The following is a 144,179-nucleotide window of genomic DNA, read 5'->3' on the forward strand; positions in this document are numbered from 1 at the left end:
TCAGCAAGAATCTCCCAAAACTGTCAGACTTTCTCTTGCGTAGGGAGCAAGAGACGAAGGAGAGACTAGCGGCATCTCTATCCCTACAGAACTGCATGGAGATGTGTGCAGCCCTAAAGAGCACACCAGACATGAACATGGTCATGGCCAAAATGCACATGGCCACCTTAGAAAAGGACCTGTCGCCTTTATGAAGGCCAGGAGAGCATGTATAGAGTTTGTGTTTGCTGCAGCAACAGTGAAACACGAACCCAGGAAGCTGATAGCTTCCAATATCTGGGGTAAACACCTCTTCCCAAATGAAGTTGTCAAGGAGATAGTCGATAAAGCCGCCACGGAGAATAGGAACCTTCTCCAGAAGTGGGGCATTTTGTCTAAACGCAAGTCTTCCATGGATGCGGGTCCCCAACCTAAGAAGAAGACCAAGAAACCCACACTACCCCCTCGGCCTGCCCAACAACATCCCACAGCCACCAACCACAAACCACATTCCAGGTGGTGCCTCAACAGCTGGTTGCCCAGTTACCAGCATTCAACCCCGGGTTTGAGAGGCAAACCACTACCTTTTGTCCCAAAGGTAGAGGCTCCAGAAGGGGCTCCTCAAGTTACCCCTCACGAGGTAAGGGAGGACGCGGTCATGGAGGTAAATCCTCCGGACAACCGAAGCAATGAGATGCTTCAGGTAGGAGGGAGGCTCCAACAATTTCAGGATCGTTGAACCTTCGATCCTTGGGCCCACAGCCTAATCAAGAACGGACTTGGATGAAGCTCGAGCAAGCCTCCAACATCTTCTCCTCAATTCTTCCAACACTCCACCCGCTCATTGGAAAAATATACACTATAACTATTGAGCAAACGGGTAATAAGGAGGGCGGGCAGAGTCCATCAAATTCCAGGGAAGGCTGTTTTGTGTTCCCAAGAAGGACTCAGACAAACTCAGAGTCATTCTGGACTTGTCGCCACTCAACAAGTTCATCGAGAACAGCAAGTTCAGGATGTTAACCCTTCAGCACATAAGGACCCTGTTACCAAAAGGGGTGTACAGTCTCAATAGACCTGGCAGATGCTTACTGGCATATTCCAGTCAACCGTCCCCTCTCCTCCTACCTAGGATTCAAGCTACGGAAGAAAAAGTACGTCTTCAGAGCTATGCCCTTCGGACTAAATATAGCCCCAAGGATCTTCACGAAACTTGCAGATGCAGTCGTTCAACAACTACGCCTAGAAGGTGTTCAGGTAGCAGCGTACCTGAACGACTGGCTGGTGTGGGCAGCATCTAAGACGGCTTGTCTGCAAGCATCCAAGAAAGTGATCCAGTTCCTGGAACATCTGGGATTCAAGATCAACATCAAGAAGTCTCGACTCTCTCCAGCTCAAGAGTTTCAATGGCTGGGAATCCATTGGAACTTGAAGTCACACCGCTTTCCATTCCCCCAGGGAAGAGGAGAGAGATTGCGGGGTCTGTCAAGAGACTACTGAAATCCGACAGGATCTCAAGACGCCAACAGTTCGCAGCAGTGACAGACCCAGTGCTAAGAGTACAGCTGAAAGATGCGTCAGGAGTCTGGAGAAGATACGCATCAAACGCTCGAAGAGATTTTAAAAGATCGATACCAACCTTGCTACGATCACTTCTCAAGCCATGGTCGAAGGCCAAGAACCTAAAGAGGACTGTACCCTTACAACCACCTCCACCATCGATAACCATCCACACGGATGCCTCGATGGAAGGATTGGGAGGTCACTCCCATCAAAGGAAAGTGCAAGGGACTTGGTCTTCTCTGTTCAAGACCTTTCACATCAACATTTTGGAGGCCATGGCAGTCCTCTTGACGTTGAAAAACTCTCCCCTCGCAGATCAGCTCACATCAGGCCGATCTTGGACAGCAAAGTGATAACGAGATGTCTGAACCGACAAGGCTCGAGATCGCCCCATATCAACCATGTGATATTGGCCCTCTTCCGTCTGGCGGAAAAGAAGAGATGGCACTTATCAGCAGTTCACCTTCAAGGATTCCGTAATGTGACAGCGGACACTCTATCCAGGCTCAAGCCGATAGAGTCAGAATGGCCCCTAAACGCAGACTCATTCTCCTTCATCTTACAACAAGTCCAGGAATTGCAGATCAACCTCTTCGCGACGAGCAACAACAAGAAACTACCTCGATATGTAGCCCCATATGAGGTCCCTCTAGCGGCGGCGACGAACGCCATGTCCTTCGATTGGAACAAATGGACCAGGATTTACCTGTTCCCTTCGACCAATCTCCTGCTGAAGGTCCTCAACAGGTTGAGATCCTTCTGAGGAACGGCAGCTCTAGTGGCTCCCAAGTGGCCCAAGAGCAACTGGTTCCCTCTCATAATGGAACTGAAGCTGAGGCTGGTCCCTCTACTGAACCCAGCACTATCTCAACGGGTTCAGAAGTCGACTGTCTTCGCTTCATCACAGAGAACCCAAAACCTTCATCCCATGATTTTCTCGCCTTAGCGGCTAAGAAAAGATTTGGGATCTCAAAAGGCAGTATAGACTCCTTAAAAGAATACAAGTCCAAGTCAACTAGAAGACAATATGAATCGTCTTGGAAAAAGTGGGCTACTTTCATTAAAGCAAAAGGACCGAAAGAAATCTCACTTCAGACTTCAGGGGAGGACAGCTCTTCAAAGGGGAAACTTCAGGATCAAACTTATCCCCAAAGCAACTGAGGGCGAATCTCACCTACTTCATTCGCAGAGCGGATCCTGACCGTACACCCGCAGGTCATGATCCAAGGAAAATTGCCTCATCACTGAACTTTTTTCAGTATATGGACTTTGAGCGTCTTCGCTCATATATTGGATGGAAGTCATCCAGAGTGTTTTACAAACATTATGCGAAGCAAGTGCATGAACTGAAGCATTATTTGGTGGCGGCAGGTAGTGTATTAAAACCTGTCGTCTAATACTGTGATGAACAGTGACTTGATTGGGACTATCAAGTAGGGTGGAAAGGTGTTGACACCTTCCAGTGCAATACCTATTAAGTGAGTGTCACAATGGAGTGTCACAATGGTGACACTAAAGACTGCTCAAAATCTAAGGTGTGGAATTATACAGATAACACTTGTGCCGTGTGTACTTGTACACAGTGTTGATAATAAACAACGTTTACAGAAAACTATATTGGAAAATTTCATCAAATTTTCAAATTTCATAGTGGCACTAATAATTTCTTCCCTTTTAGGTGGAAAATTTTTCTGTTTAAAACTGTATGTATAATTCCTGTAATATATATTACACTTGTTATTCTAATTTTACTCATTTATCGTAAATAAATGTCTATTTAGGTGTAATTGCGTCTTATTTCGCCCCACAATTAACACATCAAAAGAAGCCAGAGTTCTCTTGCTTATTTACCTAAGTAAACATCATATTATTGTATACTTACAAACATTGAACAGAGTTGATACTTATTGTTCCGACAACATATACAAACTGTGAGACTTTTGTATATGCAAACCTCGAGACCCCTTTTCTACTGTCTAGTATGACTCTTCCCTGCAAGGGGCAGGAAGCACTAACATTGTCCATGATTAGTGGTAATGACGTATAACGGTAACGTCATATGTCTCAATGGTTCGGATGACCATAGAAAAATTGTCCCAAGATTAAAGCACTTATGAAAATCCAGAGATACAGTACTTTCTAGTAATTCTCTGGTAAACTTCCATCAGGAAAACATGGCTTGAGCCCAAAAAAACGGATTTTGAAGCGAAGCAAAAAATCTATGTTTGGGGGAGATAGCCATGTCGTCCTGATGGACCCGGCCCCCTTTTCCATAGAAAAGGCTTAGGCAAGATCCCTCCCGAAACTACTATATCTGTAGCACCATGCTCAAAGCTACAAGGAATGATCACCATCTTGGATACTCGTAATAGGCGGCAGAAGAATATCTATTCTTCAGCCTAGGGTCTGCCGAAATAGGACTAGTTTTCTAGATCGTGGGGGAGAAGGTGGCGGCATCATACTACCACTTCAGGTGCGGCCTAGGGAGGCTTAGACTCCTATGCCGACAGCTGTAAGCCGGCAGGGGAGTGACTACTCTCCCTGATACTCGGCTGCCGGCAGAAAGACTGAATACTCTGAGGTTATGTCGAAAAGCCGGGATACTCGCCGGCAAGGGTGGGAGACAGAAAATCCTAGCCTAGTCAAGCCGGAGTGAACTACTCTATGGCAAGACCAGATAGGGTTGTCGCATATGGCGGCACTCAGAGGGAAGGAGGGATTACCCTTAAATCTCCACAGGAGACGAGTATCGAGTTATATAACTAATTCTAGGAGATATACTATCTCCCGTTGAATTGATAAAACGATACACGAGGGTAATCGGGAATAATGTATGAAAGTATACTAAAGCGCATAAGCTTGGTAGCCTAGCGCGGGGCGAGATCTCGGTTACCTAAATCGCCGAAACTCTAACGTATACGATCGACATAAGGAAGAGGAAATTGTGTGCATAAATATATCTTTACTTGTATAATTATGCCTAAATAGCTTTCATAATTTATTAATGCTATTACAACCGGGAATGTCGTTCTGCTAACTAAAAAACGCATGCATAACGAATGACAGCGCCCATGGCTCCTCCGGTGACCGGCCACGCTCCATAACACAATAAATTATACTAATTGCACTGTGAAGCAGGAGCTAAAAATACACTGTAAAGAATAAATACTCAACTTTCCAAAGGCAGAAGAAGCTGGAGATTGCATAATTAATCCTCACAATAACGATCAAGAACGTTAGATCAACAGGGAAAACCACCGTGCGAAATCGCTACAGAAATAGGAATGATCGCCATCTTGGATACTCGTAGTAGAACGAGAGGAAGGGCAACCTTGATAACGGCTCCCCTTCTGTTTCGCCACTTCCCCCTCGAAACGAAAATGTTATTCGGGGTGAAGATTGCCATGTGTCGTATCAAGATATACATCCCCTGAGATTATGCGATATCCTTAAGAAAAATTTTAAGGATATTTGCCCCTGGAGTTAGAATTCTGGAGACCTAAAGGTCAATTCTCTGGGAATATCAATGTAGCCAAATAACTCTTAGAAAACTACCAATAGGAACCCTTCATCAGGACGACATGGCTATCTCACCCAAAAATAGATTTTTCGCTTTGCTTCAAAACCGTTTTTTCAAAGGTTGTATTCAGCAACAGATTCCATATCAAAATATTGCTTCATTATAAGATATAAAAAATGACGAGAAAATAACAAATGCTGCATAAATAACTAATATGTCATAGAGTCGTCTGCTACGAGACCACTACTTGGCATGTTTGCTCGTAGAAGGGGGTTGGTGAGTCATCAGCTGATTACCAAAACAAACAAACAACTTGCTACTGTATTTCATTAAATGAAGTTCAATATAAAATTAGATCAATTTATCACATATGAATGATAAATGTAAGTTTATATCTTATGTCAGATGAGTGCGAGTGTCTTTGTCATTTAGTTGGGTACTTAAGGGTTGTCAAACTCCACTATACAACTTTTTCTTAGTGTTAAGACCTGGGGTGAGTTTTGGGGCCACTTTTCAGGAATAAAGGTGAATCTTATGACATGGGAAATACAGTGTGTTAAGCCAATGGAGAACTAAGACTACATCCTATTGAAGCAGTGACCTAGATTGGCCTTAATCTCCTTACAATACTCTAGAAAAAGACTAACAAAATTGCCTAAATACCAGCAATTTTCATTTCCTTAATGACAACTGCTTGACTGCCATAGCCTAGGACTAGGGAGGACGTTTAGCATTGGAATGGAAGGGGGGGAGACCTGAATTTGCATCATGAAATTAAAAGCTTAGAGAGGTAAGAAGAAAAAAGTTGGAACAGAGATACAGCCCAAAAAGGGGCTCTCAGCAGCAGAGGGACACATAAATATTTGCTCTCTGACATCCTGTGTTTACAATATATTCTTCCCTTGAAATTTGTCTCGCTATTTATACATTAACCCAATCGTCTCTTTGACTTGTGTTTGGATTTAAGATACAAATGTGAGAGGGTTGAGGAGGAAAAATCATTATTCAACTTCTGAAGATACAATACGCAGGATTGGGAAATGAAGCAAATAGTACAGGTGGCCAATTGCATGCACGACAGGAGAGAACCATTATAACAAATGCTGAGTTCTTTCTTGAGGGCCATCCGTAAGGAAGTGGGCACTTTTCCAGACTGTACACACAAGAGAGGTAGGTCAAAGTGGCAAATTCCAAAAGAGACAGATTAGGAAAATTATTTAGACTAATGAAATAAAAGGGTGAACAGTTGCTGTTTCTGTTTTTTTTTTTTTTTTTTTTTTTCCTAAGAGAAGGCTTTCAGATAAAGAACAGGTGATTCTGATAAATGTAAGGAGAGCTATTGAAAATGTTCAAGTCTACAAGCAGATAGGAGAGATAGAAGGTTGCACCTCTATACTCCACTAGCCTTGTATCAGAGGGATCTTTTCAAGATGGTCACCGTTCCCTTGATGGTAGCAATCTGCTCCTCATTTATGCTTGGGCAACTTGGTATCCCCTGAAGGTATGGTCTCAGGTTTTTCTTCATAAGTCCTGCTGCCCCCACCACCACAGGTATTACTTCTATTTCTTCCAGTTCACAAGTATTTTCAGATTGTTCTTCAGTTCTTGATATTTTGTTATTCTCTGCCTCTCAGCTCTGTTGAGGCCGAAATCACTGGTTACTGTCACATCTATAATGTTTGCTGTTTTTTCTTCTTTATTCCAGATCACAATATCAGGTCTTATAGCACCTCCTCCTATATATCTTCCTGTCAGGATTATCTTATCATAAAAAAAGGTAATGCCTCTGTTGGAGATAACTGGATCTGGTTCATGCTCCCATTCCTTATCTTTTACTTCAATTTTGTATTCTTTACATATTTTCCAATGTATATATTTACAGATCTTACTGTGTTCAGCTGTGTAGTGACCAGGCTGAAACCAAGTGACCAACACTTTCAACTGCTGCATGACAAAACCTACACTGGTCGCTTCCTGATATGCCCACCACTTTCTTGAAGCTGTTTGTTAGGAGGCCTTGGTCTTGTGTTCCTATCATTATCCTTTCTCCATCAAAACCCATTATGAATTTTATGATGCTTTAAGAGATGACTTTTCTGAGAAAATGCTTTGCCACAGACATTACACATGAATGGTTTCTCCCCAGTGTGAATTCTAGAATGCGTTGCAAGGGAACCTTTCGTATGAAATGCTTTGTCACAGACATTACACTTGAATGGTTTCTCCCCAGTGTGAATTCTAGAATGTGTTGCAATATGAATTTTCAAATGAAATGCTTTGTCACAGACACTGCACTTGAATGGTTTCTTCCCAGTGTGAATTCTAGAATGTGTTGCAAGATATGTTTTTGCATGAAATGCTTTGCCACAGACACTGCACTTGAATGGTTTCTCCCCAGTGTGAATTCTCAAATGTGTTGCAAGATGACTTTTCAAATGAAAGGCTTTGTCACAGGCACTGCACTTGAATGACTTTATCCTATTGTGAGTTTCATAATGTACTTTAAGATCAATTTCATGAGAAAATGTTTTATCACTTTTTCTGCATCTGAACAGGTCTTCAGTGTGAATTAGCATTTGAGTGTTGGGGTTAACTACTCCACTAAATTGCTTTTCATAATTTCCACCCACAAACGACTTCTCTCTCGTACCAACATCAATTTGAGTTTTAGAATCACTTTCCTGACAAAGAGGTTTTTCACTGCCTCTGTTTTCCATCTGCTCCTCTTTCTGTAAACCTTTTCCCCCTTCCTCTTCCCTCTCTTATGTCCTCTTTCCTACTGGATCCCAACTGTATGTCACTTTCCTCTTTTACACTTGTCTTTACACTCTTCTCCTCCTCTTTATTGACTTCCCTTTTGCTGATTTGTGATTCCTCATCACTCACTGAAGCATCAGAGTCGAAACAGTATTTTATGTCACCTTCATTTGACTCAAATATTTCTGGCTCTGCTTTGAATTCTATTTCTGGCTCTGCTTTGAATTCCATGTCTGGATCCATGAAAAGAGAGTCATCATCAAAGAGTCCACAACTGTTGACCAAATCATCATTTTCTAACTTGACTGCAGAGTGTGAAAAGGAATCTTCCATTTCGCTTTTTATTGGAAATTCTATTGATTCAGAGTTCCTCATCCTCTCCCTATCACTGGATGACATCCTCTTCAATATTATCATAAATAGCAGACAAATATAAAGTTAACCATAAATTTCCTATTCTTTTCATCAAAATCTTATAACATGAACCAACACAGACCCTTCTTACTTTTTCCCAGACCTGTACTTCTTGCAGATATCTTCAGTAGTTTACATAATTTTCGTCACAATAGATGGATGATTATTTCCTTTGTGATGAAAAATCTGAAATAATAGAGAACATCTGTCATTGGAATAGGAAAAGATAAAAACATTTGTTGGAGTTTTTCTGAAATGAAAAGACAATTTTCAACCTAAAATTAATTTTTTCTTAAGTAATTTGTATTTTGCCTATCCATACAAACCTGAGTCCTATAATTTGGGCGACTAACCGATTAGAAGGTTAAAAGTTCATTCGGAACCAAAACTGGAAGGTTCTGTAACTTCCCTGGAAGTGTTCCAGGCTTGATCTGTGGAGAAGCAGATAAAGGCCACTATTGCCCCCCAAGTGCTTCTCATAGGAGAAAGTGATAGGCCCTGGGTCATACATGAATTATACCGTCCCATGCAAAGAGAAACCGTACCCACTGGAGTGGCGTCAGTAAGAATCACAAACCAAGTATGAGAATAATGGGTTGGTAGTGTTGCGAGGTAGCTGTTAGGTACTAACAGATAGGCGAAGTGAATGTAAGTGACTTTACTCAACAAGATAACGAGCTTAAATACATATGGTTGAGATAGAAAAAAAAAAGCAATAGCATTACAGTATATGAACGTGTATGAAACACTTGCGTTACATGGCTCCCCCCTAAAAAAGACATACATGTGAAATAGGGCGCCCTGTGCTAGAGAGGCAAACTGTAGGTGGGTCATCTTGCATGAGATACGCAGGTTTTGGGCAATTAATGAAGACTCAGTCTTCTGTACCATGAATGGTGAATAAGAAAGCCTTCAGCGTGCGATGGATAATGTGGAAAGAGTCCATGTAAGCGGTGGCTTGCTAGTGTCAGTGGGCACAAAGACATGTGTTGTGGTGTTCAAATCTTTTGGTATGTGTTGCTTTTCTGGGGGCTTGTACCTCTGGCAGCAGGAGTAAATTTTCCCACAACGGGATGCAGGCACTGGAGATTGTCGGAGGAGGTTGCAGACGGAAAATAATTCATCGCTGACGACGAATTGGTTGCCATTTTTCCTTTATTTTTTATATACTGAAGATTTCTTAGCTCTGGAGTTATCTCTTGTTTTGTCCAAGTTAGCAAGAAGAGGAGCTTTTAGTACTTGTTGGAGAATTGGTAATGTTACCTCACTATGTAAATATGTTTGTGGTAGATCAAGTCCAAATGATTACCACCCAATTTCCATAACTCCCACATTATCTAGAGTTTTTGAACATCTTAATAGGTTTGCTGAACGTAATCATATGTTCCCTAGTTTGCAATTCGGTTTTCGTAAAGGTCTTGGAGCATGTGATGCCCTTATACTCTCACATGCTGTACAAAAATCCCTTGATTGTGGTCAGGAAGTTCATATGATAGGCCTTGATATCAGTGCTGCCTTTGACCATGTTAATCATGAGGCCCTTGTTGTCAGACTCAAACAGTTGGGAGTGGGTGGGTAATTTCTTAGCATCATCATTGAATTTTCAAGTAATAGATCGCAAGGAGTTGTTGTTGATGGGCACTATGTAGTGAGTATAGAAATGAGATATCTGGTGTTCCTCACGGTAGTGTTCTTGGCCCATTACTTTTCATACTACAGTATATACATATATGTGGTTTGGCCTAGAAAATAAGCTTATTACATATGCAGATGATGCTACTCTCTTTGCATCAATTCCAACTCCTTAATGTAGATCTGTGGTTGCTAAATCCCTTAATAGAAATCTAGCTAAAATTAGTACATGGTGCAAATTATGTGGTATGCAATTGAATCCAAACAAAACTCAAAGAATAATTGCAAGTAGGTCAAAGACAGTGACTCCTCAACATCTGCATCTCAGCATTGATAATGTTTCTTTAACTTTCTATGGCTCTTTTGAAAAATTAGGTGTGATTCTCGACAGCAAATTTACTTTTGAGAAACACACGGGGTGTCTTTTTCACTTGCACAAAAAACTGGCTCAATGAGAAAGTCTTTTAAGATATTTGGTGATCAATCTATTTTGAAGAAGTGTTTCAATTCTTTCATTCAAGTATTGTTCTCCTGTCCGGCCTTCCGCTGCTGATTCTCATCTTGATTTGTTTGACAGGAACTTACGGTCTATGAAGAGGACCGTCTGCTATGGTGTTTAACATAACTTATAAAAACGAAAATTGTTTTAGAGTTTCTATATATGCAGAAACATGTCGTACATGCTCTCCAGAAGTTTCAACCAATTATTTCAACAAATATTGAATATATAGAGGTCCTTAAATGATGACATCATCCTTACTACTTCTTCTGCATGACTGAGTTTGACAGAATTGTCTTTGCGTGTTTATTTTTGCATATAAAGAGCAATTTTTTTCACTTATGTTTCGAAATCTCATACATCTGGCAGAGATGGAATGCATTGGTAGAAGGTAAGCGAACGCAATCTACGATCTACCAAAAGACCAACCAGAGTTTCCAGATGTATAGAAGTTAAGATGCATGTTTGTTTGTTTACTTCCAGTTCGATGTACATTGTGTTTTCACTACGTCCTCGTGAACTTTATAGCAAGGCCAATGTTACCTAAGGTCAAAGAAACAACCAAAAGTAAGCATAGAGCAACAATAAAGAACCAAGAAGAGAGGGAAACATGAAAAAGAGTACAAAGCTGGAACATTCTAACTAAAACTATGGCAACAAAGAGGTTTAAATACCGCGTTTAGGTGAAGAAATTTCCGAAAAAAATTCCTTAAAAGAAGAGAAAATCAAATTACTGTCACACAGAATTATTCGGGTTATAAAGAAGTTTTGATGCTATGAGTTTCAATACAATTGGTGTCATATTAGTGGAGAAAAATGTACCTAAATTTTTTTTGAAAATCATGATTTTTGCTAATAATTAAAAAAGTTTTTGATCAAATGACTTGAATTTTTATAGGATGAAGGTATTATATGTCTAAAACATTTATAGAAATGGTGCATTTTGGATATTTAGAAAAAAAAATGTAGGGACATAGTGGACAGTTCCTTTAAATTTCTTAATCCTGATCTAGATATTAATCTCTTGTACCATCATTCAATTAGTTCATTATGCATGTTGCATAAGATTTTTTATAATTCTGATAATCCTTTGCATTCAGATCTTCCCAGTCAGTTCCATCCTGTTCGTAATAGTTTATAGTTTATTGTTTATATATGAATTACCTGTTTATATATGAAATATCTGTTTTAATGTTGTTAATGCTTTTAAGATATTTTATTCTAATTATTCATTATTTATGTTGTTTATTTCCTTATTTCCTTTCCTCACTGAGCTATTTTTTTCTTGTTGGAGCCCTAGGGCTTACAGTATCTTGCTTTTCCAAATACGCTTGTAGCTTAGCTAGTAGTAATAATAATAATAATAATAATAATAATAATAATAATAATAATAATAATAATAATAATAATAATAATAATACACCATTTCAACTGTCAAGACATCCAGGGCATCCTTAGGAGTGGTCTTTAATCGCAGAAGGACCCAGGAAAGCTGAGTAAACCAGTTGGAGTCCCTTCAACAGGACATCAAAGCTTCTTTGAGGGTGCAATGAAAACGTTGGCTGCAGGGTTGTAGGCGGTTGTTTGATGTAGAGTGATGCCCAGGAGATTCACTGATGATGTCAGCAAATGGAGAGGTGAAAGTGGTACCCCTGTCAGAAGTAATATGCTCAGGCATACCAAATCTCCCTATCAATCCTGAGAGTAAGATGGATGTACATGAGGCAGATGTTACAGTTTGCATGGGGATGGCTTCACATTAACGAGTGGAGCGGTCCATGATGGTAAACAGGTAATGGTGTTCTTGTGCTGTGAGTAGGGGACATATTACTTCGACGTGAATGTGGGCAAAAGGATGCTGAGATTGAGGAAAGGTGCCCAATCCTGAATACATGTGTCAACATACTTTCGAAGTTTGGCATGAAGTAGAGGTGTGGACCCAATCCTTAGTATCCTTAGTAATGCCATGCCAAATGAACTTTGTCTTAAGTAGCTGTGCAGTAGATTAGCATGAGGGATGTGAGAGACCTACCAGTGCTGATGTCAAGAAGGTTGTGTTGGAGTTGTTGAGGGCGACGTCTTCCCAACGGAGGGATGTACAGGATGTCCTGCACGCTTGGTATTCTGGATCTTTTCATTGGGCTTCTGCAAAGGCGTTGCAATTCAATCCAAGGTGAATGGCGACCAATGGGATTCTTGAAAGGGTATCAGCAATGGGATTCATTTTCCAAGGGAAGTGTTGAAGGATGCATTGTAGTTGTATTCAGCCACAGTAGAGAGACGTCAGCATTGACTGGCAGAGAACGCGTAAGACTGTTGAGGAAAGGAGTGCACCACAGGCATGTGGTCTGTGCGAATGACAAAGGCTGTACATTTTAAGAAGTGGCTTAAGTGCCGGACAGCCTAATGCACTGCCAGCCATTTGCAGTCGAAGGTAGAGTAGCCGGATTTTGCCTGGACAGTTTTCTACTGAAAGACAATGGTCAAGCCGAGACATTGACCACCCGCTAGAGTATTGCACCAATAGCAACATCTCTGGCATCGGTGTAGAGGAGATGGGAATATAACACAGAAAAAGTAGGAGCAGCAGCAGTTGATACGGCATTTTTTGCATTGCAGAAGGCCACTTCCTGATGGGGATCCCACTTCAGGTCTTTTGGCTTGTTCTTGAGGGAGGCATAGAGAGGGGCCAGAGTGGTGGCAATGGCTGGCAGGAAATGGTGATAATAGTTGATCATGCCCCAGAATTCTTGCAGTGCTTTGACAGTCGAGGGCGTGGTTAATTTCTGAACTGCTGATACCTTCTCAGGGAGGGAATGGACTCCTTCAGGAGTGATGCAGTGCCCTATCAATGATACTTCATTGGCGCCAAAGGTACACTTGTCATGCCGGACTACAAGGCCATTCTGTTGTAGGCGGTCGAGAACGAAACGTAGGTGATGGAGATGGTCTTCTTTGGAGGAAGGGAACACAAGTATGTCGTCCACGTAACCACGCAGTAGGGGAGGTCTCCTAAGATGCCATCCATGAGGTGTTGAAAACTGGCCTCAGCATTACTAGGGACAAAACAGGAGTAATTGAATGTGTATGTACCGAATAGGGTGTTAATGCGGTCGTGGGGATGTCATCTGGGTTCATGGGCTTCATGATAATATCCCTTCAAGAGGTCGAGAATGGAGAATACCTTCGCGTTGTGCAAGTAGGAGGTAAGGTTGGGGAAGGGACGTTGATCCAGTGCTCTCTGTATGTTCAGATGCCTTCCCCATAAGGGTGTAGGGACCCATCACTCTTCACGACAATGTGTAAGGGTGACAACCACAGGCTTGATGGCTTTTGGCAAAGGCCCATTTCTTCCATTTCGGCAAACATTTGCTTATCAGCTACCAAACGATCTGAGGCCAAATGCCTAAATCTATTCTTTATTTCAAAAATGCTAGAAAGTGTAATTCTTGAACAACTAGTTAGTCACTTATAATGAATAGAAGCTTTACCAGACAACCAATCTACTTACAGAAAATTATACTCTACTGAGACAGCTAACTGTTGTGCTGTGAATGATATGCAAGAAATGATGGATGAAAACTAATGTGGTATTTTAATATTATTGGATCTTAGTGCTGCTTTTGATACAGTTGTGTATTAACTGTTACTAAAGGATCTACAGTCCATCGGTATTGAAGATTAAGACCGAATACCTAAAAGACAACTTGGTTGACAGAAAAAAAACCTGTGTGCAAATTGGAAACTCTTATTTATAAAATGAACCATTAAACAGACGGGTACCTCAGGGGAGTGTGCTGAGCCCAATCTTATTCTAGATCTATACTATTGGTCAATCAAAAGTACTACAAAGGCATGGTGTGAATTACAAACTATCTGCAGATGATACACAATTTACTTCCCCTTAAATGATATAGATGACACTATTGAAACTTTAAACCAAATGCTTGCCAGTGTTAGGGAAGGGATAATATCATAACAACTAAAATTAAATGAAAATTAAATGGACTTTGTGGTGAACGCATAGAAAAAAATCTAAGAAGCTTAGGCGATATTCAATTGAACATAAATAACAACTCGGTCACAATATCTAGTAGAGATTGTGATATAGGAGCATCTCTTGATTGCAACTTTTCTCTCAATGCTCAAATAAATAAATAACAAAGGATTGGATATAGAAAGTTCACGGATAAGAAGAGAAGGCGTCTGCTTCTTGCCCTCATTCAATCGGGAGGACGACCACTCTCTACCATTGGCCACAACATCTTGCTTGATCTCATTAAACACTAAGAGTAAAGGGCAAAACTTCCACCTTCAACAAGATGAGGTTACTTACACAACATCAGGTTACTTAAGTAAACAAAAACAAAAGTACTTTAATTTCTTGGAGTAACAATAGTATCAACAAATCACCTAAATTGTTTTCCAAGGTGGAGTAACTAGCGTAACCTTAGCTTATGCTCTTCTTCTTCTTTGAATATTCATTTGTTAACTGCCAATGTTTATGACTTAGAAGTAAATATCTAAGATTCTAAGAACTTTCTGTATTGTCACAAGTCAGGAGCTAAAAGAAAAAATTTAGATGGGAGTTTAGAAGTATTCTAGATGACCCTTAACTGGATTAGATCCTTCACAGGAAGTAGGGCGGCGGTTGCCGACCTATGACCTCATCTCCATATTCCTAAGCAGTGGGAAAATCCTTTTGAACCAATTTCTTGTCATCGTTAGCTATCTGCTGACCTAAGCACACATGTACTGAATCTGTTTCCATGTCAACAGGTACACCGGGGAGAGGGGACGTAAGGAGGTGAGAATCTCATGATGGGTGCGGTTGTATCACCTGCCACCGGTACCCAGAGGCAAGACAAGCCCTCATGCCAACAGGAATGAGCACTCCAATAGGAACAGCTGGGAAGCCAAGAGTAGGCAGTTCAAGTTGTGAGTGGGCAACAGACAGTAGGCCCACCCACCATGGTAGGCTTATCTTAGCCATGGCTAGTGTCCATACTCAACAAGATGCCCAATATCTATTCGTTTGTAATGTATTGTTAACTAAGCCATTTCTCTGTGTCCTATCTCTCTGAGTGTGTCTGTAAATTACAAGTGATTCATTGGTATCTACAAATTATGAAACTTTTACAGCATCTCATTCCATTAATGTTAAATGTCAGCGAGAGACTTATATTTCAACTGATTATGTAATTGAAGAGATTCATTCATTCACTTTGAAAAAGATTTCCACTCATGTTATGTGAAAATTATCTTTAGACAATAAATACTCTTTACGATGTAAAAGTTGTCTATTTCCCCGCCTCTCATCATTTATTATCTAATTATCACTAAAACCAGTGGCACTAAAGTGTAAATTTAATACAGTTATTATTAACGAATATAATTTATTCAAATAAAATTACGAGTTAACAATGTACAGTGGAACCTCTACATACGATTGTCTTTACATACGAATTTTCCAACATACAAAGTGAAATTCGATCAAATTTTTGTCTCGACACCCGAAGTCTTGCTCCAACATACGACGTAGATCATACGCGTAGAATTTTCTCGAAGCGTCGATCGTAGTTTCTTGTTTACGTCGGTAGACGGCAGCACATCGGAGGGACGCCAATCAAGCATTGCCTTGATCAGGCCTCTCATCTCGTGCGCATCGTGTGGTTGTTCTCTAATCGCTCCGTTATTTTTATCTTCCTTTTTTACGTTTTGTTTTTGGGTTTTACGTATAATCATGGGTCCTAAAAAGCTTAGTTTCGGTTCAGGAAGTAGTAGCGGTGAGAAAAGGACGAAGTCAATGCTTTTATTAGAACTAAAACAAGAAATAATAGAAAAACATGAGCCAGGTGTGCGTGTTAGCGATCTGGCTGAACAATATGGCCAGAATATGTCTACGATTTCAACGATCATCAAATAGAAGGCAGCCATTAAAGCAGTCAAACCATCGAAGGGGATCACCATTATTTCTAAACATTGTAGCCCTACCCTGGAAGAGATGGAACGCCTTTTGTTGATCTGGATAAAGGACAAGGAGATTGTTGGCGATAAAATCACTGAAACGATCATTTGTGAGAAGGCCAGCGCTATCTATTGTGACTTGAAGGCGGTGGGCTCTGGGGGTGACGCGGGTGAGAGTTCAACCGATCCTACGACGGAGGAATTCAAGACGTCTCGAGGTTGGTTCGAGAAATTTAGGAAACGGACCGGGATTCATTCAGTTGTTCGGCATGGAGAGGCTTCAAGTTCGAACACCAAGGCTGCTAATGATTTTGTTAAAAAGTTCGAAAAGATCGTGGAGGAGGAAGGCTACGTAGAGCAGCAGGTTTTCAACTGTGATGAAACCGGTCTGTTTTGAAAAAAGATGCCTAGTCGAACATACATTACCGCCGAAGAGAAGAAAATGCCTGGACATAAGCCTATGAAGGATCGGTTGACTCTTGCCCTTTGTGCCAACGCCAGCGGGGACTATAAAATAAAGCCGTTATTGGTTTACCATTCCAAAAACCCTAGGGCACATAGAATTAATAAAGACATGCTGCATATTTTGTGGCGTGCTAATTCTAAGGGTTGGGTCACTAGGCATATCTTTGTGGAATGGGTAAACCTAGTTTTCGGCCCTGCTGTCAAGAAGTACCTTCAGGAGAGGAACTTGACTTTGAAGTGCTTGATTTGTTTGAATAATGCACCCGCTCACCCCCCAGGGATCGAAGATATCATTGATGAGTACAAATTCATCAAAGTGTTGTATCTTCCACCGAATACCACCCCTATCCTCCAGCCCATGGACCAGCAAGTCATCTCTAATTTCAAGAAGCTCTACACCAAGCACTTATTTAAGTAGTGCTTTAATGTCACGCAAAGCACCAACTTAACATTGCGTGAATTTTGGAGGAGCCATTTCAATATCGTGCACTGCTAAAAGATCATAGATCAGGCTTGGGAAGGAGTAACTCGTCGGACACTGAATTCAGCTTGGAAGAAGCTTTAGCCTGATGCTGTTGCTCCCAGAGATTTCTAAGGTTTTGACCCCGAGCCTGGACCTGTGCTTGCAGTCAAGGAAGACGTCGAAGAGATTGTATCCATTGGCAAGTCCATGGATCTGGAGGTCGATGAGGATGACATCACCGAACTCATCGATGAGTATCATGAAAAGCTCACCACCGAGGAACTCAAGGAGCTGCAAGCCATGCAGCATGATGAGTTCCAAGCGCGGTTGAATGAGTCGGAGGAGATCGAGGAGGTAGGTCACAACTTAAGCTCGGCTGAAATAAAACAGATGTTGGCATATCATCAACACGTGGTTGATTTTATCGAGAAGCATCACCCACAGAAACTTCAGGTATGCCGTGTAGTTGCGCAGTTTAATGATGTTTGTTTAACACATTTAAGAAAAATTCTCAAAAGACGTACCAAGCAACTTTCTCTCGATAGTTTATTTTAAAAATCTACGAAGCGGTCTAGTGATCATGATGAGGAGAAAGAAAGTGAAGCAAAGAAAGGTAAGACCGAATCAAGTGAAAATGATTAAAATTAAAAATAGAAAAGAAAAAAAAATGTAAAAAAATATAAAAAATATAAAAATGAAAAAAGAAAATAAGCTAAATTAGGTTAAACTTCACGTAGTATAAGTTAGAGTAAGTTACGGTACGTTATCGCAGTCACCGTCTCTACCTCCTCGCTGATCTTCCGTCTCCTCCTGCGTAGCAATTCCTACACCTGCACTGGCATGTCTCTAAGGTAAAGTGTCAATAAAAACCCCTTTTTTATTTATTATTTCTTTAATATTATTACTTTTTGGATATTTCTATATTATTCAATTTTATTAATGTTATGTGCAATTATGTGTAGCAATTTATTAAGGAGTTATCATGGGTTTTTAGGCTGAGGAACGAATTAAACAAATTACAGTGTATTCTTATGGGAATATTTGCTCCAACATACGATCGTTTTAACAAACGAAGCAGCTCACGGAACGAATTAATATCTTATGTAGAGGTATCACTGTATCTCAAATTAGCAATTATTTGTTATAAGTAAAGAATATTACAACATAAACTTTAGTTACACACAAATCAGCATTGAAATTTAGAAATAAAATGATATTTTAATTATAAAATAAATTTTTGAATATACTTACCCGGTGAATATATAGCTGCAACTCTGTTGCTCGACAGAAAAAAAAACTGTACAAAAAACTCGCCAGCGATCGCTATACAGGTTGCGGGTGTGCCCATCAGCGCCAACTGTCGGCCAGATACCATACTCCATGTAAACAAAGACTCAATTTTCTTCTCATCCCACTGCGTCTCTATTGGGGAGGAAGGGAGGGTCGTTTAATTTATATATTCACCGGGTAAGTATATTCAAAAATTTATTTTATAATTAAAATATCATTTTTAAATATTTAACTTAGCCGGTGAATATATAGCTGATTCACACCCAGGGTGGTGGGTAGAGACCAGTTGAAAATGTTTACATCTTATGAGCTAAGAGTTTTTTATTTCATTTTAGAAGTTATCAAAATAACAAAAACAAAATAAATAGGTACCTGGTAAGGAAGTCAACTTAGACGATTACTCTGCCTTATAAGTACGTCTTCCTTACGGAGCCTCGCGATCCTCTTAGGATGCTGACAGACCCCTAGGAGCTGAAGTATCAAGGGCTGCAACCCATACAACAGGACCTCATCAAACCCCTAATCTGGGCGCTCTCAAGAAATGACTTTGACCACCCGCCAAATCAACCAGGATGCGAAAGGCTTCTTAGCCTTCCGGACAACCCATAAAAAACAACATTTCAAGAGACAGATTAAAAGGATATGGAATTAGGGAATTGTAGTGGTAGAACCCTCACCCACTACTGCACTCGCTGCTATGAATGGTCCCAGTGTGTAGCAGTTCTCGTAAAGAGACTGGACATCTTTCAAGTAAAATGACGCGAACACTGACTTGCTTCTCCAATAGGTTGCGTCCATTATACTTTGCAGAGATATATTTTGCTTAAAGGCCACGGAAGTTGCTACAGCTCTAACTTCGTGCGTCTTCACCTTAAGCAAAGTTCGGTCTTCCTCACTCAGATGTGAATGAGCTTCTCGTATTAACAATCTGATAAAGTCTGACCAAGCATTCTTTGACATAGGCAAGGATGGTTTCTTAACTGAACACCATAAAGCTTCAGATTGGCCTCGTAAAGGTTTAGTACGCTTTAAATAGAACTTAAGAGCTCTAACAGGGCATAAGACTCTTTCTAGTTCATTGCCTACGATCTCCGATAAGCTGGGAATATCGAAAGATTTAGGCCAAGGCCGAGAAGGCAGCTTATTTTTGTCTAGAAAACCAAGTTGCAGCGAACAAGTGGCTTTTTCCGACGAAAATCCGATGTTCTTGCTGAAGGCATGAATCTCACTGACTCTTTTAGCCGAGGCTAAGCATACCAGGAAAAGAGTCTTAAGAGTGAGATCTTTCAGGGAGGCTGATTGTAACGGCTCCAACCTGTCTGACATGAGGAATCTTAGTACCACGTCTAAATTCCATCAAGGGGTAGCCAAACGACGCTCCTTGGTGGTCTCAAAAGACTTAAGGAGGTCTTGCAGATCTTTATGTTGGAAAGATCTAAGCCTCTATGCCGGAAGACCGATACCAACATGCTTCTGTAGCCCTTGATAGTGGGAGCTGAAAGGGATCGTCCTTTTCTCAGGTATAAGAGAAAATCAGCTATTTGAGCTACAGAGGTACTGGTCGAGGATACAGAAACTGACTTGCACCAGTCTCGGAAGACTTCCCACTTCGATTGGTAGACTCTAATGGTAGACGCTCTCCTTGCTCTAGCAATCGCACTGGCTGCCTCCTTCGAAAAGCCTCTAGCTCTCGAGAGTCTTTCGATAGTCTGAAGGCAGTCAGACGAAGAGCGTGGAGGCTTTGGAGTACCTTCTTTACGTGTGGCTGACGTAGAAGGTCTACCCTTAGAGGAAGACTTCTGGGAACGTCTACTAACCATCGAAGTATCTCGGTGAACCATTCTCTCGCGGGCCAGAGGGGAGCAACTAACGTCAACCTTGTCCCTTCGTGAGTGGCGAACTTCTGCAGTACCTTGTTGACAATCTTGAACGGTGGGAATGCGTAGAGATCCAGATGTGACCAATCTAGGAGGAAAGCATCTATATGTATTGCTGCTAGGTCCGGGACTGGAGAGCAATAGATTGGAAGCCTCTTGGTCAGCGAGGTTGCAAAGAGATCTATAGATGGTTGACCCCAAGTGGCTCAAAGTCTCTTGCACACATCCTTGTGGAGGGTCCATTCGGTTGGAACTACTTGCCCTTTCCGACTGAGACAATCTGCTATGACGTTCAAGTCGCCTTGGATGAACCTCGTTACTAGGGAGATGTCTTGACCTTTTGACCAGATGAGCAGGTCCCTTGCGATCTCGTACAACGTCAGTGAGTGGGTACCTCCTTGTTTGGAGATGTACGCCAAGGCCGTGGTGTTGTCAGAGTTTACTCCCACCACTTTGCCTCGAAGGAGATACTCGAAGCTTTTCAAGGCCAGATGAACTGCCAACAGCTCCTTGCAGTTGATATGCATGCTCCTCTGACTCAAGTTCCACAGACCTGAGCATTCCCGACCGTCCAGTGTCGCGCCCCAGCCCAAGTCCGATACGTCCGAGAAGAGAACGTGGTGGGGAGTCTGAACAACCAGGGGAAGACCCTCTCTTAGGTTGATATTGTCCTTCCACCAAGTCAGACAAGACTTTATCTTTCCGGAAATCGGGATCGAGACCGCTTCTAGCGTCTTGTCCTCTTTCCAGTGAAAAGCCAGATGGTATTGAAGAGGACGGAGGTGTAGTCTTCCTAGTGATACAAACTGTTCCAGGGATGACAGCGTCCCCACCAGACTCATCCACAGCCTGACTGAGCAGCGTTCCTTCTTCAGCATCTTCTGGATGGATAGCAGGGCTTGATCTATTCTGGGGGCTGATCGTCTTGTTGTTCAGCAACGTCCTCATCAGATAGTTCCTCATCCGAAAACTGATGAGGAAACGGCAACGGAGTGGGCAACGTCTGGCTCGCTGAGTCTGGTCGCACTGGTGCATGCGTGACGGAGCCGGACGCAACGTCATGGAACTGCTGCACAGTCTGTGAACTGTCAACAACCATGGGTGCGCGAGGAAGCACAGCGTCCACCCGAGACTGTCTAGACCGTCTGGGTTGTGCAGTCAACACCATACCGGGTTGCTGAGGTTGACGCACCGCGTCAAAACAAGTCACCTCTGATGGTTGTTGAACGTCCTGAACGTCAACAACCACCTCCGAGCGTCGCTTAACGTCAACGTGCGGCTGGCAACCCACACTGGGTCGCATCGGTGGAGGAACCACCTCAACTGGTAGACGCGAGAAGGTTACCTCAGCGTCAACAGGACGCACAACCGACCGGTTTGAAGGTTGTTGGCCAGAAGGTTCAGCAGCAACCTTCTCCGCATTAAAGTCCTCTATCAAGGACGCAAGCTTGGACTGCATGTCTTGCAGCAAAGCCCATTTAGGGTCTACGGGAGCAGGTGCGGCAACAGACGGGGTTAGCGACTGATTGATTGATTGATTGAAAGTTTTCTGGCATCCTGACATCTAAGGTCATTGACGCCGATACCATTTACTGTATATGAAAATTAAAAGAGAATTCGATTAAAACCATAAAAATTAAAAAGTCATTAAAATAGTTAAATAGTTTTCAGAAGACCTGCTTCTGAAATAAATCTAAAAATTCCGCTCGCATAGTAAGACACATCATGTCCAAGAATCTTGGCAAGGATAAACCTGCCATCCTCACCTCGAGCCTCAAACAGATATCTATTTCTTAAGTTAGTAAAATTAGGGCATTCGGTCAACAAATGCCTCACTGTTAAAGGTACTAAGCAGTCCTCGCAATACGGTTGGTGTTGGCCCTTCAGCAGAAACTCGTGTGTCAACCGTGTGTGACCAATACGGAGACGACAAAGAGTCGTCTCCCATTTTCAGGGAATCATGTTATACCTCCAAGGTGATATGATATTTGTTACTTCCCTCATTTTATTGCCGTCTTGACTGTCCCAGTGCTGTTGCCATTTATCAAAAACCAATTTCTTGATGTAAGGTAGGAGATCGTTACATGGAATGGGATACCTCCTTGGTAGCAACTCGGATGCCGCATTCTTCGCCAGTAAATCTGCCTTCTCATTCCCACACACACCTACATGTGCTGGAACCCAACAAAATCGAACAGTTATACCTTTCCGTCCAATAATAAAAAGCCATTCTAAAATCTTTAAAACTAGAGGGTTACTAGAATTAAAAACTTCTAAAGCTTGAAGAACACTCCTTGCATCACTAAAAATTGTAAAATTACCCTCCTTTTCCAAAGCTATTTTCTCAATAGCGGTTAATATGCCATACAGTTCGGCAGTAAATATGGAAGCTGTTAGAGGAAGTGCACCTCTACAATTAAAATCATTACTATGTACTCCAAATCCAACGCCAGCATCAGATTTGGAGCCATCAGTATATATAAAAGTCGATCCCCTATGTTCTTCGACATGTTCCATAAAAAGAGACCTGGATTCTAAGTCAGTCATATTCTTCTTAACTCCAATAAAGTATTTACAAAAAGATATGTCAGGTAATTTCCATGGAGGCGTTGATGATACCTTGAATGGAAGTACCTTATTTCTAATTATATCCAGACTATTTAAAAATCGTTTCACCCGAAAGCCATAAGGTTGAGGAGATTTTGGGTGCAACTCAAAGTATGATGCGTGTCTTACAAGGCTTGCAGTCTGAAAGGCTAGAGAGCTAGGGAGTCTTTGCAATCTAAACCAATACCGAAGAATGGAAGACATTCGGTAAAGGTCTAGAGGTAACTCTCCAGCATCAACAAGGAGACTTGGGATAGGCGAGGTTTTAAAAGCTCCAGTAGATAATCTAATACCTGCATGATGTATCGAGTCTAATATTTTTAACCGGCTTGGGGTGGCTGAAGAATATACCTCACAACCATAACTAATTTTGGAAAAAATCAAGGCCTTGTATAATTTTAAAATAGTATTGCGGTCTGCCCCCCATGATGTATGGGACAATACTTTTAAGATATTCAGAGCTTCAACACATTTAGCTTTTAGCGCTTTTAGGTGAGAAACCCATGTAAGTCTACAGTCAAATATTAAACCTAAAAATTTGGTTTCCGATACACATGGTATCCGTTGACCTTTAATGTATATATCCGGGTCTGGATGTACTCCCCGGATACGACAAAAATGGACAATGGTAGTTTTACTTGTCGAGAACTTAAATCCATTCATGTCAGCCCACTGGATAATTTTATCAATAGAGAGTTGGATTTTTCTCTCAACCATTGCCATTCTAGTGCCAGCAAATGATATTGAGAGATCATCCACAAATAATGTTGAGAGAACATCCTGGGGAATGGCTGAGGATATCCCATTAATTGCTAGTGCAAAAAGGGTTACACTCAGCACACTACCCTGAGGAACTCCTTCTTCCTGGCACTTACTCTCTGATAGAGTTTCCCCCACTCTCACTTGAAAAACTCTACGTGAAAGAAATGCCTGAATAAATAGTGGCAGCTCTCCTCTCAATCCCAATTCATGAATGGTTTTAAGAATACCATATCTCCATGTGGTATCATATGCCTTTTCAAGGTCAAAAAATACTGTAACATGGTGCTGTTTGGAAGCAAAGGCTTCACAAATAGATGACTCTAGTCGTATCAACACATCAGTCGTTGAGTGCATTTTTCGGAATCCACATTGAATCGGTGATAAAATACCTTTCTTTTCAAGGTACCATATCAGCCTTGCATTGACCATCTTCTCCATGATTTTACATAAACAAGATGTCAATGCAATAGGACGATAGTTTGCTGCTAAAAACTTGTCTTTACCGGGTTTTAAAAAGGCTAAAATAATGGCTAGTTCCCAAACACTTGGGTAGCTATGATCATGCCATATTCTATTAATAATGCTTAAAATAAATAGCTTTGTATTAAAATGTACATGTTTAATCATTGCATATGGAATTCCATCGGGTCCAGGGGCTGTATCGTTGCCATGAGCAAGTGCGGAATCAAATTCTCTTTCAGTGAAAGGAGAATTATACGACTCTTCCCTTCTTGTTGCAAAATTTAAAATTTTCTTTTCTTCAGTGCTCCTATACTGGTGACCAGGGGCTCCTTCACACTTGCTGGATACATTTGAAAAATGATTAGCCAGGGCATTGCTAACTTCATTTGCTTCAGTTACATACTGGCCATTCACCTTCAACACTGGTGGTGGGTTGGGGGTGAATTTGCCAGCTATCTTTTTTACTTTCCTCCACACAGAAGATGGTGGTGTTCTACTGTTAATGGAGGAAACGAAAGACATCCATGACTGGCGCCTTGCTTCTTTCATGGCACGACGGAACTGTGCTCTACATTTCTTGTACATTATTAAATTCTCATCAGTTCTGCATCTACGCAATCGTGTTAGAGATCTTCTTGTGGCTCTGTGGAGTGCAGTTAGTTCTGAAGACCACCACGGGACTGGTCGTCGTTTGAATAACCCTGTTGTTTTGGGAATTGAATTGACTCCTGCTGTATGAAGAGTTCCATTCAGTAGGTCTATGGCATCATCAACACTTTCAAACTGTTCTGCTCTCCCTTCGATTTCACTTAGCTCACAAAATTTAACCCAGTCTGCCTTGTCTAGATTCCAACGTGGCGATCTTTGCAAAGGCGGACCCTTGTTGGTGTTTATAATGATTGGTGCATGATCACTAGTATGCCAATCATCTAATGTCCTCCAATCAAAATCAAGAAGGCAGTTAGAGCTTGCAATTGAAAGGTCAATGCATGACAAAGTACCTGTCTGAACATGGAAGTGTGTGGGCTCTCCGGTATTAAGGAGTCCCACATCCTCATTCTCCACAATTGATGAGATAATATTGCCCCTTGTGTTGGCCAAAACATCACCCCATAAAGGATGTCTACCATTCATATCTCCCAGTAAGAGAAAAGGTTGAGGGAGTTGTTGAATGACCTCTGCTAAATCATCATATAAAATATCATCATTTGGAGGTAAGTACAGAGAGCATATTGTATATTTTCTCCCTATATCAATTTGTACAACAACTGCCTGCAGGGTTGTACGTATAGATATAGGTATTTGGGGAACATCTTGACGAATGTACATGAGACTTCCGCCATGGCTCCCTACTCCGTGATCATAAGGTGTCCTATAACTAATATATTCGCGAGGACAAGGGGTATTAGCATCAAGCTTGCTCTCCTGGAGACATACAATTATGGGGGAATGCTCGTGAATTAAGAGCTTAAGTTCTTCATATTTGGCCCTCAAACCCTGACAATTCCATTGCAAAATGGATGAAAAAACTATGTATTATTTTCTGGAAGACATCTTTGATGAGGTCTTCCCATTGACAGTTTTTGATTTGACAATATTTTCTGTAGGCTTCTTAAGTTTGGGTCTTGATAAATTAGGTTTTATATTAGCCTTTTCAGTGTTGTTGTTACCTATTTCTTGTGGGGGATGGTGGACCTCCACATGAATTTTTGATTGATTCAAGAAGTTTTCCTGTTGATCTGAAATATCAACAGGCAAAACATCATATCTATTTGATGACATAACTTTTGTGTTTTTAATGGATGGGGGTGAGAGAGATGGAGGTCTCTCTCTTTTCCTATTGACAGGTGGTGATTTATTAGGTTTTGATGCTTTCCCCACTACAGGCGCACCTGATAATTCTGTTTCATGTGGAACCTCCATCAAATCAGGCAAAGATATAGCCTGAGAGAGGTTAGAATTATCCTTTGTAGTGGGGGACAAAGGTTTACTAGAGGTGAGAAAGGTCTTGCGTGATATTCTTGCCTTATCCTCTAGAATTCTATCAGAAGATGGCAAATTTCTTTTCTGGGGAATAGAGGCAGTATTAGGTGGGCTGGATGTCTCCTGCCTCATTTTTTCTCCGGATTTCAATACTTTTGCATAACTTGCTGATTTACTCAATAGTCTCTTGGCATGCCCCACACTTATGTGTTCAATACTGGATTTATTGAGAGCAGCCTCTTCTAATTTATATTGCTGGCAGTTCCTATCCGTAGATTTGTGATTCAAATTGCAGTTTATACAATTGGCCTCTAGTGTACAGTCTCCATGGTAAACATTAGAGCATGTACTACACATTTTATCATTCTTACATACTTTAGATGGATGCCCATATCTATAGCAATTAAAACATTGCAGCGGCTTCTGCTTAAAAGTTCGCACTTTAATTCGTTCATTCTCTATGTAAATGTGGAAAGGCACATCAGCATCCTGGAAAGTTAGGATAATCATTGACGTTCCAGGGACTTTATGCACTTTCCACACAGTTAAAGGACACATGGCCAATATCTCCTCTTCTGTGAATTCATATAAGTCTCTGTTAAAAACTACTCCCCTTCCATAACTGAAGTTTAGATGGGGTTTCACATCCAGCTTTATGTCTTCGTTATCTGTATTTAAATTGGAAAGTATAACCGATTGAGTTTCTGATTTGGCACTTATTAGGAAACTGTTCTTTCCAAACCGAGATATATCTCCTGGTGCGATAGTACCTACTTTCTTTTGAAGAAATTTACATATTTTGAAATAATTTCCAGTACTCCCTTTGGATTGAGCAATAAGCCACTTTGGTGGTTTTGGCTTTCTCTGGGAAGGTACAACTACCTCTATACTTTTATCAATCCAATCTGCAGGCCTATATACATCCAGATTCTTGGGTACCCGATCGCAAAGAGCACCCTTGAAATTCAAATTACTGATTTTAATATTTATGATATCATTGATAGCTTTGAATGCTTCATCATGGTTATCAAATGATATCCATGAATCCCATTTGTCACCTTCAAGCCTCATCCTAATTTCCCTGATGTGACCATAACATTGAAATAATTTATATAGAACATCGTAATTGGTTTCAATGGGGATCTGAGTAATGTGAAGGATTCGCAAATTCTCCATGTCACCCAAATTACTTTGTTTTTGAACATAAGTAGCATGGTCCTTTAGAGTTTCCGGGTCGTCAACAGAGGGGTTAGTTTTAGGAGTAGAAGCAAGCCGGGTTATCCACCTCTTATCAGAGGATTTCAGTCCTCCTATCCCATGTGGCCCAACACGAGAAGAGGCTTCAGCGGGGACCAGTCCTCTATTAGAGAGGGGCTGCCTCTCTTAAGGTGGGCGTACACTGGTCAGTGGGGGTAGTTAGCCCCTCCCACCGACGACTCCAATGCCTAGCGTCACCCATTACCCGCAAATATGGGTGACTTAAAACCGGATCATTGGAGCCCGACTCTTAACAGACTTAGTCTGCACCCAATGGGGTCTGCCAGAGGGTGATGGCGTCTAAATTTGTACAGGTTGAGATGGCATGACATCCATCCCACCCTGCGCCAAATCCAAAGCAGCAGTCAAAACCTAAGTCGTACAAGCTAAAGTCGTCAACAAGTTCATGCCCAAGAGGAAGAGATGGGAGAAAATAAGAAGTAATCAAAGGAACGGAGAGAAAGTGCTGACTAATTTAGTTGGGTCAACAGTTGGGCACCGAGGTCCAGTGGGGAAGTAGTTCCCATTGTTCATTAGAGCCCAACTGCTAGTCCCTAAGCCCCCCATCCTCATCAAGGCTTCAGCATCTGGGGGGGGTTAGCGACTGAGGCGGTACCGCTTTCCATCCCTGAAAGCCTTGTTTATGCATGACATAATTGTACAGCAAAACTTCAAAGGCTCGAAAACAGCTGTGAAGTTGACCTGTAAAAAACTTGGAGCGTCTCCTGGCCAGGCGCCAGGGAGAGTCTACGAGATTTGAGAAGTCTATCAGGGCAGAGGCAGGAACTCCCAAGCCGAGAACTTCTCTCGTGTCATATCAGACTCTCGCTCTATAAGCCAGTTTAAAAGAAGGGAAAGCAAAGGCTGTATCCCCCAAACTCCTCCTGGTGATAAACCAGTCGCCTAGCAAACGTAAAGCTCTCTAGGAGAGCGAGAGAGCACTAGCTTATAAACAACGGCTTCGAAGTAGCTAGGCCTAGTGTAAGCTCTGACGTTTAGGCGAACGAGGAGCAGCAGTTACAAAAAGATCCGGACAAAGATCCTTAAAAATCAGCATGATTTAATTAAAGTCCATAGAGGGCTAAGCAGCTTTAGGCTCCTCTCCGTCTGACAGAGTCCTCAAGGGAATATCAGTAGGAGGGGGAACAGAAACTTCCTCATCTAAAGGAACCTTGTCCGATAAAAGCTGAGTCTCAAGCAAGGGAGAGACCTACCGTGGTGGCAATGCTTTACAAGCAGAGTCCACACGCACTGGTGCATTAGTAGCGGACCAGGACGCAACGTCATGTAACTGCTTGACAGTCTGTGAACTGTCAACAACTGAACTGTCAACAACAACAGGTGCGTGAGGACGCACAGCGTCCACTCGAGACTGCTTTGACTGCCTAGACTGAGCAGTCAAAACAACTCTAGAATGTGGAGGTTGACGCACAGCGTCAAAACAAGTCAACTCCGATTGTTAGCGAACGTCCTGAACGTCAACAGGAGCATCAGCAAGTGGCCTAACATCCAAATGTGGCTGAAAAACCACACGAGACCGCATCGAGTGTGGTTCTAAACAACCTGACTGACGTGACTTAGCTACGCCAACGTCAACAGGATGCACAAAGGAACGTTAGGTTGGCTGAAAGCCAGGATATCTATGAGATAAACGGCTAGGCTCAACGGACTAATCGGCAGAATAGTCTTCCATAAGGGAGGCAAGCATATTCTGCATGTCTTGCCGTACAACCCATTAAGGATCAACGGAAATGGTTGTGGTATGAGACGAGGGTAACGTCTGTGACCGCAACACTTAGCCAACAAAAAAGACTCTCGGAGTCTGTGTTACGCTTTTGTTAGGCGGCGAGCAGTTTTCCGATGACTGCATAGGGTCAGAGCTGTCCTAATGGCTGCAACCAGGATGCTGGACCTGTCCTGAAAGGACTGACTTTCGCTTAAGGGCCTCGAAACCTTGTTTCAGGTTTCTTATGCGAAAAGCCTTCGGATGACGAGGAGAAAAACGTCTCTCTCGCCTTATGGTAGGGGAGATCTTGGTAAGATACACCCGATACCATAGAGGGAAACGTCTGTTCGCTGATAAAGGCCTCTCGAACCCATAAGTCGTACGACATTACTTCTCCCCTGGGCTTGGGAGCTTGCAAGAGGTCCCGGACTAGGTGAACGACAGGCACGAACAGACGAACCCTCGGACGCAACACTGTAACACTTTTCGCAATATCACTTTATCACTACGATTTTCTGTTTTGCACTTATTTCACTGAAATCGAAAATTTTACTGATTTCTACCTGAAGCACGCAATTCTACCCTCATCAAAAGGTAGTAAATGCGAAATCAGTCGTATAATGCAAGCATATTAATACCAGCAAAAAAACAGTAAACATCTTTTAAGATAAAAAAATTCAGTGGTTGGGGAAGAGAATAAACACTAGTTCATTCAAAACTATGTTTTCAATCTCTCACCGTACATTGCCTGGGGACGAGAATAAAACTGAAAACGTTTTATCCTTTCTCCCCGTACAGAGACTAGGGTCGAGAGTAACTCGAGAACAACGTTACCCGCTTGAACGGAACGTTTTCTCTCCTCTCTCTCCCTCCGTCTCTATCTCTCTCTCTCTCTTTCTCTCTTGATTTCGCACCGAAGAGAAGAGCCCAATTACGTTTCGTCAAAAAAAACATGTTATTTGACCAAAGGAAAAAACTGAAAGGTTTTTCAATTAAAAAGTTCCTTTAAAATAGAATTTAAAACCTTTAAGCTTTGAAAGAAGAATGAACAAAACGTCAGAATCGATTTACTCTTTCTGCAAAGTGAAACCGTGATACACTCTCTCTCTATCGTAACGATAGAGCGCAAACTGCGTAGCATAAATAAACTAAACGTTAGTTCATCTTTGAAAACAGTACGAAGACTATTCAAAGAAATTCTTTCATAAAATATTTCATTTAAAAAGTTTTAAATTATTAGCTCTATAAAAGCTATTTACGATTGAAAGGGCTCAACGTTGTTTAACTTCGGTTTCCAAGTTAGGACCGCCTACTCTCAGGAAAGGTCGCATATAAACAAAACATTAAAATTTATTTTTTATGTTTATTATAAATGGAAAGTTAATCGAAGAGGCCTAATAAAGGCGGTGAGATATAAAATATATAGAGGAAAATCTATAATTAATTTATAACGTGATAAGATAATTACTAAAAGCCTTAACACACTTCTGTCTAAGGGAAGGGTCGGCCATTTAAAAGTCAAAGAAAGTCCATACTCTCTTTGTCACCAAAAATTAAATCTATCCAAAACGAGTTCAAGATTTAAGATGAAGATAAAACACCTGCACTGCGAAAGCTCAAACCAGAATATAGTACTTCACCAAAGATGATGGGAAAAACTCCAGGTTTCAACAGCGAGTAAAGTACGTCTTGTCGACACGTCGACAGAGAGAAAATTGAGTCTTTGTTTACATGGAGTATGGTATCTGGCCGACAGTTGGCGCTGATGGGCACACCCGCAACCTGTATAGCGATCGCTGGCGAGTTTTTTGTACAGTTTTTTTGTCTGTCGAGCAACAGAGTTGCAGCTATATATTCACCGGCTAAGTTAAATATTTAAAAAAACAACATTCAAAGTCAATCACAAATTCTACAGACAAAACATTTCCTTTCCTTCATAGTCTAACTGACAATAATATCAATTTAGGAAGTATGAATTTTCCCTCAGAATTCAAACTGAAAAGGAATTTTTCTATCACCAAGGACACCATCAGGTAAGAGAAGTAGTGCCAAAGTTTGACACATTATCAATGCACAAGAGGATGAGGATGCAACATAACTCGCAGTGTGTTTTACACCACAAGCTTTATCATAGTCTGTTCCAAGACACAGCCAGTTAAAGATGGTTGGATTGGCTGGAAAGATCATTGATGAGTTTGAAAGGTATGAAGAGATGATCATGAGTAGAGTCATACTGAAGAAATACACATGTCAAAATTAAAAATTTGAAAGTATTTTGTATTTTTTCTAAGTATATAAACTTAAGCTCTTTACTAGGGATATATTATTCTGGCATAGCTGGAAACTAGCCGTAGAATTTTTACTCGAGGTAAAAAACCCGACGATAGTTAGAGAAAAGTAAACCAGTTACCGCACTAACTTAGTACTGTATACTGATTCACTTTTTATTACAAGTAATACTTCCTAGGGGGACAAGTATAAAGAGCTCAGGTTTGGTTATGAAATATATGAATTACTTCCAAATTTCTCATTTGTGGCTACACAAATACAAACAGTATGCTCTTTACTACGAAGACTCAGCCTTAGGTGGGTGGAAGTCCACAATCCAACTGGCTGGATACTTGACCCGGTGTACGACTCTGAGCTCATGCAAGCATATCTGTGCAAGCAAGTTGAAGACCTTCTTGACTCTGTGCAAGGCAGTTAGTTCTGAAGACCACCAGGGGACTGGTCGTCGTTTGAATAATCCTGTGGTTTTCGGAACCGAACTGATTCCTGCTGTACGGAGAGCTCCATTTAGTAGGTCTATGGTATCATCAATACTTTCAAGCTCTTCTGCACTCCCCTCGATTTCACTTAGCTCACGAAATTTAACCCAGTCCACCTTACCTTGTCAAGATTCCATTGTGGTGACCTTTTTAAAGGTAGACCATTTTTCGTGTTTATAATGATTGGTGCATGATCATTAGTATACCAATCAACTAATGTCCTCTAATCAAATTCAAGAGGGTAATCAGAGCTTGCAATTGAAAGGTCAATGCATGACAAGATACCTGTCTGAACATGGAGGTATGTGGGCTCTCCTGTATTAAGGAGTCCGACATCCTTGTTTTCCACACTTGATATAATATTACCCCTGCTGTTTGCTAAAACATCACCCCACAAAGGATGTCTACCACTCAAATCTCCTAGTAAGAGAAAAGGTTGAGGGAGTTGTTGAATGACCTCCTCTAAATTATCATATGATATGTTATCATTTAGAGGTAAGTAGATAGGGTAAATTGTATATTTTCTTCCTAAATCAATCTGTACAGCCACTGCCTGCAGACGTGTATGGATAGATAAAGGTATTTGGGGAACATCCCGACAAATGTACAGGAGACTTCCACCATGGCTCCCTGCCTGTTGATTCTATGGTGTTCTATAACTAGCATACTGTCGAGGACAAGGCGTATTAGCATCAAGCTTGCTTTCTTGTAGACATACAATTATGGGGGAATGCTAATTGATAAGAAGATTTTTTGGGCTCAAGCCATGTCATCCTGATGGAAGCTTACTATAGACAGCTTTCTAAGGGATATTTGGCTACAGTGATACTCCCAGAGAATTGACCATAGGTCTCCAGAATTCTAACTCCTGGCACGAATATCCTTAAATTTTTTCTTAAGGATATCGCATAATATCAGAAACGTATATCTTGATACGACACATGGCAATCTTCACCCCGAATAGCATTTTCGCTTTGAGGGGGAAGAGTGGCTAAATTGAAGGGGAGCCGTTATCAAGGTTACCCTTCCTCCCCTAATATTACAGGGTTCCATGATGGCGCTCATTCCTATTTCAGTAGCGCTTTCGCACAGTGTTTCTCCTTGCTTATCTAGTGTTCTAGATTGCTATTCTTGAGGATTTATTATGGATTCTCCAGCCTCTTCTGCCTCTGGAAAGTTGAGTATTTAATCTTTACTGTGTATAATTTTTAGCTCCCTTCTCACACTGAAATTAGCATAATTTAATGTGTTTATCAGAGCATAGCCGGTCACCGGAGGTGCCATTTTGGGCCCTGTCGTTCGTCATGCATGCTTTATTTAGTCAACAGAACGACATTCCCTGTATTTAGTTTTAATGAATTATAGCTGTTTAGGCAAAATTATACTAGTGAAGATAAGATCATGCAAATAATTCTCCTCTTTCTAAATGTGCCGATTGTATACTTTACAAGCTCGGTGATATGGGTAGCCGAGATCTCGCCTCGCACTAGGCTAACCTAGCCTAGTATACTTTCATACATTATCCCCGTTTACCCTCGCGTATCGCTTTATCAATTCAACAGGAGATAGTATATCTCCTAGAATTAATTATAGAATTCGATACTCGTCTCCTTCGGAGATTTAAGGGTAAACCCTCCTTCCATCTGAGTGACACCACTAAGCGACAACTCTATCTTGGTCTTGCCATAGAGTAGTATACAGTACTTCGTCTTGACTAGGCTAGTGTTTTCTGTCTTTTCCCCCTTGCCAGTGAGTATCCTGGCTTGGTTTTACAACAGTAACTCAGAATATTCAGTCTTTATGACGACGGCTTGGCTGCCGGTTGAGTAGTCACTCCCCTGCCGGCTTACAGTTGTAGGCATAGGAAGCTTAGCTTCCCTAGTCTGCATCTGAAATGGTAATACAATGCTGCTACCTCCTCCCCTGCGGTCTAGAAGACAAGTCTTGTTTCGGCAGACCCTGGGCTGAAGAATCGACATTCTTCTGCCGCCCAGGATGGCGCCGATATTGAAAAAAGGTTTCAACTATGTTTGGAAATGGCGGCAATCTTGCCATCTTCTCCCGACACAACATACACGACCTTTTCCTTGCCCCTTTCTGTCCTTTAGCGATAGCCTAGCCATCGCAAGTCTGTGGCTGGTGTCGTAAAATCTCCCCGCTTGCCAGGTAGAGCTCCTACATAGGCGGCTTGATAGCCGCTCCGACTTTCCCCTACGGACGCAAGGCTCCAGGAAAGGTTGTGCCGGCTATGACGGCTGCTGGTGGGAGACCCTTTGTCCTTGAGTGTTCTTCAGTCCTCCCTTAGACTGCCATCCACATCCCTGAATCCGGCAGTAGAAGGCAGCAGATCTTGTGGCTGGATGGAAGCTAGAATGATTCATTCCCCCCTTCCATTTGAACCCTCATTCTGGAGGAAGGCAGTAGGAATAATAATACCTACACCCTTATTTATTGTGCTAAACTACACTAATAAGGTAGCCCTTCTCTCCATGCTTTCTCTCTCTCTGTCGGCTAGTGCTGGCATGGACCGGTGCCGCCAGGTAATAGCCTAGCCGGCATGGACCGGTGCCGCCAGGTACTAGCCTAGCCGGCAACATGCCGGCTGAACTACAGTATATGCTTATACAATAGCCAGTATTTCTGCAGTATAGTACATACTGCAGGCAGAAAACTATAGTATATATTATACAGTAGTTTATTTTTCCAATATACCTTGTGTATCCTTTCACAGTCTATTATTGAGACCATTCTTATATTGAAAGGAAGTATTCCTTCAATACACCGATGAAAGTCATCAGATCATAATTTACCCACAATATTAATATGTTTATGAAAGGTTTAGTGCTAGTATACACTAATTCTAACACTAGAGGTTAGAACCCTTTTCCTTTGATTTTCCTTTGATAAGGAAATTATAATATCAATATTGGGGGAGGTCACAGCAATTGGCTGGACAGGAGGCACATGTATGTGTATTTCCTATTCACTTTCTAGCTTACTATCCTAAGCTATAATGGTTAAGATACCAAAACATTCATTGCACGAAAATTATTTATCAAGTGTGATAAATTACCGCATACTCATTTCAATTTCCCTTCTTTACAAGAGGAGCAGAAAATGAAGTGTGGTGTGATGTACTGTAACTGCTAGAGTAGGAACTTTTGGGGTCACACCATGTGCAGGTCTTATGCCGCCTGCGTTGTTACCACCGAAAACTTGCGGTATTGGGACCCTAAGGACTGCAACGTCTCCTCGGAATTGGTGACTGAGGGTTTCGGGGACCCCAAGTCAGTGGAGTCGAGGGACGCAGCGAGCAAGAAGCTTTGCAAATTGGTACGAAGGTTCCAGAAGAACTATCGGGGACCGTACCTTCCTAATGATAGGATGCATAGCCTGCTGTTCCCTGAAGTTGCCACTGATGCCGTCATGCCCCAAACACGACCCGGGCCTCCCTGCGTCCAGATCGCAGTCGAGGTGGAAGTCAGTGAAGCTATGCAAGGCATGGACATCCCCCAGGAGGAAAGGATGTCTGAAGCGTCTACAGACACAGAGAAGGATCTCCTTCGGGCGATCCTGAGGAAGAGTCTACCCTTCCTCAAGGAGGAGATGAAGACGACGATTCGTCAGAAGTGGAAAGTGGTAGAACCCCTTCCGCCTGTGCCGGCAGTAGAACCGACTCCAACTATGTCTTCTGCTCCTACCCCTCCATTGGAAGCCACGGGTCAGGCAGTTTTGGCCCATATTACTGCCGTAATGGAGAATCTTCGCAAGGAGAGCGAAGAAAGGGAAGCTAAGATCATAAGAGAGCTTCGTGAAGCGACTCGGACCTCCGCCTCCCGAGGGTCTTAAAAGCACCCCAGAGTTCAAGTCCTGCCATCCTACTCCGAGACCAATCCCTGGAGGTATGCAGAGTTCATGCCTATTACCAACGGCAAGCTCTACATCTCGGAGAAGATGGGAGCTGTTCCCCTGGATGACATTTAGTTCTGGCCGAACTTTAACCCCTACCCGGAGTGCTTTATTTGATTGAAGAATGAACCAGCATAAAAAAAAAGAGACGGAACCGAAGCAAGTCATGGTATTCGACCACGACAAAGCACAAGCTCTCTTGACGAGTAGCCTGAAGAAAGCAGGTTATACCAACTCGCGAGATTCTGCATTGAGCAAGAAGCACCCTACCTTTCTTGCTCCTGCTTCAAGAGCCTTCCCCTTTACGTCCAAAGCATTTCAGACTGTTGCCAAGGCAGTTGAGGCAGGCAAACCATGCCCTACACTAGAGGAGTGTAGGCCTCTGTCTTTAGCCCTGCCCACAGATGAGAAGGAATGGAAGGAGGTCCACCTAGCCTTCTCAGTAGGAAAGCTAGATGAGAGATATCACGTGACAGCAGTTCAGCAAGAACCTCCCTAAGCTGTCGGATTTTCTCTTGCGAAGGGAGCAAGAGACAAAGGAGAGGCTAGCTGCCTCCCTATCCCTCCAGAACTGCATAGATATGTGTGCAGGCTACAACAGCACCCCAGACATACTCACAATCCTGGCCAAAATACATATGGACACCCTCGCAAAGGACCTGTTCGCCTTCATGAAGTCTAGGAGAGTCTGTATGGAGTTCGTGTTCGCTGCCGCGACGGTGGAACACGAACCCAGGAAGCTGATTTCTTCCAGCATCTGGGGTAAGGACCTCTTCCCAAAGGAAGCGGTCAAAGAGGTAGTTGAGAAAGCCGCCACAGAGAATAGGAACCTTCTCCAATAATGGGGAATCTCCTCAAAGAGGAAGTCTTCCCCGGATGTGGCCAAAACGGAAGACAAAGAAGACAAGACTACCTTCTCGGCCTCCTCAGCAACATCCCATAGTCACCATGACCGCGATGACCCAAGTGGTTGCTCAGCCACAGACCACCTTCCAAGTGGTGCCTCAACAGCTGGTTGCCCATTCACCAGCTTTCAACCCAGGGTTTGAGAGGCAAACTACTACCTTTCGTCCGAAAGAAAGAAGTTCTCGACGGGGCTCCTCACGACATCCCTCACGAGGCAAGGGTGGACGCGGTCACAGTGGCAAGCCTCGGGACCTCCCAAGCAACGAGATGCTACAGGTAGGAGGGAGGCTCCAACACTTCTGGGATCATTGGACCTTTAATCCCTGGGCCCACAGCCTAATCAAGAATGGACTAGGATGAAAATGGAACAAGTCTATACCTTCATTTCCTCAATTCTTCCAACAATCCAACCCCTTACTGGAAGAATATACCTTAGAACTCTTGAGCAAAAAGGTTATAAGGAAAGCAAAGTCCATCAAATTCCAGGGAAAGCTGTTTTGAGTTCTCAAGAAGGACTCGGACAAACTCAGAGTCATTTTGGACTTGTCGCCACTCAACAAATTCATTGAGAACAAGTTCAGGATGTTAACCCTTCAACACATAAGGACCCTGTTACCAAAAGGGGCGTACACAGTCTCAATAGACCTAGCAGATGCTTACTGACACCTCCCAGTCAGCCACCCCCTCTCCTCCTACCTAGGATTCAAGCTACAGAAGGCAAAGTATGTCTTTAGAGCCATGCCCTTTAGACTAAACATAGCCCCAAGGATCTTCACGAAACTTGCGGACGCAGTCGTACAACAAATACGCCTAGAAGGCGTTCAGGTGGTAGCGTACCTGGACAACTGGCTGGTGTGGGCAGCATCCAAGACTGCTTGTCTGCAAGCATCCAAGAAAGTGATCCAGTTCTTAGAACATCTGGGATTCAAGATCAACTTCAAGAAGTCTCGACTCTCTCCAGCTCGAGTTTCAATGGCTGGGAATCCACTGGAACTTGAAGTCACACCGCCTCTCCATTCCATCAAAGAACAGGAGAGAGATCGTGGGTTCTGTCAAGAGACTACTGAAATCCTACAGGATCTCAAGACACCAACAGGAAAGAGTATTGGGCTCTCTCCAGTTTGCAGCAGTAACAGACTCAGTGCTAAGAGTACAGCTGAAAGATGCGTCAGGAGTCTGGAGAAGATACGCATCAAACGCTTGAAGAAATCTACAAAGACCAGTACCGACCTTACTACGATCACTTCTCAAGCCGTGGTCAAAGGTCAAGAGCCTAATGAGGACCGTTCCCTCACAACCACCTCCCCAATCGGTGACCATCCACACGGATGCCTCGACGGAAGGATGGGGAGGTCACTCCCATCAAAGGAAAGTCCAAGGGACTTGGTTGTCTCTGTTCAAGACCTTTTACATCAATATTCTGGAGGCCATGGCAGTCCTTTTGACGCTGAAGAAACTATCTCCTCATAGATCAGCCCATATCAGGCTGGTCTTGGACAGTGAAGTGATAGTGAGATGTCTAAACCGACAAGGCTCGAGATCGCACCAAATCAACCATGTGATGTTAGCCATCTTTCGTTTAGCAAAAAAGAAGAGATGGCACTTACTGGCAGCTCACCTACAAGGGTTCCGCAAGGTGACGGCAGACGCTCTATCCAGGCTAAAGCCGATAGAGTCAGAATGGTCCCTTCTAGACGCAGACTCATTCTCCTTCATCTTAGAAAAAGTCCCAGAACTGCAGATCGACCTCTTTGCAAGGAGCGACAACAAGAATCTACCTCAATATGTAGCCCCATACAAAGACCCTCTAGAAAAGGCGACAGACACCATGTCCCTCGATTGGAACAAATGGACCCGGATCTACCTGTTCCCTCCAACCAATCTCCTGTTGAAGGTCCTCAACAAGCTGAGATCCTTCAAGAAAACTGCAGCACTAGTGGCCCCCAAGTGGCCCAGGAGCAATTGGTTCCCTCTGGTGATGGAACTGAAGCTGAGGCTGGTCCCTCTACCGAACCCAGCTCTATCTCAACTGGTTCAGAAGTCGACTGTCTTCGCTTCATCACACAGAACCGAAAAACTACATCGATTTTTTCGCCTTGGCAGTAAAGTAAAGATTTGGGATCTCAAAAGACAGTATAGACTTCCTACAAGAGTACAAGTCAAAGTCAACCAGAAGACAATACGAATCATCTTCGAAAAAGTGGGTTGCTTTCGTAAAAGTAAAAAGGCCGAAAGAAATCTCAATAGACTTCTGCCTGTCCTTCTTCATCCACCTCCACCAGCCAGGCTTGGCTGCCACCATGATAACTACGTGTAAGTCAGCCTTGACTAGACCTCTTCTATACGCCTTTCAGGTGGACCTGGCGAACGAAATCTTCAACAAGATTCCGAAGGCATGCGCTATACTTGAACCTGCAGCCCCTCCGAAGCCCATTTCATGGTCTGTTAATAAAGTCTTGCACTATGCTTCAGCCTTGAACAATGAAGATTGTTCTCTTAAGAATCTAACACAAAAAGTGATTTTCATGTTCGCTATAGCCTCAGGGGCTAGAGTTAGTGAAATAGTAGCCCTGTGAAGAGACGAGGGCCATATTCAGTTCACGGAAGTGGGAGATCTGAATCTCTTTCCTGATCCTACTTTTCACGTCAAAAACGAGCCACCCACCAAAAAGGTGGGGTCCCTGAAGAATCTGCCCTCTGAAGGAGGATGTCTCTGTATGTCCAGTAGAGTGTCTATAGGTCTATCTTCGAAGAGCTTCAGACTTCAGGGGAGGACAGCTCTTCAAAGGCAAAACCTCAGGATCGAACTTAACCCTAAAACAACTGAGAGCGACGCTCACCTACTTCATTCGCAGAGCGGATCCTGATAGTACACCCGCAGGTCATGATCCAAGAAAAATTGCTTCCTCACTGAATTTCTTTCAGTATATGGACTTTGAGCGTCTTTGCTCATACACTAGTTGGAAGTCCTTCAGAGTGTTTTACAAACATTATGCGAAGCAAGTGCACAAACTCAAACATTTTGTGGTGGCGGCAGGTAGTGTGGTGAAACCTGTCGTCTAGTGGTGCGATGAACAGTGAACTGATTGGGACTCTTCAATTCGGGTGAAAAAGTGTTGACACCTTCCAATGCAATATCCTTTATTGAGTGTCACCCTGGTGACACTATGACTGTTCTTTTCTAGGTGCAGAATTATACCAATGACACTAGTGCCATGTGTACACTCATACACAGTGTTGATAGTAACGAACATTTACAGTAAAATTATCTTAATTTTTTAATTTGTTGTGAGTGGTATTTAATAATTTTCTTCCCTTTCAGGTAGAAAACATTTGTTTGTATATGTTGAATGTATAATTCTTTTACTTACTATATTACACCTGTTGTTTCATTTAATTATTGACATAATAAATAACTAAAGTGTAATTGCATCTTATTTCGCCCCACAAGTAGCTAAAATAAAACTTAGCCAGTCTTTTTACTTATTTTCCTAAGTAAAACTCATACTTATGGTACTGATTCATATGAACAAAAGATCTGGTTGATACTTATATTTGTTCCTACATAAATACAAACCTTGAGCTTTTACCGTCTAGTAAGACACTTCCCTGAAGGGGGCAGGAAGCCCTAACATTGTTCCATGATTAGTGATAATGATGTATAATGGTATCGTCATATCTTTCAGTGATCTGGATGACCATATAAAAACTGACCCAAGGTTGAGGCACTTATACAAACCCACATATACAGAACTTTAAAGTAATTCTCTGGTAAACTTCCATTAGGACGACATGGCTTGAGCCCAAAAAACGGATTTGGAAGCAAAGCGAAAAATCTATTTTTGGGTGAGATGGCCATGTCGTCTTGATGGACCCACCCTCCTTTTCTAAGAAAAGGCTTAGGTAATAATCCCTCCCAAAACTACTATATCTGGAGCACCATGCTCAATGCTATAAGGAATGAGCGCCATCTTGGAGCCCTGTAATAGTAGGGGAGGAAGGGTAACCTTGATAACGGCTCCCCTTCAATTTTGCCACTCTTCCCTCTCAAAGCAAAAACGCTATTCGGGGTGAAGATTGCCATGTGTCGTATCAGGATATACGTCCCCTGATATTATACGATATCCTTAAGAAAAATTTTAAGGATACTCCTGCCAGGAGTTAGAATTCTGGAGACATATGGTCAATTCTCTGGGAGTATCACTGTAGCCAAATATCCCTTAGAAAGCTGTCTATAGGAAGCTTCCATCAGAAGGACATGGCCATCTCACCCAAAAATAGATTTTTCGCTTTGCTTCAAAATCCGTTAAGTTCTTCATATTTGGCCCTTGAACCCTGACAACTCCATTGCAAAGTGGAGGAGAAAACTATGCATTATTTTTGGAAGACATCAAAGACAGCTTGGATGATGTAGGTTGGCCAGGGCACCAGCCACCCTTTGAGATACTACCGCTAGAGGGTTATGTGGTCCTTTGACTGGTCAGACAGTACTGCATTAATTTTAGCTAAATCTCTATTAAGGGATTCACCAACCCCAGATCTACATTCAGGGGATGGAATTGATGCAAAGAGAGTAGCATCATCTGCATATGCAACAAGCTTGTTTTCTAGGACAAAACACATGTCATGTATATATAGTATAAAAATGTAATCAGCCAAGAACACTACCCTGTGGAACACCGGATATCACATTCCTATACTTACTATGGTGCCCATCAACAACAACTCTTTGAGATCTATTACTTAAAAAATCAATAATAATGCTAAGAAACAACCCACCCAATCCCAACTTTTTGAGTTTGAAAATAAGGGCCTCATGATTAACAAGGTTAAAGGCAGCACTAAAATCAAGGCCAATCATACGAACTTCCTGACAACAATCAAGGGATTTCTCTGCAGCATTGGAAATTGTAAGGAGGGCATCACATGCTCCAAGGCCTTTACGAAAACCAAATTGAAAACTAGGGAATAGATGATTACCTTCAGCAAACCTATTAAGACGTTTTGCTAGAAGACGCTCAAAAACTTTAGATAATATGGGAGTTATGGAAATTGGGCGGTAATCAGTGGGACTTGAGCTACCACAAACACATTTACATAGAGGAGTAACATTACCAATCCTCCAACAAGTTCTAAAAGCACCTCTTCTTGCTAACTTGCGCAAAATAACAGATAACTTTGGAGCTATGAAATCTGCTGTCTTTATAAAAACCAATGGAAAAATACCATTTGGGTCTACACCTCCATAAGCATCAATTTCCATCAACAGAGCTTTAACTTTAAGCTAAACTAGTTAGTTTAGCCTCAGGAAAATATGAAAGAGGAAGTTCAAGTTTTTCATTACTCTGTTTACTGTCAAATACATCAGCCAAAAGGGTTGCCTTTTCCTTTGGACAGTGAAGGACTGAGCTGTCTGGTTCAAGTCAAGGAGGAACTGTTGCATCTACACCAAAGAGTGCAGATACCAGCATGATGTATAGAATCTAAAATCTTTAGTTGGTTTGGGTGGATGAGGAGTATATTTCACACCCATAACTAATTTTTGAAAAAAATTAAGACCCTGTATAATTTCAAGATAGTTTTGCGGTCTGTCCCCCATGATGTATGGGCAAAACTCTTAGGATTCAGCTGGTGTCAATGACCTTAGATGTCAGGATGCCTGAAAACTTTAAATCAATCAATCAATCTTAGGATTCAGACCCTAAGGACATTCAACTTTTAATGCTTTTAAGTAAGGAACCCATGTAAACCTACAATAAAATTTCAACGCTAAACACATGAGATCCGTTGACCTTTGATGTACATATCGGGGTCTGCATGTACCTCCCGAATACAACAGAAACGGACAACATCTGTTTTGCTTGTCAAAAACTTGAACCCATTCATATCAGCCCACTGAATAATTTTGTCAATTGAGAGTTGTAGTTTTCTCTCAACCATCGACATTCTAGTTCCAGCATATGATATGGAGAGATCATCTACAAAGAGCGTTGAGTCAATGTCTTGGGAAATAACAGAGGATATCCCATTGATGGCTAATGCAAATAGGGTTACTCTCAGGACACTACCTTGGGGAACTCCTTCTTCCTGACATTTATAGAACTTCACCTACTATAATTTGAAAAAATCTATGAGAAACAAATGCTTGAATGAATACCTTTCAATCCCATATTAGGAATGGTTTTAATCATACTACATATCTCCATGCAGTATTATTATTATTATTATTATTATTATTATTATTATTATTATTATTATTACTTGCTAAGCTACAACCCTAGTTGGAAAAGCAGGATGCTATAAGCCCCGGGGCCCCAACAGGGAAAATAGCCCAGTGAGGAAAGGAAACAAGGAAAAATTAAATATTTCAAGAACAGTAGCAACATTAAAATGAATATTTCAAATATAAATTATGAAAACTTTAATAAAACAAGAGGAAGAGAAATTAGGTAGAATAGTGTGACCGAGTGTACCTTTAAGCAAGAGAACTCTAACCCAAGACAGCGGAAGACCATGATACACAGGCTACGGTACTACCATAGACTAAAGAACAATGGTTTGATTTTGGAGTGTCCCTCTCCTAGAAGAGCTGTTTCCCATAGCTGAAGAGTCTCTTCTACCCTTACAAAGAGGAAAGTAGCCATTGAACAATTACAGTGCAGTACTTAACCCCTTAGGTGAAGAGGAATTGTTTGGTAATCTCAGTGTTGTCAGGTGAATGAGGACAGAGGAGAATCTGTAAAGAAGAGGCCAGACCGTTCAGTGTATGTGTAGGCAAAGGGAAAGTAAACCATGATCAGAGAGAAGGATCCAATGTAGTACTGTCTGGCCAGTCAAAATACCCCATAACTCTCTAGTGGTAGTACCTCAATGGGTGGCTGATGCCCTGGCCAACCTAGTACCTATTATCATAGGCCTTTTCAAGGTAAAAAAAAACTGTTACATGGTGCTGTTTGGAAGCAAAGGCTTCACAAACAGAGGATTCAAGTCGTACCAATGCATCAATCGTCGAGTGCATTTTCCTAAATCCACAATGGTGTTCTACTGTTGACCGAGGAAACAAAAAATATCCAAGACTGGAGCCTAGCTTCTTTCATTGCACAATGGAACTGAGCTCTATATTTCATGTCTATAACTAAATTCTCTTCAGTACGGCATATGCACAATCAAGTTACAGATCTTCTTGTGGCTCTGTGATGGACAGTTAGTTCTAATGAACACCAAGGGACTGGTTGCTTTTTAAATAAACATGTGGTTTTGGGAATTGAATTGACTCCTCCTGTATGTAGTTCCATCCATAAGTCTATGGCATCATCAACACTTTCAAACTGTTCTGCATTCCCTTCAATTTCACTTAGCTCCGGAAATCTATTCCAATCCACCTTTCCAAGGTTCCATCATGGTGACCTCTGTAATGGTGGATTATTGTTTGCATTTATAATGATTGGAGCATGGTTACTAGTATGACAATCATCTAACGTTCTCCAATCAAAATCGAGAAGGCAGATGGAGCTTGCTACTGAAAGGTCAATGCATAAGAGGGTACCTATCTGAACATGAAAGTGTGTGGACTCTCCTGTATTAAGGAGTTTCACATCTTCATTTTCCACAAGTGATGATATAATATTGTCCCTCGTGTTGTAGTAGTTTGTGGACTGCGGCCAGACATACCTTCACTACATAAAGCAAATACGGTGGAATGCCCAGAGAGCTGGGTGAAAGGTAAACAGTTAAGAAGAAATGGGTACTGGGTACCACCGTTGATTTTATACTGGGAAAGGGGACCCAGCTAGAACCTCAAAATTGCCTACATTATTCTAGAGTTAGACCATCTCACTTATTATCGATTCGTCGTACCAAGTGCTAAATAAACCAAGCAATATTCTTTCCGGATAAGATTTTTCTTTATTTAAAGTTAATTGAACATTACAAACATTAGGAGAGGAAAAAATTGACATTAAAAGCAATAATGAAAGGCTGGAACATGAACACCCTCTGGAGGAGATGTATTGAAAAAAGATTATTAAGAGAAAAATATTATTACTAAAATGAAAATTAATTAGGTTGACAAAAATATTTGAATGTGAAACTACCATTTCAGTATCAAAATTTATATTGTAAGGGAAAACAAACTAGTGTCCCTCTTCACTTCAAGTCCTACATTAATTAGACTGAAAATATTAAAGATTTGAGAAAACAAGAAATGTTCACAAGTTGAACAACCCCATAAAAATAGTAAGTCCCCAGGAACTGGTTATTCAGTATGGCCCCAAATTAAGATCAAAGATATAAAAATAGTATAATCCTTTTTTTACATAAAATACTATCCTATCAGGTTAATGATGTAAACCTTTATATCCAATCATATCAAGACAGCCTTTACAGTCAGGGTACATAAAAAAGCTTCAGGCTAAGGAGAACCCTGCAACATTGCAGATAAAACTAAGTGCCTCGACAGTGGGTTCTGCCATTGGCAGGATTCTTAGTATTTTGAAATCTGAAAGACTGAGCTCTAAAACCTGATCCCTGATGGGTGCAGGGTGCCATTACTCTGTAAAAACCAAGTAAGGGGGTCATGAAACAAGGTATAAAGAACTCACAATACAGTATTTACATAGAATATAAAAATAATTAAACAAATAAAAGATAAACTACAGTACAATTTGTATTTTCCTTGGCTAAACATTTTTGGGGGGGCTCAGCCATGTCGCCCTGATGGAAGGTTCCTTTAGGCAGCTTTCTAAGGGATATTTGGCTACAGTGATACTCCCAGAGAATTAACCACAGGTTCCCAGAATTCTAACTCCTGGCGCGAGTATCCTTAATATAACTTTTAGGGATATCGCATATCAGGGGACGTACTTCTTGATACGACACACGGCAATCTTCACCCGGAATAGATTTCATGCTTTGAGCGGGAAGAGTGGCGAAATTTAAATGGAGCCATTATCAAGGTTACCCGGTGGATCCCCTCCCAGTACTACTACGGCGTATTATTCCTTTTAACGTAGCAATTTAAGCACGGTGTTCTCCCACGTTCCTCTCGGTGTTGTTACTGTTTTCTAGGCATATTACCATGAAATCTCCAGCATCTTCATCCACTGGAAAGTTGAGTATTTAATCCTCCCTGTGTATAATTTTTGGCTCCCTTCTCACAGTTAAATTAACACAATTTAGGTGTGTTAAGTGGAGCAATGCCTCACCGGAGGCGGCCATTTTAGGACCGCTGCCGTACGTCATAAATGCTTTATTTAGTTAGTAGTACGACGTTCCCCGTATTTAGCTATAAAGAAATTTTAGCTAGTTAGGCAAAATTATACTTGTGAAGATAAGATTTACACCTGTAATATTTCCTCTTCCGAATAAACGTTTCTATCGTATACGATAGGGCCTCGGTGGTACTAGCGTAGCCAAGATCCCGACTCGTTAGGCTAGCCTATCGTGTGTTAGTATACTTTAGTTACGTTATCCCCCGTTTAACCTCTAGTTTCATTTTATAAATTCGGTCGGAGATATAGATATCTCCTAGAATTATTAGCATAATTCGATACTCTTCTCTTTTAGAGAAATGAGGATAAACCCTTCTTTCTTCCTGAGTGCCGCCAGCCCAGGTGACAACCCTATCTTCTGTCATCGCTATCAAGTAGTGTACTCTGGCTTGACTGGGATAGTGTTTTCTGTCGATCTTCTTTGCCGGTGAGTATCCCGACTTTGAAATACGACAGTAACTCAGGGTATTCTGTCTTGATGCCGACAGCACTACCGGTGGGAGAAAAGTCATCCCCCTGCCAGCAACACCGTTGTCGACATAGGAAGTTCGGCTTCCCTAGTCCACAACAAAAAGTGGGTAGCATAATTGCCGCCACCTTTTTCCCTTGTGGACTAGAGGACTTCTTATATCCAGCAATGGCTTAGGCTAGGGAATCGTTATTCCTCTGCCGCCCAAGACGGCGCCAGTATAGGAAACTGTTTCCTTGATTTACAGCTAAAAGTAGTAGGAGGCATACCTGCCGCCACCTTTCTCTGTAAAATATAAGACCCTTTCCCTTCCCCTTCTGTCTAAGCCGTCATGATTCCTATGGCCCGTATTCTACAATCACCCCGCTTGTCGGGCTGATTGGGTTACCGGCCGGGCTCCTACAAAGAAGGTTAGGTTGCCGCTCCGACCATCTCCCTAAGGGAAGCAAAGCTCCGGAAAAGGTTGAGTCGGCCCTGACGGCTGCTGGTGGGAAACCCATTACACTTCGAGTATTCTTCAGTCCTCCCTTGGGCTGCAGTCCACAAACCCTGTAACCGGCAGTACAGCTGGCAAGAGAAATTGTGGCTGGATGAAAGCTAGAATCAATGAATTCCTCCCCTTCCATTTGAATCCTCATTCTGGAAAGAAGGCAGTAGAGACAGTAGTCCCTACAACCCTAATTATTGTACTAAACTATAACAATATGGTAGTCCTTCTCTCCATTCTTTCTCTCTCTCTGTCGGCTAGTGCCGCCAGGGCACCAGCCGCCCGTTGAGATACTACCGCTGGAAAGTTATGGGGTCCTTTGACAGGCCAGACAGTACTGCATTGTATCTTTGTCTCTGGTTACGGGTCTTTCCCTTTGCCTACACAGACACCGAAAAATCTGGCCTATTCTTTACAGATTCTCCTCTGTCCTCATACATCTGACAACACCGAGATTACCAAACAATTCTTCTTCACCCAAGGGTTTAACTACTGCAATGTAATTGTTCAGTGGCCACATTCCTCTTGGTAAGGGTAGAAGAGACTCTTTAGCTATGGTAAGCAGCTCTTCTAGGAGAAGGACACTCCAAAATCAAACCATTGTTCTCTAGTCTTGGGTAGTGCCATAGCCTCTGTTCCATGGTCTTCCACTGTCTTGGGTTAGAGTTCTCTTACTTGAGGGTACACTCAGGCACACTATTCTATCTAGTTTCTATTCCTCTTGTTTTGTTAAAGTTTTTATCGATTATATAGAAAATATTTATTCTAATGTTATTACTCTTCTTAAAATATTCTGTTTTTCCTTGTTTGCTTTCCTCACTGGGTTATTTTCCCTGTTGGGGCCCTTAGGCTTATAGCATCTTGCTTTTCCAACTAGGGTTGTAGCTCAGCATTTAATAATAATAATAATAATAATAATAATAATAATAATAATAACCCGGTAGCATACCGGCAAAACTACAGTATAAGACAATACAGTAGCCAGTATTCCTGCAGTATAACAATACAGCAGTTAGAATACAGTATATAATGATACAGTAGTATGAAATTTCCAATATATACTGTGTATCCTTTCACAGTCCATTTTTGAGACCGATTAGAAAATGTTGAGGTGAAGTATTCCTTCAACATTCTGATGTATCCTTCGATGGACAACATGCCGTCCGAGAGGGGGGCATGTAGAGCTAACCTCCAGGGATTACTCTTTGTAAACGGTGGGAGCGTAGAGGCGTCGGGGATGGCATATTGCTGCTGTTGTGGCAGCCCCGAACACATGAGTCCCTGGACTAGGTTCTCGACATTTGCAACCCTTTCTTGCTGTTGTTGTAGAGTCACGATGGCTTGCTGAGTGTGCGAAGACAACATCGTCTCGAAGCGAGAAAACAGCTTCTCCGAGAAATCCGCCGGGTTAAATGGTTTCGCCGGAGGGGGAATGGATGCCGAACCGGAGACCGGTCCTTGAGAAGTCGAAGGCACGGCGACGGAGTCTTTGGGGACTCTAGTGGAGGAAGATTTGGACGACCTCGATGATTTTGAAGACTTGTGGGTCTTATGTAAAGGCCTGCGGTGAGCCTTTACCATGGGATCACAGACCGGAGCTTGAGATCAGCACCGGAAGTCCCCGGAAAACCTTGAAAGGAAGATTGGTTTGAAGTAGAAGAGAAAGTCGGGCTGAGGAGAGGAATCTCAGCCCGGGACCCACCTAACTCACCTATCTCCCTACCTGTGTCAGGTTCCTCAAGAACCATGGGTTCTACGTCTAAATTAAGGGTTGTGACGTCTTCCGTTATCGTTCCACTCGTCTCTTCTTGGTCATGGGCCAAAAGCAGGGACTCAATATTTTCTATGATGGGGTCCGCCAACTCCTTGGGGACCACAGCTGATGTTTTTGCGTGCGGATGAAGGAGGGAACACCAATTTTCAGATAAGATGGAAGGTTGCTTAGCCTTTACATTCCGGGCGACGCCGCCAATCCAGACCTTGAGGGTCGCTAGAGCTTCTTTGTCTTCCTGTTCTTGGGTTGGGGACCAGCATCAGAGGATGATTTCCTTTTGGAAGACATGTCCCACTTTTGGAAAAGGTTCCTATTCTCCGTGACAGCTTTAGCAACTGCCTCATGGACTACTTTCTTTGGGAAGAGATCCTTGCCCCAGATACATGAAGTGATCAACTTCCTGGGCTCGTGCTTGACCGTTGCATCGGCAAACACGTACTGTCTACAGGGCCCCCTGGCCTTCAAAAAAGCATACATGTCCTTAACTAGTGTAGCCATGTGCATCTTGGCTAGGACCGTGTACATATCTGGGGTAGTTGAAATGCCTGTACACATCTCAATACAGTTCTGGAGACACAGAAGAAAGTCCGACAACTTTTGGAAGGTTCTCGTTGAACTGCTGTCCTGCGATATCTGGATCTAGTTATAAGATCAAGAAGGTTAGATGGACCTCGTTCCAGTCCTTCTCGCCCGTAGGCAGGGCTAGATACAATGGTTTACACTCCTCTAGCGTAGGGCATGGTTTGCCCACATCAACTGCTTTTAGTACGCAGTGGAGAGCTTTAATCGTAAAGGGAAAAGCTCCTGAGGAAGGAGCAAGGAAGGTAGGGTGCCTCTTGCTCAAAGCAGAAACCTTCGAGTTCGTATATCCTGCTTTCTTCAGGCTACTCGTCAACAAAGGTTCCGTCTCCTCTTTAGACGCAGGTTTGTTCTTCAACCTGCCGAAGCACTCTGGGTAAGCCGCAAAGTTCGGTCAGAATTGGAGATCGTCGAGGGGTATGGCGCCCATCTTCTCCGAGACGTAGTGTCCCATTCATCATGGGCATGAACTCCACATACCTCCAGGGGTTGGTTTCAGAGCATTGTGGTAAGTCAGAGACTCTGGGCCACTTTTGGGAGCAGCGAGAAGCGGCTGCGCGGTGTGCTTCCCTGACTTCCTTTCTCATCACTTGCTGTTCCTTGCGCATAGTTTCCATCATCATCTGGATCTGCGCTATGAACTTTTCACCCTTAGGGAACAGCGGTTCTGGTTGAGGGGTTGGGGCCGAAGAGGTTGACGGCAGAGGTTGATATGCCATCAAGACAGTAGAGGGTCTTCCGTCTCTGTCGATCCAGATTCTTCTTCCTCCTCGGGTGGCTGGGCCACCTCTTCTTCAGGGTCTTCTTAAAGGAGATCCTTTTCGGTATCCGAGGACACCTCTGACATCCTTTCCTGATGGATGTCCATGCCTTCCAAAGCCTTATCAATGTCAGCCTCTATCGTCAGTTGTATGCAGGGAGGCTCGACTAGTACCTGAGGCACAACCGCGTCGGATGTTGCCTTAGGGAACAGAAGGCTTCTGATTGTCTCGCTTGGTAGGTATGGTCCCAGAAAATTCTTCTGGAACCCTCTTACCCACTTTCGAAGCGTTTCCCTCGCAGTATCCCTCGGACATCAAGACCGAGCAGATGGTGCAACCCTTCAGGTCCCAATACCTCATGGTTTCAGTTGCGATGGAGAAGGCAGCATGAGACCTGCACATCTTTTGGCCACAAAAGTTCTTACTTTTGTGGTTGCAGCACATAACTGCACCCTTCACCTTGGCCTCCTCCTGTAAGCAAAGAAAGAGTGAAATGAGTATGGGGTAATTTGTCAAACTAATAAATACATTCACATGCATTAATATTAATTCTTACTATTATAATTATAGCTTAGGATAGTAAGCTAGAAAGGAAATAGGAAAGACACATATCTGTGTTTCCTGTCCAGGCAATTGCTGTGACCTCCCTCAATATTAATATTTTAAAAATTTCCTTATTAGGGAAATATAGGGTAGAATAGCTCTAGTACATAGAGCTGGAGGAAGTGTATACTAGCACTACCTCCCTCACAAGTGAAATATTAATACTGTAGGGTAAAGATTTTCATGTTCTGATGATCTAGGATACATCAGAATGTTGAAGGAATACTTCACTTCAACATTTGCTTGGCGGCCTCAACAATGGACTGTGAAAGAATAGACAGAATATGTTGAAAAATCATACTACTGTATGTTATATACTGTAGTTTTCTAACTGCTGTATTTCCTATAATGCAGGAATACTGGCTACTGTATAGTCTTATACTGTAGTTCTGCCGGTATACTACCGGGTTAGGCTAGTACCTGGCAGCACTAGCCGACAGAGAGAGAGAAAGAATGGAGGGAAGGACTACCGTATCATTATAGTTTAGTACAATAATTAGGGTTGTAGGGACTACTGTCTCTACTGCCTTCTTTCCAGAATGAGGATTCAAATGGAAGGGGAGAGAATGTATTAATTCTAGCTTCCATCCAGCCACAATATCTGTTGCCGGCTGTACTGCCGGTTACAGGGTTTGTGGATGGCAGTCCAAGAGAGGACTGAAGAATACTCAAAGTTGTAATGGGTCTCCCACCGGCAGCTGCCATGGCCGGCACAGCCTTTCCCGGAGCCTTGCTTCGGTTAGGGGGAAGGTCGGAGCGGCAATCTAGACGCCTTTGTGGGAGCCTGGCTGGCATCGTAATCAGCCCGGCAAGTGGGGAGATTGTAGAATACCGGCCACAGGGTTTGTGATGGCTAGAACGTCACTAAAGGACAGAAGGGGGAAGGGAAAGGGTTTTATATTTTGCATAGAAAGAAGGCATCAGCTATGCTTCCTGCTTTCGGCTGCGAATCAAGGAAACATAGTTTCCTATGCCGGTGCCGTCTTGGGCGGCTGAGGAATAACAATTCCTTAGCCTAAGACATTGCCGGATATAAGACATGTCTTCTAGTCCACAAGAGAGAAAGTTGGCGGAAACTGTACTACCACTTTTAGTTGTGGACTAGGGAAGCCGGGCTTCCTATGCCAGCAACCATATAACCGGCAGGGGAATGACTAATCCCCCATCGGTAGGGTTGCTGACAACAAGACTGAATACTCTGAGTTACTGTCGTATTTCAAAGCCGGGATACTCACCGGCAAAGAGGATGGACAGAAACACCATCTCAGTCAAGCCGGAGTACACTACTCTAAGGCAAGACAAAAGACAGGGTTGTTGCCTAATGGCAGTACTCAGAGGGAAGGAAGGGCTTATCCTTATACAGTACTGTATCTCTAAAAGAGACGAGTATCAAATTATGATAGTAATTCTAGGAGATGTACTTTATCCGATGAATTAATAAATCAATACGAGAGGATAAACGGGGATAACGTTACTAGAGTATACTAAAACGCATTAAGCTAGCCTAACTGAAGTCGGGATATCAGCTACGCTATATCACCGAGGCCCTAACGTATACTATCGAGACGTTTCAACAGAAGAGGAAATATTACATATATCTTGACTAGTATAATTTGCCTAAATAGCTAGAATTCATTATAGATAAATACCGGGGACATTGTACTACTAACTAAATAAAGCATTTATGGCGTACGACAGCGGTCCAAAATGGCCGCCTCCGGTGATGGCTCTGCTCCACTAAACACATCTAAATTATGCTAATTCAACTGTGAGAAGGGAGCCAAAAATTAATCACAGGAAAGATTAAATACTCAACTTTCCAGAGGATGAAGATGTTGGAGATTGCATCATTATAATCCTTGCAATGGTAACAACACCGAGAGCAGTTGGGAGAAACACTATGCTTAATTCGCTACTACAAAAGGAATGGTTCGCAGGGTTGGTACCGGGAGGGGATCCACCGGTTAACCTTGAGAACGGATCCCCTTCCATTTCTCTACTCTTCCCCCTCAAAGCGAAAACTTTATTCGGGGTGAAGATTGCTATGTGTCGTATCAAGAAATACATCCCCTGGTATTATGCGATATCCTTAAGAGTTATATTAAGGATACTCGTGCCAGGAGTTAGAATTCTGGAGACCTGTGGTCAATTCTCTGGGAGTATCACTGTAGCCAAATATCCCTTAGAAAGCTGCCTAAAGGAACCCTCCATCAGGACGACATGGCTGAGCCTAAAAATATTAATATTTGTAGGAGGTCACAGCAATTGCCTAATATATACTATTTTATGCATGTGAAAATTTATCAGTGAGATAAATTACCCCATACTCATTTCACTCTTTCTTTCCTCACAGGAGGAGGCTAAGGTGAAGTGTGCAGTCTTGTTCTGTAACCCCAAAAGTAGGGACTTTTGTGGCCACAAGATCTGCAGGTCTCATGCCCCCTGCTCTATCGCAACTGAAACCCTGAGGTATTGGGATCTGAAGGGTTGCACCGTCTGCTTAGCCTTGATGACCGATGGTTTCGGTGTTCCTGAGACGACGGAGTCAAGGGATACTGCAAGGGAAACGCTTCGGAAATGGGTAAGAGGGTTCCAAAATAACTCTTCGGGACCTTACCTGCCAAACGAAGCTATGAAATGCCTTCTGTTCCCTAAGGCCCAATCCGACGCAGTTGTGCCTCAGGCACAGGTCAAGCCTCCCTTCATCCAGCTGACGATGGAGGCTGACATCAATAAGGCTCTTGAAGGCATGGACATTCATCAAGAACGGATGTCGGAGGTGTTCTCAGACACCGAAAAGGATCTTCTGCAAGAAAATCCTGAAGAAAAGGTGGCTCAGCCACCCACGGAGGAAGAGGATTCGTATCAAATATAACGGAAGACCAGTTTTCTGTGATGGCATATCAACCTGTACCATCAACCTATTCGGCCCCAACTCCTCATTTGGACCTGCTGATAACCAAGGAACAGCTGCAACAAATGATGGAATCGTTCCGCAAGGAACAACAAGAGATGAGGAGGGAAGCCAGAGAAGCGAAACGCTCGAGCGTTCTCAAAGGCTCTCACAAGCCTATCAAAGTCTCCAACTTACCTCAATGCTTCGAAACCAACCCCTGGAGTTATGCGGAGTATATGACCATGATGAATGGGAAACTGTACATCTCCGAAAAGATGGGGGCCAAACAATCGAAGATCTCCAATTTTGGCCTAACATTTTGGCTTACCCAGAATGTTACGTGAGATTCCGGGATGAATCAGCATCTCGTGAGGAAACGGAACCTAAGGAAGTTATGATCATTGAACATGACAAGGTGCAGGCTCTCTTGACAAGCACCCTAAAGAAAGCTGGCTATACCAACTCGAAGGTTTCAGCTTTGAGCAAGAAGCACCCTACTTTCCTTGCTCCTACTTCTAGAGCTTTCCCCTTTTCGGCCAAAGCTCTCAAATGTGTGCTAAAAGCAGTTGACGCGGGCAAACCATGTCCACGCTAGAGGAGTGCAGACCATTGTCTTTAGCCCTGCCTACCTGCGAGAAGGAATGGAACGAGGTTCATCTAACCTTCTCAGTCTTGAAATTGGATCCAGAAATAGCAGGACAACAGTTCAACGAGAACCTTCCAAAGTTGTCGGAATATAGTTTGAGAAAGGTGCAAGAGACAAAAGAGAGACTAGCTGCCTCTTTGTCTCTCTAGAACTGTATGGACATGTGTGCAGGCCTTTCAAATACCACAGATATATACATGGTCCTAGCCAAGACTCACATGCTTCCCTTGTGAAGGACATGTACGCTTTCGTAAAGGCCAGGAGGGCCTGTAGAGAGCATGTGTTTGCCAATGCAACGGTCAAACACGAGCCCAGGAAGTTGATCACTTCATGCATCTGGGGCAAGGACCTCTTCCCATAAGATTTGGTCCAGGAGATCATTGCTAAAGCCGCAACGGAGAATAGGAACCTTCTCCAGAAATGGGGTATGTTTTCCAAGAGGAAATCATCTTCTGACGCTGGTCCCCAACCCAAGAACAGGAAGACAAAGAAGACACGTGTGTCTCACAGACCTCCACAAATGGTTGCCCAATTGCAAACCACCTTCCAAATGGTGCCCCAGCAACTGGTAGCTCAGTCGCCTGTATTCAACCCAGGCTTTGAGAGTCACACTACCACCTTTCGTCATAGAGGTAGAAGCTCAAGAAGAGGCTCCTCAAGAAACCCCTCAAGGGGTAGAGGAGGACATGGTCAAGGTACCAAATCCTCTGGAACATCTCAGCAATGAGATGCTCCAGGTAGGAGGAGGACTCTTCCACTTTCGGGATCGTTGGGCCTTCGGTCCCTGGGCGCACAGCTTAATCAAGAATGGACTCGCGTGGAAATGGAACAAAACTCCACCCCCTTTTCCTCAATTCTTCCAACACCCCACCCCCTTATTGGAAAAATATACCTTAGAACTCTTGAGCAAAAAGTTATTAAGGAAAACGAAGTCCATCATATTCCAGGGAAGGCTGTTTTGTGTTCCCAAGAAGGGCTCCGACAAACTCAGAGTCATTCAAGACTTGTCTACACTCAACAAGTTCATCGAGAGCAACAAGTTCTGGATGCTAACCCTACAAAACATAAGGACCCTGTTACCAAAAAGGGGCGTACATAATCTCAATAGACCTGGCGGATGTTTATTCGCACCTACCAGTCAGCCGCCCCCTCTCCTCCTACCTAGGATTCAGGCTACAGATGACAAATTATGTCTTCACAGCCATGCCCTTCAGACTAAACATAGCCCCAAGAACATTCACAAAACTTGCTGACACAGTCGTACAACAGCTATGCTTAGAAGGCATTCAGGTAGTGGCATAACTGGACGACTGGCTGGTGTAGGCAGCATACAAGACTGCTTGTATGCAGGCAGCAACAAAGGTGATTCAGTTCCTTGATCATCTGGGCTACAAGACCAACTAAAAGAAGTTTCGCCTCTCTCCAGCTCAGGAGTTTCAATGGTTAGGAATCCATTGGAACTCGCAGTCACACCGCCTCTCCATTCCACCGAAGAAGAGGAGAGAGATTGCGGGATCTGTCAGGACACTACTGAAATTCAACAAGATTTCAAGACGCCAACAGGAAAGAGTACTGGGCTCTCTCCAGTTTGCAGCATTGACACACCCAGTGCTAAAAGCACAACTAAAGGATGCGTCAGGAGTCTGGAGAAGATACGCATCAAACGATCGAAGAGATCAACAGAGATTGACACCGACCCTACAGCAATCTCTTCTAAGGCCGTCGTCAAAGGTCAAGAGCCTGTTAAGGACAATTCCCTTACAACCTCCTCAACCTTCAGTGGTCATCCACACAGATGCCTCACCGGAAGGATGGGGAGGCCATTCCCATAAAGGAAAGTGCAAGGGAACTGGTCGCACCAGTACAAGACTTTTCACATTGTCATTCTGGAGGCCATGGCAGTCTTCCTAACGTTGAAGAAACTATCCCCTCACAGATCAGCCCACATCAAGCTGGTATTGGACAGCGAAATAATAGTGAAATGTCTGAACCGACAAGACTCGAGACCACCTTACATCAATCTCGTGATGTTAGCCATCTTCCGCTTGGCAAGGAAGAAAAGATGGTACTTATCAGCAGTTCACCTGCAAGGGTTCTGCAATGTGACTGCGGAAGCTCTATGCAGGAAAAAACCGATACAGACAGAATGGTCCCTGGACGCAGACTCATTCTCCTTCATCTTGGAAAAAGTCCCAGAACTGCAGATCGTCCTCTTCACAATGAGCGACAACAAGAAACTACCTCGATATGTGGACCCTTACGAGGACCCTCGGGCAGAAGCGACGGACGCCATGTCCCTCGATTGGAGCAGATGGAATCATATCTATCTGTTCCCACCAACAAATCTCCTGCTGAAGGTCCTCGACAAGCTGCTATCATTCAGGGGAACAGCAGCAGTAGTGGCCCCCAAATGGCCCAAGAGCTATTGGTTCCCTCTAGTGCTAGAACTGAAGCTTAAGCTATTTCCTCTACCGAAGCCAGTTCTATCCCAGCTGGTTCAGAAGTCAACTGTTTACGCATCATCATTGAGAACCCAAAACCTACATCTCATGATTTTCTCGCCTTGGCAGCCAAGAAAAGCTTCGGGATCTCAAAAGACAACATCGACTTTATAGAAGAATACAAGTCAAAGTCAACCAGAAGACAATACGAATCATCTTGGAAGAAATGGGTTTCCTTGGTGAAAACAAAGAGACCGGCCGAAATCTCAATAGACTTCTGCCTTTCCTTCTTCATCTACCTTCATGAACAAGGCCTGGCTTTCACCACAATAACTACGTGTAAGTCAGCTTTGACTAGACCTCTTCTTTACGCCTTCTTGGTGAACCTCTCAAACGAAATCTTCAATAAGATTTCGAAAGCATGCGCTAGACTCAAACCAGCAATCCCTCCAAAGCCCATATCAAGGTCCTTGGACAAAGTCTTGCACTATGCTTCGAATTTGAACAACGAAGATTGTACCCTAAAGGATCTAACACAGAAAGTTATATTCTTGTTCGCTATAGCCTCAGGGGCTAGAGTTAGTGAAATAGTGGCCCTATCTAGAAACAAAGGCCATATTCAGTTCACAGAAGAGGGAGAACTGAATCTTTTCCCCGATCATACCTTTCTCGCCAAAAACGAGCTGCCCACCATAAGGTGGGGTCCTTGGAGAATCTTCCCTCTGAAGAGTGTCTTAAGGTCTATCTTGTAAGAACTTCAGACTTCAAGGAGGGACAGCTCTTTCTAGGCGAAACCTCAGGATCAAACTTATACCTAAAACAACTGAGGGCAAAAATCACCTACTTTAATCGCAGAGCGGATCCTGGCAGTACACCTGCAGGTCACAATCCTAGAAAAGTTGCTTCCTCATTGAACTTCTTTCAACATATGAACTTTGATAGACTCTGCTCATATACGGGGTGGAAACCATCTAGAGTTTTCTATAAATATTACGCGAAGCAAGTGCATGAAATAAAACACTGTGGTGGCGGCAGGTAGTGTTATAAAACCTGTCGTCTAGTGCTGCGATGAACAGTGGACTGTTTTGGGACTTAACAGTGTATTGGGCGAACAGGTATTAGCACCTTCGAGTGTAATACCTTTTAATGAAAATCACTATGGTGATTTTTGGACTCTTCTATATAGGTGTAGAATCTAACCAATAACCCCAGTACCATGTGAACATTTGTACAGTGTTGAAACATATCAAACATCTTAGTGGAATCAATCAAGTAATTTCACAATAGTGAGTGGCATTTACGGATGATCTAACATATATGTATTTTCTTCCCTTACAGGTTAAAAACATATATACCCAGAGATGTAGATATGTTACAAAGATTCTTTTTATGATACATTTTGCTTTTTGTAGTTTTACATTTTGTCTATAAAAATAAAAGTCATGTAAATGTATCTGCGTCTTATTCACCCTTCATGAATACGAATAAACGATCCAGAGCCTTTAATTTTCCTAAAATAATATGCTTGAGAGTAAAAGCTCTGAAAGCACAACCTGGTAATCTTTACAAGTTCCACATTGTTCCTACAGAATATAAACTTTGACGCCTCATAGTCGATATCGACAATTTCCCTGCAGGGGGCAGGAAGCCCTAAGTTAGCTCCAAACTTAGTGGATATGACAAATAACGGTAATGTCATATATGTAAGTTCTGGGAGACCATATAAGGAACTCAGTCAAAGTAAAGGCACTTATACAAACCCACAGATATAGTACTTTCAAGTAATTCTCTGGTAAGCTTCCATCAGGACGACATGGCTGAGCCCAAAAAACGGATTTTGAGCAAAGCGAAAAATCTATTTTTGGGTGATATGGCCATGTCGTCCTGATGGACCTTCCCTCCTTTTTAAAAAGGAGTAAACATCTATGTAACAAGTTCCCACCCGAAACTACTCTATCTGCGGCTATCCATGCTTAAATACAACAAGGAATAATACGCCGTAGTAGTAATGGGAGGGGATCCACCGGGTAACCTTGATAACGGCTCTCCTCCAATTTCGCCACTCTTCCCCCTCAAAGCGTAAAATCTATTCGTGGTGAAGATTGCTATGTGTTGTATCAAGAAATACGTCCCCTGATATTATGCGTTATCCTTAAAAGTTATATTAAGGATACTCGTGCCAAGAGTTAGAATTCTGGGAATCTGTGGTCAATTCTCTGGGAGTATCACTGTAGCCAAATATCCCTTAGAAAGCTACCTAAAGGAACCTTCCATCAGGATGCCATGGCCATAGCACCCAAAACTAGATTTTTCGCTTTGCTCAAAATCCGTTTTTTACAGTGTTAGCTAAAACGTCGCACCATAAAGGAGCCTGCCATTCAAATCTCCAAGTAAAAGAAAAGGTTGGGGGAGCTGTTGAATCACCTCTACTAAATTTTCATACAAAATGTTATCATTTGGAGGAAAGTGAATAGAGCAAATTGTATCTTTTCTCATTATATTTATTTGAACAACCACTGCCAGCAGGTGTCCATGAAGACCAATGTATTTGGGGAACATCTTGACGAACATATGTGAGACTTCCGCCATGGCTCCCTGCTCGTTGATCATATGGTGTTCAATAGCTAACATGTTCTTGAAGACAAGGAGTACTAGCATTGAGCTTGAACTCCTGTAGACATAGAATTATAGGGGAATGCTCATGAATGAGGAGCTTAAGTTCTTCATATTTGGCCCTTAAACCCTGACAATTCCATTGCAAAATGGAAGAAAAAACTATGGTTTATTTTTTGGAAGACACCTGAGATGAAGTCTTCCTATTAGCAATTTCTGATCTAAAACTGTTTCCCAGAGGTTTTTTTTGGAGAGGGTCTCAATATATTGGGTTTGACATTTGTCTTTTTCTTTATGTCCTTTCCATCTAATTGTTGAGTGGGATGATAGACCTCAACTTGAATTTATGATTTAGGTTGTCTTCCATTTGATCAGGAACATCAACAGACAAAACATCAAATTTATTTTATGTCATAACTTTATTGTTTCTTATGGAAGGGGGCGAGAGAGATGGAGGTCTCTCTCTTTTGCGATTAATAGCTGGTGAGCTACCAAGTTTTTACTTTACTTTACTTACTTTAAGGGATGCTTATCTGGTCCTGTACAGCAGGGGAACCCTAATCTCTACCAGACCTCCATAGTCATTTTAGGATGTTCATTCGGGAGCATTTAATATTTCACAATGTGCATTGTTCGCTTACTGTTAGACCATCACTGTCATTACACTTGCCAAATAAGAAAGTCTTCAGTTTCTTCTTGAGAGCCTTAATATCTCCAATTATTCGGATGTCTCGTGGGAGCCTATTGTATAGTCATGGGGCCGCATAATTAACAGATTTTGATCAACGTGAAAAATCTATTTTTGGGTGAGAGGGCCATGTCATCCTGATGGAAGTGTTCCTATAGGTAGCCTTCTAAGGGATATTTGCTACAGTGATACTCTCAGAGAATTAAACCAAAGGTCTCCAGGATTCTAACTCCAGGCGCAAGTATCCAATAAAGGATATCGCATAATATTAGGGGACGTATTCTAAATACGACACATGGCAATCTTCACCCTGAATAGATTTAACGCTTCGATGTAAGGATGAAGAGTGGCAGAAGAAATGGGGTGCCGTTCTAGGTACCCAGTAGATCTCCTTCCCTACTACTACCGTGACGTCATTCCTATTCTTGCCGTTAAGCAGAAATGGCCACAGATAAAGTAATTTTGGGAGGGATCAGCAAGTAGGGCCCATCAGGATGACATGGCCCTCTCACCCAAAAATAGATTTTTCACTTTCATTAAAATCCAATTTTTGGGCTCAGGCCATGTCGTCCTGAGGGAAGTATACTAGAGAATATTCTTGAAATTACTATTAGCTGTGGGTTTGTGTATGTGCCTTCCACCTTGAATAGATTTCCTTATCTGGTCTACTAGACCTATATGTGAAATTGCAGAGATCTGTCACTTCCACTAAACCTGGAGCTGGTTTAGTGCCTCCTGCCCCCAGCAGGGAAAATGTCGATATCGACACTAAGATTTCAAGGTTTGTTTTTCCCTTGGAACAAAAAGGAAAACATTGAAGCCTACCTTTTTAACTTACCATGAGAATGTGTTTCATTCCTCCAGAGACCATTGTTGTGATTTCAAGGATATAAGCCCCATACAGGGGTTTAATAAAACTCTAGCGTATTTTATTAGTTTATAAATGAGGGAGCAGTAATAAGACACGAATACGGTTAAGTAATTTATTATGCAACTAATTTATCAAATGTAGTTACAACAAAGTATGAATCTGATCCAGCATTACAACACACCAAAACGCATATTTTCTTGTGTAGAAAAAAATATATAAATACATTATCAGAATAACGGCACTCAATGGAGGTGTGAAACCAAATCTATCTGACATAGTCAGTTGTTCGGAAATGCATAAACACCGTAACGCAAACGTTCACTCGGCACTGGTGTATTGATCAGATATGCACCTACACAGAACAGTATGTCAACCATAGCTGTGATCTGTACTGGTGGGTAGGTATACCCATGCACCCGATGCACTGTAAAGTCCCAAAACAGTCCACTGTTCATTTCAGCACTAAACGACGGGTTTAATCACGCTACCCGCCGCCACCACAAAGTGTTTTATTTCATGTACTTGCTTTGTGTAATGTCTGTAGAAGACCCTGGATGATCTCCACCCAGTGTATGAGCAGTCTCTCTCAAAGTCCATGTGTTGAAAGAAGTTCAACGAAGCAACTTTCCTCGAATCGTGACCTTCGGGTGTAGTGTCAGGATCCGCTCTGCAAAAAAAGTAGGTGAGCTTCACTCTCAGTTGTCTTAAAGATAGGTTTGATCCTGAAGTTTCGCCTCTGAAGAGCTGTCCTCCCTTGAAGTTTAAAGTTCTTCGAAGATAGATCTTAAGACATTCTACTGGGTACAGAGAGGTATCTTCCTAAAATGGGCAGATTCTCCAAGGACCCCACCTCTTGGTGGGTAGCTCGTTCTTGGCCAGAAAGGCAGGATCAGGAAAAAGGTTCAGTTCTCCTGAGTCTAGGAACTGAATATGGCCTTCATTTCTGGATAAGGTCACTATTTCACTAACTCTAGCCCCTGAGGCTATTGTGAACAGAAAAATGACTTTCTGTGTTAAATCCTTTAAGGTACAGTCCTCATTGTCCAGGTTCGAAGCATAGTGCAAGACGTTGTCCAAGATCACGTGATGGGCTTTGATGGGGCTGCCGGATATAGTCTAGCGCATGCTTTTGGGATCTTATTAAAGATTTCACCTGAGAGGTCCACCTCAAAAGCGTAGAGAAGAGGTCTAGCCAGGGGCGATTTACACGAAGTAATTCTAGTAGCGGCCAGGCCTTGTTCGTGGAGGTGAATGAAGAATGCAAGACAGAAATCTATCGATATCTCTGTCGGTTTCTTTGTTTTCACAAAGGACACCCATTTCTTCTGTGATGATTCGTATTGCCTCCTAGTCAAACTTGACTTGTACTCCTTGATGAAGTCAACTTTATCCTTCGAGATTCCGAACTTTTTGTTCGCTGCTAAGGCGAGAAAATCATGAGATGTAGGTTGCTGGTTCTCGAGGATGAGGCGTACACAGTCGACTTCTGGGCCAGCTGAGACAGCACTGGATTCGGCAGAGGGAACAGCTTCAGTTTCAACTCTAGGACTAGAGGATACCAATTGCTTTTGGGCCACTTGGAGGCTATAACTGCTGCTGTCCCTCTGAAGGATCTTATCTTGTCAAGGACTCTTAGCAAGAGATTGGTTGGTGGAAACAGGTAAAGGCGATTCCACCAGTTCCAGTCGAGGGACATGGCATCCATCGCTTCTGCTTGAGGGTCCATGTAAGGGGCTATGTAACAAGATAGTTTCTTGTTGTTGCTCGTTGCGAAGAGGTCGATCTGCAGTTCTGGGACTTTTTCCGAGATGAAGGAGAATGAGTCTGCATCTAGGGACCATTCTGTCTCTATGGGCTTTCGCCTGGATAGAACGTCCGCCGTCACATTGCGGAACCCTTGTAAGTGAACTGCTGATAGGTGCCATCCCTTTCTCCTTGCCAGGTAGAAGATGGCTAACATCACATGGTTGATGTGGGGTGATCTCGAGCCTTGTCGATTTAGACACTTTACTCTAACCTCGTTGTCCAGGACCAATCTGATGTGGATTGATCTGCGAGGGGATAGTCTTTTTCAATGTCAGGAATACTGGCATAGCTTCCAAAATGTTGATATGAAATGTTTTGAACTGGCACGACCAATTCCCTTACACTTTCTTGTCGTGAAAATGACCTCCCCATCCTTCCAAGGAGATATCCATGTGTATCACCACTGATGGTTGCGGTGGTTGCCGGGGAATTGTCTGTGCTAAGCTCTTGGCTGTTGACCACGGCTTTAACTGCGTGCGCAACAAAGCCAGGGTCAACCTTAGTTGATCTCTTCGAGCATTTGATGCGTATTTCCTCCAGACTCCTGACGCATCTTTCAAACGTGCCTTTAGCACTGGGTCTGACACTGCTGCAAACTGGAGAGAGCCCAGTACTCTTTCGTATTGGCGTCTTGAAATCCTCTTGAGACGGATTAGTCTCCTGACAGATCCCGCTATTTCTTGGATGGAATGGAGAGGTGGTGTGACTTTAAGTTCCATTGGATTCCTAGCCACTGGAACTGTTGAGCTGGAATGAGAAGAGACTTCTTGCGGTTGATCTTGAAGCCCAGGTGTTCCAAAAACTGGATCACTCTCTGGGCTGCTTGCAGACAAGTAGTCTTGAATGCTGCCCATACCAACCAGTCCTCTAGATATGCTACCACTTGAACACCTTCGGTGCGTAGCTGTTGGACGATTGTGTCTGCTAGCATCGTGAATATCCTTGGGGATGTGTTCAGTCCGAAAGGCATTGCTCTGAAGACAAACTTCTTCTTCTGTAGTTTGAATCCTAGGTAGGAGGAGAAAAGGCGACTCATCGGGAGATGCCAGTAAGCATTTGCTAGGTCTATTGAGACCATGTATGCCCCTTTTGGCACAAGGGTCCTTATGTGTTGCAAAGTAATCATCCAGAACTTGTTCTCGATGAACTTGTTGAGTGGAGACAAGTCTAGAATGACTCTGAGTTTGTCTGAGTCTTTCTTGGGAACACAAAACAACCTTCCCTGGAACTTGATGGACTTCGCTTTTTCATCACCTTCTTGTTCAAGAGTTCTGAGGTATATTCTTCCAACAAGGAGGTGGAGTGTTGGAAGAATTCTGGAAAACGGGGGTGGAGTTCTGCTCCATTTCCACCTGAGTCCATTCGTGAGTAGGCTGTGGGCCCTGGGATCGAAGATCCAGCAATCTCGAAAGTCCTCATCGGCCCGAGAGAAGTTACCTCCTGGAGAACTTCTCTTAAGACCTTTTCCTTTCTGAATGGGGCAAAAAGTAGTTGGATGCCTCTAAAGGTAGGGTTAAACACTGATGACTGGGCTACCAGTTGTTGAGGGACTATCTGGAAGGTGGTCTGAGGCATCGTAGTCATAGTCATGGCAGGGAGTTGTGCAGGTCTTCGTGGTCTCTTCGCCCTTTTGTTCGTGGGCTAGGGAACTCCTTCCGAAGAAGATTTCGTTTTTGAGGACATGCCCCCCTTTTGGAGAAGGCTATTCTTCTCCATGGTTTCTTTCGCAATGACCTCTTGGACCAGTTCCTGTGGGAAAAGGTCTTTACCCCCAGAAACGCGAGGTAATCAGCTTCCTTCGTTCATGTCTGATGGTTGCTGAAGCCAGGACAAACTCTCTTTAAGCTCTCCTCGCTCTGAGGAAAGCGTATGATCTTTCACAAGGGTAACCATGTGAGATTTAGCCAGGTAGAGGAACATTTCTGTGGTATTATGTTGACCTGCACTCAATTCTAAACAGTTATGATGAGAGAGGGAAGCTGCAAGTCTCTCCTTCGACTTCTGTTCCTTCCTCAGAAGATGGTCGGGCAACTTTGGAAGGTTCTCATTGAACTGTTGTCCTGCGATCTCTGGGTCTAACTTAGAGACGGAGAAGGTTAGTTGGACAACCTTACACTTCTCCTCGTAGGTAGGTAGTACTAGAGAGAATGGCTTGCATTCCTCTAGGGTCGGGCAGGGTTTTCCTTCATCGACGGCCTTGACGGCAAAGTCTGGTGCTTTCACCGTGAAGGGGAAAGAGATGGAGGAAGGAGCAAGAAAGGTGGGGTGTTTCTTGCTCAGTGCTGAGACTTTGGAGTTGGTATATCCGGCTCCCTTCAAGGCCATCAGGAGGATGGCTTGCGCCTTCTCGTGTTCAAACACGACGACCTCTTTGGGGACCGTATCTTCTCGGGTCCCATTTTCGTCTCGCAGTCTCACATTGCACTAACATAGCCGAAAAGTAAGGTCAGAACTCAAGGTCTTCAATCTGCCTGGCTCCCAACTTCTCGGAAACGAACAGTTTCCCATTCATCATTGGCATATGCTCCGCATACCTCCAGGCATTAGTTTCGGAGCAATGAGGGAGATCAGACACTTTAAGAGGCTTCTTAAAGGTGCCCTTGGTGGTTCCGAAGTGGTCAATCTTCTCCTGCAACAACCTTTGCTGCTGCTTAAGCGATTCCCACATCGTCTCTCGTTCCCATTGGAACGACTCCATCATTCGTGGATGAGATATCAGAATCTCTTCGCTTGCATTAACCTAGGTAACAGGTTGTGGAGTTGGGGCCGAGGATGTTGACAGCAGAGGTTGGTATGCCGTCACGGCAAACTGAGGGTCGTCTGTTGCCGTTGACAAAGATCCTTCTTTCTCCACTCGGGGAGGGTCCACGTTCTCTTCAGGGCCACCTTGTAGTAGGTCCTGTTTGGTGTCGGTGGACACCTCTGACATCCTCTCTTGGTGGATGTCCATGCCTTCTAAGGCCTTGTTGATGTCCGAGTCAATCTTCGGTTGAACGAAGGGCGACCGGAGCTGTTCCTGGGACACCACCGCACTCGGCAGAGCCTTGGGGAACAGTAGGCACCTCAGGGAGTCATTGGACAGGTATGGTCCTGGAGAGTTATTTTGGAACCCTTCTTACCCATTTGCGAAGGGTGTCCCTCGCTGTATCCTTAGTCTCTATGGTGACTAGGGGGGCTTCGCCGAAGCCGTTGGCCAGCAGGGTTGAGCAAGTTGGGCAACCCTTTGGGTCCCAATACTTTAGGACTCCTATGACGATGCAGCAGAACATCGCTCCGCACTTTTCCATAGGGTCATCCTGTAAAGGAAAAATACTAAATGAGTATTTTTGTTTCTTATATCAGTGATATAAAAGCATACAGTTTATGATAACAATAGTAATAACTATTGTTTATGGTAGCTTAGGATAGTAAGCTTAAAAGGAAATAGAAAAGACACATATCTGTATTTCCTCTCCCATGCCATTGCTGAGACCTCTGTCATTATTAATATTCAGTTTCCCTGATAGGGAGGATACAAGGTAGAGAAACTCTAGAAACTAGAGTTAGAGTTAGTAAATAGCTTATACTAACATTTTCCACCTTTAGTATTGTATTAATACCGTTTGGGTATTGTAAGTCCCTGATGATCAAGGAAAACCATTTGGGTGTTGAGGGAGTACTCAGCCTCAACAGAATATCATGGTCTCAACAATCGTCTGCGATAGAAAACACATAGTATGTTAGAAAACATATTTACTGCTATATAGTTGTATACAGTAGTTTGCCGACAGTCACTGCAAATATTGGGTTAGTACCTGACGGTGCTAAGCAAACGAGAGAGAGAAAAACTACGGAAGGAGAGTTTCCTACTATTATGAATGAACATAACAGCTGGAAGTGTAGGGGGAGTCCACCTACTGTCTCCTTACCAGAATGAAAGTTCCAATGGAAGGGGAAGAATTTATCAGATTCTAGCTCCCACCCATCCACAAAAGACCTGTCTCTGGCAATGAAGTCAGCGGCAAAGAATGTGGATGGCAGCTCAAGAGAGGGCGTAGGACTTTCCAAAGTATGTTAGATTTCCCACCGGAAGCTGTCCGAAGCTGTCGCAATATTCCCCCAATAGGGGGAAGGTGGCAGAGATGACGGAACTAATTGCCGCCGGCAAGATACCAGCCGGTAACGCAGTCATCCTAGGAAGCCGGGATGACTGTCAGAATACCGGTGAAAGAATTTTGTGACGGCATGTCGTCACTAAAGGACAGAGGGGGGAAGGGGTGAGGATCTTACAGTTCATTGATATCAGAGGTGGTGGCAGGTATGCTGCCTTCCTCAAACAATGAGCTGGGGAAGCATGGCTTCCTGTGCTGACGACATTGTCGTCTGCAAGACAAGGGCACCCTGAGTATGTCACTATCTGAATCAAAGCCAGAGGCAGTAAGAACATCGTTCTTTTCAACGGCGATGAAGAGAGACAGTGGCTGCTGCCTATGACAGCGGCGTCACTCGGGGAGGGAGGAAGGGTTTAGCCTCTTCTCTCAGAGAGAGAATAATTATCGTAGCTTGTCTATAGATTCTAGAGAATGTAACATATCATTTGAATCGAGAAGAAACGATAAGGGTGAGGCTAAACAGGGGAATTACTTTACTAACGTATCTATGAGCAGGAATAGCCTTGCTCTGGTAGGAGCCCCGGCAAAAGGTAATCGGTATCACCGGGGCTCCCACCCGCATACGATAAGTAACGTCACATAATAGAGAAAGAATAATTTTCATGCACGCAATATCACATCTTGTATAATTTGCCTAACTAGCTAATATAATAGCTTAAAACCCGGAAGTGTCGCCCTACTATCTAAATAATATGCGAGAATGTAATGGGCGACAGCAGTCGTAAAATGGCTGCTTCCGGTTTCGGCAACGCTCACCCAAACACACTTAAATTATTGAAATTTAACTGTGAAAAGGGAGACTAAAATTACACATAGAAAAGAATAAATACTCAACTTTCCAGATGACGAAGATGCTGGGGATTGCATGATGAAAATTCCGAAAAACTAGTAAAAAAACACCGGGCTAAGGGGGAGCACAACACCCTTAGCAGGCTACAAGAATAGGAATGGCATCCCGATAGTAGTAGGGAAGGAGATTCACCGGGTACCTAGAATGGCACCCCATTTCTTTTGCCACTCTTCCCCCATACATCGAAGCATTAAATCTATTCGGGGTGAAGATTGCCATGTGTCGTATCTAGAATACGTCCCCTGGTATTATGCAATATCCTTCGTTGGATACTCGCGCCAGGAGTTAGAATCCTGGAGACCTTTGGTTTAATTCTCTGGGAGCATCACTGTAGCAAATATCCCTTAGAAGGCTACCTATAGGAACCCTTCAATCAGGACGACATGGCCTGAGCCCAAAAAAGGCTCTATAGCCTACAGTAGGCATTTATCTAGGTTCTACTAGTTTGAAACGATTTGTTGGCTGCACAATATGTAGTGATTCTCTTAGATATTTTGGATGACAAGTTCTGATAACTTGGTGGGTTATGGTATATATAATTTAAATTTAATTCTAGTTTTAATAGGCAGCTAATGTAGATCAATTAGTATAAGGGTGATCTTTTCTCTAGGTGGGAAACCTTTATTCAGTCTTGCTCCTTTGTATATTATGTTTTGTAATTTTTTAAGTTGCACTTTTGGTAGATTGGAGTAGATGTAGTTACAGTAGTCAATTCTAGCAATCACAGTTTATCACGTTTCTTTACGGAACATTCACCCAGGTACTTTTTTTATAAAAGCAATATTTCTTCGATGATACCCAACAGTTTTTACAACATTATTTATTTGGGTATTGAGAGACAAGATGCAGTCAAGGAATACACCTATATCACGAACTTTACAAGATATCGGCAATGAGTCATTATTTATGTTTATTTGAATATCACCCTCGCTTCTCAGTGTTTCTCTTTCCCACCATCATAACCTCAGTTTTGTTCTCATTTCATTTTAGTTGTTTAATTTTCATCCATTCTCTAACACTTTCAAGGATTCAGTTTAGTTGTTTCATTAGTGTTGTCTATATCATCTAAGGAGAAGTAAAATTGTGTCATCCGCAAATAGTTTGAACTTCACACCATGCCTTTGTAGTATTTTCCTTAGACTGATAGTATAGATGCAGAATAAGATTGTGCTGAGTACACTCCTCTGGGGTACATCTCTGTTTAAAGGTTCATATGATGAATATGAGTTTCTAATTTGCACACAGTAATTTCTACCAACCAAGAAATCTTTTAGGTATTCGAAAACTTGATCTTCAACACCGATGAACCGTAAATCATTTAGTAGTAGTTCATGCACAGCTCTATCAAAAGCAGCACTAAGATCAAGTAATATTAAAATACCACATTTATTTTCATCCATCATTTCCAGCATATCATTTACAAGAGAGCACATGGCTGTCTCCGTAGAGTATAGTTTTCCGTAAGCAGATTGGTTGTCTGGAAAATCTTCTATTAATTTTAAGTGACAGACTAGTTGTTCAGGAATTACATATTCTATCACTTTTGAAACAAAGAATAGATTTGAAATAGGTCGATATGAGCTTAATTCCTGGTAATCTCATTAATTTCATCTGTGTATCTGGTATATCCTTAATCTGATGTTGAATATTTACAAATGACCTGGTTATATTTTCAATTTTCTTTTTAAAGAATACTAGAAAATTATTTACTAGTTCCTGGTCACTGTATCCATCAGGTAGCTTTTTCTCAATTACATTTCCCATGATACCACTTAGGAGACGATATAACTTATCTATGTCTGTAGCTGCTTCGCGGATCTTTCTTTTGAAGAATTCACTTTTTTTCTTTCTTATTAGGTAGTTGTATTGACACATAGCAGTTTTTTTCACTAGTCTCTCCATCAAACTAAGAAGATTGATCTTTAACAGTTGTAGTCTTTTCCATCAGTAGGCACATGGTATCATTTTCTCTTTTACTCACTTTATCATAAGTGCCATAAGACAGTTAACCCACATAGCTCCCAACAGACATTGGTAGGAAAAAAATTTCATTTGTCTAAAGTTTATATTTCTTTACTACTACATGTTTCTGTAGAGGTAGACTAAATGAAATAAGTTTGTACACTGGGCAGATAATACATTTCTATCCAACATTTATATCAGATACGATGTTATTCATTCCATCACTCAAAACTAGGTCCAACGTATGCCCAGTTAAAGTAGTTGTACCGTTAACATTATTCACTAATTGATATGATTCTAGTAACATACTAAATACCAGACCGTCAAGATTTGATGCGTCATCCATCCAAAGATGAAAGTCTCCACAAATAACTAATTAATTCTTCTCCATGATAATCATCTCAATGAATGCACTGAATTCTTCAAAGAAGATACTAGTATTTGTTTTTGGAGGTTTGTAGACTGTAACAAAAGATTTTTTTTTTCTTTTGCGTAAAGTCTATCTCTATATATTCAAAGACTGTTACACTAGGTCTATTTAACATTTTGATATTTGATTAAACTTTATGAATAAAGAGTCCAACATTCCACCCCACCCCAGACCTACCCTCTCTCAGAATGTGAAAGAAGTTATGTGTGGGTGGGGGTCATTTCAGTGATCTTAGCCTTGACAAAGTTATTTAACCATGTTTCAGACAATGCTAGTATCTGCATGTATTTCCCGTTTATCAATTTTATTTTAGTAGCCACAGTTTATGATATCCTTAGTATCCATGATTGGTATTTTCTGCTAGTCTTTTCAATTCTAACTCAAAAGCTTTGCAATCTCTTGAATTTACTGTATGGTCATTTGGTTTGTTTGAGTTTGTGCAGTTAATACACTTTGGCATTTGTGAGTTACATTCCTTGGTGGAATGTTTTCCTGAACATTTCCTGCAGATTTTATCATCAATTTTAAACTTGCAATCTTTTTCAAGATGTCCATACCTCTGACAGTAGTGGCAGGTGATCACGTGCTATCTATCCGGAATGTCAAAAGTACTCCATGGCAACATAACTTTGTCATGATTATCGTGAATAGCCTTTTGAACTTCAGGATCCCATTTCAATGCATAGTGGGTAGTCCCACCTACAGCATTTTTCTTCAGTACCACACTTATCTTCTCCTCTATGTTTTGGATTTGATCTAGGTAATGATTTCTTTGAATCAAGGCATTTATTATTTCATCTTCATCATTGTACACATTGCATATCATTGATTTTGGTTTTAATTTTCCAATGTCTGAATTTTGTTTTCAGCCTCTTCTCTGATCATTTTGTTTGTAAAGTTTACAGCAACATTTCTACTTGAAGTTAACCTTGGGTTAAGTATTGGAATATCTTTAATTGTCTGTTCGACCTCGGTTTTTTCTTTCAGTAATTTTAGTCGTATTTGTTGATTTAATTACACACATTTTTTTTCCTTAACTTTGTCATTTTCTCTGATTTTGGGTCCATCAATGTTCAAAGCAAGATTGTCAACTTTCTCAGTGAGGTCCGTTGTCTGGGAGGAATTTGCTGCGAGTGCGCAGCTTCCCCCACTACAGGTGCACCTGGTATCTTGGTTTCAAGGGGAACCTCTATCAAATCAGGCAAGGACATGACCTCAGAGAGGTTAGTACTATTGTTGGTAATGGGGGAAGGGATGAAGGTTGTACAGAGATGGGCAATGCCCCAGTTTTAACACCATGGCAAATCCTCAGAAGCCAACATGCTTACCTCATCATGCACCACTTTATTAGTATATGACGTATTTCTTTTCTTGGAACTACTGGCAGTACTAGGTGGGTTTGATGTCTCCTGTGGTAAATTTCCTTTTAATTTTAAGACCTTTGCATAGCCAGTTGATTTATTTAGCAGTCTTTTTGCATGTCCCACACTTATATGTTCCAAACTCAATTTGTTGTGGGCAGATTCTTCCAACTTATACAGCTCATAGTTCCTACCACTGGATTTATTATTAGAATTGCAATATTTTAAAACACATGGCTTTTAGGGTACACTCTCCATTATAAGATTTGGACCAAGTGCTATAAATTTTTTCATTTTTACAAACTTTATATGGGTGCCCAAATTTAAAACAATTCAAGCATTGCAGTGACTTCTGCTTAAAAGGACAAACTTTAATCCTCTAATTTTCAATAATAATATGGATAGGTACATCAGCATCTTGGAAAGTAAGGATAATCATCAGCAGTACTGGACACCCCTTCCCCCTTCTTTGTCTGTTATTGTGAGGTTCTACAGTATAAACATTAAGAATGTTTCCACATATATAGAAGAGAAAAACATAAGTTAAAAAGACAAATATTAATGGCAGTCCAAAATAGGCGAGGAGGAAAAGCGGCAACAACCGCTCACCTTCCAAGCCAAAAGTAAAGTGAAGCACAGTCACAGGTGTGTGAATGAGAGGGGTAGCTAGCTACACCCCTAACCCCCGCTAACTAGCGGGATGGGTAGTTAACACTCACTAAATTTTAATCACTCGTCATTTTAGATTCTTCTAAAGTAATACCCCTATAAATAGCGTAGGTTTGCACTCGTTACGGAACAATTACCATTCTAATTCTGTTTTTTATTTCTCCCAGAGTCTATACAAACCTGAGTATGTCTGCAGCAATGTTGTAAGGACCATTGATTCTTTAATAAGGTATTTAGTGCATGTGAGTCTGCACAGTAGCCGCGCCCACTTTTCTGTCAAAGACTCTTTACTCTTTGTTATGTATTATTGTAACAATGTACTATATTGTTTCAAGTGTTTCAGGTATTGCACAACATTGCATCATATTGCATGAATAAGACATGTTATGCTTTATGCATAAGAGTAATGATTTGTTTTGGTATTAGGATTCAAACATTTGTTGATTACCTCAGATAAGATGTGATTCTTTATGATTTGTACTGGAGTAGGATTTAAGTCTTTTCAGAGCGATGCTCTTTTGTTTAGCAATGTTTTGGTTTATGAGATTTGTGTAAGACGCTCCATCTGCACTGGGGAGTCAGCTGTCACAGAGCAAAGTTCGTAATGTAGTCTTTTATACATTAAACGTATTTTTATAATACCAACGTATTATTATCCATCAAGCCAAAATCGACATCAGATGGGATCAGCTGGGAAATAATTACTAACAATTGATCATCTATGTTCCAGGTAATTATTATGGTTAATAGAACTTCCTACCAAAGTACAAAATCCCACAGTGGCGACGAGGATGGGATCAGCTGAGAAATAATTACTAACGATTGTTCATCTATGTTCCAGGTAATTATTATGGTTAATAGAACTTCCTACCAAAGTACAAAATCCCACAGTGGCGACGTAAAGGACGACGGACAAGCAGGGAGAAGCAAGCAGGGAGAAGCATTGGAGCCTATGCACAAGGACGGCCAGCACAAGAGAAGGTCTTTGTACATCAGGGGACAAGAGTAAAATCGCCCAATGAAGATTTTACCAGCAGCAGAATAGGAATTTCATCAAATACGCAAAGGGGTGAAATTTAAAGTTGGGTAGGTAGGAAGTATACTTGTGACTGCAGAACAGTAACTTAACCTACCACAGTTATTAAGGTAAGCAAACAAAATGCCTTTTAATATTGAACCACCTCAAGCTTTTAGCGTCACTGCTGAGCCTAATTCTGTTGCAACACGATGGCAACAGTGGTGTGAGGAATTTAAGATTTATTTAGAAGCATTAGGGAACATGAAGGATGCACAAAAGAAGGCATTATTACTTCATACAGCAGGTAGGGAAGTTCGGGAAGTGTTTAAGACTTTGCAGCCTACAGATGACACAAGTGAAGCTGCAATTAAGGCTCTTACCACATATTTTGCTCCTCAGGTCAATAAATTTTTTGAAAGATACCAGTTTTCAGTGCAGGCTTATCAGAAAGAAAATGAAAGTTTAGATGCCTTTGTGACTAGACTAAAGAATTTAGCCGTTTCATGTGAATTTCTAGAGTTAGAAAATGTTATCATAGATCAAGTAATTGCACATTGCACATTAGAAGAGCTAAGAAAGAAATTATTGCAAGATAAAGATTTAACATTAGAAAAGGTATTAATAACAGGCAGAGCTTTAGAAACATCAAATAGGCAAAGTCACATAATAGGTAGTTCTACAAGCAATAGAATGGAAAATTCTCAAATTAATACAGTAGGTTCTAAGTGGAAAACCAATGAGAATCAGAGAAGGAATATGTCAAAGCCTAGTCATAGAAAAGTGCCTAACACTAATGTTCATAAATATCAGAATCAGGCTTATACACAGAAACAACAGGAAAAACCCAAGTGTTTTAGGTGTGGTAAAACTGATCATCTTGCATACGAAGCAAAGAAATGCCCTGCTACTGGACAGACATGCCAGAATTGCAGAAAGCTAGGTCATTTTGCAACTGCTTGTAGATTTCCTAAACAGTACGCAAAGAAAATAAATGCTACAGTTGATACTATGGGTCAAGAGAATAATGAGGGAAATGTTCATGATAATCAGGTTAGTTCAGAAACTGATTTTGCATTTCACATAAACTCAGTCAACAAAGGTGCAAAGAAACATATCATGGTAGAAGTAATCATAAATGGTAAACCAATTTTGATGCAAGTTGACACAGCAGCCGATGTATCAATTATGTCTGAGAAAATGGCTAAAAGCATTCCTAATTTGTTATTAGAAGGTACAAATAGAGTTTTGAAAAGTTATAATGGTTTTGATATTCAGGTAATAGGTGCTTCGAACGTAGAAGTACAGTACAAAGAACAGAAATTAGAGAGAATGCCATTAACAGTAGTAAAAGGTAATGGACAAACTTTGCTAGGTTTAGATTGGCTACAGTATTTGAAGTTAGATTGGCCTAGTATTTTGAAGGTTGCAGGTAGACAAGATGAAAACAAAAAGGAAATGTCTATGGATGATATCATATCAGAGTTTCAAGACGTATTTGAAGATAAAATAGGTACAGTAAGGAACGCAAAGGCAATTTTAGTTTTGAAACCTGACAGTTCTCCTAGATTTTTTGCTCCGAGACCAGTACCGTATGCATTGAAAAGTGCAGTTGAAACAGAAATCAAGAGATTAGAAAGTGAAGGTTCTTGGGAAAAGGTTACATATTCAGATTGGGCTACACCATTAGTTCCTATTGTGAAGGAAAGTGGACAGGTTAGGTTATGTGGAGATTACAAAGTAACGTTAAATCCACACCTGCAAGTAGCTCAACATCCCTTACCAAATCCGAAAGACATGTTTGCAACTATGTCAGGATGCAGTGTTTTTTTCTAAATTAGATTTAAGACAAGCATTTCAACAGCTTCCCATGGATGAAACTTCACAAGAATTATGTACAGTAAATACATCCTTAGGTTTGTTTAGGCCAAAGAGATTACCTTATGGAGTTGCAATTAGTCCAGCTATATGGCAACAAACTATGGATAAGATTTTTTCAGGAATACAAGGAGTATTCATTTTTATAGATGATATTTTAATTGCGGGTAAAGACACAAGAGAACATAGAGAAAGATTGCGAACAGTTCTGAAGAAGTTGAAGGAACATAATATTAGAGTAAATAAGAACAAATGTATTTTAGAAGTTGATTCAGTGGAATACTTAGGTTTTGTAATAAATGGCAAGGGTATTCACAAAACTAAAGAGAAGATTAAAGCTGTACAATCAACAAAAGTGCCAGAAAATGTTAAGGAATTACAATCATTTCTAGGTTTAGTAACATTTTATGGGAATTTCATTCAGAATTTGTCTACAATTGCACATCCATTGTATAATCTGTTGAATAAGGGTGTAGAATGAAAGTGGACAAAAGAGTGTCAGGAATCTTTTGAAAGAATCAAGCAGGAAATAACATCACCTACATTCTTAGTACATTATCAAATGGATTTACCAGTTAAATTAGTTTGTGATGCATCAAACATAGGTTTAGGTGCAGTATTATCTCATGTAATGCCAGATGGAACAGAAAAATGTTATTTTCATTAGTAAAATAAATTTTTGAATATACTTACCCGATGATCATGTAGCTGTCAACTCCGTTGCCCGACAGAAATCTACGGACGGGATACGCCAGCGATCGCTATACAGGAGGGGGGTGTACTCACCAGCGCCATCTGTGGTCAGGTACTCCAGTACTTCTTGTCAACACCACCTCAATTTTTTCCTCGGTCCACTGGTTCTCTATGGGGAGGAAGGGTGGGTCAATTAAATCATGATCATCGGGTAAGTATATTCAAAAATTTATTTTACTAATGAAAATAACATTTTTCAATATTAATCTTACCCGATGATCATGTAGCTGATTCACACCCAGGGGGGTAGGTGAAAACCAGTATACATGTTAATCAAGAAGCTAAGTATCCCGTATTTCATTTTTATTAGTTATTCAAAATAACAAATAAAATCGATAAGTACCTGGTAAGGAAGTCGACTTGAACCATTACTCTGCCTTTAATAAGTACGTCTTCCTTACTGAGCGCAGCGGTCCTCTTAGGATGCTGAACGACTCTTAGGTGCTGAAGTATACAGGGCTGCAACCCATACTAAAGGACCTCATCACAACCTCTAACCTAGGCACTTCTCAAGAAAGAATTGACCACCCGCCAAATCAACTAGGATGCGGAAGGCTTCTTAGCCGACCGTACAACCCAAAACAACAATAAAAGTATTCAAGAGAAAGGTTAAAAAGGTTATGGGATTATGGGAATGTAGTGGCTGAGCCCTCACCTACTACTGCACTCGCTGCTACGAATGGTCCCAGGGTGTAGCAGTTCTCGTAAAGAGACTGGACATCTTTGAGATAGAATGATGCAAACACTGACTTGCTCCTCCAATAGGTTGCATCCATAACACTCTGCAGAGAACGGTTCTGTTTGAAGGCCACTGAAGTAGCCACAGCTCTCACTTCATGTGTCCTTACCTTCAGCAAAGCAAGGTCTTCTTCCTTCATATGAGAATGAGCTTCTCTAATCAGAAGCCTTATGTAGTAAGAAACTGCGTTCTTAGACATAGGCAGTGAAGGTTTCTTAATAGCACACCATAAGGCCTCCGATTGTCCTCGCAAGGGTTTTGACCTTTTAAGATAGTACTTAAGAGCTCTGACAGGGCAAAGTACTCTCTCCCGCTCGTCACCCACCATGTTGGAAAGGCTAGGTATTTCGAACGATTTAGGCCAAGGACGTGAAGGAAGCTCGTTTTTAGCCAAAAAACCGAGCTGCAAGGAACATGTAGCCGTTTCAGATGTGAAACCTATGTTCCTGCTGAAGGCGTGAATCTCACTTACTCTTTTGGCTGTTGCAAGGCAAACGAGGAAAAGAGTTTTTAGAGTGAGGTCCTTGAAAGAGGCTGACTGGAGAGGTTCAAATCTTGATGACATAAGGAACCTTAGGACCACGTCTAGATTCCAGCCTGGAGTGGACAATCGACGTTCTTTAGAGGTCTCAAAAGACCTAAGGATGTCCTGCAGATCTTTGTTGGTGGAAAGATCCAAGCCTCTGTGGCGGAAAACCGCTGCCAACATACTTCTGTACCCCTTGATCGTAGGAGCTGATAGAGATCTAACATTCCTTAGATGTAACAGGAAGTCAGCAACTTGGGTTACAGTGGTACTGGTAGAGGAAACTGCATTGGCTCTGCGCCAGCTTCGGAAGACTTCCCACTTAGATTGATAGACTCTGCGAGTGGATATCCTCCTTGCTCTGGCAATCGCTCTGGCTGCCTCCTTCGAAAAGCCTCTAGCTCTTGAGAGTCTTTCGATAGTCTGAAGGCAGTCAGACGAAGAGCGTGGAGGCTTGGGTGTACCTTCTTTACGTGAGGTTGACGCAGAAGGTCCACTCTTAGAGGGAGAGTCCTGGGAACGTCGACCAGCCATTGCAGTACCTCTGTGAACCCTTCTCTTGCAGGCCAAAGGGGAGCAACACACGTCAGCCGTGTCCTTTTGTGAGAGACAAACTTCTGAAGAACCCTGTTGATGATCTTGAACGGCGGGAATGCATACAGGTCGAGGTGGGACCAGTCCAGCAGAAAGGCATCCACGTGAACTGCTGCCGGGTCTGGAATCGGGGAACAGTACAATGGGAGCCTCTTGGTCATCGAGGTAGCGAACAGATCTATAGTTGGCTGACCCCACAGGGCCCAAAGTCTGTTGCAAACGTTCTTGTGAAGGGTCCACTCTGTGGGGATGACTTGACCCTTCCGGCTGAGGCGATCTGCCGTAACATTCATATCGCCCTGAATGAACCTCGTTACCAGCGTGAGCTTTCGACTTTTTGACCAAATGAGGAGGTCCCTTGCGATCTCGAACAGCTTCCTCGAATGAGTCCCTCCCTGCTTGGAGATGTACGCCAAGGCTGTGGTGTTGTCGGAGTTCACCTCCACCACCTTGTTTAGCTGGAGGGACTTGAAGTTCATTAAGGCCAGATGAACCGCCAACAACTCCTTGCAATTGATATGAAGCGTTTCCTGTTCCTGGTTCCATGTCCCCGAGCATTCCTGTCCGTCCAATGTCGCGCCCCAGCCCGAGTCTGATGCGTCCGAGAAGAGATGATGGTCGGGGGTCTGAACAGCTAACGAGAGACCCTCCTTGAGAAGAATGCTGTTCTTCCACCACGTTAGAGTAGCCCTCATCTCTTTGGAAACAGGAATTGAGACCGTCTCGAGCGTCATATCCTTGTTCCAGTGAGCTGCCAGATGGTACTGAAGGGGGCGGAGGTGGAGTCTCCCTAACTCGATGAAAAGGGCTAGCGATGAAAGAGTCCCTGTTAGACTCATCCACTGCCTCACCGAGCATCGGTTCCTCCTCAGCATGCTCAAGATGCACTCCAGGGCTTGGTTGATTCTTGGGGCCGACGGAAAAGCCCGAAAAGCTCGACTCTGAATCTCCATACCCAGGTAAACGATGGTCTGGGAAGGAACGAGCTGGGACTTCTCTAAATTGACCAAGAGGCCCAGTTCCTTGGTCAAATCCAAAGTCCATCTGAGACTCTCCAGACAGCGACGACTTGTGGGAGCTCTTAAAAGCCAGTCGTCTAAATAAAGGGAGGCTCTGATGTCTGCCAAGTGAAGGAATTTCGCAATATTCCTCATCAGTCGCGTAAACACAAGAGGTGCCGTGCTCAGGCCAAAGCACAGGGCTTGGAACTGGTACACAACCTCTCCAAAGACGAATCTCAGAAAAGGTTGGGAGTCTGGATGGATGGGAACGTGAAAGTAGGCGTCTTTCAGATCTAACGAGACCATCCAGTCCTCCTGCCTGACCGCTGCTAGGACCGACTTCGTCGTCTCCATTGTGAACGTCTGCTTGGTGACATAAGCATTGAGCGCACTGACGTCCAGCACCGGTCTCCAACCTCCTGTCTTCTTGGCCACCAGGAAGAGACGGTTGTAAAAGCCCGGGGATTGATGGTCCCGAACTATCACCACTGCCTCCTTCTGTAGCAGGAGCGACACCTCTTGTTGTAACGCTAGCCTCTTGTCCTTCTCCTTGTAGTTGGGAGAGAGGTTGATGGGAGATGTGGTCATAGGGGGATTGCGGCAGAACGGAATTCTGTATCCCTCCCTTAGCCACTTGACAGACTGAGCGTCTGCACCTCTGCTCTCCCAGGCTTGCCAGAAGGTCTTGAGTCTGGCTCCTACAGCTGTCTGGAGAGGAAGGAAGTCAAAGCTTGCTTTTCGTGGACTTGGCACCTTTCTTGGACTTGCCCCGGTGACTGTCTGCACGGGTACTTCCTCTACTGGAGGCTCTGCCACGAAAGGGCGGAATGAATCTGGTAGCAGGTGTATCAGCCACAGGGGTGCGGTAAGATCTCGGCACGGAAGGTAAGGTTTTAGCCTTACGTGCTGAAGAAGCCATGAGGTCATGCGTATCTTTCTGGATAAGAGCCGCAGCCATCCCCTTGATTAACTCCTCCGGAAACAGGAACTTGGAGAGAGGAGCAAACAGCAACTCTGACCTCTGGCAAGGGGTGATACCAGTCGATAAGTAGGAGCATAGATGTTCCCTTTTCTTGAGGACTCCTGAGACAAAAATAGATGCAAGTTCGCCAGAACCATCGCGAATTGCTTTGTCCATACTGGACATGATCAGCATGGCCGAGTCTTTGTCAGAAGGAGCAGTCTTCCTGCTTAAGGCCCCCAGGCACCAATCGAGGAAGTTAAAAATTTCGAAGGCGCGAAAGACTCCCTTCATCAAGTGGTCCAGATCAGAAAAGGACCAGCAGACCTTCGAGCGTCTCATAGCCGACCTGCGGGGAGAGTCAACCAAACTTGAGAAGTCGGCCTGGGCAGAGGCAGGAACCCCCAAGCCAGGTTCCTCTCCCGTGGCATACCAGACGCCCGACTTAGAAGCCAGCTTAGGAGGAGGAAACACAAAAGAGGTCCTTCCTAGTTGCTGCTTGGACTGCAACCAATCCCCTAAAACCCTCAAAGCTCTCCTTGAAGATCTGGCGAGGACAAGCTTGGTGTAGGCAGGCGTAGTAGACTGCATGCCTAGAGAAAACTCGGAGGGAGGAGAACGAGGGGTTGCAGACACGAAGTGTTCAGGGTACAACTCTCTGAACAGAGCCAGGACCTTGCGAAAGTCTAAGGAAGGCGGCGAAGACTTGTGTCCTTCCACATCAGATGTAGGATCATCCAGATGAGCAGCTTCGTCCTCAGAAACCTCATCGCCTGAGAGTTGAGTAGCGATAGGTAAAGGTAGAGCGGCAGGCTGAATGGCTGAATCCTGCAGAACGGGTGCATGCGTACTAGCGGATCCATCATCATGCCTCTGCTGAATAGACTGAGGGCTGGCAATGACAAAGGCAGAGGGCTGGAGTGAGGGAGGTTCTGCGGTGGTCTGAGGAGCAAGCGAAGTGGTCAGAAGCGAATGCTGGAAGGCATGAGGCTCATGCTGCATGGTATGCGGCTCATGCTGCATGGGATGAGGCTCATGCTGCGAAGAATGTGGCTGCTGCATGGTAAGAGGCTCGTGCTGCATGCGTTGAGGAGGCTGCCTCATAGCATGAGGCTCCTGCCTCAAGGGTTGCTCCTGCCTCAAGGGTTGAGGAGGTTGCTGCGCAGAGTGAGGCTCCTGCCTCAAGGGTTGAGGAGGTTGCCGCATAGCATGAGGCTGCTGCCTCATGGGTAGAGGAGGTTGCCGCATAGCATGAGGCTCCTACCTCAAGGGTTGAGGAGGTTGCCGCATAGCAAGAGGCTCCTGCCTCATGGGTAGAGGAGGTTGCTGCATAGTGCTGGAACCTGGCAACTCCCGATGCGGCAGCTCACGCATGGAAGCAGGAGGAGCCTCAAGAACATGCGTCTGGCAGGGAGGACTGTGCAGAGGTGGAGGAGCGCTCGCAGGAGGAGGGGTGTTAACCTTCTCTGCCTGATACTCCTGCATCAAAGCCGCAAGCTGAGACTGCATAGTCTGCAGCATAGACCACTTGGGGTCCACAGAAGTTGGAGCAGAGGCCTGTTGAGGCACCACTCTACCTCTCTTAGGAGGTGTGCAGTCATCAGATGACTGCGGCGAGTCCGAACTGGCCCAGTGGCTACACCTGGGCCGTTGGACTAGCTCGGAAGGGACCTTACGTTTGAGAGGTCGTGAGACCTGGGTCCACCGTTTCCTCCTGGAAACCTCTTCCGCAGACGAGGAATTTAAGGGCTCATTCGTCTGGGAGTGGAAGTGACGATCTCTATCAGATACGCCCGCAACCACTGAGGATACAACTGTGCGCCGATCAAGGCCTGCCGAACCCTTTTGCCCTTCGACGTTGCTTCTCCCCTGGGCTTGGGAGCTTGCAAGAGGTCCTGGACTGGGAGGACGACTGGCACGCACAGAAGTATCCTCATGCGCAACACTGACACTGACACTAGGCACAGCACTGGCACTAACACTTCCCACTGCACTCTTCACTTTAAGTTCCTTGACATCTGCCAAGAGAAGATTGTGGTCACTAACTAACGACTCCACCTTATCACCAAGAGCCTGAATGGCACGCAACATATCCGTCATATCAGGCTGAGCACTCGTAGCAGGTTCGGGGGTCACCACCACAGGGGAAGGAAAAGGTTGAGGGGCATGGGGGGAGGAATAAACCAAAGAGCGAGAAGAACTCCTCCTAACTCTCTCCCTCTCTAACCTAGTTGTATATTTGAGGAATTCATTAAATTCGAATTCCGAAAGCCCAGCACATTCCCCACATCGATCTTCCAATTGACAGGATTTTCCCCTACAATCGGAACAAACGGTGTGAGGATCAACAGAGGCCTTCGGAAGACGCCTATTACAAGTCCTAACACTACATCGCCTAAATTTAGGAGCTTGAGAGTGGTCGGACATCTTGAATTTAGAGAACAGTCAAGGGGGAATTCCAAAGTAAAGCAAAGATCGTTAACCAATAAATCAAATTAATTCCAAAAGCTATCTAAGCTAAGGGAAAAGCTTCCTGTACAGCGAAGGCTAAATTTTAGAGCAAATACTTCACCAAAACCGTGAACAAAGACTCCAAAATCAACAGCGTATCCATGTAGGTCTTACCGGCGGCACGACAGAGGAAAAATTGCGGTGGTGTTGACAAGAAGTACTGGAGTACCTGACCACAGATGGCGCTGGTGAGTACACCCCCCTCCTGTATAGCGATCGCTGGCGTATCCCGTCCGTAGATTTCTGTCGGGCAACGGAGTTGACAGCTACATGATCATCGGGTAAGATTAATATTGAAAAACCAATTGCATTCACTTCTAGAGTATTGAACAAGGCAGAAAGGAATTACTCTCAAATAGAAAAGGAAGGTTTAGCATTAGTTTATGGAGTTAAAAAATTCCATATGTATCTTTATGGTAGGAAAAAGTTCACACTTGTTACAGATCATAAACCTTTATTAGCAATATTGGGTCCAAAAGCAAGTTTACCTACGTTGGTAGCTGCAAGACTACAACGTTGGGCAGTTACGTTAGCAGCGTACCACTATGATATAGAATACCGTCCAACATCAAATATGGGTAATGCAGATGCTTTATCCAGATTACCCGTAGACAAGGCTCCAGAAGAGTATGATGATAGTGTTCTGTTAATTTCAGTATATAATGTACCAATAACTGCAAAAGATGTAGCACACAGTACCAAGCAAGACCCAGTACTTAGTAAGGTTTTGGAGAGTTTAATGACAGGTAGGGACTTATGTGGAAAGGAGGAAAATTGTAAACCGTATAAGGATATATGGTATGAACTGAGTGTGACACAAGGAATAGTGATGAGAGGTTCCAGGGTAGTTATTCCTAATTCACTGAGAAATAAGGTTTTGTCTGAAATACATGCTGATCACCAAGGTATTGTAAGATCAAAGTCAATTGCGAGAACTTTTGTATGGTGGCCAGGTGTAGATAAAGATGTGGAATGTTATATAAAGAATTGTATGAATTGTGTTATGCAACAAAACAATCCTCAATTTGCTAGAATGCACCCGTGGGAGTTACCCAGGTATCCATGGCAAAGAGTGCATATAGATTTTGCAGGTCCTTTTTTTAATTATTTGTTTTTGATAGTAGTAGATGCTTACAGTAAGTGGCCAGAAATTATCCCAATGAAGACGACAACGTCTTACGCCACAATAAAAGAGTTAATGCAAATTTTTTCAACGCATGGTATTCCAGAAAGAATTGTTACAGATAATGGTCCACAATTTACCTCACAAGAGTTTAAAGAATTTTGTAATGTCAATGGTATAAAGCATACATTTTCAGCTACATATCATCCATCTACTAATGGAGAGGCTGAAAGATTTGTCCAAACGTTTAAACACAATAGGAAGTGTAGAAAAGCAAATTCAGGTAATATATTTTTGCATGTGTCAAAATTTTTATTGTCTTATAGAACAACGCCGCACAGCACAACAGGCGTGGCACCCTCAAATTTGTTAATGGGAAGGAGGATAAGGTGTAAGTTAGATTTGTTGTATCCAAGTTTGCAAAGTGATTTAGAAGATAAAGGGTATAAACAAGTAGCAAAGCTTCCTAATGTAAGACATTTTTTACCTTTGTCTGATGTCATGGTAAGATCGTACAACACTCCAGAGAAGTGGGTACCAGGAGAGATTGTAAGAGAGATAGGGAAATTTACATTATGATGTTCGTGTTGGTGATAATGTTGTAAAACGTCATGTTGATCAATTACAGCCGTTAAACAGAAAGACAGTAGAGCATGTGAGTGTTAGAGATGAGAAACTTAAAGAAGTAGTTAGATCAAATGAGTCAAGTATTAACCAAGATGGTCCAACATCCAATGTAGATTCAGAACCAATTCATGTACCAGTACAAGATGAGGTTAAAGTGCTTCCTAATAGGATTAACAGAGGAAAGCCCCATGAGAGATTAGATTTATGAATGTTTTTACAATGTCAAGTTAAGGGGGAGGAGACTGTTATGTATTATTGTAACAATGTACTATATTGTTTCAAGTGTTTCAGGTATTGCACAACATTGCATCATATTGCATGAATAAGACATGTTATGCTTTATGCATAAGAGTAATGATTTGTTTTGGTATTAGGATTCAAACATTTGTTGATTACCTCAGATAAGATGTGATTCTTTATGATTTGTACTGGAGTAGGATTTAAGTCTTTTCAGAGCGATGCTCTTTTGTTTAGCAATGTTTTGGTTTATGAGATTTGTGTAAGACGCTCCATTTGCACTGGGGAGTCAGCTGTCACAGAGCAAAGTTCGTAATGTAGTCTTTTATACATTAAACGTATTTTTATAATACCAACGTATTATTATCCATCAAGCCAAAATCGACATCAGATGGGATCAGCTGAGAAATAATTACTAACAATTGATCATCTATGTTCCAGGTAATTATTATGGTTAATAGAACTTCCTACCAAAGTACAAAATCCCACACTCTTGATCTTCGTCTCAGATCTGAAAGAGATGGTTGAGGTGGTAAAGGACACAGAATTGCATAGCTAGAGATATATGACAAATTTGGAATAATTTCTAATTTTCCCAACCACACAAACCATTTGTCTATACTATGGTTATATTGTTCTGGCTTAGCTGGAAAAAAAGCCAAAAACATTTTACGCGAGGTTATGGCTCGTTTTCCAGCTGAGCCAGAATGATATACCCATAGTAAAGAGAAATATGTATTTGTAGGAACAAATAAATTTTGAAGCTACTGTATGTCACAAATTTCAAAAGTAATCCTATTTTTCCAAACTACCATACAAACCTGAGTCTCTTAATAGGAGTACAGAATGATTCCAATGAAGCCGAAAGAGCCGTTGAAATTTAACGAGCCGGGTTGGTTCTCGGAACGGCATCGTCTCTCTCGCTCATACTGTACATGCAGAGTGATCGATTGGAATCTCACGAGACTGTGACAGAATGGTCTTATTGAACTTTGACGACTACTTCTTTGGGGTAGAAAACATGGCATCAAAATGGTCAGCAGTGGAGGATGAGGTTGAAGAGTTCAAGAAGAAAACAAAGAGATAGGAATGGAAGAGAAACGTGTATGCTTCTTCTCGTTATCAGTCTTCAAAGTTGAGATCTTGGGAGATGGCAACAGCAATTCTTTTCAACAGAGGACGAAATCACGTCAGCGGATGTCATGTCCTCTGGCGCCTCCACAGATGGAATATCAGTGATGCCCAAGGAAGGCCAAAACTTCCATAGGGTAAGTGCTCCCAGATGTCAGTCAGTACAGCAGAATGAAGACTTCCAAAGAAATTTAAAGGAATAGAGAATTACCTTTGCTGGAAAAGGTGATTCTTCAATTTTTCATGAAGCATGCTCCCAGCACAAGCCTGGGTTCTATCTCTCCCCCACCCTTAACGAATTCCTCCTAAGAACCTAGGCCTAGAGGAATCCGAAGGAGAAACAATAGGTCACGAAGGCAAGAGAAAGGACCTACTAAAGAGTAATTTTGGCATAAGCTTGGACGTTATCACATCAAAAGCTGACGAATCTCTTAGTTTTCTTTCTATTCTTCTTATCAAACTCTACCCTCAGAACAAGTAGCCAGGACTGCTAACAGTTATGCCTGTAACAAAAAATCACAAACTTTAAAAGGATCATCCACGTATTGACGACGATCTTTTGGTAACTGTAATATAGGCGAGTAAACTTGAATACATCACGTGGCACTCTTCTTCATATTGACGATTGTTACAGCGAGAGACCTTCGTGAGTACTAGGATTATGCCAAACGAAGGGAGTCTTTGGGTCCCAATCACCGGCCAATTCCGATCTTTTGGCTTTCTTTTCTGTATCACTTCTTGCTCCTCCCTGTCCAGGGAAGGCGTACGATCATGATGGCTTTGTAGTAACTTAGTGTCCTATCCAGGTCCAAATATATTCCATGTTCTTGTAGCAGGGGAATAAGGAGGAGCCTCCGGGGAAGAGAAACTTGGACCTGGGAGTGATGAAAGAGTTGAAGGAAGATGTGGAGAAAGAGGGGGACCCAGGAGACTTGCCAACACTTTGACATCCAGAAGAGCATATTTTTACAACTTCTAGAAGTTCTCTAATGATGGAATTTTACTCCATACAAAGGAAGACCACAACTCCTTTGCCAACTTGTCAATAACCTTCGACAAAGGATCTTCCATTCCTTGAATATCTTCTTGTGTTCGCTTCAACAACATGTGTGAAATGTGTGAATCCGAAGACAATGTATCAAATTCCGATGAGCCAGGATGCTTTTTTTTATTGCAGTCTTCGTTTTCTTTTTACCATGCTGTACTCGAGCCATTGTTAGGTAGCCCAAGTCCAGCATTCAGGACACGCGAAGTCCTGAGTACTGTACTTACAGATCGTGTGAAGATCCACATGATATTCGCTCATGAAATTATTGCACGTCCTTTCCTCAATTCCAGGACAAAGCCGAATCTATGGCTGCTCTTGGTCTACAATGATCACTTCAGTAAAATCAGAGAACAACAAAAATTAGTTATCCGATGCCAACCAAAATGGGACTGAGGAGCTAACAACAACCCAGAGGCATGCAGAGCAAAAACACCACTATTGGGCTCAAATGCCCGCTACATTAAGTAAAACAATTGTTTTTACAGTCGGATACATGGAAAGCTGGACTTTCTTCTTGTTAAAGTAGAGGGGTTTGTATGGTTAGGAAAAATGCAAATTTGGAAGTAATTTGTATTTTTCCTAACAATACAAACCTTGAGCTCTTTATAGGGAATATACTTTAGGCAAAGCTGGGAACTACCCATGAGACTTTTAGAGAGGTATATCTACCCCACTGCTAGTTAGAGGGGGGGGGGGAGTTTGAGTAGTATGGGTTACCCTGCTCACACTACAATGAATAAGGGTTTTGTGAAAAAAATCTAAGTGTTTGTATGTCAAGATAAATACCTATTGCTTTTAAAATTGTCAATTTTATTCATTTTTTACAGTAGTTTAGTTAATCCTCAAGTGCCCCCTAAATAATGACTTTGTTATAGTTTCTCTTAACAGGTAACAGCCATAATACCCTACACGCAGTAGGGAGTCAAGTAGAGGAATTTGAAAGTTCCAGGTGAGGGCAAGCAATGATTTACAGTGGGGAATTCCTAGGATATTTGTGTCTCCATTATCAGAAGGTAGTTGGAGATTTATGTCCAGATCCTGTTGACTCACTGCATTGGTTGTTAACCCTAATGTTGTGGGGTTCTGCATTAAGCTTGAAGTTTTCTTATGCCACCAGTTTGGAACTTTGTCTTGATTATAATTGCCAAGGTTGGCTGCTGACCACATATAAAGTAACATGTGTAATATATGTTAACATATATACAGAGCAATATACATTAGGCAACATAATACAGAAAAATTTTGTTTCCACCTGAAAGGGAAGAAATGATTAGTGCCACAACTGAATTTGAAAATTTTCAATATTAAACTTAGCCGGTGATCATATAAGCTGTCAGCTCTGCTGCCCGACAGAAAAACCTAAGGACAAAATACGCCAGCGATCGCTATACAGGTGGGGGTGTACATCAACAGCGCCATCTGTCGAGCAGGTACTCAAGTACTCCATGTAAACACAGAACCAATTTTCTCTCTGTCGTGCCACCGGCAAGACCTACTAAATACGCAGTTGCTTACTGGATTGATTTTCACAGATTTTGGTGAAGTACTCATTTCTAGTTATTAGCTTTCGCTTTGCAGAGGTTATCTTCAATACTTCCTTGCATTCTTTGATTGAATTTTGGATTATTTGTTGACGACTTGGATAGATTTTGAATTCCCCTTTGACTAATTCAAGATAGCTGACCCTTCTCAAGTCCCTAAATACAGGAAGTGTAGTGCTAGGGACTGTTCAAGGCGTCTTCCGAAGGCCTCTATCGATCCGCACACCATTTGTTCCAATTGTCGGGGTAAATCCTGTCAATTGGAAGATCGGTGTGAGGAATGCGTTGGGCTTTCGGAATTCGATTTTCTCGAATTCCTGAAATATTCACGTAGGCTAGAGAGAGATAGAGTCAGGAGGAGTTCATCTTGCTCAGTTGATTTTTCCTCTCCCCATGCCCCACAACCTATTCCTTCCCCTGTAGTGGTTGCTCCTGATCCCCCTTCTAGCACTCAACAACCTTCGATGGCAGATATGATGCGTGCCATCCAGGCTCTGGGTGAGAGAGTCGAGTCATTGGCGAGTGACCGTAACCAACTCATGGCAGACGTCAGGGAGTTGAAGGGTAAGAGTGCAGTGGGTAGTGACCTAGTGAGTGGAAGTGTTGTGAAAAGTGTTAGTGTTGCGCTTGAGGGTGCGTCTGTTCGTGCCTGTCGTCCTCCCAGTCCGGGACCTCTTGCAAGCTCCCAAGCCCAGGGGAGAAGCAATGTCGTACGACCAAAGGGTTCGACAGGCTTTAATCAGCGGACAGACGTTCCCTCCGTGGTTTCGGACGTATCTTGCCAAGATCGCCCCACCCACAAGAAGACGAGAGAGCCCATTTATTCCTCGTCTGCGGAAGATGTTTCTCGGAAGAAACAATGGACCAAGGTCTCACGACCTCTCAAACGCAAGGTCCCTTCCGCGCAAGTCCAACGGCCCAGTTGTAGCCACTGGGTCAGTTCGGACTCGCTGCAGTCTTCCGATGACTGCACACCTTCTAAGAGAGGCAAAGCGGTACCGCAACAGGCAGTAACACCGTCTGTTGCCGCACCTGCTACTGTAGACCCTAAGTGGGCTTTGCTGCAGACCATGCAGACACAGTTGTCATCTTTAATGCAGGACTTTCGTGCGGAGAAGGTTGACGCTGCACCCGTTAGCCTACAACCAACCACGGTTGTGCGTCCAGTTGACGCTGAGGCTACCTTCTCCCGCACTCCAGCTGTGAGAGTCCCGCCACCCATGCGCACTGTACCCTGCCAGCCGCATGTTGACGTTCGCCGACGCACGGAACCCTCCGTTGACGTTCGCGAGTTACAACAACAACAACCTAAGTTGTTTTGTTTTGACGCGGTGCGTCAACCTCCGCAACCCACTGTGGTTACCCCTACTCGCCCACAGCAGACTAGACAGTCGGGAGTAGACGCTTTGCGCCCCCGCGCAGCTATGGTTGTTGCCTGCTCACAGACTGACCAACAGTTCCATGACGTTGCGTCCAGTGCAGTCACGCATGCACCCGTGCTGCCGGACTCAGCTGACCAGCCAATGCCTACTCCTTTGCCGCTTCCTCTTCAGCATTCAGACGATGGACTCTCTGATGATGACGACGCTGCACACCTTGACGACCCGCACACGGACATCGACGAACCCAAGACCATGCCTCCCTCCTTGGACTTTAGAAAAGTACTTGCACTGTTCAAGAAGTTATATCCCGATCAGTTTGTTTCTGCGGCCCCACGCTCACCTCCATCTGAGTTCGCTTTAGGCACGCAGTCATCCGCGCCTGCCTTTACGAAGCTCGTCCTCGCCCGCTCGTCCAAGAGAGCTTTAAGGGTGTTGGGAGATTGGATGCAGTCCAAAAAGCACCTGGGGAAGACAGCATTCTTGTTTCCCCCTGCGAAACTCGCTTCCAGATCGAGCGTCTGGTATGCCACGGGAGAAGTTCTCGGCTTGGGAGTTCCTGCCTCTGCCTAGGACGACTTCTCAAGTCTAGTAGACTCTCCCCGCAGGCTGGCCATGAGACGCTCCAAGATTTGTTGGACTCCTTCAGATTTAGATCATCTGATGAAAGGAGTGTTCAGAGCGTTCGAAGTGTTTAACTTTTTGGATTGGTGTTTGGGAGCCTTGAGCAGGAAGACCTCCCCTTCTGACAAGGAAACTTCCATGCTCATTATGTCCTGCATGGACAAGGCCATACGGGACGGTTCCAGTGAGCTTGCGGCTTCGTTCGTTTCCGGGGTCCTCAAGAAACGAGAAAACCTTTGCTCCTTCTTGTCAGCTGGAGTAACTCAATGTCAGAGGTCGGAGCTTATGTTTGCCCCTCTCTCGAAGTGCCTTTTCCCAGAGGAGTTGATCAAGGAGATTGCTGCCTCCTTGATTCAAAAGCCACCCCTTTGCCTTCCGTGTCTAGACCCAGGATGGATACTCCAGCGTCAAGATTTATTCCGCCCTTTCGTGGCAGAGCCTCCAGCAGAGGAGGTGCTCGTGCCGAAGGGAAACGTGGGAGCAAGAAGAAAGGTACCAAGTCCTTTAGAGGCAGAGTCTGACTGCCACCTTCTTCAGACAGCAGTGGGAGCCAGACTCAAGAACTACTGGCAGTCCTGGGAGAACAGGGGCGCAGATGCTCAATCTGTGAAGTTGCTCAGAGAGGGGTACAAGATCCCATTCTTGCACAAGCCCCCTCTAGCAATGACTCCCATCGACCTCTCTCCCAGGTACAGAGAGGAGGACAAGCGACTAGCTTTGAAGCAAGAGGTGTCTCTCTTACTAGAAAAGGGAGCGGTAGTCAAAGTCCGGGACCATCAATCCCCGGGCTTCTACAACCGTCTCTTCTTAGTGGTAAAGAAGACAGGAGGGTGGAGACCGGTGCTAGACGTCAGTGCTCTGAATGTCTTTGTCACCAAGCAGACGTTCGCCATGGAGACGACAAAGTCTGTTCTAGCAGCGGTCAGGAAGGAAGACTGGATGGTCTCTTTAGACCTCAAGGACACTTACATTCACGTCCCCATCCACCCAATTCCCAACCTTTTCTAAGGTTCGTTTACGGGAAGGTTGTCTACCAATTTCAAGCCCTGTGCTTTGGCCTAAGCACGGCGCCTCTTGTCTTTACGAAACTGATGAGGAATATTGCCAAATTCCTGCATTTAGCAGACATCAGAGCCTCCCTCTATTTGGACGACTGGCTTTTAAGAGCTTCGTCCAGTCGTCGCTGTCTGGAGAATCTAGAGTGGACTCTAGATCTGACCAAGGAATTGGGTCTCCTGGTCAATATGGAAAAGTCCCAACTGGTCCCATCCCAAACTATAGTGTACCTAGGGATGGAGATTCACAGTCAAGCTTTTCGGGCTTTTCCGTCGGCCCCCAGAATAAGTCAAGCCCAAGGATGCATCCAGAACATGCTAATGAAGGACCGATGTTCAGTCAGACAGTGGATGAGTCTGATAGGGACGCTTTCATCACTGGACCAGTTCATTGCGTTAGGGAGACTGCACCTCCGTCCCCTTCAATTTCACCTGGCTGTTCACTGGAGAAAGGACAAGACGCTAGAAGCGGTCTCGATCCCTATTTCCGAGAAGATGAAGTCATCACTGACCTGGTGGAAGGACAACATCAACCTCAGAGAGGGTCTGCCACTGACTGTTCAGACCCCCAACCACGTTCTCTTCTCGGACGCATCGGACACGGGCTGGGGTGCGACATTAGACGGTCGGGAATGCTCGGGCACCTGGAACGCGGAGCAAAGAGCGTTACATATCAACTGCAAGGAGCTTCTGGCAGTTCATCTGGCCTTGAAAAGCTTCAAGTCCCTCCTTCTAGGCAAGGTGGTGGAGGTGAACTCCGACAACACCACGGCCTTGGCGTACATCTCCAAGCAAGGAGGGACCCATTCTCTGAAGTTGTACGAGATCGCAAGGGACCTCCTCACCTGGTCAAGAGACCTAAACCTGTCTCTAGTAACGAGGTTCATTCAAGGCAACATGAATGTCATGGCGGACCGCCTCAGTCGGAAGGGTCAAATCATCCCAAAAGAATGGACCCTTCACAAGAATGTATGCAAGAGACTTTGGGCCACATGGGGCCAACCTACCATAGATCTCTTTGCAACCTCAATGACCAAGAGGCTCCCAAATTATTGCTCGCCAATCCCGGACCCAGCAGCAGTTCATATAGATGCCTTTCTACTGGATTGGTCCCATCTAGACCTTTATGCATTCCCCCCGTTCAAGATGGAGGCAGCCAGGGCGATTGCTAGAGCAAGGAGGACATCCACTCTTAGAGTCTACCAGTCGAAGTGGGAAGTCTTCCGAAGCTGGTGCAAGTCGGTATCAGTATCCTCAACCAGTACCTCTGTAACTCAAATAGCTGACTTCCTTTTATATCTGAGGAAGGAAAGATCTCTTTCAGCTCCCACGATCAAGGGTTACAGAAGCATGTTGGCAGCAGTCTTCCGTCACAGAGGCTTAGATCTTTCCAACAACAAAGATCTACAGGACCTCCTTAAGTCTTTTGAGACCTCGAAGGAGCGTCGTTTGGCCACACCAGGTTGGAATTTAGACGTGGTACTAAGATTCCTTATGTCAGAAAGGTTCGAGCCGCTACAATCAGCCTCCTTTAAAGATCTCACTTTAAAGACTCTTTTCCTCGTCTGCTGAGCTACAGCTAAAAGAGTCATTGAGATACACGCCTTCAGCAGGAACATCGGATTTTCATCTGAAACGGCTACATGTTCTTTGCAGCTTGGTTTTCTAGCCAAAAACGAACTAGCTTCTCGTCCTTGGCCGAAATCGTTCGATATTCCAAGCCTTTCTAATTTGGTTGGAAATGAACTAGAAAGAGTCTTGTGCCCTGTTAGAGCTCTTAAGTTCTATTTAAAACGAACTAAACCTTTACGAGGACAGTCAGAAGCTTTATGGTGTGCTATTAAGAAACCTTCTTTACCTATGTCGAAGAATGCAGTTTCCTATTATATTAGACTGTTGATACGAGAAGCTCATTCCCATCTGAATGAGGAAGACCATGCTTTGCTGAAGGTAAGGACACATGAAGTTAGAGCTGTCGCAGCTTCAGTGGCCTTCAAACAAAACAGATCTCTGCAGAGTATAATGGACGCAACCTATTGGAGAAGCAAGTCAGTGTTCGCGTCTTTTTATCTTAAAGATGTCCAGTCTCTTTACGAGAACTGCTACACCCTGGGACCATTCGTAGCAGCGAGTGCAGTAGTGGGTGAGGGCTCAACCACTACAATTCCCCTAATTCCATAACCTTTTTTAATCTTTCTCTTGAAATGTTTTTTATTGTTGTTTTTGGGTTGTCTGGAAGGCTAAGAAGCCTTTCGCATCCTGGTTGATTTGGCGGGTGGTCAAATTCTTTTTTAATCTTTCTCTTGAAATGTTTTTTATTGTTGTTTTTGGGTTGTCCGGAAGGCTAAGAAGCCTTTCGCATCCTGGTTGATTTGGCGGGTGGTCAAATTCTTTTCTTGAGAAGCGCCTAGATTAGAGGTTTTGATGAGGTCCTTTAGTATGGGTTGCAACCCTTGATACTTCAGCTCCTAGGAGTCGCACAGCATCCTATGAGGATCGCGAGGCTCAGTAAGGAAGACGTACTTAAAAAGGCAGAGTAATTGTTCAAGTCGACTTCCTTACCAGGTACTTATTTATTTTATGTTTGTTATTTTGAATAACTGCTAAAATGAAATACAAAATACTTAGCTCTTAATAATGTAAACATGTAATGCTGGTCTCTACCCACCCCCCTGGGTGTGAATCAGCTTATATGATCACCGGCTAAGTTTAATATTGAAAAATGTTATTTTTATTAATAAAATAAATTTTTTAATATACTTACCCGGTGATCATATATCAAAGGACCCTCCCTTCCTCCCCAATAGAGACCCAGTGGACCGAGGAGAAAATTGGTTCTGTGTTTACATGGAGTACTTGAGTACCTGCTCGACAGATGGCGCTGTTGATGTACACCCCCACCTGTATAGCGATCGCTGGCGTATTTTGTCCTTAGGTTTTTCTGTCGGGCAGCAGAGCTGACAGCTTATATGATCACCGGGTAAGTATATTCAAAAATTTATTTTATTAATAAAAATAACATTTTAATAAAATTTTCTGATATAGTTTTCTGTAATGTTGGATACTATCAACACAGTGTAAAGTACACACGGCACGAGTGTTATCTGTGTAATTCTCCACCTAAAATAATTTGAACAGTCTTTAGTGTCACCATGGTGACACTCACTTAAAATGACTTGCACTGTAAGGTATCAACACTTTTACCCGGTAATTAATATTCCCAATCAATTCACTGTTCATCGCAGTACTAGACGACAGGTTTTAATACACTACCTGCCGCCACCACACAATGCTTCAACTCATGCACCTATTTTGCATAATGTTTATAGAAGACTCTGGATGATTTCCATCCAGTGTACGAGCGAAGACGCTCAAAGTCCATATACTGAAAAAAGTTCAGTGATGAAGCAATTTTCCTTGGATCATGACCTGCGGGTCTACTGTCAGGATCCATTCTGCAAATAAAGTAGGTGAGCTTCGCCCTCAGCTGTTTTAGGGATAAGTTTGATCCTGAAGTTTCTCCTTTAAAGAGCTGTCCTCCCCTGAAGTCTAAAGTTCTTCGAAGATAGACCTTTGGACGTTCTACTGGACACAGATAGACATCTTCCTTCAGAGTGCAGATTCTCTAGGGACCCCATCTCTTAGTGGGTAGCTTGTTCTTAGCGAGAAAGATTGGATCAGGAAAAAGATTCAGTTCTCCCGCTTCTGTGAACTGAATATGGCCCTCGTCTCTGGATAGGGCCACTATTTCACTAACTCTAGCCTCTTAGGCTATAGCGAACAGGAAAATAATTTTTGAGTCAGATCCTTAAGAGAGCAATCTTCATTGTTCACTGCTGAAGCATAGTGAAGGACCTTGTCCAAGGACCATGATATGGGCTTTGGGGGAGCTGCAGGCCTGAGTCTAGCACATACCTTAGGGATCTTGTTAAAGATTTCGTTCGACAGGTCCACTTGGAAGGCGTATAACAGAGGTCTAGTCAGAACCGACTTACACGTAGTTATTGTGTTGGCTGCCAGACCTTGTCTATGAAGGTGGATGAAGAAGGACAGACAAAAATCCATTGAGATTTCTTTCGGTCCTTTTGCTTTGACGAAAGCAACCCACTTTTTCCAAGATGATTCATATTGTCTTCTGGTTGACTTGGACTTGTATTCATCTAAGAAGTCTAAACTGCCTTTTGAGATCCCAAATCTTTTCTTAACCGCTAAGGAGAGAAAATCATGAGATAAAGGTTTTGGGTTCTCTGTGATGAAGCGAAGACAATCTACTTCTGTACCTGTTGAGATAGTGCTGGGTCCGGTAGAGGGACCAGCCACAGCTTCAGTTCCATAACCAGAGGGAACCAGTTGCTCTTTGGCCACTTGGGAGCCACTAGAGCCGCCATTCCCCGAAAGGATCTCAGCCTGTTGAGGACCTTCATTAGGAGATTGGTCGGAGGAAACAGGTAAACCCGGTTTCATCTGTTCCCAGTCGAGGGACATGGCGTCCGTCGCCTCCACTAGAGGGTCCTCGTATGGGGCTACATATCGAGGTAGTTTCTTGTTGTCGCTCATCGCGAAGAGGTTGATCTGCAGTTCCGAGACTTGATGTAAGATGAAGGAGAATGAGTCTGCGTCTAGGGACCATTTCGACTCTTTCGGCTTGAGCCTGGATAGAGCCTCCACTGTCACATTACAGAACCCTTGAAGGTGAACTGCTGATAAATGCCATCTCTTGTTTTCCGCCCGACGGAAGATGGCCAATATCACTTGGTTGATCTGGGGCGATCTCGAGCCTTGACGGTTCAGACATCTCATTATCACTTCGCTGTCCAGGATCAGCCTGATGTGGGCTGATCTGCGAGGGAAGAGTTTCTTCAACGTCAAAAGGACTGCCATGGCCTCCAAAATGTTGATGTGAAAGGTCTTGAACAGAGAAGACCAGGTCCCTTGGACTTTCCATTGATGGGAGTGACCTCCCCATCCTTTGAGACATCCGTGTGGATGGTCACCGATTGTAGAGGTGGTTGCAAGGGCACAGTCCTGTTTAGGTTCTTGGCCTTCGACCATGGCTTGAGAAGTGATCGCAGTAAGGTCAGTATCGGTCTTCTTTGATCTCTTCGAGCGTTTGATCCGTATCTTCTCCAGACTCCTGAAGCATCTTTCAGTTGTGCTTCTAGCACTGGGTCTGTCACTGCTGCAAACTGGAGAGAGCCCATTACTCTTTCCTGTTGGCGTCTTGAGATCCTGTCTGATTTCAGTAGTCTCTTGACAGATCCTGCATTCTCTCCTCTTCCTTGGAGGAATGGAGAGACGGTGTGACTTAAAGTTCCAATGGATTCCCAGCCATTAAAACTCTTGAGCTGGAGAAAGTCGAGACTTCTTGATGTTGATCTTGAATCCCAGATGTTCCAGGAACTGGATCACTTTCTTGGATGCTTGCAGACAAGCCGTCCTGGATGCTGCCCACACCAGCCAGTTGTCCAGGTACGCGGCTACCTGAACGCCTTCTAGGCGTAGTTGTTCAACGACTGCATCTGCAAGCTTCGTGAAAATCCTTGGGGCTATGTTTAGTCCAAAGGGCATGGCTCTAAAGACATACTTCTTCTGTAGCCTGAATCCTAGATAGGAGAAGAGAGGGCGGTTGACTGGAATATGCCAATAAGCATCTGCCAGGTCTATCGAGACTGTGTACGCCCCTTTTGGTAACAGGGTCCTTATGTGTTGAAGGGTTAACATCCTGAACTTGTTGTTCTCGATGAACTTGTTGAGTGGCGACAAGTCCAGAATGACTCTGAGTTTGTCTGAGTCCTCTTTGGGAACCCAAAACAGCCTTCCTTGGAATTTGATGGACTTTGCCCTCCTTATTATCTGTTTGCTCAATAGTTCTAGTGTATATTCTTCTAGTAAGGGGGTTGAGTGTTGGAAGAATTGAGGAAATGATGGTGGAGCCTTGCTCTAGCTCCATCCAAGTCCGTCCTTGATTAGGCTGTGGCCCCAAAGATCTAAGGTCCAACGATCCTGAAATTGTCGGAGCCTCCCTCCAATCTGAAGCATCTCATTTCTTCTGTTTTCCGGAGGATTTATCTTCCTGACCGCGTCCTCCCCTACCTCCCTTACCTCGTGAGGGCTGTTTTGAGGAGCCCCGTCTGGAGCCTCTACCTTTTGGACGAAAGGTAGTGGTCTGCCTCTCAAACACAGGGTTGAATGCTGGTGACTGGGCAACCAGCTGTTGAGGTACCATCTGGAAAGTAGTTTGCGGTTGAGCAACCACTTGGGGCACCGCGGTCATGTTGACTGCAGGATGATGTTGTTTGGCAGGCCGAGAGCGTAGTCTTCTTCTTAGGCTGGGGATCCTCATTCGGGGAAGACTTCCTTTTGGATGACATGCCCCACTTCTGGAGAAGGTTCCTATTCTCTGTGGCAGCTTTGTCAACAACCTCATTGACCACTTCATTTGGCAAGGTCTTTACCTGATATTGGAAGGTATCAGCTTCCTGGGTTCATGTTTTACAGTGGCTGTAGCAAACACAAACTCTCTGCATGCCCTCCTGGCTTTGAAAAAGCCATACAGGAGGTCCTTTACCAAGGTAGCCATGTGCATCTTGGCCATGACCATGTTCATATCTAGGGTGCTCTTTAAGCCTGCGCACATCTCCATACAGTTCTGTAGGGATCGAGATGCCGCTAGTCTTTCTTTCGTTTCTTGCTCCCTACGCAAGAGAAAGTCTGACAGCTTTGGGAGATTCTCGTTGAACTGATGTCCAGCGATATCTGCCTCCAACCTCCCAACTGAGAGGGTAAGGTGGACTTCTTTCCAGTCCTTAACCTCCATGGGCAGGGCTAAAAATAGAGGTCTACTCTCCTCCAGTGTAGGACAAGGTTTGCCAGCCTCTACTGCCTTGACAACGGCTTTAAGAGCCTTCGATGTAAAGGGGAAGGCTATTGAAGCTGGAGCAAGAAAGGTAGGATGTTTCTTGCTGAGGGCAGACACCTTAGAATTTGTATAGCCCACGTTCTTTAGGCTGCTTGACAAAAGAGCCTGTGCCTTGTCATGGTCAAATACTATGACCTCCTTGGGTTCCGTCTCTTCCTTCGATGCTGGTTCCAGCTTCAGACGAATGACGCAGTCTGGGTAAGCATTGAAGCTTGGCCAGAACTGAATGTTATCAATAGGGACGGCTCCCATCTCCTCCAAAATATAGAGTTTGCCGTTGGTGATCGGCATATACTCCGCATATCTCCAAGGATTAGTTTCGGAGCAGGGTGGGAGGTCTTGTACTCTGAGTCTCTTGTGAGACCCATGGGAGGCGGAGAGTCGAGCTTCACGGAGCTCTCTTTCAAGTTTCGCTTCCCTAGCTTTGCCTTGCTTGCGAATGCTCTCCATCAGAGCTGTAAGGTTGGCCAGTGCCTGTCTCATGTCGTCTGATGGAGGGGCAGAAAAGATGTTGAGGGTAACGGCTCCAGTGCCGGCACCGACGGAAGAGACTCTGACTCAACTTCATCATCTTCCTCGGGAGTCAGTGTAGACTCCTCCTCGTGATCTCCCTTGGAAGATCCTTCACAGTGTCCGAGGACACTTCAGATATCCTTTCCTCTTGGTGGATGTCCATACCTCGTAATGCGTCACTGACTTCCGTCTCGACGGCAATCTGGACGCATGGTATTTCAGGTCGTGCCTGGGGTATGAGAGCTTCAATACCCGCTTTAGGGAACAGCAAGTTGCGCATCCTTTCGTTAGGAAGGTACGGTCCCGTAGAGTTCTTTTGGAACCCACGTACCCATCTACGCAGTATGCTTGTGCTGCATCCCTCGACTCCGCTGACTTGGGGTCGTCGAAACCATCGGTAACCAAGGTCTGGCATATGTTGCAGCCTTGGGGGTCCCAGTACCTCAGAGTTTCTTTAGTGATGGTACAGGGGGCATGAGACCTGCACCCTTTGTGGCCACAGAAGTCCTTACTCCTGTGGTTGCAGAAAATGACATCGCACTTCACAGGTCCTCCTGTAAAGAGAGGAAAATTAAATGAGTAGGCAGTTGTTTATCTCACCTGATAAACAAATATGTAAAATATTAATCTTAATATTTAAACCATCATAGCTTAGGATAGTCAAGCTTGAAAGGAACTAGGAAAGACACATACTTCTGCTTCCTGTCCAGCCAATTGCTGTGACCTCCCCCAAAATTAAAGCCATAGGGTCTTCCTATTCAGGAATTCCAAGAGAAGGGTTCTAACCCCTAAGGGTAGATAAGTGTATCTTAACACTGACCCTTCTCAAGGTCTTTAATATTGTGGGGTAAATTGTCAACTGATTAGCTATCAGTGTATTGAAAGAAATCTTTTCTTTCGATATAGGATTGGTCTCAACAATAGACTGTGCAAGGATACATAAGATATGTTGGAAAATAACTACTGTATAATATATACTATAGTTTTCTGTCTGCAGTATAATCTATACTGCAAATATACTGGCTACTGTATACAGTAATCATATACTGTAGTTCAGCCGGCAATAGGCTAGCACCTGGCGGCACGATCCAGACGGCGATATGGCGGCACCAGCCCACCCTGCGTGTCGCTGGCTGGGTTAGTACCTGGCGGCACCAGCCCAGCCGGCAGGTTAGTACCTGACGGCACTAGCCCAGTCAGAGACATGGCACTAGCTGACAGAGAGAGAGAAAGCATGGAGTGAATGGCTACCTTAATAAATATTTGTTAACAATAAATAAAGGTGTAAGTACTTAATCTTACTGCCTTCCTCCAGAAAGAGGATTCAAATGGAAGGGGAGAATGTATCATTCAAGCTTCCATCCAACCACAAAATCCATTGCCGGTCACTACCGACTTCGGGGATCTGGATAGCAATCCAAGAAAGGACTGAAGAACACTCGACAGTTAAGGGGTCTCCCACCGGCAGCCGTCACAGCCGGCACAACCTTTCCCGGAGCCTTGCGTCCATAAGGGAAAGACTGAGTGACTATACAGCTGCTTATATAGGAACCCGGCTGGCACCACAACCTTCCCGGCAAGTGGTGGGATTGTGGGACGACGGCCACAGGGTTGCAACGACTAGGCCATCGCTAAAGGACAGAGAGGGGCAGGGAAAGGGTCCTGTATTAAGTGTGGAAGAAGGCGGCAAGGTTGCCGCCACTACCTCACAAGGGAGAAACTCTGTTTCAGTATCGGTGCCATCCTAGGTGGCAGAAGAATATCTATTCTTCAGCCTAGGGTCTGCTGAAACAGTGTTAGGAGGAGGCGGCAGAATTGCCGCCACTTCCGAACAGGGGAGAAACTTCGTTTCAGTTTTGGCACCATCCTAGGCGGCAGAAGAATATCTATTCTTCTGCCTAGCGTCTGCCAAAACAGGACTAGTCTTCTAGACCGCAGGGCAGAAGGTGGCGGCATCATACAACCACTTCAAGTGTGGCCTAGGGAGGCATAGCCTCCTATGCCGGCAGCTGTAAGCCGGCAGGGTAGTGACTACTCACCCTGATGCTCGGCCGCCAACAAAAAGACTGAATACTCTGAGGTTCTTTCGAAACCAAAGCCGGCTATCCGCCGGAAAGGGTAAGAGACAGAAAACACTAGCTTAGTCAAGCCGGAGTGTCTACTCTATGGCAAGACCAAGATAGGGTTGTCGCCTATGGCGGCACTCAGAGGGAAGGAGGGATTACCCTTAAATCTCCACAGGAGACGAGTATCGAGTTATATAATAATTCTAGGAGATATCTATCGCCCCATGAATTGATAAAACAATACACGAGGGTAAACTGAGAACATGTATGAAAGTATACTGAAGCGCATAGGCTAGGTAGCCTAGCGCGAGGCGAGATTTCGGTTACCTAAATTGCCGAAACTCTAACATATACGATCGACATAAGGAAGAGGAAATATATGCATAATTATGTATATCTTTACTAGTATATTTGTGCCTAAATAGCTTTCATAATTTATTAATGCTATTACAACTAGGGATGTCATTCTATATCATGTAGGAATGTAAACTTACGCGCGTAGGATAGGTAGCCTAGCGCAGGGCGAAGTTCAGTTACCTAAATCGCCGAAACTCTAATATATACGATCGACATAATATATAACCTTCCTAGTATAATTGTGTTTAAATAGCTTTCATAATTTATTCATGCTATTACAACCGGGAGTATCGTTCTGCTAACTAAATAACACATGTATAACGAACGACAGCGCCCATGGCCCCTCCGGTGACCGGTCAAGCTCTATAACACATTAAATTAAACTAATTTCACTGTGAAGCAGGAGCTAAAAATTATATACTGTAAAGAATAAATACTCAACTTTCCAGAGGCAGAAGAAGCTGGAGATTGCATGATAAAACCTCAATCAATCGATCACAAACTTTAGAGCAACAGGGAAAACCACCATGCGAATTCGCTACAAAAATAGGAATAAGCGCCATCTTGGATACTCGTAATAGTATGGGAGAAAAGGGTAACCTTGATAACGGCTCCCCTTTCTGTTTTTCGCCACTCTTCCGCCTCGAAACGAAAACGCTATTCGGGGTAAAGATTTCTATGTGTCGTATCAAGATATACGTCCCCTGATATTATGAGATATCCTTAGGAGAAATGTTACGGATATTCGTGCCAAGAGGTAGAATTCAGGAGACCTAAAGGTTAATTCTCTGAGAATATCACTGTAGCCAAATATCCCTTAGAAAGCTACCAATAGGAACCTTCCATCAGGACGACATGGCCTGAGCCCAAAAAAACGCACTAGCCAGCCGGCCCCCTTAAGATGGTGTTCACCCACACGTTCTCTACTTGTTGGTCAATGAACTCAATAGTCCGAGTACCCGACAGGAGGAAAGACTCCATCACCTTCCTGGAGCCTTCTTTGGAAAAAACCTCGGTCCGCACCCGGTTTCTCACTAATCCCAACCATAGATCCAGCCGCGAAGAAGCCTGCATTGCATATTTTGCCACTTTCTCTTTGTTTAGAATCTCCAAAGCTGAGAAGGAAACTTGAAGCCCGGGGAGTCTCTAGAGAGATCCCCTTCGTAATTTCCTCTAAGGAATGATGAAGAGGAAGACCCGGGAGACGCTCGTCAAGGACCACGTAAAAATTCCTCTGCTGAACACTCAGATATCGCAGGAGTTTTGAGAATGAGCTTGTTTGAAGAGAACTAGAGGAGTCACAGAGCTGGGAAGACACCTTCCGCTGGGCACACTTCAGTCCCTGAGACCAGGGCAAAGCTGCGCTGGACTTGAAGGCTTCCGACTGCCAAAGACGCAGGTCGAGAACCGTGTCCTTGCTCTCCTGAGGAGCCATCAACGGGTCTGCCAACCCATTGAGGGACCTCATGCAAGCTATAACCTACCAGATGCCATGTTCTGACTCTTTCTGTTCAGCTTCTGAAGAAGGACTGACAGCTGAATCGTTGTCTTCCACCCACAAGACTTCATCTTGGGGTGGGTCATTGTCGTTATCGAAGTGGCCAGATGTAGACTGCTTGACCCCCTCTGCAGGTCTTGTAATCCTTGATGAAGACTTTGGCAGAGCTTTTGAATCCTTAAACTCTGTCCTCGGAGGGAAGAAAGTCTCTAGTACACAAGGTTTGGATGGAACGACCTTCTGTTGGTCATCCGTAGGGGGAAGGATGGACTCTTCCACAGGTTTCGAGACTACTCTGTGATCTCATGGGACTTCCTCAATGAGCAAAGGCCAGAAAGAGTCATAAAGGACTCTTCCATGAGAGAGAACTCTGACTGAATCGATGAGTGAGGAGCAGGAGAGTGAGGAGAAGTGGGCAGGGCAACGCTTGACCTCCCTTGGACGACCTGACGGGGGTCAGCTTGACTCTACATGAAGCTACTTCATCAGGGACTCCTCTTTCCCACTTCAGGGGAGAGGAATAAACCAAAGTTTCTTGACGGGGAGGGACCGTGGATCTTCGCCTTGGGTCTGAAAATGTAGAGAAAGACTCTTCCCCGGGACTCCTGGGAGTTCCCGAAGGACGAGCAGGTGTGATACCTACCGTAACGGCTTGGGTAACCGCACTAACCAAGGCTCCGATTCAATATTTTGGAACATAGAGATGACATCAAACTATGAATAAAAAACTAAAAATCCTGATGTACTGATATAAGGAAAACAACAAACTATGAATAAATCATAATTTTATAAACCACGGCTGCTGACTGATTGTGGCAATGTCGGAAAGTTCCCCTAAAGGGAACAGCAAAGAGGGATCCCAAGAGGTAGCCTTATCTGCTGTCAAGGAGGACATCGAGGGTGAATGCGGTACTGTCGTCTCCTTCCGAGGAACAGGAATCGGCCTTGTAGGTGGTCTCTTCGGAATCTCAAATTCCTGTAGCTTGTTCTTTCCCGCTCTTCCCGGCGAGCGCGATGTTCTGCGTTTGCGGAGAGGAGAACAAAGAGACGGTGAACGATGAGGAACGCACGTCTGGTGATGTTTGCTTTTCTCTTTTGGAGAGCGACGAGTTTTTGGGGAACAACAGGAAAGAGACAGGTGTGCAACCAAAGGCTGATGACGAGCTGAAGAGGAACAGGCTTCTGACTCGCCAATCAATGAGTCGACAATCGGCGATTGGCGAGCTGGAGATCGAGAAGCTGGAGATTGGTGAACTGGAGATTGGCGAGCAAGAGATCGGCGCGCTGCCGATCGATGGAAGGGCGAGCAACCACAGGAGAGGATCATGAACAGATCCTTGATGGCAAACGATGAGCAGCTGTCAAGTCAGAAGGTGAGTGACGAACCGAAGTTCGTTGACGAGTAAGATACAAGGTGAGATGGTCTATTTAGCACCGCAAGGCTGGCAAATAACGAGACCGCAGCGATTTCAAAAATACCGGTGAAGATCGGGAACCAGGTTTAGGAGGAGGAGGAAGATCCTCCAAAGAGCATTGCTGCAAGGAGGACACTAAAGAGCTGAACAAACATCTCTTCACCGGAGATGAAGGAGCTAGTCTGAGGCAAAGGGGTGGGCGATCTCAGCGAAGGGGACTACCCCGAGGTTGAGCCTCCGCAGGAGCAGGTTGATCAGCATGCTGACTGTCAGCAGGCCTCCGAAGAAGAGTCTTTATGTGTGGTCTCTTGCAAACGAGAGAGGTGATCACCTGCAGGAGAGACATGCCTTGGAATTTGCTCCAACCCCGAAGAAAGGTTGATGAGAGGGGAAGCGCAGTCCTGGCATCGGCGGAAGGAGCAAAAGAAAAGACAGGAACAGAGTCGGCCAGCAAAGCAGCAGACGACTCCTCAGACACCCCAAGGTCCACAAGGACTAAAGGATCCACTCCGAAGCAGACGAGCGCTGCACCACGCTCGAGAAGCTGCAGCAATGAAATAGAAAAAAATGGTTTGTATCTAGGAAAACTTAAATGGTTTGTGACTATGAAACAAATAGTAATTTTTTGTATTATTTTAGAAACTTAATTTTGATTATCCCTCTGTGCCTTTTTCCAAAAAAAAAATACTTTTATTCGTTATTATCTTATTCCCAGGTATTGATAGCTACATAATCAAGGTATTGACAGCAACCCCTACACTCAGTAGGGAGTGTAAGGGAGAGAGAATTAGGGTATTCTCTAGAGAGATTTGAGTATTGCCTGTAGCTAGTGTGTAGTGGTCTGTTTAACTGTTATAACTGAAGGTCTGCAATGACTCATGGATGCCTTCATCATCAGACTGATAAGGGCTAACTTAGAAAAGAGATTGGGATGACAGGGAATCCTGCCGATTGGAGATCTGAGATTCCTGCTGAAAATAAAAAAAAAGTTTATGGTGACTGAGTTTTCATATTCATGATATGAGTGAGATGAGGGACAAGAATTAAATTATGGTATGTTATAGTCCCGCGATCAAGGGAAAAACTGTATTGAAGTGTTGTATTAAGTAAAGTGCAATATTTTTCATACTTTCCCATCAATGTGATGTCAACACTTCTGAAAGCTTACAGAAACTTTAGTGTAAGAATGAATTGTTTGATGTGATTGTAAGTAATGAGGGAAGACAGACACTGGCCCTCAGCTGTATTTTGGCATGCCATTCTTCAGTTTTAGCTGCTGTTCTTCAAAGCAGATTTGACCGCAGAGCATGACTGGTCAATATTAAGGCCATTGATTATTAACATTGGGGAAGTTTTCAGTAAAGAATTCGGGCATTGAGGGTTCTGCAGTCATGTTTTGTTAGGATTTTAATGTTCCGTTTAGTAACCCAGAACCGGGTCACTGGGGAAAAGAAACCGTGGTGAGAGGTTCTGAAATGAAATGCTGTATACATAAAAACAAAAAATATATTTGAAAAAACTGTTAGGAATATTATATCAATTAGAATAATCAAAGGCCAAAATTAACATCCCTTTTGTATATTGTACCAGCAAGAGAAAAAATACTAGCTACATGCAAGATATACCACTACAGCAACACCTCCTAGGAAGGCGGACCGAGCAGTCACAGGAACAGCCAAATCTGCAAAAAAGGATCGAGAGACAAGGACTCCCCAGGGGGGCGAGGCAGAGCCAGTTTGCTAGCGTCATCGTCTCTCAAGGACCGAGGTTGTTCAGGAGTTAAAGGGCCTGCGCTACTCCTAGATGGTTCCTGGAGGAAACCAGTCAAGAAGAAGCTTTGGAGGAAGGTTGGGGGTTGGGTTTCTTTTGTTTAAGGAAACCTTCAAAGGAGAAGAATCCCTTCTAGACTTCTTCTTCGTCCGTCGACCAAACATTTCCCACTGGGAGGCAGACCACTACCAACACTCACTACACTTCTTATCCATATCACTCTGTTGCCCCCTACAAGCTGGACAAAAAAGGTGGGGATCGGTATCCTCAGTGGACATAAATGTCCCGCAGGAGGAGCCCTCGGGCCAAGGGCAAATACGCATGACTGGCAGGGAAGGCATATAAAAACTGAGAAGAAAAGGCAAAAATGGGATTAGTAATGGCTGTCCAAATTGGTGAGGAGGAAGAGCATTAACAACCGTTCTCCGTCTGAGCCAAAAGCAAAGCAAAGCACAGTCACAGGTGTGTAGATGAGAGAGGAAGCTACTAACCCCCATCCCAGCTAACTAGCAGTCTGGTTGGTTAACCCTCGCTAAATTCTAATGGCTCGTCCTTTCAGCTTCGCCGAAAGTAATACCCCTATAAATAGCGTTGGTTTGTATTCCAGTTACGGAACCATAGTCATTTGTTCCAGTGCAGCATACAACCCTTCTGTTCTTTACGTAGGAGACTCACCTTAAGATGGGTTGAAGACCTCACACCAACTGGCTGGCTACTACCCCAGGATGACCTCATGTGCTTCATACGAACTCCTCAAGAGGCCGCCTGATACCTCATTTTCCTCATAGGATAACAGCCTGGGCAATCAGTGCTGGAAGGAGTAAAAGATTTCAATGGGAGGTGAATAGATAAGTACACAGTAAGGGTGAGCCCGTTCATAATATATACATTGCCCGACTCCACCTTGTTTGAAGAAAGGGAACATAATAAATATGACAAATTTCTAAGTAATTTGTATTTTTCCTAACGATACAAACCTTGAGCTCTTTATTAGGGATATAATTGCGAGGAAGTGAAGGACTAGTCATAAGGCTTTTAGCTAGGTGTAACTACCGCACCACTAGTTAGCAGGGGTGGAGGGGCAGCCTGCTACCCCGCTCACACACACCTGTGTTGTCTCGTCACTTTTGATTGCAAGCAGGACTTACAAGAGTACAAGTAATGGTGGGCCAAAGAGCTTAAGGTTTGTATCGTTAGGAAAAATGCAAATTACTTTCAAATTTGTCATTTGTTCCGACACTAAATACAAACCCTTTTGCTCTTTATTAGGGAAGAATCATCCTTTAGGAGGGTGTAAGTCCAAACCAACTGGCTGGTGTTTGACCCAGGGTTTTTCCCCGTAAATGCTCAGCATGTAACAAGGAGAAACCCTGATACCTCACTAAAACCTGTGCAAAACCTGGTTAGCTGCCTGAGCAATCTGTGTGATTGTATGAGACTAGCAGTGTGACTAGTCTAGGTAAGATTTCTCAGAAACATAGGAATCTTCGAATCAACCATAGACGTTACCAAATCCCACCTCGCCAGGGGGTATGGGGATGCAACAAGCATTATTTCTATGTTTAGTTACACAAGGAAAGGGTTTTACCTACAGACAGATGAGGCAAACTTGCAGAGGACCGTAGGTGCTGTTCCCCAAGAGAGGAAAAAATGAAAGAGAGAAGGAGACAGTCATTCTTAACATTCATCCCAGACTAATCCCAGGTAACCTCTACCTTTAACGATCTGCTACTTGTTCCTCAAGGAGCCTGAGGTATTTAAACCACTTGTTGTGCAGCCACCACAGGGCCAATGGAGAACATCTCTATGTTCATGTGGGTCACGTTTTACAGGTAGTGGGGGTAAAGGTCTTAAGACACTTTCACATGCCCACTTGTAAGACCTGCATCACAGAGTAGTTCTTCTTGAACGCTAGGGACGTGCTGATGCCCTTAACGTCATGAACACTGGGTTGTCTCATCTGTGGAGGAGGATCGAGATTGTGGGCCAGGTCAGTGACCCTGTGAATCCGAGCAGAGATGGTGTTTTTGGGGATCTTCCTCTTGACCTTCTCCGTGCTGACACTCTGGGGCGAGCTGCTGCTGTTCTCAAACTCCTCACTGGACAAAGTAACAGTTAATCTTGATCATCAGTTACGTTATGAAGACTCCCAATCCAGAACGGCCTAAATCTGGGAGTAGCGTAGCCAATAAACTCAGGGACAAAGCCAAACATTACCTTCCCCCATCCCCAGAATGGGAGACGGCATATGAAAGACTGTGAAATTCGCTAACTCTCTTGGCTGAGGCCAATACAAATAGGAAAACTGTTTTCAGAGTCAAGTGGGGATCTGATGCCTGGCGTAATGGTTTGTAGGGGGCACCCTTCAGGGGCCGAAGGACAAGAAACACGTTCCATCTAGGTGGTATAACTTCCGACTGAGGGCAGATAAGCTCGAAACTCTGTAAGAGGAGAGAAAATTCCTACGAAGAAGAAATATTACGAAGAGGAAACATTAACTACTTTCAGCCTTACTGAGAAGTAGCCTTCCCCGCCGAGACCAAGAGGAGTTTTTCTTCCCAAAGGTGAACGAGGAACTCCACTATTGCTGGAATAGTGGTATCAAGGGGAGAGATACCCCTTTCCATGATACCAACCACAGAAGAAAGTCCACTTGGCCTGGTAGACTGAAGCGGAAGACCTTCGAAGGTATCCAGACATCCTTTTCACAACCTGTTGCAAAAAGCCTCTCTGAGGGAGGAGACGCTGGATAATCTCCAGGCGTGAAGTCACGGGGATACTACGGCTTTGTGAATGATGCTCATATGTGGTTGTCTGAGTAAATTGTGAAGTTGAGGGAGCTCTCTCGGAACCTTCGTCAGGATATGAAGAAGGTCCAGGAACCATTTGGCATGATGATATAGCGGAGCTATGAGGGTCATTGACAGGTTCTTAGATGATCTGCTCTTGTTGAGAACCCTTCTCATCAGACAGAACAAGGGAAAGACGTAAATGTCAATGTTGTCTCACTGTTGCTGGAATGCATTTTTCCAGAAACCCTGAGGAACCAGAACTGGGGAGCAGGAGAGAGGCAGCCTATTGTTCAGGGATGTCGCAAACAGATCCACACTTGGAGAACCTCACAAAGTTAGGACTGTTGGCTACTAGATGATTCAAAGACTACTCGGAGCCCATCATCCGAGTCACTCTGCTTAGATTGTCTGCAAGCACATTTCTCTAGCCTGGAATGAAGCAGGCTGATAGGAACAATGAGTTGTCTTCTCCCCATCTTAGCATCTCCACTGCTAGATGGCAAAGGTGCTGCCTAAAGGTACTGCCTTGCTTGTTCACCTAAGCCACGACCGTAGTGTTGTCAGTCATCAACACCAAAGAATGACCCGCCAGTAAATGATGGAACTTCTGTATGCCTAGAAAGGTTACCCTCATATCTACGAGATTTATATGCTGGTAGCTTTTGGACTCTAACCAGAGCCTGGAGGCCATGTGGTGTAGTATGTGGGACACCACCTCCTTTTGACGCATCTGAAAAGAGCATCAACTCTGGGGAGGAATGAGAAGGTCGACCCCTTGGCGGAGATTCTCGTCTGCTACCCTTCAGCTGCTCGGGTACTACGGGGACCAGCATATCCAGGGAGTCCTCGTCTTAAACACACCTGGATTTTAGATGCCACTGAAGAGATCGAATCCAGAGGCGGCTGTTCACAACTTGATAGACCAGGGATGACAGGGGACCTAGGAGACGTAACCACCTGTAAAGCGTCTTGTTGAAGGAATGGGCTTACCACTTTCCTCAGTCTCTGGATTATGTAGTTTGATGGGAAGACTTTCTGCAGGCTGATGCCAATGATCATTTCCAGGTAAAACAATCTTTGAAAGGGTAACAGGGATGACTTCTCAAGATTTACCACGCTCTCCAGATCTTGGCAAAAGACAAGGAGATTGTCTCGGTGTTGAAAGAGGGTTGCCATCAAGTCTGCTAGGATCAGCCAGTCGTCCAGGTATCTTAGGAGGCAGATGCCGATCCTGTGGGCCCAGATTGACACTAGGGCAAAAACTTTCATGAAGACCTGAGGTGCTGTTGAAAGACCAAAGCACAGCACTGGTATTACCTGTTGTTGTGTAACATCCTTAGATATTTCCATGAAAATGGATGGACTGGTATCTAAAACCATGCATCCTTGAGATCCAGCATGCACGAGAAGTCTTGAGGTCTTACCACTTGTCAGACGGTCTTTATGCTGAACGGAGTTTGTAGAACAAACGTGTTCAGAGCTGAGAGGTCAATGACAGGCCACCAGCCTCCAGACGCCTTTTTCACAAGAAAGAGTCGACTGAAGAATCCTATGGACACGTCGACAACCTCCTGGAGAGCGCCCTTCTCTGACATAGTCTGGATTTTGGCCTGGAGGGCCAGCTCCTTCATAGATCCCTTCATATTGGAGCTCAATGGAACTGGATTCTGAGTCAATAGAGGGAGAGATTGAGTGAAAGGGATGCAATATCCTGAATGAATCACAGAGATTGTCCAAAGATCCGCCCCGTGCTACAGCTGTAGTGGTTTGCAGACTACGGACAGACATAACACGCAGACTGCCTAGTGTCCGAATGCCAACCACAATACACCTTTTCACTAAACAAAAACAATAAGGTGAAATACCCAGAGATTTGGGCAAAAGGTAAGTCAAGAAGGAACTGGGCACTGGGCACCACCCCTTGATTTTATACTGGGCAAGGGGACCCAGCTACAACCCTAGAATTTCTCATCTTTTCTAGAGTTTACCGTCCCTCTCTTGGATGTGCTAGGTAATGTATTATAAACAAAGAGGAACCGCCTGCTTTTTTTTTTTTGGTAGGATGTTTCTTCATTTCAAGTTAATCGTACATTATGAACATTGGGAGAGGAAGTAAAAATAATGACATGACAAAATCAGAGATAATTCTTATTTTTCCTAACGATACAAACCTTTAGCTATTAACAGGGAAGATAAGAAGGAAGAAATATTCTAGCTGGGTCCCCTTGCCCAATTTAAAATCAAGGGGTGGTGCCTAGTGACCAGTTCATCCTTGATTGTTTACCTTTTACCCAGATTTATGATTATTCTACTGTTTTATCTTTTTGTGCAGTGAACGTTGGAGTGTGGTCGGCATTCGGACACTAGGCGGTCTACGTGCTATATCTGGCCACAGTCTGCAAACCCCTGCAACGCTGATGTGCCGGAGAGCGTGGACACGCTGGGGAGCACTGGCACACAGGAGAGTGCTGCTGCGCTGGAGAGAGATAGCGCTAAAGAACACTGGAGAGCTGGAGATTGCTGGCATGCAGGAGAGTGCTGGAGAGCTGGAGACTGCTGGCGCGTAGGAGAGTGCTGGCGAGCTGGAGAGCACTGACATTCTGGTGAGTGCTGTCGTATTGGCGAGCACTGGCAGGCTGGCGAGCTGGCAAACGCTGATGCGCTGGAGAAAGTGGACCTGCTGAGGAACACTGACACGCTGGAGAGTCCTGGCGTGCAGGACAGTTCTAGCGAGCTGGAAAGCGTTGGCGTGTAGGACAGTGCTGGCGATCTGGAGAGTGCTGGGAAGCTGGTAAGCGCTGGCAAGCTGGAGAGTGTTGGCAAGCAGGAGAGCACAGGAAAGCTGGAGAGCGCCAGCGAGCTAATAGACATTGACGTGCTCATGAGTGCTGTCGTGCTGGTGAGCGTTGGCGTGCTGGCGAGAGCTGACGCTTTGATGAGTGCTGTCCTACTGGCAAGCGCTGGCATGCTGGCGAGCTGGCAAACGCTGATGCGCTGGAGATTGGACGTGCTGAGGAGCGCTGACACACTGGAGAGCACTGGCGCGCAGGGCAGTGCTGGCGAGCTGGAGAGAGCTGGCGAGCTGGAGAGAGCTGGCGCGCTGGACACTGCTGGTGAGCTGGAGAGTGCTGGGAAGCAGGAGAGCGCAGGCAAGCTGGAGATCGTTGGCGCACAGGAGACAACTAGCAAGCAACAGAGCGCTGACGTGCTGGTGAGTGCTATCGTGCTGGAGAGAACTGACGCGCTGGCAAACTAGAGAGCGCTGGTGCGCAATAGAATACTGGCGCACTGGAGAGCACTCATGAGAAAAAGTGCGAGATCAAAGCTAGCAAGTGAGCAGGAGAGTGCTGCCGAGAAACCAGGCGTTCAGGAGAGTATTGCCCAGTTAGAGAGCACTGCCACACAGGAGAGAGCTAAAGAGCGCTGGCGCATAAGAGAGAGCAAGAAAGATGGAGAGTGCCGACATACTGGTAAGTACTAGAGAGCTGGCAAACACTGATATGCTGGAGAGCGTGAATGCGCTGGGGAGCACTAGCGCGTTGGAGAGCACTGCCGATCAAAAGGGTTCTGGAACACAAGAGAGCGCTACCGAGCTGGAGAGCGCTGGCGCACAGGAGAGCGCTGGCGCACAGGAGAGCGCTGGTGCACAGGAGAGTGCTGGAGAGCTAAATAGCTCTGGCATGCAGGGGAGCACTGGTGAAATGGTGCAAAGGAGAGCGCTGGTGCGCAGGAGAGCACTGCTGAGCGGGGGAGAGCGATGGCGTATAATAGAGCGCTGACGAGCTGGAGAGCGCTGCCACACAAGAGAGTGCTGTCGCCCTAGTGAGCGCTGTCGCACAAGAGAGTGCTGTCGCCCTAGTGAGCGCTGGCATATGCTGATGCGCTGGAGAGCGCTGGTAAAATGACGAGCACTGGCAGCACTGAAGAGCGCTGGCGCACATAAAAGCGCTAGCGCGAAGGAGAACACTGCCGTGCGGTAGAGAGCTGGGGCCACAAGAAAGTGCTAGCGAGCTGGATAGCGGTGACAAGCAAGAGATTGCTGACCAGTTGGAAAATGCTGGCACACAGGGGAGCGCAGGCACGCAATACAGTGCTATCGTCCTGGCGAGCGCTGGCAGGCTGGCATATGCTGATGCGCTGGAGGGCGCTGGAACAATAAAGAGTGCTGGGGCGCAGGAGAGGGCTGGCACGCAGGTTAGCACTCCCGAGACGGAGAGCACCGGCGCACAAGAGAGTGCTGGCGAGCACTGGCGTGCAGGAGTGCACTAGCGAGGTGGAGAGTGCTGGCGAAATGGAGAGCGCTGACATGACAGTGGGTGATGTCGAGCTCACAAACGCATATAAGATATTGAGTGTGGACACGCTGGGGAGCGTTGACACACTGGAGATTGCTGGCAAGCTGGAGAGCCCTCACGCGCAGGAGAGCACTGCCGAGCTGGAGTGCTAGCAAGCTGGATAGTGCTGGCATGTACGAGAGCGCTAGAAACCTGGAGATCGTTGGTGAGCTGGAGAGCACTGGTGAGCTAGATTGCGCTAACATGCTAGCGAGTGCTGTTGTGCTGACGAGCACCTGCGTTCTGGCAAGCTGGCAACAGCTCATGCACTGGGTAACGTGGACTCGCTGGAAAGTCCTGGCGTGCAGGAGAGCGTTAGCGAGCTGGAAAGCGCTGGCGCGCAGGAGAGCGATAGCAAACAGGATAACGCTGATGTGCTGGCGAGCGCTGGCATGCTGGCAAACGCTGATGCAGTGGCGAGCGCTTCCGCGCTTGAGAGGGCTGGATAGATGGCACTGGCGCACAGGAGAACACAGGCGAGCTGGAGGACCATGACGTGCTGGTGAGTGCTGTGGTGCTGGCGAGCAGGGACCAGTTGGCTAACACTGATGTGCTGGAGTGCGTGTATGCGCTGCAGACCGCTGACACAATGGGAAGCACTAATGCGTTGGAGAGCTGGATAACAATGATGTACTGGAGGACGTGGATGAGCTGGGTAGCGCTAACGGGTTGGAGAGCACTGCCGATCCACTGGGTTCTGGGGCTCAGGAGAGTGCTAGCGAGACGGGGAGAGCTGGGGCGCAAGAGAGCACTGGCGGGCTGGAGAGCTGGCAAACACTGATGCGCTGGCCAGCATGGAAGCACTGACGCCCTAGAGAGTGCTGACGCGCTGAAAAGAGCTTGTGTGCAAGAGAGCACTACCAAACCGGAGGGCACTGGCGCGCACGAGAGTGCTGGTGAGCTGGAGAGACTGCCGCACAGGAGAGCCCTGCCGAGACGGAGAGCTCTGGAGAGCAAGAGAGTCCTGCTGAGACGGAGAGCGCTGAAGCGCTGGAGAGTGCTGGCGAGCAGAAGACCCCTGGCGAGCTACTGAGCGCTGGCTTGCAGGAGAGCGCTGACGAACTGGAGAGCGATGATGTCCTGGCGAGCTGGTAAACGCTGATGCGCTGGAAAGCACTAACACGAAGGAAAGTGCTGGAGCGCTGGAGACCACTGGCACATTGCAGAGCGCTGGCAAGCTGGAGAGAGCTAGTGGGTAGGAGACCGCAGGCACGCAAAAAAGTGCTAGTGCGCTGGGCAGAGCTGGCCCGCAGGAATTCGCTGGCGAGCTAGAGCGCTGATGTTCTGGTGATTGCTGTCGTACTGGAGAGCGCTGTCGTGCTGGGGAGCGCTGTCGTGCTGGGGTGCGCTGGCGTGCTGGTAAACGCTGATGCGCTGGAGAGCGTAGAAGCGTTGAGGAGCACTGACATGCTGGAGAGTGCTGGGGAGCTGGAGAGCACTGGCAAGTTGGAGGGCGCTAGCGATTTAGAGAACGCTGACGTGCCAGCGAACTGGCAAACGCTGAGGCACTGGAGAGCGTGGACGCATTGGGGAATGATGACACACTGAAGAGTGCTAACGCGCTGGCACACTGGAGAGTATTAGCACACTTGAGAGCTGGAGAGCACTGGCCAGCTGGCGAGTAATGGTGCGAAGGAGAGTACTGGCGAGTTGGAGAGCGCTAGAGTTACAGGAGAGTACTGGTGAGCTGCATTGCACTGACGCGCTAGCGAGATTGAGAGCACTGGCGGGCAGGAGAGTGCTGGCAAGCTGAACAGCACTGGTTTGCAGGAGAGCGCTGGCGAGCTGAAAAGCGCTGACGTACTTGTGAGTGCGTTCGTGCTGGCGTGCTGGAATACGCTGATGGGCTGGGAATCATGGAGGCGCTAACGCGCTGTGGAGCACCGACACGCTGGAGAGTGCTGGCTACCTGGAGACACTAGCGCTGAGGAGAGCTGGAAAATGCTGGCGTGCAAGAGAGCACTGGTGGGAAGGAGAGTGCTGGCAGGCAGGACAGCACTGCTGAGTGGGAGAGGGATGACGCACAATAGAGTGCTGGCGCGCAAGCGAGTAATGGCACCCTGGCGAGCGCTGGCATATGCTGATGCGGTGGACAGCACTAGAGTAAAGGAGAGGGCTAGTGCACTGAAGAGCTCTGCCGAGTGGGAGAGCACTGGGGCGCAGTAGAGTGCTGTCATTCTAGCGAGCGCTGGCAAGCTGGCATATGCTGATGCACTGGAGAGCATGGACGCGCAGGAGAGCGCTGGTGCGCAGGAGAACACTGGCGTGAAGGAGGTCGCTGGCAAGCTGGAGAGTGCTGGCGCAATAAAGAGCGCTAGTGCACTGGAGGGCGCTGGCAAGCTCATGTGTACTGGATACTGGAGAGCGCTGGGGCGCTGGATAGATGGCACTGGTGTGCAGGAGAGCGCTGGCACACAGGAGAACACAGGCGAGCTGGAGAGCCCTAACGTGCTGGTGAGTGCTGTGGTGCTGGCTAACACTGATGTGCTTGAGGGCGTGGATGCACTGGAGACCGCTGACACGCTGTAGAGCGCTAATGCATTGGAGAGCACTGCCGATACGATGGGTCCTCGGGTGCAAGAGAGTGCTGGCAAGCTGGAGACGCTGATGGGCGGGAGAGTGCTGCCGAAATGGAGAGAGCTGACACACAGGAAAGTTCTGGAGCACTGGAGACCACTGGCATGTTGCAGAGCGCTGGCGAGCTGGAGAGAGCTAGTGGGCAGGAGAGCGCTGGCGAACTGGAGACCGCTGGCACACAGAAAAGTGCTGGCACGCTGGACAGAGATGTCCCGCAGGAAATCGCTGGTGAGCTAGAGAGCGATGACGTTCTGGTGATTGCTGTCTTGCTGGGGGAGCGCTGTCATGCTGGGGTGCGCTGGCGTGCTGGCAAACGCTGATGCGCTGGAAATCATGGACGCGCTGAGGAGCGCTGACGCGCTGCAGAGCGCTGATGGGCTGGAGAGAGCAGACATGCTGGTGAGTGCTGTCGTGCTGGTGAGTGGTACCGCGCGGGTGAGATGACAACCCCTGATGCACTGCGGAGTGTGGAAGCGCTGGGGAGTGCTGAGGCGCTGACAAGCTGGACATCACTAGAGCGCAGGAGAGTGCTGGCTACCTAGAGACGCTGGCACTGAGGAGAGCTGGATAGTGCTGGCGCGCAAGGGAGCACTAGTGGGAAGGAGAGCGCTGGCAAGCAGGACCGCACTGCCGCGTGGGAGAGGGATGGCGCGCGATAGAGTGCTGGCGAGTTGAAGAGCGAGTACTGGCACCCTGACGAGCGCTGGCATATGCTGATGCAGTGGAGAGCGCTAGCATGCAAGAGAGGGCTACCGCACTGAAGAGCGCTGCAGCGCAGTAGAGGGCTATCGTCCTGGTGAGCGCTGGCGAGCTGGCATATGCAGATGTGCTGGAGAGCATGGATGCGCTGGCACGCAGAACAGTGAGGTGAAGGAGGTCGCTGGCGAGCTGGAGAATGCTGGCGCAATAAAGAGCACTAGTGCGCTGGAGGGCGCTGGCAAGCTCTTGTGTACTGGAGAGCGCTGGCGCGCAGGAGAGTGCCGGCACGCAAGAGAATGGTGGAGCGCTGGATAGATGGCACTGGCATGTAGGAGAGCTCTGCCGCGCAGAAGAACACAGGCGAGCTGGAGAGCTCTGACGTGCTGGTGAGTGCTGTGGTGCTGGCGAGCACTGGAGAGCTGGCTAACACTGATGTGCTGGAAGGCGTGGACGCGCTGGAGTCCGCTGACACACTGGAGAACATTGCCGATCCGATGGGTCGTGGGGCACAGGAGAGTGGTGCCAAAACGGAGAAATCTGGCGCTCAGGAGAATGCTGGCATGCAGGAGAGCGCTGGCGCACAGGAGAGCGATGATATCCTGGAGAGCTGGTAAACGCTGATGCACTGGAAAGCACTGACACGCTAGAGAGCGCTGACGTGCAGAAAAAGTGTTGGAGCGCTGGAGACCACTGGCATGTTGCAGAGCGATGGCGAGCTGGAGAGAGCTAGTGGGCAGGAGAGTGCTAACGAGCTGGAGACTGCTGGCACGCAGAAAAGTGCTGGCGTGCTGGACATAGCTGGTGCGCTGGACAGAGCTGTCCCGCAGGAAATCGCTGGAGAAATAGAGAGCGATGACATTCTGGTGATTGCTGTCAAGCTGGGGAGCGCTGTCGTGCTGGGAAGCGCTGGCGTGCTGGCAAACGCTGATGCGCTGGAGAGCGTGGAAGCGCTGAGGAACGCTGACATGCTGGAGAGTGCTGAGGAGCTAAAGAGCACTGGCAAGCTGGAGAGCGATAGTGAGTTAGAGGACGCTGAAGTCCCAGCGAGCTGTCAAACGCTGAGGTGCTGGAGAGCGTGGACACGCTGGGGAGCGATGACACACTGGAGAGTATTAGCACGCTTCAGAGCTGGAGAGCACTGGCCAACAGGAGAGCTCTAGCCAGCTGGCAAGTGCTGGTGTGAAGGAGAGTACTGGCGAGTTGGAGAGCTCTGCCGAGCCGGAGTGCGCTAGCGTTGCAGAAGAGTACTGGCGAGCTGTATACTGCACTGGCGAGATTGAGAGCACTGGTGTGCAGGAGAGTACTGGCAAGCTGGACAGTGCTGGTTCTCAAGAGAGCGCTGGTGAGCTGGAAAGCGCTGATGTGCTTGTGAGTGCGTTCGTGCTGGCAGACGCTGACGCGCTGGAAAACACTGATGCGCTGCAGAGCCCTGAAGGGCTAGAGAGCGCTGACAGGCTGGTGAGTGCTGACGTGCTGGTGAGTGGTACCGCGCTGGCGAGGTGACAAACCCTGATGCGCTGCAGAGTGTGGAAGCGCTGGGGAGTGCTGAGGCACTGGAGAGCGCTGACAACTTGGACAGCGCTAGCGCGCAGGAGAGTACTGTACTAACTACCTGGAGACGCTGGCTCTGAGGAGAGCTGGAAAGTGCTGGTGCGCAAGGGAGCACTGGTGGGAAGGAGAGCGCTGGCAGGACAGCACTGCCGAGTGGGAGAGGGATGGCGCGCAATAGAGTACTGGCACCCTGGCGAGCGCTAGCATATGCTGATGCAGTGGAGAGCGCTAGTGTGCAAGAGAGGGCTACCGCACTGAAGAGCGCTAGTAAGCGCTGGCGCGCAAGAAAAGGCTAGCGCAGTGAAGAGCTCTACCGAGCAGAAGAGCGCTGGGGCGCAATAGAGTGCTGTCGGCCTGGCAAGTGCTGGCAAGCTGGCATATGCTGATGCACTGGAGAGCATGGACGCGCAGGAGAACAAAGGCGCGAAGGAGGTTGTTGGCGAGCTGGAGAGTACTGGCGCAACAAAGAGCACTAGGGCGCTGGAGGGCTCTGGCAAGCTCTTGTGTACTAAAGAGCGCTGGCGCGCAGGAGAGTGCCAGCACGCAAGAGAACGCTGGAGCGCTGGATAGATGGCACTGGCATGTAGGAGAGCTTTGTCTTTGAGTACCAAAAACACGGTCTAAGACCGTGTCTTTGCCCTCTCGAGGAGGGATCTCTGGGTCGGAAAACCCGTCGAGAGCCCTCATTAGAGTCAGAACTTGCCAAAACACAAGTTTTATGAATAGTAATTACCTGGCAGTTATATATATACAGTGGAACCTCTACATACGAATGTAATCCGTTCCAGAACCAAATTCGGATGTAGAAAATGTTCGGATGTCGAAACAAATTTTCCCATAAGAATACATTGAAATAGGATTAATCTGTGGTTGAGCCCAAAAACCTATGATAACTTCTTAATAAACAACTACACATAATTTTCCCATGAGAATAATGCACACTAAATTAGATTTGTTCCGTAACCGAAATACAAACCACGCTATTTACATTGGGTTTACCTTTTAGCGCAGCTGAAATGGCGAGCCATTAGAATTTAACGAGGGTGTATTACCCCCGCGCTAGTTAGCGGGGGGGTAGGGGAGTTGTAGCTAGCTACCCCTCCCCCCCTCACGCACAGATGAATGCTCACTTTCACTTTTGGCTCGGACTGTGACAGACGTCTCTGTCTTGGTCCTCTCTGCAGCCATTGTTTGTTTTGTCTTACTTAATCGCTTACTTTTCTTTTACTCAATATATATGTAAACATGTTTTCATGTTTGTATATATATTTGAGTATAGAAATCAGTAAGTCGCGCGGGCGAACGGTCGCGCGGGCGAACGGTCGCGCGGGCGAACGGTCGCGCGGGCGCCCAGGCGAACGGTCGCGCGGGCGAACGGTCGCGCGGGCGAACGGTCGCGCGGGCGAACGGTCGCGCGGGCGAACGGTCGCGCGGGCGAACGGTCACGCGGGCGTGCAGGCGAGAGGTCGCGAGGGTGGGCAGGTGAATGAGCGCGAGTCCGAGGCGGCGAACGCAAGCGTTAGCGCGATGGCGAGGAAACGCGCAGCCGCGTGGGCGAGGAAGACCGCTGGCGATATGGATCAACAGGCGATCGGTGGTGAGCTGGTGAGCGCTAATGCGCAGGTTGGCGATGGCGCTTTGTGGCATGTCGAGGCGTTGGCGAGCGATGGCGAGCAGCATGCGCAGGTGAGTGATCGCGCGATGGCAAGCAGCATACACTAAAGAAAGAACGAAAACCCCGAAAGGAATCGTTCTACAAGCTGAAAAAAACAACTACAATTAGATTCATAAACTAATTGAGACAAACGTACGGCGTAGCAACCCCCCCACACGGAAAGGAAGCTACAAGGGCGTAGTAACACGTAGTAAAAGGGTGAACGACCTCAAGAGAGAGAGGGAGAGAGAAAGACTGAAGTCAAACTCGATCGCCACCCATAAAATTACGCCGTGGTGGCCTAACTGCCGAGGACACTACGTAGATATCGTACACTACACACACAAATCTGAAAAGGAAACTTACTGATTTCTATACTCAAATATATATACAAACATGAAAACATGTTTACATATATATTGAGTAAAAGAAAAGTAAGCGATTAAGTAAGACAAAACAAACAATGGCTGCAGAGAGGACCAAGACAGAGACGTCTGTCACAGTCCGAGCCAAAAGTGAAAGTGAGCATTCATCTGTGCGTGAGGGGGGGAGGGGTAGCTAGCTACCACTCCCCTACCCCCCCCGCTAACTAGCGCGGGGGTAATACACCCTCGTTAAATTCTAATGGCTCGCCATTTCAGCTGCGCTAAAAGGTAAACCCAATGTAAATAGCGTGGTTTGTATTTCGGTTACGGAACAAATCTAATTTAGTGTGCATTATTCTCATGGGAAAATTATGTGTAGTTGTTTATTAAGAAGTTATCATAGGTTTTTGGGCTCAACCACAGATTAATCCTATTTCAATGTATTCTTATGGGAAAATTTGTTTCGACATCCGAACATTTTCTACATCCGAATTTGGTTCTGGAACGGATTACATTCGTATGTAGAGGTTCCACTGTATATATATAACTGCCAGGTAAGTACTATTCATAAAACTTGTGTTTTGGCAAGTTCTGACTCTAATGAGGGCTCTCGACGGGTTTTCCGACCCAGAGATCCCTCCTCGAGAGGGCAAAGACACGGTCTTAGACCGTGTTTTTGGTACTCAAAGACAAAGCTCTCCTACATGCCAGTGCCATCTATCCAGCGCTCCAGCGTTCTCTTGCGTGCTGGCACTCTCCTGCGCGCCAGCGCTCTTTAGTACACAAGAGCTTGCCAGAGCCCTCCAGCGCCCTAGTGCTCTTTGTTGCGCCAGTACTCTCCAGCTCGCCAACAACCTCCTTCGCGCCTTTGTTCTCCTGCGCGTCCATGCTCTCCAGTGCATCAGCATATGCCAGCTTGCCAGCGCTTGCCAGGCCGACAGCACTCTATTGCGCCCCAGCGCTCTTCTGCTCGGTAGAGCTCTTCACTGCGCTAGCCTTTTCTTGCGCGCCAGCGCTTACTAGCGCTCTTCAGTGCGGTAGCCCTCTCTTGCACACTAGCGCTCTCCACTGCATCAGCATATGCTAGCGCTCGCCAGGGTGCCAGTACTCTATTGCGCGCCATCCCTCTCCCACTCGGCAGTGCTGTCCTGCCAGCGCTCTCCTTCCCACCAGTGCTCCCTTGCGCACCAGCACTTTCCAGCTCTCCTCAGAGCCAGCGTCTCCAGGTAGTTAGTACAGTACTCTCCTGCGCGCTAGCGCTGTCCAAGTTGTCAGCGCTCTCCAGTGCCTCAGCACTCCCCAGCGCTTCCACACTCTGCAGCGCATCAGGGTTTGTCACCTCGCCAGCGCGGTACCACTCACCAGCACGTCAGCACTCACCAGCCTGTCAGCGCTCTCTAGCCCTTCAGGGCTCTGCAGCGCATCAGTGTTTTCCAGCGCGTCAGCGTCTGCCAGCACGAACGCACTCACAAGCACATCAGCGCTTTCCAGCTCACCAGCGCTCTCTTGAGAACCAGCACTGTCCAGCTTGCCAGTACTCTCCTGCACACCAGTGCTCTCAATCTCGCCAGTGCAGTATACAGCTCGCCAGTACTCTTCTGCAACGCTAGCGCACTCCGGCTCGGCAGAGCTCTCCAACTCGCCAGTACTCTCCTTCACACCAGCACTTGCCAGCTGGCTAGAGCTCTCCTGTTGGCCAGTGCTCTCCAGCTCTGAAGCGTGCTAATACTCTCCAGTGTGTCATCGCTCCCCAGCGTGTCCACGCTCTCCAGCTCCTCAGCGTTTGACAGCTCGCTGGGACTTCAGCGTCCTCTAACTCACTATCGCTCTCCAGCTTGCCAGTGCTCTTTAGCTCCTCAGCACTCTCCAGCATGTCAGCGTTCCTCAGCGCTTCCACGCTCTCCAGCGCATCAGCGTTTGCCAGCACGCCAGCGCTTCCCAGCACGACAGCGCTCCCCAGCTTGACAGCAATCACCAGAATGTCATCGCTCTCTATTTCTCCAGCGATTTCCTGCGGGACAGCTCTGTCCAGCGCACCAGCTATGTCCAGCACGCCAGCACTTTTCTGCGTGCCAGCAGTCTCCAGCTCGTTAGCACTCTCCTGCCCACTAGCTCTCTCCAGCTCGCCATCGCTCTGCAACATGCCAGTGGTCTCCAGCGCTCCAACACTTTTTCTGCACGTCAGCGCTCTCTAGCGTGTCAGTGCTTTCCAGTGCATCAGCGTTTACCAGCTCTCCAGGATATCATCGCTCTCCTGTGCGCCAGCGCTCTCCTGCATGCCAGCATTCTCCTGAGCGCCAGATTTCTCCGTTTTGGCACCACTCTCCTGTGCCCCACGACCCATCGGATCGGCAATGTTCTCCAGTGTGTCAGCGGACTCCAGCGCGTCCACGCCTTCCAGCACATCAGTGTTAGCCAGCTCTCCAGTGCTCGCCAGCACCACAGCACTCACCAGCACGTCAGAGCTCTCCAGCTCGCCTGTGTTCTTCTGCGCGGCAGAGCTCTCCTACATGCCAGTGCCATCTATCCAGCGCTCCACCATTCTCTTGCGTGCCGGCACTCTCCTGCGCGCCAGCGCTCTCCAGTACACAAGAGCTTGCCAGCGCCCTCCAGCGCACTAGTGCTCTTTATTGCGCCAGCATTCTCCAGCTCGCCAGCGACCTCCTTCACCTCACTGTTCTGCGTGCCAGCGCATCCATGCTCTCCAGCACATCTGCATATGCCAGCTCGCCAGCGCTCACCAGGACGATAGCCCTCTACTGCGCTGCAGCGCTCTTCAGTGCGGTAGCCCTCTCTTGCATGCTAGCGCTCTCCACTGCATCAGCATATGCCAGCGCTCGTCAGGGTGCCAGTACTCGCTCTTCAACTCGCCAGCACTCTATCGCGCGCCATCCCTCTCCCACGCGGCAGTGCGGTCCTGCTTGCCAGCGCTCTCCTTCCCACTAGTGCTCCCTTGCGCGCCAGCACTATCCAGCTCTCCTCAGTGCCAGCGTCTCTAGGTAGCCAGCACTCTCCTGCGCTCTAGTGATGTCCAGCTTGTCAGTGCCTCAGCACTCCCCAGCGCTTCCACACTCCGCAGTGCATCAGGGGTTGTCATCTCACCCGCGCGGTACCACTCACCAGCACGACAGCACTCACCAGCATGTCTGCTCTCTCCAGCCCATCAGCGCTCTGCAGCGCGTCAGCGCTCCTCAGCGCGTCCATGATTTCCAGCGCATCAGCGTTTGCCAGCACGCCAGCGCACCCCAGCATGACAGCGCTCCCCCAGCAAGACAGCAATCACCAGAACGTCATCGCTCTCTAGCTCACCAGCGATTTCCTGCGGGACATCTCTGTCCAGCGTGCCAGCACTTTTCTGTGTGCCAGCGGTCTCCAGTTCGCCAGCGCTCTCCTGCCCACTAGCTCTCTCCAGCTCGCCAGCGCTCTGCAACATGCCAGTGGTCTCCAGTGCTCCAGAACTTTCCTGTGTGTCAGCTCTCTCCATTTCGGCAGCACTCTCCCGCCCATCAGCGTCTCCAGCTTGCCAGCACTCTCTTGCACCCGAGGACCCATCGTATCGGCAGTGCTCTCCAATGCATTAGCGCTCTACAGCGTGTCAGCGGTCTCCAGTGCATCCACGCCCTCAAGCACATCAGTGTTAGCCAGCACCACAGCACTCACCAGCACGTTAGGGCTCTCCAGCTCGCCTGTGTTCTCCTGTGTGCCAGCGCTCTCCTGCACACCAGTGCCATCTATCCAGCGCCCCAGCGCTCTCCAGTATCCAGTACACATGAGCTTGCCAGCGCCCTCCAGTGCACTAGCGCTCTTTATTGCGCCAGCACTCTCCAGCTTGCCAGCGACCTCCTTCACGCCAGTGTTCTCCTGCGCACCAGCGCTCTCCTGCGCGTCCATGCTCTCCAGTGCATCAGCATATGCCAGCTTGCCAGCGCTCGCTAGAATGACAGCACTCTACTGCGCCCCAGTGCTCTCCCACTCGGCAGAGCTCTTCAGTGCACTAGCCCTCTCCTTTACTCTAGTGCTGTCCACCGCATCAGCATATGCCAGCGCTCGCCAGGGTGCCATTACTCGCTTGCGCGCCAGCACTCTATTGTGCGTCATCCCTCTCCCACTCAGCAGTGCTGTCCTGCCTGCCAGCACTCTCCTTCCCACCAGTGCTCTCTTGCACGCCAGCATTTTCCAGCTCTCCTCAGCGCTAGTGTCTCCAGGTAGCCAGCACTCTCCAGCGTGTCGGTGCTCCACAGCGCGTTAGCGCCTCCATGATTCCCAGCCCATCAGCGTATTCCAGCACGCCAGCACGAACGCACTCACAAGTACGTCAGCGCTTTTCAGCTCGCCAGCGCTCTCCTGCAAACCAGTGCTGTTCAGCTTGCCAGCACTCTCCTGCCCGCCAGTGCTCTCAATCTCGCTAGCGCGTCAGTGCAATGCAGCTCACCAGTACTCTCCTGTAACTCTAGCGCTCTCCAACTCGCCAGTACTCTCCTTCGCACCATTACTCGCCAGCTGGCCAGTGCTCTCCAGCTCTCAAGCGTGCTAATACTCTCCAGTGTGCCAGCGCGTTAGCACTCTTCAGTGTGTCATCATTCCCCAATGCGTCCACGCTCTCCAGTGCCTCAGCGTTTGCCAGTTCGCTGGCACGTCAGCGTTCTCTAAATCGCTAGCGCCCTCCAACTTGCCAGTGCTCTCCAGCTCCCCAGCACTCTCCAGCATGTCAGTGCTCCTCAACGCTTCTACGCTCTCCAGCGCATCAGCGTTTACCAGCACGCCAGCGCACCCCAGCACGACAGCGCTCCCCAGCACGACAGCGCTCTCCAGTACGACAGCAATCACCAGAACATCAGCGCTCTAGCTCGCCAGCGAATTCCTGCGGGCCAGCTCTGCCCAGCGCACTAGCACTTTTTTGCGTGCCTGCGGTCTCCTACCCACTAGCTCTCTCCAGCTTGCCAGCGCTCTGCAATGTGCCAGTGGTCTCCAGCGCTCCAGCACTTTCCTTCGTGTTAGTGCTTTCCAGCGCATCAGCGTTTACCAGCTCGCCAGGACATCATCGCTCTCCAGTTCGTCAGCGCTCTCCTGCAAGCCAGCGCTCAGTAGCTCGCCAGGGGTCTTCTGCTCGCCAGCACTCTCCAGCGCTTCAGCGCTCTCCGTCTCAGCAGGACTCTCTTGCTCTCCAGAGCTCTCCGTCTCGGCAGGGCTCTCCTGTGCGGCAGTCTCTCCAGCTCACCAGCACTCTCGTGCGCGCCAGTGCCCTCCGGTTTGGTAGTGCTCTCTTGCACACAAGCTCTTTTCAGCGCGTCAGCACTCTCTAGGGCGTCAGTGCTTCCATGCTGGCCAGCGCATCAGTGTTTGCCAGCTCTCCAGCCCGCCAGTGCTCTCTTGCGCCCCAGCTCTCCCCGTCTCGCTAGCACTCTCCTGAGCCCCAGAACCCAGTGGATCGGCAGTGCTCTCCAACCCGTTAGCGCTACCCAGCTCATCCACGTCCTCCAGTACATCATTGTTATCCAGCTCTCCAACGCATTAGTGCTTCCCATTGTGTCAGCGGTCTGCAGCGCATACACGCACTCCAGCACATCAGTGTTAGCCAACTGTCCACTGCTCGCCAGCACCACAGCACTCACCAGCACGTCATGGTCCTCCAGCTCGCCTGTGTTCTCCTGTGCGCCAGTGCCATCTATCCAGCCCTCTCAAGCGCGGAAGCGCTCGCCACTGCATCAGCGTTTGCCAGCATGCCAGCGCTCGCCAGCACATCAGCGTTATCCTGTTTGCTATCGCTCTCCTGCGCGCCAGCGCTTTCCAGCTCGCTAACGCTCTCCTGCACGCCAGGACTTTCCAGCGAGTCCACGTTACCCAGTGCATGAGCTGTTGCCAGCTTGCCAGAACGCAGGTGCTCGTCAGCACAACAGCACTCGCTAGCATGTTAGCGCAATCTAGCTCACCAGTGCTCTCCAGCTCACCAACGATCTCCAGGTTTCTAGCGCTCTCGTACATGCCAGCACTATCCAGCTTGCTAGCACTCCAGCTCGGCAGTGCTCTCCTGCGCGTGAGGGCTCTCCAGCTTGCCAGCAATCTCCAGTGTGTCAACGCTCCCCAGCGTGTCCACACTCAATATCTTATATGCGTTTGTGAGCTCGACATCACCCACTGTCATGTCAGCGCTCTCCATTTCGCCAGCACTCTCCACCTCGCTAGTGCACTCCTGCACGCCAGTGCTCGCCAGCACTCTCTTGTGCGCCGGTGCTCTCCGTCTCGGGAGTGCTAACCTGCGTGCCAGCCCTCTCCTGCGCCCCAGCACTCTTTATTGTTCCAGCGCCCTCCAGCGCATCAGCATATGCCAGCCTGCCAGCGCTCGCCAGGACGATAGCACTGTATTGCGTGCCTGCGCTCCCCTGTGTGCCAGCATTTTCCAACTGGTCAGCAATCTCTTGCTTGTCACCGCTATCCAGCTCGCTAGCACTTTCTTGTGGCCCCAGCTCTCTACCGCACGGCAGTGTTCTCCTTCGCGCTAGCGCTTTTATGTGCGCCAGCGCTCTTCAGTGCTGCCAGTGCTCGTCATTTTACCAGCGCTCTCCAGCGCATCAGCATATGCCAGCGCTCACTAGGGCGACAGCACTCTCTTGTGCGACAGCGCTCACTAGGGCGACAGCAATCTCTTGTGTGGCAGCGCTCTCCAGCTCGTCAGCGCTCTATTATACGCCATCGCTCTCCCCCGCTCAGCAGTGCTCTCCTGCGCACCAGCGCTCTCCTTTGCACCATTTCACCAGTGCTCCCCTGCATGCCAGAGCTATTTAGCTCTCCAGCACTCTCCTGTGCACCAGCGCTCTCCTGTGCGCCAGCGCTCTCCTGTGCGCCAGCGCTCTCCAGCTCGGTAGCGCTCTCTTGTGTTCCAGAACCCTTTTGATCGGCAGTGCTCTCCAACGCGCTAGTGCTCCCCAGCGCATTCACGCTCTCCAGCATATCAGTGTTTGCCAGCTCTCTAGTACTTACCAGTATGTCGGCACTCTCCATCTTTCTTGCTCTCTCTTATGCGCCAGCGCTCTTTATCCAAAGGGGATCGCGAACGATCCCCGGAGAGGTCTAGGGTTGTAGCTGGGAGGATAGGAGAGCGGCGAGTCGTCTCCTCCGCAGAGGATTGTGGGGACGACGAGCCGAAGAGGTGCCTCTTAACTCCTTTAAAGGGAGAAGTAAGACCTCTACGGCAAAGGGGAGGGCGAGCCTTCCGCCTTATACGCCCACGAGGGGCCGTTGGATCAGCAAGCTGACCATCATGGGGCCTCCGAAGAGGCGTCTCTACCAGAGAACTCCCCTGAGAGGGAGTCTCAGAGGAAGGAGAGACCGTAGGACTCAGCTCCAGGAACAGGTGTTTGGACAGATCCATGGGATGTTTCCGAAACAACTACGTCAACTACAGACAGAGGATCTATCTCCGCTGTAGTTGACGATTGTTCGGCGGCCGCACCCCGTTTGACCATGTCAAACAGGGCTTCCTTGGAGGGCGAACCCTGTAGCCGCAAGGAAGCCCAAAGCTGAAAAAGATCATCGTTAGACATGAAGACCTCCTCCGAGGGGGGAGGGGCACCCTCCTCGCTATGGTAGGCAGCGGCCTCTCCCTTACCACGGGATCGGTCAACAACATCAACATTACGGTCTACGCTACCACTCGCCGGCCTCTCAGAAGAGGCAGCTCGAGCGGGAGCTTCGGAGGAGGAATGGGCAGCGGAAGAAGAAGACCTAGGATTTTCTCTCTACCGAGAAACCTCGGAAGGAGAACGATCCCTTTTAGCCTTCTTCTTACGTCGCCGGGCAAACCTCTCTCACTGGGAGGTAGACCACTCCCTACACTCAATACACATATTAGCACTATCACACCGTTGTCCCCTACACTGAGGGCATAAGGAGTGCGGATCTGTTTCCACAGCCGACATAAAGGTCCCACAAGGGCGGCCGGGAAGTCCAGGCCAACTTCACACACAAACACTGAAAGAAAAAGCAAACAAAAATTATGGCAGTCAAAAGAGAGGAGAGCGCTGACAGGTCTGTCGTCTCTCCGAGCCAAAAGTAAAGTGGACGAATTACCGGTGTGTGTGAGGGTGGAGGGGTAGCAAGCTACCCCTCCCCCCCGCTAACTAGCGGTGGGGTAGGAAACCCTCGTTAAAACTTTATGGCTCGTCATCGGCTGCGCCGAAGTAATTACCCCATGTAAATAGTGTGGTTTGTATTCAGTTACGGAACAACTTTGTTTTATCATAAAAACTCCATTTTTATGAATAGTACTTACCTGGCAGTTATATATATATAGCTGATTCACACATTTGGAGGAGGGAAACAGACAGAAAAACATAGTTGGGGAAACAACAAAAGAGTTGTAGGAGAAAAAACACCTTGATTCCTTACCTGCTAAGGTAGCTGACTTCAAAGGTAACTGCCTCTAGAGTTGCTTTCCCTTAGGAGTGTTCAGCCAGGAGTAGACCTGCTATGCTGCAAACAACTCAATCGAGTCTGTCAAAGGGGTAGGACCAACAACTTGACTAGACTTCAGAAACTACCTTCGCCTCATAAAATAAAAAAGAATTGCAACCTTACTAAAACTAACCATCTAATCTTGCAGAAATAGATATAAGCTATCTATCTGGACTGAGGGAACCGTACCACAAGACGAGGACCTCAGACAACCATAAAAAACACAAACCCATATACAAGTACACAAACTAAGGTTGAGTGGGGGTAGTAACTCCTTTGCCTAATACAGAAGCCGCAGCTACGTATGGGCCCAAGGTATAACACTTGTCATAGTCCACTCTTACCTCTCTGAGGTAATGAGAAGCGAAGACAGAGTTGCTCCTCCAGAACGTTGCGTCCATGATCTGCCTAACTGACATATTTTTCCGGTATGCCAGTGAGGTAGCAATGGCTCTTACTTCGTGAGCCCGTACTTTCAACAGGGTGAAGTTTTCTTCCTCACAAAAGAGGTGAGCTTCCCTAATAGTTTCCTTCAGGAAAAAGGACAAAGCGTTCTTGACAGGGGCTTTTGAGGATCCTTCACCGAACACCATAAGGAGTTGGAAGCACCCCTCACGTTCTTAGTGTGGGCCAAATAAGCCTTGAGAGCCCTACCCGGGCAGAGGAGGCTTTCCTGTTCCTGACTCACTAGATTCGTGAGGTTAGGGACTTCAAAAGTCCTTGGCCAGGGTTTCGAAGGGTTCTCATTCTTGGCGAGAAAGTCGAACTTTAAGGCACAAACCGCTCCATTTTGGGTGAAGCCTACACGTTTCTCGATTGCCTGGACCTCGCTGATCCTCCTGGCAGTCGCTAGAGTCAAAAGGAAGAGGGTTTTCTTAGTCACATCTCGCAGAGAGGCTTGCGAGATAGGCTCAAACTTCTTGGAGCACAAAAACCTAAACACCACATCCAGGCTCCAAGAAGGGGGTCTTAACAGCACCTGCTTCGTTGTCTCAAAAGACCTAATGAGGTCCTGCAAGTCCTTATTCTGACATAACTCTAAGCCTCTATGCCTAAAGACGGTTGAGCATGCTCTTGTATCCTTTAATGGTAGATACAGCCAGCTTAGCATCCTACCTGAGGTACAAAAGAAAGTCTGCAATCTGGCTTAGAGAGGTAGAGGACGAGGAAACCTTGTGCCTCCTGCACCAAGCTCTAAAGGTCTCCCACTTTGACTGGTAGACGCTTTTCGTCCCGAATCAAGGAGAGCGAATTTCCTGACAACCAGATTGATGATCTTGAACGGGGGAAAGGCATACATGTCCAGCCCCGTCCAATCCATCAAGAAGGCGTCCACTGCAACAGCTTCCTCGTCCGGGACTAGGGAGCAGTAGTTGGGGATCTTCTTGTTTAGACTGGAGGTGAAAAGGTCTATTACAGGTCTGCCCCACAACTTCCAGAGGCTCCGACAGACATGCGGGTTGAGAGTCCACTCTGTGGGAAGGACTTGTCCCCTTCTGCTGAGCATGTCTGCCCTGATGTTTCTCTGCCCTTGAACAAACCTTGTCAACAGCTGAATCTCGTTCTCGTTCGCCCAAAAGAGAAGCTCTCTCGCAGTTGTGAACAGAGAGAGGGAGTGAGTTCCCCCTTGTTTCCTTATGTACGCGAGAGCTGTGGTGTTGTCGGAATTGATCTCCACAGTCCTTCCTGACACCGAGGTTTTGAAGGCCTTTAGCCCTAACAAAATGGCCATCAATTCTTTCCTGTTGATATGCCAACTGATCTGACTCCCTTCCCAAATACCGGAGACCTCTTTGCTCCCTAGTATTGCTCCCCAACCTGACTCGGACGCGTCTGAGAATAATACTAGGTCGGGGTTCTTCTTGAACAAGGAGATCCCTTTTCCCAACAGAGCTGGGTCTAGCCACCACATCAAAAGATCCTTGATCTTTGTCGGAATGGGAAAAGAAAAAGAGTCCTCCTGGATCTTTCTGTTCCAAACCTTTGCGAGGAAGTGTTGCAGAGGCCTTAGGTGCAGTCTCCCCAACGGGACAAACTGCTCCAGGGAGGATAGAGTTCCCAGCAGACTCATCCACTCCTTCGCTGAGCATTCCTGCTTCCTTAAAAAGTCTTTGACTTTGTCCAGGCACCTGGTCTGCCTCTCCTGGGAGGGAGAAGCCTGAAAAAGAACTGAATTCAGAACTATCCCCAAATAGAGAATAGTCTGATTCGGTTCGGTTTGAGACTTCCCCCAGTTGACGATGAGTCCCAGGTCCTGTGTCATCGTATACGTCTTCATTAGGTCCTCCAGATATTTTTCTTTTGACTGTGATCGGATCAGCCAGTCGTCTAAATAGGATACCCTTATCCCTTCCTGGTGTAACCAGCCTGCCACATTTGCCATTAGTCTGGTGAAAACTTGGGGAGCTGTGCTGAGACCAAAGCAAAGTGCCCTGAATTGGAAGCACTTGCCCTGGAACACAAATCTCAGATATCTCCTCGAAGACGGATGAATGGGGACGTGAAAATAAGCGTCCTGCAGGTCGAGAGATACCATCCAGTCGTCTGGACGAACTGCAGCCAGCACTGACTGAGTCGTCTCCATGTAGAACTTTGTTTTCTCCACGAAGGCGTTCAGAGAGCTGACATCTAGGACTGGACTCCATCCACCCGAGTTCTTGGGAACCAGAAACAGGCGATTGTAAAAGCCTGGGGAGGAGAGGTCTTGAACCGGCTCTATTGCTCCCTTGACCAACATCTGGTCGACTAGCTCCAGAAGAGCCTCTCGTTTCCCCGCGTCGGTGTACTGAGCCACTAAGGCTAGGGGAGTGTTTGAGAGAGGTGGTTTCTTTAAAAAGGGGATCTTGTAACCTTCCTTGACGACTGAGAGGGACCAGGTGTCCGCCCCTCTCCTTTTCCAAGACTGCCAAAAACGAGACAGTCTTGTCCTTACTGGTGTCTGGAGGACTTCCATCTCATTTTTTGGCCCGGGGCCTAAACGCACCTCTGCTGGTCCTTGGCCCTGACTCTTGTCTTCTCCCCCTAAAATCCGCTCTCGAGGAGGTCCTGCTCCGAAAGGGCTGTTGAAACTTCTTTTCTTCCTTCTTCAGAGGAGCAGGAGCAACAGGTAAGGTCTTCCTAGCAGACCGAGACAAAAGGTCCTGAGTAGCCTTCTGTGCCAGAGAAAGGGAGATATCTCTGACCAGAGCTTCAGGAAAGAGATGACGTGAAAAAGGGCGTAAAGCAGCTCCGACTTCTGGGCAACAGTCACAGATCTAGAGGTGAAAGAGCACAAAAGGGCCCTCTTCTTTAAAACCCCTGCTGAGAAAAGGGAAGCCAATTCATTCGCTCCATCCCTTAGAGCTTTGTCCATGCAGGACATGATACTCGTCAGGTCCTTCGTGCCCTCCAGGAGTTCAGACTTCCTGGCCAGAGTCCCGAGAGACCAGCCCAGGAAGCTGAAAACCTCGAAAACCCTGAAAATTCCCTTGACGAGGTGATCAAGCTCCGACATGGACCACATCACCTTGGCAGAGTTTAAAGCATGCCTTCTTGCAGAGTCCACAAGAGCAGAGAAATCACCTTGGGAGGAGGCAGGCACTCCTAACCCCAAAGGTTCCCCTGTCTCATACCACATACCGGCCTTGGAAGCGAGCTGAGATGGTGGAAAAGAAAAGGTGGTCTTGACAGCTTATCTCCGTTCCTTCATCCAATCATCCACCTTAGCGAGAGCTTTCCTGGCCGAAATTGAAAGTTTCATTTTGATGAAGGCCGAAGACTTAGTAGCTTTCTTCCTGGTAAATTGAGACTGAGGAGAACGAGGGGCCTAAGGTTGAAATTCCTCCCCATAAAGTTCCAAAAGAGAGCGAGAAAGAACCTTATAATCACTAGAAGAGTCGGCAGGTTTTTCTTCCTCTTCCGAAATATCTTCGAGGTCCTGCTCAAGGATAACATCTTGAAGAGTTGGGCTGCAAGCAGTCTGGCACCGAGAGCTGTTTGAATCCTGGCGCCGAGTGCCGCAAACATCCAGTCGGCGAGAAGCAGTATCGTCATGATGACGAGAAGCGGTATCGTCACGATGACGAGAAACAGAATCGTCCCGAAGATGCAGGTTGCCTTCGTCTTGAAAATGCAGACTGCTTTCGTCCTGTCTCCTAAGAAACGAGGCGGTAACGTCCTGGCGTTTCGAATGAGAAACGGAATCGTCCCGGCGCCAAGAACGAGAGGCAGTATCGTTCTGGCGCCGAGAAAGGGGGGAAAGAAATTCCTGGCAGCGTGCCGATGAAGAGGGTGTGCGTTGTTGTACAGCCGACGAAGTGAGCAGAGGTTTCTTGGGGGAGATACTAAGTTCTCTCTTAGAAGAAGATCTCTTAACTAGTAAAGAGACGTCCTTACGTCTGACGGACTGTGAGGGGTAGCTGAAAACTTGAACTAACGATGAAAGTTGTTCCTGCATAACAACCATGAAAGCTTTAGCAACCTCCGCTGGCTCTCGCGGTTCCGAAGAAGGCAATTGTCGTACGGCTTGACTGGGAGCGCTGGCAGAAGAAGCAGGGAGTTTAGCAGGATTAACTGGGCTAAGGACTCTCTGTTTCGCCCTCTTAACAGGAACAACATCGAAATCGTCTTCCGAAGGATCAGGATCTCGGCTACTCGAACCGGGAGAGGGAGAGCGAGACTGTACATCCCGGTTCCACCCTCTCTTCATTGGTCTTGATTCGTAACGCCAATTACGTCTGGGAGAAAGATCAGGCGAAGACACAAACGTATCCGACACGCCTTTTCTACGGCGGTCAAGAGCAGCCTGGGAAGTCGCAACAGGACTGTCTGAGGCAACGACTGACCGAGAATAAGCATCTCTCACCCCCTTTCGGCTTTCGACGTACCTTCTCCCTTGGTCCTGGGAGCTTGGTAGAGGTATAGACCTAGGGGTATGACAGATTTGATCAGCCGCCACCTCCACTGCACTTTCACAAGCACTAATTTCACTTACACCCTTACCTTTAAAGGCCTCCAATTGTGCTTTAATGGCCTCTAATTCAGCAGCTAATTTAGCATACCCAGGGTCATCCGTAGGCACAGATCCTGCAGAAGGGGCAGGAGTTACTTCATTCGGGAAAGGAATAACTTCCAAAGAGGTTACAATTAAAGGGTCAATAGATAAATCTAAGCTAGGCTCACTAGCAGACTTTGACTTTGATTTAGCTCTTCTAACTCTATCAACTTCAAGTTTACGCACATAGCGCTTCATAGCAAACCAATTATCATCATTTAAAACCTCGCATTCCTTGCACCTATTATCTAGAGCACATTCAAACCCCCTGCAACCCATACAGATAGTGTGAGGGTCAACCGACACTTTCGGTAACCTCACCTTGCAAATATCATTCGCACAAATACGAAAATGAGTTTTTCACTCATGATAAGAAAGGAAAATAAGACAAAAAACAAAAAACAAACACGATTGCCAAATCTCAACACAGTGTACTTCACCAAAAACGAAGTCCAAAAAAGGCGATGAATGGAAAGCGATCCGAAAAACTCTAAATGGCGGACCAACGATGTTGTCGATCCGGCCGGCAGAGATAATCTGAGGAACAGAAAACGGGAATGATTCCAAGTACCACCCTGTAAGGGTTGTTAACCATCTATCCACACAACCACCACAAGGCGGTTGCCGCGATTTTCGATTTTCGAGTCGGAGACTCAGCTATACAGTGGAACCTCTACATCCGAATGTATCTACATCCGAATTTTCCAACATCCGAAGTAAAATTTGAGCAAATTTTTTACTCTACACCCGAATTTTATTTCGACACACGAAGTAAGCAATTTTCGTCGTACCGGTTGTATGGCTGTATCCGAATTTTTCTACACGCGAAGTACAATTCGAATACGTTCCTACTCTACACCCGAATGTTTTTTTCAACACCCGAAGTAAACAATACTCGTACTGTACGCGTAGTCGGTGCTCATAGCACATGAAGTGTTTTTTATTTCCGCCGATAGAAGGCAGCACTTCGACCTCGGAGGGACCCTCAATTAGCGTGGCTTGGGTCAGTCCTCTGTGCTCGTCGGCTTCTTGCGGTTGTGCTCTGTGCGTTCTGCTATTAACTCTGTTTTAATCGTGATTTTTTACGTGCATCCTTTAACGGTAATTTACGTAAAGTATGGGTCCTAAAAGGCTTAGTTTTGCCAGTGGTAGTGGTAGTGGTGAGAAAAGGAAGAAGGAAATGCTTTCTTTAGAAGTTAAGCAGGAAATTATTGAGTGAAATTGCTAAACAGTATGGCCGTAATATGTCGACGATCTCGACAATCCTTAAACAGAAGGAAGCTATTAACCTGTTAAGCATCCCCCCTGGACCAGGTTGCCGCTAACGTACCGTCACGCTTTTTTTGCCCTGAGCGGTCATTTCACTAATGATAATTTTCCAAAGTTAATATAATTTCTTTATGCTTATAATTCGTATTTATAGTTAAAAGTGGGGATATTAATTAAATGGTAGAGTAAAAAAACCAATTAATATTACTATTATTTCATTTTAAATGCTACATAATACTGAATATTCTAATGGGTTCTTTTTATCTTCAATCGTAAATCTTACGCCTGGATAAGCAACAAAAGCAAAGGGATAAGTCTCTCTCTCTCTCTCTCTCTCTCTCTCTCTCTCTCTCTCTCTCTCTCTCTCTCTCTCTCTCTCTTCATATCGTTTCCTGTATAGTTTTCAAATATGTTCGTCATAAATTTGTACATTATTTATCCACTTTATTCTCTCTCTCTCTCTCTCTCTCTCTCTCTCTTGGCGTTTCCTTTCCCATATAGTTTTGTGAAATCTCGTTGTCCAGTCATTCGGTAATGAGAAGTCATTTTTGCTTTCGGCATCAAAAGAAAACTTTGTTTCTTCAATATACTCATCACTGGAGGATTCAGAACTAGTGCTCTCATTATCAAACAGGTTATCATTATTAAATTCCTCAACAAGAATATCATTTATTTCATCTAAAGAAATAACCTTCCTCTTTAGACCATTCATTACAAAAGGAACAACAAACAACCACTTCCGCATGAACGCCCGAAGCGCACTTATAGGAAACCAGTTTTCTAACATCAAGCTACCTTCAGAAAAATAGTTGCCAGACATCATATAAGTTTCTATTTACAGCCCCCACATGCTGAGAGTGTTGCCAAGTGGTGATCCTATACTTACTATACGAGTAAACGTAATATCACGAGACTGACGGCTTGGAAAAGGCAATTAAAGTCATGAACGGAATATGCAGTTGAAGGCGGTACCGAGTAGATCGTGGTGAACGGTTTATCACGTGGGTGACGCTTAACAGGTTAAAGCAATGAAACCTTCTAAGGGGATCACCATAATTTCAAAACGCCGTAGCCCTATCATAGAAGAGATGGAACGACTTCTGCTAGTGTGGATTAAGGACAGAGAGATCGTTGGCGACACCATCACCGAGACCGTCATCTGCGAGAAGGCGCACGCCATCTTTACGGACTTGAAGGAGGAGAGCTCTGGGGGTGATGCTGGGGAGAGTTCAACCGAGCCTTCCTCAGATGATTTCAAGGCATCTCGTGGCTGGTTCGAGAAATTTAAGAAACGGTCCGGGATTCATTCAGTTGTTCGCCACGGAGAGGCTGCTTGTGCGGACACAAAGGCTGCAGCTGACTTTGTCAAGAACTTCAAAAAGATTGTGCAGGAAGAAGGCTACGTAGAGCAGCAAGTGTTTAATTGTGATGAAACCGGGCTGTTTTGGAAGAAGATGCCGAGTCGAATCTACATCACCGCCGAAGAGAAGAAATTGCCTGGGCATAAGCCAATGAAGGATCGGTTGACTCTTGCCCTATATGCCAACGCTAGCGGGGACTTTAAAGTCAAGCCCTTACTGGTTTACCATTCAGAGAACCCTAGGGCCCTTAAGGCACACAACGTCGATAAGGATCAGCTTCATGTTTTCTGGCGATCCAACTCGAAGGCCTGGGTCACTAGGCAATTCTTTGTGCAATGGGTTAACCAAGTTTTCGGCCCTTCTGTGAAGAAGTATCTTCATGAACAGAAATTGCATTTAAAGTGCCTGCTATGCCTTAACAATGCACCCGCTCACCCCCCCGGACTTTAAGATGATATCTTCGATAAATTTAAGTTCATATAGGTGCTGTATCTTCCACCGAATACCACCTCTATCCTCCAGCCCATGGACCAGCAAGTCATCTCTAATTTTAAGAAGCTGTACACCAAGCACTTATTTAAGCAGTGCTTTAATGTCACGCAAAGCACCAACTTAACTTTGCGTGAATTTTGGAGGGGCCACTTCAACATCGTGCACTGCTTGAAGATCATAGATCAGGCTTGGGTGGGATTAACTCGACGGACCCTCAATTCTTCCTGGAAGAAGCTGTGGCCTGATGCAGTTTCTTCTCGAGATTTCGAAGGTTTTGACCCCGAACCTGATCCCATGGTGGGTGCAGCGGAAGCCGTAGAGGAAATCGTCTCCCTTGGCAAGTCCATGGGTCTGGAGGTCGACGCAGATGACGTTACGGAACTCGTCGCCGAACATCACGACGAACTTACCACGGATGAGCTCAAGGAACTCCATGCTATGTCGGAGCACATGAGTGATGACGAGGAAGGGAGCGAGGAGGTAGAACAGGTGTTAGGTTCGGCGCATATAAAAGAGGTGTTAGGAAAATATCAAGACGTGGTCGACTTCATCGACAAAAACCATCCAAAGAAATTGCAGGTTTGTCGTGCAGTTTCGCAGTTCGATGATGTTTGCCTAACTCACTTTCAAAACATTCTGAAAAGCCGTACCAAGCAATTATCTATCGATAATTTCTTTAAAAAAACTGCGAAGCGAACTCGTGATGAAGAGGATGTAAGTGATTCGAAGAAAACGGCAAAGAGTGAAGCGGAAGAAAGTGAAACAAAGAAAACTGAAAGGAGTGAAGCGAAAGAAATTCAGTCAATTTTAAGTGTAGAGAGTGAAAGTGATTAAAATTACGTAATCATCAAAAAGAAAAAAAGAAAATGTAAAAAAAGATATAAAATATAAAAATAAAAAAGAAAATAAGCTAAGTGATGTTAAAGTTCACTTAGTGTAAGTTAGAATAAGTTACGGTAGTGTACGTTAATCGTAGTTAACCTCTCTACCTCCTCGCCGCCCGTCCGTCTCCTCTCTGCGTAGCAAGATTAACAACACCTGCGCTGGAGTTTCTAAGGTAAAGTGACACTAAAAACCTATTTTTCAATATTAAACTTAGCCGGTGATCATATAAGCTGCAACTCTGTTGCTCGACAGAAAAACCTACGGTCAAAATACGCCAGCGATCGCTATGCAGGTGGGGGTGTACATCAACAGCGCCATCTGTCGAGCAGGTACTTAGTACTCCAAGTAAACAAAGAACCAATTTTCTCTCTGTCGGGCTACCGGCAAGACCTACTAATACACTGTTACTAACTGGATTTGTTTTCACAACTATTTGGTGAAGTACACTATTCTAGTTTTGAGCTTTTGCTATGCAGGGGTTTTATCTTCATCTCAAAACTTGAACTCGTTTTGGATAGATTTAATTATGGTGACAAAGAGAGTATGGACTCTTTCACTTTTAAATGGCCGACCCTTCCCTTAGACGTAAGTGTGTTTAGGTTTTTAGTAATTTTGCTTAACACGTTATAGATCTATATATTTTATATCTCTCCGCCTTTATTAGGCCTCTTCGATTAACTTTCCATTTATTATAAACATATAAAAATAAATTTTTATGTTTTGTTTATATGCGACCTTTCCTGATAGTAGGCGGTCCTAACTTGGAACCGAAGTTAATCAACGTTGAGCCCGTTATATCGTATTTAGCCTTTAAAGAATTTAAAACTTTTTAAATTTAATGTTTTATGAAAGAATTTCTTTGATAGTCTTCGTACTGTTTTCAAAGATGAACTAACGTTTAGTTTTTTAGACTACGCAGTTGTTGACGTTCAGGACGTTCAACATGCGCTCTATCGTTACGATAGAGAGAGAGTGTATCACGGTTTCACTTTGCAGTAAGAGTAAATCGATTCTGACGTTTCGTTCATTCTTTCTTAGCTTAAATGTTTTAAATTCTAAATTAAAGGAACTTTTTATTTGGAAAACCTTTCAGTTTTTTCCTTTAGTCAAATAACATGTTTTTTTGACGATATATAATTGGGCTCTTCTCTCAGGTGCGAAATCAAGAGAGAAAGAGAGAGAGAGAGATAGAGACGGAGGGAGAGAGAGGAGAAAAAAAACGTTCCGTTCAAGCGGGTAACGTTGTTCTCGCGTTACTCTCCTCCCTAGTCGCTGTACGGGGAAGAAGGTAAAACGTCTCTAGGGTTTTATTCTTGTCCCTAGGCTATGTGCGGTGAGAGATTGTAAACGTAGTTTATTTGAACTAGTGTTTAGTCTCTTTCCCAGCCACTGAATTCTTTATCTTTATATATGTTTTCTGTTTTTGCTAGTATTAATGAGCTGCATTATACGACTGTTTTCGCAATTACTACCTTTTAATGAAGGGTAGAATTGCGTGTTTCAGGTAGAAATCAGTAAAAGTTTCGATTTCAGTGAAATAAGTGCAAAACAGAAAATCGAAGTGATAAAGTGATATGCGCAAAGTGTTACAGTGTTGCGTCCGAGGTTTCGTCTGTTCGTGCCTGTCGTTCACCTAGTCCGGGACCTCTTGCAAGCTCCCAAGCCCAGGGGAGAAGTAATGTCGAACGACTTATGGGTTCGTCAGGCCTTGATCAACGAACAGACGTTTTCCCTCCGTGGTTTCGGGCGTATCTACCCAAGATCGCCCCACCCACACATAGACGAGAGAGCCCATTTATTTCTCGTCTGCGGAAGAGGTTTCTCGTAAGAAACCATGGACCAAGGTCTCGCAGCTTATTAAGCGCAAGTCGGTCCCTTCCGCGCAAGTCCAACGGCCCAGTTGTAGCCACTGGGTCAGTTCGGACTCGCTGCAGTCTTCCGACGACTGCTCACCTCCTAAGAGAGGCAAAGCGGTACCGCATCAGGCAGTCACACCGTCTGTTGCCGCACCTGCTCCTGTAGACCCTAAGTGGTCTTTGCTGCAGACCATGCAGTCTCAGTTAACGTCATTGATGCGGGACTTTCGTGCGGAGAAGGTTGACACTGCACCAACCTCTAGCCTACAACCAACACGGTTGTGCGTCCTGTGGACGCTGAGGCGACCTTCTGCCGCACTCCAGCTGAGAGAGTCCCGCCACCCATGCGTTCCAGTGTACCCTGCCAGCCGCATGTTGACGTTCAGTAACGCACGGAACCTTCCGTTGACGTTCGCGAGGTACAACAACAGTCTAAGTTGTTTTGTTTTGACGCGGTGCGTCAACCTCCGCATTCTAGAGTTGTTTTGACTGCTCAGTATAGACAGTCAAAGCAGTCTCGAGTGAACACTGTATGTCCTCACGCACCTGTTGTGGTTGACAGTTCAGTTGTTGACAGTTCACAGACTGTCAAGCAGTTACATGACGTTGCCTTCTGGTCTGCTACTAATGCACCAGTGCTGTATGTCCTCATGCACCTGTTGTGGTTGACAGTTCAGTTGTTGACAGTTCACAGACTGTCAAGCAGTTACATGATGTTGCCTTCTGGTCTGCTACTAATGCACCAGTGAGAGACTCACTGAGATAACCTAGCTTTTATCGGACAAGGTTCCTGTAGATGAGAAAGTGCTGTTCTCCCTCCTACTGATATTCCCTTGAGGACTCTGTCATTTGGAGAGGAGCCTTAAGCTGCTTAGCCTCCTATGGACTTTAATTAAATCATGATGATTTTTTAAGGATCTTCGTCCGGATCTTGTAACTGCTGCTCCTCGTTCGCCTAACGTCAGAACTTACACTAGGCCTAGCTACTTCGAAGCCGTTGTTTTTAAGCTAGTGCTCTCTCGCTCTCCTAGAGAGCGTTACGTTGGCTAGGCGACTGGTTTTTGCATCAGGAGGAGTTTTAGGGTTACAGCCTTTGATTTCCCTTCTTTTAAACTGGCTTATAGAGCGAGAGTCTGATAGGACACGAGAGAAGTTCTCGGCTTGGGAGTTCATGCCTCTGCCCAGATAGACTTCTCAATTCTGGTAGACTCGCCCTGGCGCCTAGCCAGGAGACGCTCCAAGTTGTTTACAGGTCAACTTCTCTACTTTTGTCGAGCCTTTGAAGTTTTGCTGTACTATTATGTCACACATAACAAGGCTTTCAGGGATGGTTAATGGTTCCGCTTCAGTCGCTAACCCCGTCTGTTGCCACACCTGCTCCCGTAGACCCTAAATGGGCTTTGCTGCAAGACATGCAGTCCAAGCTTGCGTCCTTGATAGAGGACTTAAATGCGGAGAAGAACCTTCTGGCCAACAACCTTCCAACCGGACGGTTGTGCGCCCTGTTGACGCTGAGGTAACCTACTCGCGTCTGCCAGTTGAGGTGGTTCCTCCTTCTGGCCAACAACCTTCCAACCGGTCAGTTGTGCGCCCTGTTGACGCTGAGGTAACCTACTCGCGTCTGCCAGTTGAGGTGGTTCCTCCACCGATGCGACCCAGTGTGGGTTGCCAGTCGCACGTTGACGTTAAGCGACGCTCGGAGGTGGTTGTTGACGTTCAGGACGTTCAACAACCAGCAGAGGTAACTTGTTGGGATGCAGTGCGTCAACCTCAGCAACCCGGTAGGGTGTTGACTGCACAACCCAGACAGTCTAGACAGTTTCGGGTTGACGCTGTACTTCCTCGCGCACCCATGGTTGTTGACAGTTCACAGACTGTGCAGCAGTGCCATGATATTGCGTCCGGCTCCGTCACGCATCCACCAGTGCGACCGGATTCAGCGAGTCAGACGTTGCCCACTCCGTTGCCGTTTCCCCATCAGTTTCGGATGAGGAACCCTCTGATGAGGACGTTGCTGAACAAGACGATCAGCCCCCAGCCCTGCTATCCATCCAGAAGATGCTGAAGAAGGAACGCTGCCCAGTCAGGCTGTGGATGAGTCTGGTAGGGACACTGTCATCCGTGGATCAATTTGTGTCACTAGGAAGACTACACCTCCGTCCTCTTCTATACCATCTAGCTTTTCACTGGAAAAAGACAAGACGCTAGAAGCGGTCTCGATCCCGGTTTCCGGAAAGATAAAGTCTTGTCTGACTTGGTGAAAGGACTATATCAACCTTAGAGAGGGTCTTCCCCTGACTGTTCAGACTCCCAACCACGTTCTCTTCTCGGACGCATCGGACGTAGGCTGGGGTGCGACATTAGACGGTAGGGAATGCTCGGGATTATGGAACTCGAGTCAAAGGACAATGCATTTCAACTGCAAGGAGCTACTGGCAGTACGTCTGACCTGGAAAAGCTTCAGGTCTCTCCTTCAAGGCAAAGTGGTGGAGGTGAACTCGGACAACACCACGGCTTTGGCGTACATCTCCAAGCAAGGAGGGACCTACTCTCTGACATTGTACGAGATCGCAAGGGACCTCCTCACCTGGTCAAAAGGTCTAGACATATCACTAGTAACGAGGTTCATCCAAGGCAACTTGAATGTCATGGCAGATTGTCTCAGTCGGAAGGGACAAATAATTCCAACAGAATGGACCCTCCACAAGGATGTATGCAAGAGACTTTGGGCCACCTGGGGCCAGCCAACCATAGATCTCTTCGCAACGTCGATGACCAAGAGGCTCCCAATATTTTGCTCACCAATCCCGGACCCAGCAGCAGTTCATATAGATGCCTTTCTACTAGATTGGTCACATCTAGATCTATATGCATTCCCTCCGTTCAAGATTGTCAACAAGGTACTGCAGAAGTTCGCCTCTCACGAAGGGACAAGGTTGACGCTAGTTGCTTCCCTCTGGCCCGCGAGAGAATGGCTCACCGAGGTACTTCGATGGCTAGTAGACGTTCCCAGAACACTTCCCCTAAGGGTGGACCTTCTACGTCAGCCACGCGTAAAGAAGGTACACCAAGGCCTCCACGCCCTTCGTCTGACTGCCTTCAGACTATCGAAAGACTCTCGAGAGCTAGAGGCTTTTCGAAGGAGGCAGCCAGAGCGATTGCTAGAGCAAGGAGAACATCCACCCTTAGAGTCTACCAATCGAAGTGGGAAATCTTCCGAAACTGGTGCAAGTCAGTATCCGTATCCTCGACCAGTACCTCTGTAACTCAAATAGCTGACTTTCTCTTATATCTGGGGAAAGAACGATCTCTTTCAGCTCCCACTATCAAGGGTTACAGAAGCATGTTGGCATCAGTCTTCCGTCACAGAGGCTTAGATCTTTCCAACAATAAAGATCTACAGGACCTCCTTAAGTCTTTTGAGACCACGAAGGAGCGTCGTTTGGTTACACCTGGTTGGAATTTAGACGTGGTACTAAGATTCCTTATGTCAGACAGGTTCGAACCGCTACAATCAGCCTCCCTGAAAGATCTCACCTTAAAGACTCTTTTCCTGATATGCTTAGCCACAGCTAAAAGAGTCAGTCAGATTCATGCCTTCAGCAAGAACATCGGATTCTCATCCGAAACGGCTACATGTTCTACAACTTGGTTTTCTAGCCAAACACGAGCTGCCTTCTCGGCCTTGACCAATATCGTTCGATATTCCAAACTTATCGTATGGTTGGAAATGAACTAGAAAGAGTCTTATGTCCTGTAAGAGCTCTTAAGTTCTATTTAAAAACCTTTACGAGGCCCGTCTGAAGCTTTATGGTGTTCAGTTAAGAATCCATCTTTGCCTATGTCAAAGAATGCTTTATCCTATTTTATCAGACTGTTAATACGAGAAGCTCATTCCCATCTGAATGAGGAAGACCAAGCTTTGCTGAAGGTAAGGACACACGAAGTTAGAGCTGTCGCAACTTCCGTGGCCTTTAAACAAAATAGATCTCTGCAAAGTATAATCGACGCAACCTATTGGAAAAGCAAATCAGTGTTCGCGTCTTTTTATCTTAAGAATGTCCAGTGTCTTTACGAGAACTGCTACACTCTGGGACCATTCGTAGCAGCGAGTGCAGTAGTGGGTGAGGGCTCAACCACTACAATTCCCTAATTCCATAACCTTTTTAATCTTTCTCTTGAAATGTTTTATTATTGTTTTTGGGTTGTCCGGAAGGCTAAGAAGCCTTTCGCAGCCTACTTGATTTGGCGGGTGGTCAAAGTCATTTCTTGAGAAGCGCCTAGATTAGAGGTTTTGATGAGGTCCTGTTGTATGGGTTGCAACCCTTGATACTTCAGATCCTAGGGGTCGCTCAGCATCCTAAGAGGATCGCGAGGCTCCGTAAGGAAGACGTACTTAAAAAGGCAGAGTAATTGTTCAAGTCGACTTCCTTACCAGGTACTTATTTATTTTATGTTTGTTATTTTGAATAACTGCTAAAATGAAATACAAAATACTTAGCTCATAATAATGTAAACATGTAATGCTGGTCTCTACCCACCCCCCTGGGTGTGAATCAGCTTATATGATCACCGGCTAAGTTTAATATTGAAAAATGTTATTTTTATTAATAAAATAAATTTTTGAATATACTTACCCGGTGATCATATATTTAAGGACCCTCCCTTCCTCCCCAATAGAGACCCAGTGGACCGAGGAGAAAATTGGTTCTTTGTTTACTTGGAGTACTAAGTACCTGCTCGACAGATGGCGCTGTTGATGTACACCCCCACCTGCATAGCGATCGCTTGGCGTATCTTGACCGTAGGTTTTTCTGTCGAGCAACAGAGTTGCAGCTTATATGATCACCGGGTAAGTATATTCAAAAATTTATTTTATTAATAAAAATAACATTTCTTATTTATCATTTTTTGCTAATTCTTCTTATTTACATGTCTATTACGACAAATTCGAAGATAATTTGTATTTTTCCTAACCATACAAACCTTAGCTATTTACATTGGGTTTACCTTTTAGCGCAGCTGAAATGGCGAGCCATTAGAATTTAACGAGGGTGTATTACCCCCGCGCTAGTTAGCGGGGAGTGGTAGCTAGCTACCCCTCCCCCCCCCTCACACACAGATGAATGCTCACTTTCACTTAGAGGTAGGACTTGTCTTGGGGGACAGGGCTGGCGGGCAAATATGTGTAAATAGCTAAGGTTTGTATAGTTAGGAAAAATACAAATTAACTTCGAATTTGTCATTTGTTCCGTAACCGAAATACAAACCACGCTATTTACATTGGGTGACTTACCCATTAGGTAGGGTGGAAAGTCCCCAGCCATACTGGCTTTGGCTTTACCCGGGGACTCAGAATCCGAGTGAGTCGCACTCGAGAAAAAAGAGTCCCTGCACCTCACAAGTTCCTTGCTCCGCAAGGAACCGTGTGGCCTACATAAGCTTGTG

The 144,179-nt window shown here is 45.4% G+C and overlaps 1 protein-coding gene across 1 annotated transcript; it reads right to left on the reverse strand.

Moving 5' to 3' along the window:
* Positions 1 to 6,978: 6,978 nt before the first annotated feature.
* LOC137619252 (zinc finger protein OZF-like) lies at positions 6,979 to 106,218 on the reverse strand. Its single transcript, XM_068349429.1, has 2 exons — positions 106,089 to 106,218; positions 6,979 to 8,419 (listed from the first exon to the last, which is right to left on the reverse strand). The coding sequence occupies exon 2, from the start codon at positions 7,777 to 7,779 to the stop codon at positions 7,114 to 7,116; it is 666 nt and encodes a 221-aa protein (XP_068205530.1). The 5' UTR covers positions 7,780 to 8,419; positions 106,089 to 106,218; the 3' UTR covers positions 6,979 to 7,113.
* Positions 106,219 to 144,179: the final 37,961 nt, after the last annotated feature.

The sequence above is a fragment of the Palaemon carinicauda genome, chromosome 25 (genome assembly GCF_036898095.1).
Source record: "Palaemon carinicauda isolate YSFRI2023 chromosome 25, ASM3689809v2, whole genome shotgun sequence".
Taxonomy (NCBI): Eukaryota; Metazoa; Arthropoda; class Malacostraca; order Decapoda; family Palaemonidae; genus Palaemon; species Palaemon carinicauda.

Excerpts from the sequence above, each read along its gene's own strand:
- LOC137619252 (XM_068349429.1), bottom strand. The coding sequence starts at position 7,779 with ATGGAAAACAGAGGCAGTGAAAAACCTCTTTGTCAGGAAAGTGATTCT.